Source organism: Salmo salar, chromosome ssa14 (assembly GCF_905237065.1).
Source record: "Salmo salar chromosome ssa14, Ssal_v3.1, whole genome shotgun sequence".
Classification (NCBI taxonomy): Eukaryota; Metazoa; Chordata; class Actinopteri; order Salmoniformes; family Salmonidae; genus Salmo; species Salmo salar.
Genome location: NC_059455.1, coordinates 23892616 through 24036794, shown reverse-complemented (window position 1 = coordinate 24036794; position 144179 = coordinate 23892616). Strand labels below are relative to the sequence as shown.

At 42.5% G+C, this 144179-nt stretch overlaps 6 protein-coding genes across 10 annotated transcripts; 2 read left to right on the top strand and 4 right to left on the bottom strand.

Annotated features, from left to right (window-relative positions):
- Positions 1–30871: 30871 nt before the first annotated feature.
- elovl8a (ELOVL fatty acid elongase 8a) lies at positions 30872–37291 on the bottom strand. Of its 2 annotated transcripts, XM_014140491.2 has the most exons (8): positions 37149–37259; positions 36387–36453; positions 36068–36255; positions 35802–35882; positions 35631–35687; positions 35317–35431; positions 34476–34603; positions 30872–32133 (listed from the first exon to the last, which is right to left on the bottom strand). In XM_014140491.2, exons 1-8 carry the CDS (start codon positions 37215–37217, stop codon positions 31966–31968), a joined length of 873 nt encoding a protein of 290 aa, XP_013995966.1. In that variant the 5' UTR covers positions 37218–37259; the 3' UTR covers positions 30872–31965. The 2 variants fall into 2 exon arrangements, with proteins under 2 accessions (XP_013995966.1, XP_045549722.1); XM_045693766.1 differs by lacking the exon at positions 36387–36453 and having other exon boundaries at positions 37149–37291.
- A 1411-nt stretch (positions 37292–38702) lies between these two features.
- On the bottom strand, positions 38703–41980 carry selenop2 (selenoprotein P2). The gene is made up of 5 exons (XM_014140446.2): positions 41801–41980; positions 41420–41662; positions 40881–41093; positions 39902–40013; positions 38703–39612 (listed from the first exon to the last, which is right to left on the bottom strand). Exons 2-5 carry the CDS (start codon positions 41644–41646, stop codon positions 39331–39333), a joined length of 834 nt encoding a protein of 277 aa, XP_013995921.1. The 5' UTR covers positions 41647–41662; positions 41801–41980; the 3' UTR covers positions 38703–39330.
- Positions 41981–44658: 2678 nt separating this feature from the next.
- LOC106569258 (THAP domain-containing protein 1) lies at positions 44659–47875 on the bottom strand. 2 transcript variants are annotated; one of them, XM_014140448.2, is made up of 4 exons: positions 47398–47875; positions 47029–47182; positions 46636–46808; positions 44659–46403 (listed from the first exon to the last, which is right to left on the bottom strand). In XM_014140448.2, exons 1-4 carry the CDS (start codon positions 47545–47547, stop codon positions 46026–46028), a joined length of 855 nt encoding a protein of 284 aa, XP_013995923.2. In that variant the 5' UTR covers positions 47548–47875; the 3' UTR covers positions 44659–46025. The 2 variants fall into 2 exon arrangements, with proteins under 2 accessions (XP_013995923.2, XP_013995922.2); XM_014140447.2 differs by having other exon boundaries at positions 46636–46811; positions 47398–47873.
- Positions 47876–48135: 260 nt separating this feature from the next.
- toe1 (target of EGR1, member 1 (nuclear)) lies at positions 48136–52746 on the top strand. The gene is made up of 7 exons (NM_001140098.1): positions 48136–48534; positions 48649–48689; positions 50118–50214; positions 50300–50458; positions 50564–50823; positions 50919–51081; positions 51868–52746. The coding sequence occupies exons 1-7, from the start codon at positions 48421–48423 to the stop codon at positions 52618–52620; spliced, it is 1587 nt and encodes a 528-aa protein (NP_001133570.1). The 5' UTR covers positions 48136–48420; the 3' UTR covers positions 52621–52746.
- Positions 52747–52884: 138 nt separating this feature from the next.
- Positions 52885–89159, bottom strand: LOC106569259 (dual specificity testis-specific protein kinase 2). 3 transcript variants are annotated; one of them, XM_014140450.2, is made up of 12 exons: positions 88641–89157; positions 79404–79705; positions 71414–71535; positions 68617–68665; positions 62934–63080; positions 62426–62508; positions 61496–61580; positions 57362–57445; positions 57074–57160; positions 56750–56888; positions 54951–55615; positions 52885–54911 (listed from the first exon to the last, which is right to left on the bottom strand). In XM_014140450.2, exons 2-12 carry the CDS (start codon positions 79623–79625, stop codon positions 54654–54656), a joined length of 1941 nt encoding a protein of 646 aa, XP_013995925.1. In that variant the 5' UTR covers positions 79626–79705; positions 88641–89157; the 3' UTR covers positions 52885–54653. The 3 variants fall into 3 exon arrangements, with proteins under 3 accessions (XP_013995925.1, XP_045550060.1, XP_013995924.1); XM_045694104.1 differs by having other exon boundaries at positions 52885–55615; positions 57074–57130; positions 88641–89159; XM_014140449.2 differs by having other exon boundaries at positions 52885–55615; positions 88641–89154.
- Positions 89160–89913: 754 nt separating this feature from the next.
- On the top strand, positions 89914–91579 carry tmem53 (transmembrane protein 53). The gene is made up of 3 exons (XM_014140451.2): positions 89914–90107; positions 90351–90454; positions 90565–91579. The coding sequence occupies exons 1-3, from the start codon at positions 90053–90055 to the stop codon at positions 91258–91260; spliced, it is 855 nt and encodes a 284-aa protein (XP_013995926.2). The 5' UTR covers positions 89914–90052; the 3' UTR covers positions 91261–91579.
- Positions 91580–144179: the final 52600 nt, after the last annotated feature.

Here is a 144179-nt window from a genome sequence, read left to right as displayed (position 1 = left end):
CTGATTCTCTCTGAGCCTGACCATCACCTGACATCACCTCGTTCAGCCCTGAGAACACAGCTCCCCATACCTCATAGCCTCTACCCTGTACTGGTTCTCTCTTACAGAGATGACCCCCCCCTCCCTCCCCCTGTTCTCTTGGTCTCATTCTTTCATTCATTCTCGGTCCATCTGATCTCTCTTTTCTGTTCTCTTCCCGAGAACAACATCCCTCTCTTATTCTCTTTGTCTATCTCTCTCTCTCCAGCCTCTCACCTTCTATAGCCATGATCCCTTCTATAGCCATGATCACCTGCCTCCGTTCATGTTCCCTTCTCTTAAGTTACCTGTTATATAAACCCTCAACCTTGTTGTTCTTCTTCTTCTTCTCCAACATTCCACCTTGTCCCTGCCTCCCACCACACAATCTCCAATCCCCTCTCTCTCTCCCAGTGCCTGGCTTCGATACCCTTCTCCGTAGCCCTCCACCCCACATTCCCTCCTGCTGTTGCTCCAGATATTAAAACAAATCAGCCGTGAAATAAGCTCCTTCCTCCATCCTTAGTCTAGCTGTCGGAACTCATTCCTGTCCACATCAGAAACATTTACCCACCCACCTCTCTGGATCGCCCTCGTCCCATCTCCCCTCCCTCCCTGGGTGAACTTCCCTAACAGTCTATCCTCCAACAGAGCCCAGTATTTGTGTGCAATGCAGTGCCTTGTAAAAGCCTCACCTTTTTCATTATCTGGAATAATCACTGTGCGTCAGGTACTGTATGTTATTTGTACATCTAACTATACTGCACATACAGTTTAGCTAGACGTTCACTTCACAATCACACAGCTCTGAACAAAACATATTTGAACAGAACATCTTGTCTCACCTGGCCTTAAATCCCTAAGAACACATCAATAATTCTAATTAAGAACCTGTCCATCATCAGACTTGGTATTTAGTAGAAACGAGAGGTGCAGAAATAAATCCTGTGTGTTGTGGGCTAGTGTGGAGGGAAAAAGAGGGAGAAAAGAGAGCGTGGTCCTGGAGGGGGATGTATTTTCCGGTGACGGTTGGTTGGATCTGTGTGCACTGGTTAGTACATCCTGGTGTGAATGATTTGTGATGCCAGCAGCGGGTAAATGTCATATTTTGGAGCACGTCCTTGAGATTTGTTACAGCTCAGTGTCCCTCGGGGGATGTACTCCTACACCAAATTTCCATTAAACAAATCCTTTGCGGGGACATCATGGCCTAGCCTGAAGTGTCCGCTCCAATTCTTTTGGATGGGGGAATAACAGCGGCCAGGGGGCTCTGTCTCAGATTGTCCTTTTCCTCTCAGGGAACGGAAAAATACATTGTGTACTATCAGGTTTTATGTACCTTACTATCAGATGTTATCATTCCCTACTGTGGATTTAATGTGGACAGTCAAATGTTACACACTATGATATTATGTTTTTTTTTCTTCTCTTTTTTACAGATTTAAGCCAAATTCACAATTTTATGTACAACATCAATTGTTGTGTCTTCAAATAGCAACAATATAATTTCACTCCCACCATTGACCTTTCTTTCTGTCTTTTAAACATAAGTCTTGAAAGGATCCATCCTTCCATCCTTCACTGCCCCCACCTCACTCCAATCCAGATGCATTGACCCTTTATGTGGTAGTCTAATCCTGGATGCCAAACTGCATGTCTTTCAACCTTAGGGGTGTAACAACCACCTTCAAGCACCTCTGTCTAAAGCCATTGTCTGAAACGGCCATATTTAATGAGGGCTTGAGCCATATCACTGCTCTGCTCTCAATGGGTATGCCTGGGGGCGGGATTTGGAAACCATGGTGTAGAAGAATGGGTCTGTTAGCCTCGCAAGCTGCCAGATCTCGCGAGTTTACGTGAATGTTCACAACCACGGAATCAGTCTGGTAATTATGAGGCTATGGCACTGTGTCCCTCCCCATGAACTCTGCCTTCCAGGGGACCCATGGCTGCTCTGGGAATGTGAGGCATGACAGGGGAACAAAGACCTCCACTGTCCCCCAGGAGGAGGCTGGCCACTGGGCTAGAGTTACCAGCCACCCCCTGGCCCTGGTCAACAGTCCCACTGGGCAAATTTATGAGAGTGGACTACAACAAGAGAGCTAAGTGGGGAGCTGTGATGGAGTGAGCGGATGGCCCATGGCCCTGGATGCGAGACGCCCGGCTGCTCAGAGGAGAAGGGGTCAAAGGACTCCAGGCAAGCATGGTAATAAAAGAGAAAGCCTGGGTCTTACGGAGAAAGCATGGCCAGCTGTGGTGGGGTGGCGGGTGGGAGGGGGTCAAACGATGAAAAATAGGCAAATAGGAGGACAAACATGTTAAGAGAAAACGCTAGAAACAAGATTTGTCTCTCGTCTTTTCTAAATGTGCTTGTAGTGTCCATCCAGGAACGAGTGGCACCTCCAGTCCAGCCTTGAAGAAACAGAGATCACTGATGGAATGAGACCACTGTGCGCAGCAGTACGGTCAAGAAGCAAGAGTGGTGGTTATTGTTGAAAAGAGTAGAGTATAGAATAGTATGAACGAGATGGAAGAGAACATTCCTACAGCAGCCTGTGGCCAATACCTGAAATACAGTGCTTTCGGAAAGTATTCAGACCCCTTGACTTTTTCCACATTTTGTTAGGTTACAGCCTTTTTCTAAAACGGATTAAATAAAAACATTCTCAACAATTTACACACAATAGCCCATAATGATTAAGCAAAAAACATATATTTTTTTACATTTTTGCAAATGTATTAAAGATAAACAGAAATAACTTATTTACATAAGTATTCAGACCCTTTGCTGTGAGACTTGAAATTGAGCTCAGGTGCATCATGTTTCCATTGATCATCCTTGAGATGTTTCTACAACTTGATTGGAGTCCACTTGTGGTAAATTCAATTGATTGGACATGATTTGGTAAAGCACACATCTGTCTACAGTTGAAGTCGGAAGGTTACATACACTTAGGTTGGAGTCATTAAAGCTCGTTTTTCAACCACTCCACAAATTTCTTGTTAACAAACTATAGTTTTGGCAAGTCGGTTAGGACATCGACTTCGTGCATGACACAAGTCATTTTTCCAACAATTGTTTACAGACAGATTATTTCACTTATAATTCACTGTATCACAATTCCAGTGGGTCAGAAGTTTACATAGACTAAGTTGACTGTGCCTTTAAACAGCTTGGAAAATTCAAGAAAATTATGTCATGGCTTTAGAAGCTTCTGATAGGCTAATTGACATCATTTGAGTCTATTGGAGGTGTACCCGTGGATGTATTTCAAGGCCTACCTTCAAACTCAGTGCCTCTTTTCTTGACATCATGGGAAAATCAAAAGAAATCAGACCTCAGAAAAAAAATTGTAGACCTCCACAAGTCTGGTTCATCCTTGGGAGCAATTTTCAAACGCCTGAAGGCACCACGTTCATCTGTACAAACAATAGTATGCAAGTATAAACACCATGCGACCACGCAGCCGTCATACCGCTCAGGAAGGAGACGCGTTCTGTCTCCTAGAGATGAACGTACTTTGATGGGAAAAGTGCAAATCAATCCCAGAACAACAGCAAAGGACCTTGTGAAGATGCTGGAGGAAAGGTACAAAATTATCTATATCCACAGTAAAACGAGTCCTATATCGACATAACCTGACCTGAAAGGCCGCTCAGCAAGGAAGAAGCCACTGCTCCAAAACCGCCATAAAAAAGACAGACTACGGTTTGCAACTGCACATGGGGACAAAGATCGTACTTTTTGGAGAAATGTCCTCTGGTCTGACGGAACAAAAATAGAACTGTTTGGCCATAATGACCATATTATGTTGGGAGGAAAAAGGGGGAGGCTTGCAATCCAAAGAACACCATCCCAACCGTGAACACGGCGGTGGCAGCATCATGTTGTGGGGGTGCTTTGCTGCAGGAGGGACTGGTGCACTTCACAAAATAGATGGCATCATGAGGGAGGAAAATTGTGTGGATATATTGAAGCAACATCTCAAGACATCAGTCAGGAAGTTAAAGCTTGGTCGCAAATGGGTCTTCCAAATGGACAATGACCCCAAACATACTTCCAAAGTTGTGGCAAAATGGCTTAAGGACAACAAATCAAGGTATCGGAGTGGCCATCACAAGCCCTGACCTCAATCCTATAGAAAATTTGTGGGCAGAACTGAAAAAGCGTGTGCGAGAAAGGAGGCCTACAAACCTGACTCAGTTACACCAGCTCTGTCAGGAGGAATGGGCCAAAATTCACCCAACTTATTGTGGGAAGCTTGTGGAAGGCTACCTGTAACATTTGACCCAAGTTAAAGAATTTAAAGGCAATCAAATACTAATTGAGTGTACGTAAACTTCTGACCCACTGGGAATGTGATGAAAGAAATAAAAGCTGAAATAAATAATTCTCTCTTCTATTATTCTGACATTTCACATTCTTAAAATAAAGTGGTGATCCTAGCTGACCTAAGACAGGGAAGTTTTACTGGGATTAAATGTCAGGAATTGTGAAAAACTGAGTTCAAATGTATTTGGCTAAGATGTATGTAAACTTCTGACTTCAACTGTATATAAGGTCCCACAGTTGACAGTGCATGTCAGAGCAAAAACCAAGCCATGAGGTTGAAGGAATTGTCCGTAGAGCTCCGAGATAGGATTTTGTTGAGGCACAGATCTGCGGAAGAGTACCAAAACATTTCTGCAGCATTGAAGGTCCCCAAGAACATACTGCTCTCCATCATTCTTAAATGGAACAAGTTTGGAACCACCAAGACTCTTCCAAGAGCTGGCTGCCTGGCCAAACTGAACAGTCGAGGGAGAAGGGCCTTGGTCAGGGAGGTGACCAAGAACCCAATGGTCACACTGACAGAGCTCTAGAGTTCCTCTGTGGAGATGGGAGAACCTTCCAGAAGGACAGCCATCTCTGCAGCACTCCACCAATCAGGCCTTTATGGTAGAGTGGCCAGTCGGAAGCCACTCCTCAGGAAAAGGCACATGACAGCCCGCTTGGAGTTTGCCAAAAGTCATCTAAAGACTCTCAGACCATGAGAAACAAGATTCTCTGGTCTGATGAAACCAATATTGAACTCTTTGGCCTGAATGCCAAGTGTCACGTCTGGAGGAAACCTGCCACCATCCCTCAGGTTAAGCATGGTGGTGGCAGCATCATTCTGTGAGGGTGTTTTTCACTGGCAGGGACTGGGAGACTAGTCAGGATTGAGGCCAAGATGAACGTACAGAGAGATTCTTGATGAAAACCTGCTCCAGAGCATTCAGGACCTCAGACTGGGGCGAAGGTTCATCTTCCAACAGGACAACGACCCTAAATACACAGCCAAGACAATACAGGATTGGCTTCGGGACAAGTCTCTGAATGTCCTTGAGTGGCCCAGCCAGAGCCCAGACTTAAACCAAATCTAACATCTCTGGAGAGACCTGAAAATAGCTGTGCAGCAACGCTCCCCATCCGACCTGACTGTACTTGAGTGGATCTGCAGAGAAGAATGAGAGAAACTCCCCAAATACAGGTGTGCCAAGCTTGTAGCATCATACCCAAGAAGATTTGAGGCTGTAATCGCTGTCAAAGGTGATTCAACAAAGATCTGAGTAAAGGGTCTGAATGCTTATGTTAAATGTGATATTTCAGTTTTTTATCTTTAATAAATTAGCGAACATTTCTAAAAAATCTGTTTTTGCTTTTTAATTATGGCTTATTGTGTGTAGATTGATGAGGGGGGAAATGGTTTAGTCAATTTTAGAATAACGTAACAAAATGTGGAAAAAGTCAAGGGGTCTGAATGCACTGTAGTTTGGTTCCAAGAAAAACATTGTAACATGTATAGCAACTTGTTTACTCGTCATTTCATCATCTACCTCCAACTACTGTCATTCCTTTGGCGCCCATTATGAACAACATGCCTTGTGATCCCCCGCACCTCAGGGCTGCAAGGCAGGCAGGGAATGTACATTTGCATAATATCTTTATTAATCAGAAAATTCCTCCTGCCTCCCCGCATTAAATGTCCTGGCATTGAGACAGAGCAGGGGGAGGCAACCTGCCTGGGAAATGAGCGCTCAGACCCGATCGATATGACATCTCATGGCACAACTGTGTCACTCAACCTGGCAGCGGCACGAGGCAGAGGAAAACGCTATTACTGGTAGTTTTAAACAAAGAACCGCTATAATACCTCTGGATAAAGAATAGTACTTAAAGGTAAATTCCACCACTTTTCAACCTCATATTCAACATCTTTAGGACCATACCAGTGTCAACATATGCGAACATCGCGCATTTCTATGATCTGTGGATAAAGAGATAAGAAGAAAGATCCTAAAAAATGGTATCTGTGATATCACAGGGTAGGATTAAAAGTAAGAAGTTTTTAGCCAGAGGGAGGGTATTTTCTTGCTCCCCACATCCCTGTGAATCTCATAGTGTTTGAAAATTACTGTTTTTAAAGTGTTTTAACTTTTGATGGTCATCCAGTAGAACCTTTTAACTTTAGAGTTTTTTCTACAAAACATAGGAATGTGTGGTTTTCACTTATGTAGACGCTGGTATTGTGCTGGAGATAATGAAAATGAGTTTGAAAAGTGATGGAATTGCCCTTTAAATTGAAATGCCTCGTAATCCTTACAACTGCCATACCAAAGGTGTCAGAGGGTGGAAGCACGCTTTTGACTGCACCTACAGTATTGCTTATGTACTGCAGTTTAACTGAATCACGGCCGAGAAAGACAATTCCCATTGACGGACCCACAGAGAAGTCAATTTGAGAACAAAACATCCATTGAATTATTCAAATTATAGTGGCCAATAGTTTTTTTTTCATCATCACTTACAGCCAAAGATGCTAACATTTTATATTCATGCTCTGAGGTCATGACGCCAGCTAGCCAGAGAAGTGCTGGTTGGCTTGTTTTGCTGTCCACATGCTCTGACAGAGTTCCCAGAGCATGTTCTCACAATAGTGCTGTGTGTCCAGTGTGCACAGAGTGCTAGTGCGCAGGTGGGGTAATCACAATAAGAACGATGGCAGCAACCACGAAACGGCGTATGCGGACGTGAGTAGGTTACGTTGAAAACAAAAGTTGGCCATCTTGGATGCAGTCTAGTTCTTATTATACCTCAGTGGCCACACCAGTCAAATACACAGATAGCTAGGTTGTAAGAATACCCTTTTCTAGGCCTACTACTACTACTACTACTACTACCACCAACACCACCACTACTAGGACTACTAGTAGTAGTAGCACTACCACCTCTGTTACCTCTCCTTGAAATGTGGAGAAAACAAATATCCCAAAGGAAATTAAGAGATAAAAAACACTCCCAGCATTGCATATATTTTTTTATTTTTAGAGAAGCCATTTTGGAAAATAAGGTGTTTTGTCTTGTGGGAGGAAACCTTTCATATAGGCAGATTGAATGCTGTGCCGGCACAATACATGATTTCCATAGCCTATACAAGTCTTATCTGTGGATTAAGTTGGGATCTGATTCCTTTTCAAAAGAAAAGCATTTCATAATCATAACCCTCGATAATAATTGCCTTCTTTAATGCCAGGAGAAAGGATCATGTAGAGAGAGCGCCACTGCAGTTTTTTGTGACACAAATAAATGGCCACAATGCATACAATTATATATAAGTTAAACTGAGCAAGGACTAATTTCTGACTCCCTTTTTCCCCCAAACCGCTATTTCTGAGACAAGAGAACTTTATGGCAATTACTCGGTTACCATGGTTATTTATGCTCAAAGTGCCAATCACGTCGAAGCTTCATCTATTCATTATCTAAGCCAGGTTATTTCCTCCAACAGCAGAATGATTTAGCTTTGCACGATTGTAATCACAATTTGGAGCCTGTAGTTCATGGTAATTTGGAACTGTCTCTTTTGGGAGCGTAGATAGACACACTTGCTCATCAGAGAGACTGGGACACAACAGCCTCTGTCTGACATTGTCATCATGGACGCCTATTGCTATCATGGTCACCTACTGTAGCCTTGTGTGATACTATAAAATGATCTGTCTGTCTGTCATCTCTGGTGGATCTATTGTAGCTGAGGCAGATGATACAGGGCTGCTGGAATATGGAACCATTTTGGACAGACAAACACAGAGTGGGTGTATTTGGATGTCACTCTTCCTCTACTGATGTCAAGCTGCCAAGATGGAGGAGCAGAGAACCAATCTCGACAGCAGAATAATGCAGTCAATCGGGTTCGCTTGTCTGCAAAGACAATTGGAGATTGCAGGCATATTGCAGCACTCACTATACACTACAGTCTGCCTTCCCAAATGGGACTTCTGCTTGCTATTTGACAGCCTAATTTCCCAAGCATACAATGATTTGATTGTGTTGATGCGGCTATTGGGAGGTGAACCTTCCCATTAAACTTCAAAACAATATCCACCTTGGAGAGGGCTGCAGTCAGAGCAAATGTGTCCATGTTTTGTCTCCAGGATCATCTTCATCAGTTGGAAGAGCTTTTTCCCAAGGCCTCCCCCAATGCAGCTTTGGTCTGGCAAATTGATTCTTATGATGTTTACCTTTCCTCATCTTATTAATTAACCCATAAATGAGGGATTGCTTGCTTTTAAGTTCCTTTGAGGTGCTGATGGAATGAGCTGGTTAATTAACTTATTGTGCCTTTGGCTGGAAGCCATGGATTAGGGAGATATTGCTGCAGAGGCTGAGAGAAGACAAACGGCTGGTTTGTCTGGCTTGTGGGGAGCCCCTGGTGACATCACCAGTGATCTCACAAGTATTTATTTTAGCAGCGGTGAAAGGGATTGATTTCTGATCACCCAGGCCATTGGCGAGCCAGTGATTCACAGAAATGCATTGACGGTTTAGGTGCAGTGGGATGGACAGAGATAAACGTGAAGGAAAGGAAGACAAAGAGAGAGTGGAAAGGCAGGGAAGGTGAGAGTGAAGTCTACACTATACACTTTCAAAAGACATTCTCTCACTATGTATCTCTCTCTATATCTCTTTGTTGGCCAACAGCAAAACACATTCAAAAGGTTTTGATGGAGTGTTCCTCAAGGGGTGGGTGGCTGAGAGAATGACCATGATTGATTGAGCAGAGCTGCAGAGTATGATGATAATTACAGGCTCAACAGAGAGAGAGAGAGAGAGAGAGAGAGAGAGAGAGAGAGAGAGAGAGAGAGAGAGAGAGAGAGAGAGAGAGAGAAAGCGAGAGAGAGAGGGCTGGTATTGTCACACTGACTAGCTTCTGTGTTTATTGGCCTTTTTTCCCAGTTCAGCTCACCCTGAGGGGGAACCAGCACCCCCGCCCTACCCCCTTTCTGCATGCTTAGAAATCTCTGAAATTCTTGAGAGTCTCTCTGTCTCCCCCTCGCTCTAAGGCTACATCCACCATAGCTCCCAGCCTTGCTGTTGTTGCACAATGTAGAATTTGTGACACTGTAGCAATGTGCTAATACCAGCGGTGGCTCGCCCATTAGGGCATTAGGGGCGGCGCCCCACTTGTGATTGGTCACACAGTACCAGTCAAAAGTTTGGACACACCTACTCATTCAAGGGTTTTTCTTTATTTTTACTATTTTCTACATTGTAGAATAATGCTGAAGACATCAAAACTATTAAATAACACATATGTAATCATGTAGTAACCAAAAAAGTGTGAAACAAATCAAAATATATGTTATATTTTAAATTCTTCAAAGTAGCCACCCTTTGCCTTGATGGCAGCTTTGCACACTCTTGGCATTCTCTCAACCAGCTTCATGAGGTAGTCACCTGGAATGCTTTTTCAACAGTAAAAAAAATATATACAGTACCTTTTGGAAAATATTCAGACCCCTTCACTTTTTCCACATTTTGTTACATTACAGCCTTATTCTAAAATTGATTAAATAAAGAAATGAAAAAGTGAAAACAGGTTTTAAGAATTTTTTGCCAAGCAAAAATTCAGACCCTATGAGACTCGAAATTGAGTTCAGGAGCATCCTGTTTCCATTTATCATCCTTGAGGTTATTCTACAACTTTATTGGAGTCCACCTGTGGTAAGTTCAATTGATTTGGAAAGGCACACACCTGTCTATGTAAGGTCCCACAGTTGTCTATGTAAGGTCCCACATGTAAGGTCCCAAAGTCTATGTAAGGTCCCACAGTCAAAGGAATTGTCCGTAGAGCTCCAAGGCAGGATTGTGTCGAGGCACAGATCTGGGGAAGGGTACCAAAACATTTCTGCTGCATTGAAGGTCCCCAAGAACATAGTGGCCTCCATTATTCTTAAATGGAAGAATTTTGGAACCATCAAGACTCTTCCTAGAGCTGGCTGCCAAGCCAAACTGAGCAGTTGTGGGCGAAGGGCCTTGGTCAGGAAAATGCACATGACAGCCAAATTGGAGTTTGCCAAAAGTCACCTAAAGACTCTCAGACCATGAGAAACAAGATTCTCTGGTCGGATGAAACCAAGATTGTTCACCTTCCAAAAGGACAACAACCTTAAGCACACAGCCAAGACAATTCAGGAGTTGCTTCAGGACAAGTCTCTGAATGTCTTTGAGTAGCACAGCCAGAGCCCAATCGAACATCTCTGGAGAGACCTGAAAATAGCTGTGCAGCAACGCTCCCATTCCAATGTGACAGAGCTGGAGAGGATCTGCAGAGAAGAATGGGAGAAACTCCCCAAATACAGGTGTGCTAAGCTTGTAACGTCATACCCAAGAAGACTCAAGGCTGTAATCACTGCCAAAGGGTCTAAATATTTATGTACAGTTGAAGTCGGAAGTTTACATACACCTTAGCCAAATACATTTAAACTCAGTTTTTCACAATTCCTGACATTTAATCCTAATAAAAATCCCCTGTCTTAGGTCAGCTAGGATCACCACTTTATTTTAAGAATGAGAAATGTCAGAATAATAGTTGAGAGAATGATTTATTTCAGCTTTTATTTCTTTCATCACATTCCCAGTGGGTCAGAAGTTTACATACACTCAATTAGTATTTGGTAGCTTTGCCTTTAAATTGTTTAACTTGGGTCAAACGTTTCGGGTAGCCTTCCACAAGCTTCCCACAATAACTTGGGTGAATTTTGGCCCATTCCTCCTGACAGAGCTGGTGTAACTGAGTAAGGTTTGTAGGCCTCCTTTCTCACACACACTTTTTCAGTTCTGCCCACAAATTGTCTATAGGATTGAGGTCAGGGCTTTGTGATGGCCACTCCAATATCTTGTCTTTGTTGTCCTTATGCCATTTTGCCACAACTTTGGAAGTATGTTTGGGGTCATTGTCCATTTGGAAGACCCATTTGCGATCAAGCTTTAACTTCCTGACTGATGTCTTGAGATGTTGCTTCAATATATCCATACAATTTTCCTGCCTCATGAAGCCATCTATTTTGTGAAGTGCACCAGTCCCTTCTGCAGCAAGCACCCCCACAACATGATGCTGCCACCGCCATGCTTCCAAACATAACGACGGTCATTATGGCCAAACAGTTCTACTTTTCTTTCAGCAGACCAGAGGACATTTCTCCAAAAAGTACAATCTTTGTCCCCATGTGCAGTTGCAAACCGTAGTCTGTCTTTTTTATGGCGGTTTTGGAGCAGTGGCTTCTTCGTTGCAGAGTGGCTTTTCAGGTTATGTCGATATAGGACTAGTTTTACTGTGGATATAGATACTTTTGTACCGGTTTCCTCGAGCATCTTCACAAGGTCCTTTGCTGACGTTCTGGGATTGATTTTCACTTTTCGCACCAAAGTGTCATGAAGTTCGTCGTCTGAGGAGGAGAAATCATCGGACCAATATGCAGCGGTTATATTGCTGTCACGTCCTGGCCAGTATATAAGGTTAATTGTTTTGTAGTTTGGTCAGGGCGTGGCAGGGGGTATTTGTTTTATGTGGTTCGGGGTGTTGTGTTTGTGTAAAGGGTGTTTGATTTAGTATTTCCGGGTTTTGGTTTATGTTTAGTTAATTCTAGGGTTAGTCTAGTGTGTGTGTTTCTATGTTTGGTTGATTGGGGTTGGGACTCTCAGTTGAAGGCAGGTGTTGTCTATCTGCCTTTGATTGAGAGTCCCATATATTAGGGTGTGTTTGTATGTGTTATTTGTGGGTGATTGTTCTGTGTTTCGCCTTGTGCCTTACCAGACTGTTTTTGTTGATCATTCGTGTTTTGTTATTTTGTATGTTCGTTTTGAAGATAATTAAAAATCAAGATGAGCATTCACGTACCTGCTGCGTTTTGGTCCTCATTCACCGACAACAACCGTGACAGAATCACCCACCACCAAAGGACCAAGCAGCAGAGGAAGGAGCAGACGGAGTTCGAGTTGGACTGGCGGGAGAAGTGGACTTGGGAGGAAGTTCTGGACGGGGCCGGACCCTGGCATCAGGCTGGGGATTATCGACGCCCGCAGGGGGGAAATTGAGGCAGCCAAGGCAGAGAGGCGGTGGTACGAGGCCAAGTACGCGCTGAAGGAGAAGCACGAGAGGCACCCCCAAGAAAATTTTGGGGGGGGCACACGGGTAGTTTGGCTAGGCGTAAGAAGAGCCGGAAGCCAGCTACTCGTGGTTATATGGAGGAGCGTATGGGGTGGAGAGCGCTATGTTTCGCTGAGGAGCGCACTATCTCACCCATACGCACGCACAGTCCGGTGCGCGTTATTCCAGCCCCTCGCAGGTGCCGTGCTAGAGCGGGCATCCAGCCTGGTAGGAGGATGCCTGCGCAGCGCATCTGGTCGCCGGTACGCCTCCGAGGACCAGGCTACCCAACTCCCGCTCTACGCACGGCTACCATCAGGCCCCTGCACAGCCCAGTCTGCCCTGTACGAGCACCCCGCTCGTACAGGGCTACTAGTTCCATCCAGCCAAGGCGGGTTGTGCAGGAGGTAAGATTTAGACCGGCTGTGCGCCTCCATAGCCCTGGGTTTCCAGCTCCTGTCTCTCGTGCGGACCCGGAAGTGCGTCAACCCAGTCCGACTCGTCCTGTTCCCGCTCCCCGCACTAGCCTGGAGGTGCGTGTACATAATCTGGTAAGCCCAGTACCAGCACCACGCACCAGGCTACAAGTGCGTCAACCCAGCCTCGCCAGTCAACAGTCTTCATCAGATCTGCCCGCCAGTCAACAGTCATCATTAGAGCTGCCCGCCAGTCAACAGTCATCGTCAGAGCTGCCCGCCAGTCAACAGTCATCGTCAGAGCTGCCCGCCAGTCAACAGTCATCGTCAGAGCTGCCCGCCAGTCAACAGTCATCGTCAGAGCTGCCCGCCAGTCAACAGTCATCGTCAGAGCTGCCCGCCAGTCAACAGTCATCGTCAGAGCTGCACGCCAGTCAACAGTCGTCAGAGCTGCCCGCCAGTCAACAGTCGTCAGAGCTGCCCGCCAGTCAACAGTCGCCAGAGAGGTCAGACTGCGCTGAACTGCCGGAGTGGTCAGACTGCGCTGAACTGCCGGAGTGGTCAGACTGCGCTGAACTGCCGGAGTGGCCAGACTGCGCTGAACTGCCGGAGTGGCCAGACTGCGCTGAACTGCCGGAGTGGCCAGACTGCGCTGAACTGCCGGAGTGGCCAGACTGCGCTGAACTGCCGGAGTGGTCAGACTGCCCTGAACTGCCGGAGTGGCCAGACTGCCCTGAACTGCCGGAGTGGCCAGACTGCCCTGAACTGCCGGAGTGGCCAGACTGCCCTGAACTGCCGGAGTGGCCCGAGTGGCCAGACTGCCCAGACTGTCCCGAATTGCCAGACTGCCCAGACTGTCCCGAATTGCCAGACTGCCCAGACTGTCCCGAATTGCCAGACTGCCCAGACTGTCCCGAATTGCCAGACTGCCCTGAACTGCCGGAGTGGCCAGACTGCCCTGAACTGCCGGAGTGGCCAGACTGCCCTGAACTGCCGGAGTGGCCAGACTGCCCTGAACTGCCGGAGTGGCCAGACTGCCCAGACTGTCCCGAATTGCCAGACTGCCCCGACTGTCCCGAATTGCCAGACTGCCCAGACTGTCCCGAATTGCCAGACTGCCCAGACTGTCCCGAATTGCCAGACTGCCCAGACTGTCCCGAATTGCCAGACTGCCCAGACTGTCCCGAATTGCCAGACTGCCCAGACTCTCCCGAATTGCCAGACTGCCCCGACTGCCCCTCGGCGATGCCAGAGTGGCCCGACAGCCTGGAACGGCCGGAGCCAGAGCCACCTCCAGAAATAGGTGGGTTGGGGAGGGGGGGTGTCGCACAGTGCCGTCGTTGACGGCAGCCACCCTCCCTTCCCTCCCTTTAGAAAAGGGGACTTTTTGTTGGTGTTGCTTGGGGTTATTTTTTTGTTAAGGTGCTTCTGGGGTAGCACCTTTAAGGGGGGGTACTGTCACGTCCTGGCCAGTATATAAGGTTAATTGTTTTGTAGTTTGGTCAGGGCGTGGCAGGGGGTATTTGTTTTATGTGGTTCGGGGTGTTGTGTTTGTGTAAAGGGTGTTTGATTTAGTATTTCCGGGTTTTGGTTTATGTTTAGTTAATTCTAGGGTTAGTCTAGTGTGTGTGTTTCTATGTTTGGTTGATTGGGGTTGGGACTCTCAGTTGAAGGCAGGTGTTGTCTATCTGCCTTTGATTGAGAGTCCCATATATTAGGGTGTGTTTGTATGTGTTATTTGTGGGTGATTGTTCTGTGTTTCGCCTTGTGCCTTACCAGACTGTTTTTGTTGATCATTCGTGTTTTGTTATTTTGTATGTTCGTTTTGAAGATAATTAAAAATCAAGATGAGCATTCACGTACCTGCTGCGTTTTGGTCCTCATTCACCGACAACAACCGTGACAATTGCTCAGAGGGGGGAAAAAAACACTTACACAAAACAACTGACGAAAACAGTCCTGTAAGGTGCTCAGACTATACACGGAAACAACCACCCACAAAACACAAGAGAAAACTAACCCAACTAAATATGGCTCCAATTAGAGTCAACGACAACCAGCTGCCTCTGATTGGAGGTCCTATCAAAACCAACATAGACATAGAAAAACTAGATAGAAACATAGAAATAGAAAAACTAGAACATAACCCCCCAAAAAACGAAACACACAAACCAAACACCCCCTGCCACGCCCTGACCAAACTACAATAACAAACAACCTCTTTTACTGGTCAGGACGTGACAGTACCCCCCCCCCCAAAGGGTGCAGATCCCGGATACACCGAAACACAAAACCCCCCACAAAAATAACCCCAAACTAAAGGGAGGGAAGGGAGGGTGGCCATTGTCACCGACGGCTCCCGTGCTACACCCCCCCCTTCCCAATCCTCCAACTACGGAGGTGGCTCAGGCTCCGGTTTTATTCCCCATTCTAACCTGCCCACCCCCTTGAAGGCTCATGGTTGCAAACCACTGCTGAAGGATCTGAGCTGAGGTGCGTCGCTGGAGACCTCGGGCTGAGGAGCGTCGCTGGAGACTCAGGGCTGAGGAGCGTCGCTGCAGGCTCCGGACTGTGGGCCGTCTCCGCAGCTCTCCAAGGATGTCAGGGACAAGATTGTAGACCTACACAAGGCTGGAATGGGCTACAAGATCATCGCCAAGTAGCTTGGTGAGAAGGTGACAACAGTTGGTGCGATTATTCGCAAATGGAAAAAACACAAAAGAACTGTCAATCTCCCTCGGCCTGGGGCTCCATGCAAGATCTCCCCTTGTGGAGTTGCAATGATCATGAGAACGATGAGGAATCAGCCCAGAACTACACGGGAGGATCTTGTCAATGATCTTAAGGCAGCTGGGACCATAGTCACCAAGAAAACAATTGGTATCACACTACGCCATGAAGGACTGAAATCCTGCAATGTCCGCAAGGTCCCCCTGCTCAAGAAAGCACATATACATGCCCGTCTGAAGTTTGCCAATGAACATCTGAAGGATTCAGAGGACAACCGGTGTGAAAGTGTTGTGGTCAGATGAGACCAAAATGGAGTTCTTTGGCATCAACTCAACTCGCCGTGTTTGGAGGAGGAGGAATGCTGCCTATGACCCCAAGAACACCATCCCCACCGTCAAACATGGAGGTGGAAACATTATGCTTTGGGGGTGTTTTTCTGCTAAGGAGACAGGACAACTTCACCGCATCAAAGGGATGATGGACGGGTATTCCAGCATGACAATGACCCAAAACATACGGCCAAGGCAACAAAGGAGTGGCTCAAGAAGAACCACATTAAGGTCCTGGAGTGGCCTAGCCAGTATCCAGACCTTAATCCCATAGAAAATCTGTGGAGGGAGCTGAAGGTTCGAGTTGCCAAACGTCAGCCTCAAAACTTAAATGACTTGGAGAAGATCTGAAAATAGATGTGTGCAAACCTGGTGGCCAACTACAAGAAACGTCTGACCTCTTTGATTGCCAACAAGGGTTTTGCCACCAAGTACTAAGCCATGTTTTGCAGAGGGGTCAAATACTTATTTCCCTCATTAAAATGCAAATAAATGTATAACATTTTTGACATGCGTCTTTCTGGATTTTGTTGTTGTTATTCTGTCTCTCACTGTTCAAATAAACCTACCATTAAAATTCTAGACTGATCATTTCTTTGTCAGTGGGCAAACGTACTAAATCATCAGGGGATCAAATACTTTTTCCCCCTCACTGTACAGCCCAACAGTGTGCTCTCAATGGTGCTCCTGTGGGCCCTTGGGGAAACTACTCATTTCTTCAGCATCCTGAGGTTGAAGAGTCGCTGTTGTGCTTTCTTCACCACAGTGTCCGTGTGGTTTGACCATTTCAGCTCCTCAAGCCTACTACTGTTATGTCATCAGTGAACTTGATGATGGAGTTGGATATGTGTGAGGCCATGCAGTCGTGGGTATACAGGGAGTACAGGAGGGGACTGAGCACACACCCTTGTGGGGCCCCCGTGTTGAGGATCAGTGTCAAGGAGGTAATGTTGCCTACCTTCACCACCTAGGGGCGGCCCGTCAGGAAGTCCAGGACCCAGTTGCATGGGGAGGAGTTCAGTCCCAGGGCTGTGAGCTTTGTGGTGAGCTTAGAGGGCACTATGATATTGAAAGCCAAGCTGTAGTCAATGAACAGCATCCTCACATATGCATTATTTTTGTCCAGGTGGGTGAGGGCAGTGTGCAGTGCAATGGCAACTGTATCATCCGTGGATCTTTCAGTGTCGGGGAGGGAGGAGGTGATGTGGTCTTTGACTAGCCTCTCGAAGGCACTTCATGACGACAGAAGTGAATGCTACGGGTTGATAATCATTCAGTTCAGTTACTTTCCCTTTCTTGGGCACGGGGATGATAGTGGACATCTTGAGGCAGGTGGTGTTAGCTACCTGAGCTAGAGAAAGATTGATCTCCACATGCTCTGATGGCACGGCTAGGGATGTATTTGTATTGTTTAACCATACTATCATCCCTGGACACCTTGCCGTGCTTGTAAGCAGCATCTCTCTCCTTCAGTTTCTTTACAAGTCTGCCAACAATCCACAGTTTTTGATTAGGCTAAGTTTTGAAAGACACTGTAGGTATCACATCATCTATGCATTTCTTTATGAATCCGGTGACTGAGTCGACGTATTCATTGATGTTATTCCCAGGGGCGACCCAAAACATATTCCAGTCCACGTGATAAAAACAGTCTTGGAGCATGAATTCTGATTGGTCGGACCAGCATTGTACAGACCTGACCACCGGAACTTCCCTCTTGAGTCTTTGTTTCTAAGCTGGGAGAAGCAAAATGGAGTGGTAGTCAGATATGCTGAAAGTAGTCTCTTACGCCAGACAGCTTACTTCAATCTCGCACGTGAGACTAGATCTGCTCTATCAGGCACAGATGGCGCTAAAGTAAAAAGCAAATTGTAATTAACTTGTAAATAAATAATCATAGCAGTCATGGGTTCCTGGGAGCCGATAAACCGGACAACTACATCCAATAAGAGTTGAATGACAGAGGGATACACTAGCTAGAACCTTCTCATCACCTATCTGATAGGAAAACAAAGCATGGCCAATTTTATTGTTTCCCCGGTTCGTGTTCTACTGTAGGTGACCAGGCATTGTGTTGTGTGGACTAAAACAGCATAAAACCAGGTGTATCACAAAGCATTATCAAATAAACCAGTTATCTACCTTTGATAAGCAGCTTGCTAGCTATAGCTAGCTAGTAGCTTGCAAGCTAGTTAGCTCCCATGCCAATTTCAAGTATTTCTAAAATAATATCTGACTAACTTGGAAATATGAAGTTATTTCAGAATGAAAGTTAACTGGCTAGCGCATCAAGCTTTCTGACATTATGTTAGCTAGCTATCCCCAGTTAGATACTGTGTTTTCACTTCATGCATCTGCATGCTTGTTGCGTTCTCCCTGGTGCCCTTTTGTTCATCTGTTCAAATTAGTGGCAGGATGTGCAGCAGTGGTCATTCTTTTTGACATGCAAAAGTGAAATAGGTGTATTTATGCTGTTTTTCAAATGCACAGATCACTTTATATATCTTCTCAAAGAAACTACCGGTAGTTTGAAAACTTAGCATCATATCATAACTCCAACCACCTCACGCCCCGGGTCTTCAACCAATTAGCTGCTGCCACTGGCTAATACCACCGTACCATTCCGAAACCCTTCCTGACATTTCTTCTAAGCCCACAGTAATGCATGATGCAGAGCTGGACATGTACTGTGTAGGTAGCTTTAAGAAAAACAACAATTTGAGAAGCACTCTAGTTGCAGTTGCACTGAGAAACATGATGGGTTGAGTCCCATATGGCCCTCTATTCACTATGGGGGGAATTCCAACCCGAGCTAAGCATGCGTAAATGAAACATAATTCCCTTTTTAAGCACTTTTATCTCTATGCATATTCTGACATTGAACTTAATTAAGCATGAGAATAGCACGCTATTCATCCGCTATTTGTTTGGGGTAGAGATCCAATGAATTGAAGGCGGAGGTGTGTCTACAGATACGCCGTATTCTGACCTTGATTTAATTCCCTCATAATTCCACCATCTTTACGCACAATGAAATTAGGATTCTTTTTCCTATAGAAATGACACCATTCTCCATGCACTGTAATGTACAAATTGATTAGACCTATTGATAAAAGCTAGGTAATATGAGTAACCCATAAGGGGATTATAAATATAAATGACAATTGTTTTAAATCTCTAGATTGCTAGAGACAAATGTCAAACCAGTCATATGGCAGCAAACTGAAGCATATCAACCTTTTCCACAAGTTTATGAAATGCTGGCCTTATAACTTGCAGGAATGACATTTGGAGACCCAAGCTATAGGCTTCTGTAGCCATACGCAAATGACAGTATAGTGCCAAACCTACCGAGTTGATTTATGATTTCTAGAAGGTATTAATTATATGCCCAGACTTTTCACTATATTTTTAGCTGATTTGTACCATGTTAAATACTAGCCACTATCAGTAGCTGCCATCAGTTATACCCACAGACATTTAGAACCTGTCACTTTAGTATTAGTTTCCGTACATCTTGGATCATTCCATTCCATTGTTAGTTTACCTTTCTTTCCTCTGCGTTCGTGTAGTTGTTCCTGAGGATCGCTAGTGACAGTGGATCATATTAGGCTAACCAATTGTAAGTTGTCCAATAATTTGGGACATGAAGCCTATTTGAATAATTATGGAACACAGAGCACACATAGAAGTTTAAACCTGGAGCCTGGCGCACGGTCCACAGCAACTGGATCGTTGTCATCACAGTTCCATGGTTAGTGAGTAATACTAGGGTAGATTTATAGGACTACTGTTCAACCCCCATTGAAAAAAAATTTCACCTTCAAATATTTCATAGATTGAACAATTGAAAATGCAACTGTCAGGATGAATCAAACCCCTGCATTTTTGATTCACCAATATATTTGATGTGCTAAGGCTCTCCAAACCTGTCTTTTATTATTCATAAATACTTTCCTAACCCTAAATAATATACAAGATCAGAGTATTTTCTTATCCACCAATTGGTGCTGAAAAGGAGACTAATATGTGACGTGTATTTAGGGATCTTTCTTTTATTGATTGCTAATATTCTGAGCCGTTTTCTCCATAGTCTGTCGAGAAAATTCAAATTAAAGGTATACCATATTTAAAAGGATGGCTTTAGATGAATGTACTGAACCCTATTGAATGAAAACTCAAAAAGAACATTTGTTGGCCAGCAAGAGCCAAAGTTTTCATCAGCTGAATTACATTTATTCAGCCCATGCAAGGGAACAGTAAGTCTGAATAACAACTACTGAGAAGTGCTTAAATAAAAATGCATAAAAAAGGAATAGATTTCCTAAGTCTGAATCAGGCCCTATGTGTGTGACTTTTGACCAGAGCCCTGTGGGGAGTAGGATTCCATTTGGGATGAAGACACAGAAGGAGGCTTGTGCTGTGAAGCTCCATTATTGTACTTTTCCTCTGAGTAGGGATTGTTATTAATGGCTTAGGGCAGACCTCCATCCCTCCTCCTCCCCCATGAAGAAGCCTGGTGGCTCTTGTGTCCTGGATGTGATGCAGGACGGTTTCTAGTGGGGATGTGAAGTAGCCTAATGTGTCACGCCCTGATCTGTTTCACCTGTCCTTGTGATTGTCTCCACCCCCTCCAGGTGTCGCTTATTTTCCCCAGTGTATTTATCCCTGTGTTTCCTGTCTCTCTCTGCCAGTTCGTCTTGTATGTTTCCAAGTCAACCAGTGTTTTTCTTGTTCTCCTGCTTTTTGCATTCTCCTTTTTCTAGTCCTCCCAGTTTTGACCCATGCCTGTTTCTGGACTTTGTACCCGCCTGCCTGACCATTCTGCCTGCCTTGAGCACGAGCCTGTCTGCCACTCTGTACCTCCTGGACTCTGATCTGGTTTTGACCTTTTTCCCTGTCTGCGACCATTCTCTTGCCTACCCCTTTGGATTATTAAACATTGTAAGACTCCAACCATCTGCCTTCTGTGTCTGCATTTGGGTCTCGCCTTGTGCCTTGATATAATGGTCAATGCAGCAGAGCAGTACTACCGCACAGAGAGGACAAATGAGGAGACCAAGACCGTTCAACAACAAAAAATCATATATTTTATTTATTGTTGTTGCATTTCGTTAAACGGTGTATACCATGTGTATCCTGTACATCAGACAAATAAACTTGAACTTGAACAAAACACATGGCAGATTCTCTCTTCTCCTGTCTTGTTTTGAGTGGAAGGAGGGGATGGTGGTTAGAGCCATCATCTAATCAGCCTGCTACCCGGCCCCATACACTTTCCCCATTAAGCCTCTCATGTGGAAAAGATAGGGTAGGGAAAGAGAGATTCTTAAGACAGATACTTTTTTTGTTTTGCGAGAGCATCATAAAAAGGTATTTGCCGGAGAAATTAACAAGAGCCCTTGATATGCAGATCAGTGCCCATTAATCAAATAAATTAGATTAGGATTCCAAATGAGATGAAGAAAGGCTTCATTATCTTGGTTGAGTGTCATGTTTAATAACGTGGAACGGCTGTGTAATTCACTGGAGGAGTGGGCTGAGGAGAAGACGTAGCGGGTCCTTGGCGCAGTTATTTTAAGTGCTAGGTGACCCAGGGAGCAGGAGAACAGGGGGCTGGGGCGAGCATGGGGCCAGGGGGAACCGCTCAGCAGACAGTGGAGGGAGAGGGGGGAAGAGAATCAAAAGAATACGCTCCTACGGGAGCCAGGCGACCATGTGTGGTGCCTTTGATGTTAAAGTGTCTTGGCGTATTGTGGGGAGCGGGGTCTCTACAATGCATGAATAATGGTTTGTATAAATGTTGCCACTGCAATGCACTGTGACTGCACTCATGCACCAGCAAACTCTGCTGCCATCTCTCTGTGTTGTTCTGGTCCGGGTAAGGACCGGGTAATACACACAAACAAAGATAAACATTAGCACCCAGGCAAATGTTATAGAACAGACTAGAGCTTCATATTAAATAGCCCCCCATATATGAACAAAATGTGAAATGTAACTGTAAATACTGTGCTGTTGCTGGGGCATCTCAAAATTTATTTTGACAAACTTCTTACCTCTAGGGAAAAAAACTGAAGTCACTGATGACTACAGCGCTGTACTCTCCCACTCCTTGGTACTCGGGAGCCTGCAAAATTATGCTGGCATTAATATTTAATATTACAAGGAAAAGGAGAGAAACAAATGTGCCGGGTCCTTTGTCTTTGTGTCAACTGAAATATGCTTGGAAAATCATTTTGAAATGGAAGACATGGGAAATACAGCTCTGTAACTTGGCGTTGTGGCTCTGAATAATGCAGAGAAGGCCAGCCGGACCTGAGGTGGGGTGGTGAGTAGGTAGACAAAGGGGGCCAGTTTAACACAGAAAATCTGCCAACCAATCAACCAGAGAGGCCAACCGAACACTCACTGTTTATTCATTATAAAATATGTAACAACCTTTGGAATGGGTTGACATGACTGAGCATCAAGGGCAAATTTGCAAAAGGTCATGTGTAAGTGCAAGTAGGAACTTACAGCCAGGTTCTCATTTACATTACATTTACATTTACGTCATTTAGCAGACGCTCTTATCCAGAGTAACTTAAAAATTGGTGCATTCACCTTATGATATCCAGTGGAACAACCACTTTACAATAGTACATCTATATCTTTTTTTTTGGGGGGGCTAGAAGGATTACTTTATCCTATCCCAGGTATTCCTTAAAGAGGTGGGGTTTCAGGTGTCTCCGGAAGGTGGTGATTGACTCCGTTGTCCTGGTGTCGTGAGGAAGCTTGTTCCGCCAGAGCAGCGAACAGTTTTGACTGGGCTGAGTGGGAACTGTGCTTCCGCAGAGGTAGGGGGACCAGCAGGCCAGAGGTGGATGAACGCAGTGCCCTTGTTTGGGTGTAGGGACTGATCAGAGCCTGAAGGTACGGAGGTGCCGTTCCCCTCACTGCTCCGAACGCAAGCACCATGGTCTTGTAGCAGATGCGAGCTTCAACTGGAAGCCAGTGGAGTGTGTGGAGGAGCGGGGTGACGTGAGAGAACTTGGGAAGGTTGAACACCAGACGGGCTGCGGCGATCTGGATGAGTTGTAGGGGTTTAATGGCACAGGCAGGGAGCCCCGCCAACAGCGAGTTGCAGTAATCCAGACGGGAGATGACAAGTGCCTGGATTAGGACCTGCACCGCTTCCTGTGTAAGGCAGGTTCGTACTCTGCGAATGTTGTAGAGCATGAACCTACAGGATCGGGTCACCGCCTTGGTGTTAGCGGAGAACGACGGGGTGTTGTCCAGGGTCACGCCAAGGTTCTTAGCACTCTGGGAGGAGGACACAATGGAGTTGTCAACCGTGATGGCGAGATCATGGAACGGGCAGTCCTTCCCCGGGAGGAAGAGCAGCTCCGTCTTGCCGAGGTTCAGCTTGAGGTGGTGATCCGTCATCCACACTGATATGTCTGCCAGACATGCAGAGATGCGATTCACCACCTGGTTATCAGAAGGGGGAAAGGAGAAGATTAATTGTGTGTTGTCTGCGTAGCAATGATAGGAGAGACCATGTGAGGATATGACAGAGCCAAGTGACTTGGTGTATAGCGAGAATAGGAGAGGGCCTAGAACTGAGCCCTGGGGGACACCAGTGGTGAGAGCACGTGGTGCGGAGACGGATTCTCGCCACGCCACCTGGTAGGAGCGACCTGTCAGGTAGGACGCAATCCAAGAGTGAGCCGCGCCGGAGATGCCCAACTTGGAGAGGGTGGAGAGGAGGATCTGATGGTTCACAGTATCAAAGGCAGCAGATAGGTCTAGAAGGATGAGAGCAGAGGAGAGAGAGTTAGCTTTAGCAGTGCGGAGAGCCTCCGTGACACAGAGAAGAGCAGTCTCAGTTGAATGACCAGTCTTGAAACCTGACTGATTTGGATCAAGAAGGTCATTCTGAGAGAGATAGCAAGAGAGCTGGCCAAGAACGGCACGCTCAAGAGTTTTGGAGAGAAAAGAAAGAAGGGATACTGGTCTGTAGTTGTTGACATCGGAGGGATCAACTGTAGGTTTTTTGAGAAGGGGTGCAACTCTCGCTCTCTTGAAGACGGAAGGGACGTAGCCAGCGGTCAAGGATGAGTTGATGAGCGAGGTGAGGTAAGGGAGAAGGTCTCCGGAAATGGTCTGGAGAAGAGAGGAGGGGATAGGGTCAAGCGGGCAGGTTGTTGGGCGGCCGTCACAAGTCGCAAGATTTCATCTGGAGAGAGAGGGGAGAAAGTGGTCAAAGCATAGGGTAGGGCAATGTGAGCAGGACCAGCGGTCTCGTTTGACTTAACAAATGAGGATTGGAGGTCATCAACCTTCTTTTCAAAATGGTTGACGAAGTCATCCGCAGAGAGGGAGGGGGGGGGGGAAGGGGTAGGAAGATTCAGGAGGGAGGAGAAGGTGGCAAAGAGATTCCTAGGGTTAGAGGCAGATGCTTGGAATTTAGAGTGGTAGAAAGTGGCTTTAGCAGCAGAAACAGAGGAAGAAAATGTAGAGAGGAGGGAGTGAAAAGATGCCAGGTCCGCAGGAGGCTAGTTTTCCTCCATTTCCGCTCGGCTGCCCGGAGCCCTGTTCTGTGAGCTCGCAATGAGTCGTCAAGCCACAGAGCAGGAGGGGAGGACTGAGCCGGCCGGGAGGATAGGGGACATAGAGAGTCAAAGGATGCAGAAAGGGAGGAGAGGAGGGTTGAGGAGGCAGAATCATGAGATTGGTGGGAGAAGGATTGAGCAGAGGGAAGAGATGATAGGATGGAAGAGGAGAGAGTAGCAGGAGAGAGAGAGCGAAGGTTGCGACGGCGCAATACCATCTGTGTAGGGGCAGAGTGAGTAGTGTTGGAGGAGAGCGAGAGGGAAAAGGATACAAGGTAGTGGTCGGAGACATGGAGGGGAGTTGCAGTGAGATTAGTAGAAGAACAGCATCTAGTAAAGATGAGGTCAAGCGTATTGCCTGCCTTGTGAGTGGGGGGGACGGTGAGAGGGTGAGGTCAAAAGAGGAGAGGAGTGGAAAGAAGGAGGCAGAGAGAAATGAGTCAAAGGTAGACGTAGGGAGGTTAAAGTCACCCAGAACTGTCAGGGGTGAGCCATCCTCAGGAAAGGAACTTATCAAGGCGTCAAGCTCATTGATGAACTCTCCAAGGGAACCTGTAGGGCGATAAATGATAAGGATGTTAAGCTTGAATGGGCTAATGACTGTGACAGCATGGAATTCAAAGGAGAAGATAGACAGATGGGTCAGGGGAGAAAGAGAGAATGTCCACTTGGGAGAGATGAGGATTCCAGTGCCACCACCCCGTTGACCAGATGCTCTCGGGGTATGCGAGAACACGTGGTCAGACGAGGAGAGAGCAGTAGGAGTAGCAGTGTTTTCTGTGGTAATCCACGTCAGCACCAAGAAGTCGAGTGACTGGAGGGTAGCATAGGCTGAGATGAACTCTGCCTTGTTGGCCGCAGACCGGCAGTTCCAGAGGCTGCCGGAGACCTGGAATTCCACGTGGGTCGTGCACGCTGGGACCACCAGGTTAGAGTGGCAGCGGCCATGCGGTGTGAAGCGTTTGTGTGGCCTGTGCAGAGAGGAGAGAACAGGGATAGACAGACACATGGTTGACAGGCTACAGGAGAGGCTACGCTAATGCAAACTAGATTGGAATGAAAATGAACTAAACAACTGGGGAAGCGAGAGAGCAGGGCCTCCCTCACTAACCATTCACTGAAACACTCAAATATAACTTTTCCAACTTCCACTTTAGAAATTATAATTGATGTAAACTACAGTGGTTCAATGTTTCCAGGAATAGGCTCAAACTTAGTTTATTCAGCTAGATAACTTGGTACAGTATTCTTCCGTGAAACCCACCCAGTGCACCGTATCCTATGACGTCGTAGCTAACTAGCATGCTAGCATCCAATAACACACGGATAGCACCAATTCTTGGTTACAACAAACTACCAATGGATCATTCGTGTACATCAATGAAATCCTTATATCTATTCTTAATATAACTTTATACACATTACTGAGTAATCAACTGATAATTTGATGGTTAAATGGTTACTGGATAGTGGAAATATAAGGGCTTATTTCAGACATCCAATCAAAACTAATGTTTTCTCAGATCTATCACACATAAGAGGGACAGTGACCCCGCTGGAGACTCTGTGTGATTCCACTGAAAATGAAGTGAAGGTCACAGCTCCCACACACTTAGTGCTCTAAAGATGTCATGTAAAGCTATCAAGCCTTCAGACTGACCTTGCAAGGAGATTTATTTTACCTTTATTTAACTAGGCAAGTCAGTTAAGAACAAATTCTTATTTTCAATGATGGCCTAGGAACAGTGGGTTAACTGCCTTGTTCAGGGGCAGAACGACAGATTTGTACGTTGTCAGCTCAGGGATTTCAACTTGCCACTCGGTTACTAGCCCAACACTCTAACCACTAGGCTACCCTGCCGCCCCAAATAGTACACAGAGATAGTATTCCCCTGAGAATATGTTGTAAAAGAACGATTTGATGTACAATGATATGGGTGAGTTTATAGGACTAGTTTATAAGCAGGTATAGACCACTAGTCCAATTCCAATGAGCTTGGTATGGCCTCTGATCTCACTAGAGGGCAGTGACGCGATACATTTGAGGAATATTTTAACCAAATAAAGTGTTAATATCAAGTAGGGCCCACAGTGTCTGTGGTATGAGGCTCTGCATCACGGTTGGTGTGTCAGTAAACCACAAAGTAGCTGTGTCCATTTTATGATGATTTTCTAAGTCTACAGGGTACATAAGGGCCCACTTTAAGAACTGTGAGTGTGTGTGTGTGTGTGTGTGTGTGTGTGTGTGTGTGTGTGTGTGTGTGTGTGTGTGTGTGTGTGTGTGTGTGTGTGTCTGTATATGTGTGGGAGTGTATGTGACAGGTGGGCTGTCTGCACATTGGAATTGAACCTGACAGCACAGCTGCTGATTACAATTTGAACATAGAGGGAGGCCAGGCGGTGTGCTGCATTACAGCACTACTGATAAAGGTCAAGTCATCTCTATATGAGACCAGAGAGCTAGAGAACATCAGTCACAGACAAACCATCCATTCAGCGTAGGCTAGATTCCTATTCAAACCAGATATTAGGTCGCTGGAGACTGATGGTAGCTGAAGGTTATTAGTCTCACTCTTCTATGAGGGTTCTACAAAAGGTAAACAATGCTAGACTAGGAGCCTTTGTAGACATTTTGTATTTTTCATCAGACACCCATAAAAGGTACAGCCTGGCAGCTACACAGTGTATTAACACAAATGTTGATAAGGTTTTCATGTTTCCTGATGAAAGTGGCCGTTCTTACTAGATTAATTATTCTGCACTCAGAAAAAAAAGGTGCTATCTAGAACCTAAAATGGTCAGCTGTCCCCATAGGAGAACCATATGAAGAACCATTTTTGGTTCCAGGTAGAACACTTTTGAGTTCCATGTAGAACCCTTTCCACAGAGGGTCCTACATGGAACCTAAAATGGTTGTACCTGGAAACAAAAAACTGGGGACATTTTGTTGGTCCCCACAAGTAAATGCTATTTCTAAGGGGTTTAGGGATAGATAGAATTAGAGGGTTAAGATAGAATTAGAGTTAGGGTTAAGGTTAGGTTATGGGGTAAGGGTTAGGTTTAGGAAAAATAGGATTTTAAATGTTTATAAATTGAGTGTCACCACAAGGTTAGTTAAGCAAAACTGTGTGTGTGTGTGTGTGTGTGTGTGTGTGTGTGTGTGTGTGTGTGTGTGTGTGTGTGTGTGTGTGTGTGTGTGTGTGTGTGTGTGTGTGTGTGTGTGTGTGTGTGTGTGTGTGTGTGTGTGTGTATGTATGTATGTATGTATGTATGTATGTATGTATGTGTGTGTGTGTGTGTGTGTGTAGGGATATCCACACACGTTAGGCCGCTTCCATTAGGAACCAAATGATTAACTCTTGTTTCAACAAAACAATTTCCCATCCTTTCCTTCCATGTCTGTATAAACCTCTTCAGAACTCTCATACATACCTTACGCCCTGTACTGACCCCTTTACGAGTGCTAGCTGGTTGACTGGCTGAAACAAGAGGCTGAAATGAAAGCACTAGCTGAGATTGCTCACCCTCTTGTTAACCCTCTTTGTCTGAAACCAGTCGCTCACCTCAAGCACCATCAACAGCCGCTCGTTCCCCAGCCCCTCTCACTGACTCTGTGATTACCGACTGGCCCGGCTAAGGAGTGCTCACCCCCACTTTAAGGGATTACAAATTACAGTGTACAGACAAGGTGTTACTTGCTGTTACTGGGGAGACTACCAAACTAACTTATAAGTGCCTCTACATCATCACTTTCTCTTGTTATCAGTGGATGTGTTTTTTTCCCTTCTCGCTGCCATAAGTGGTGTACCTTTGTTGATCTGTGAGTCATTTTTAGAAGATAATGTTGCCATGTCTAGATGTGAGAGGGACTTGTGAACATGACTTCTCATCTTGATTAGAGTTTAAGCTTTTAGACTGTACAACTAACATATCTTTTTTCATGTGGAAGCGTGGGTATGGGTGTTTGTCAGTACACCTAGAACAGCATGGAGTAGCTGAGGACTGGACACAAGTGATTCAAATGACCCCTTGCTCAATCCCAAACCATTTGGCACCAGCCTCTGAAGGTAAGATGGATCCCTTAATATCAGCCACAACCACGACATGCTAAACTAAAGAATGGAAGAAACAGAGGGGAGTTAGGGGAGAGATTCTCATTCCCTCCAACCTCTCTCTCACCACAAATTAATGTGCTTTCATCCACTTTCAATTCCCCTTATCAAACGGCAGCAGCAGAGGAAGCCTCTGATACTTAAAGTGACAGCGGCATTAAAGGATGGCCTTCATCTCCTGTCTCACGGGGAAAGTGACATTTAACTACACACCCAGGAACATATCACTTGTTTATTGCACAAGACAGTCAGTGGATGAACGTTGAGGAGGGGAGGCCCCTGCTGTAAATCACTGTGGCTGTAGACCACTGCATTCTCCCAGACGAGTCACATTAAAAGACAAGTTTCAAGAAGATATCTTGTCAGATATTATGTGACAGGCTTAGAGAGCCAAGGAGAAGTGTCAGCTGTGTCAAACTTTGATTAAAATGAGAGTGGTGGAAAATACTGGCCATCATTTATTTATCTGGCATTTGTGTGAACACAACATACAGACATGAAAATGTGCTCTTAGGAGTAAGGAGACTCAAGGGTTTGTTTTCATACACATCAGCACAGGCATGTGGTGTTGGATGGCTGGGATGAAAGACTGACAGCAATATATTGCTGGGAGAGGACACATGCCCCCAGAGCAATACTGCAAGCTGATTCCAGTGACAAATATGTCCAAATGTGCATCTGGCAATAAGCTGTGGGGTATGAGATGTGACACTCATACTTGCGAGGAAAACAGTGGTCATCTCGCCAGCAGGATATGGTCTGTAACTCTACACAGCTGTATCTACACTATTAGAAAAAAGGGTTCCAAAAGGGTTCTTTGGCTGTCCCCATAGGAGAAACCTTTTTGGTTCCTGGTAGAACCCTTTGGGTTCCAGGTAGTACCCCCTTGTGTTCCATGTAGAACCCTCTGTGGAAAGGGTTCTACATGGAACACAAAGGATTCTACATGGAACCAAAAAGGGTACTCCTATGGGGACAGCCAAAGAGCCCTTTTAAGTCCTAGATAGCACCTTTTTTTGTATTTTATTTTGATTTAGCCATTATTTTACCAGGTAAGTTGACTGAGAACACATTCTCATTTATAGCAATAACCTGTGGAATAGTTACAGGGGAGATGAATGAGCCAATTGCAAACTGGGGATGATTAGGTGACCGTATGAGGGACAGATTGGGAATTTAGCCAGGACACCGGGATTAACACCCCTACTCTTACAATATGTGCCATGGGATCTTTAGTGACCACAGAGAGTCAGGACACCTGTTTAACATCCCGTCGGGAAGACGGCACCCTGCACAGGGCAATGTCCCCAATCACTGCCCTGGGGCATTGGGATATTTTTTTGTCCAGAGGAAAGAGTGCCCCTTCTACTTGCCCTCCAACACCACTTCCAGCAGCATCTGGTCTCCCATCTAAGGACCAATCATGACCAACCCTGCTTAGCTTCAGAAGCAAGCCAGCAGTGGAATGCAGGGTGGTATGCTGCTGGCTGAGAGTGTACCATAGACATTTGAAACCGGCTACTTTACATGGGGCCACAAAGCCCCTCTGTCCTTGGTCATGACACGAGTCACAAAGACGTCACAGTGCCTGCATGACTGAACTCTTAGTGATTGTTGTTGAACTGCTTTTTTAAAAGACAGCTGTCATGCAATTCAACACAACAGACTGAGCACATGCACTGCAAGACAAGCTACGTCATTTTCCAGAACCCATGAATAGCAAGTTACACACCCAGGATGGGAAACTAGAACAGTCAGTCACTGGTGACACTATACGGACAGACACTAATTGTCACTCGACTTTCAAAGAAGGAAGGGAAACAGGCTTATCAGTTTCAATAATGAAATTAGGCTTTACTGTTTGTTAATGTTGCGACAGTTCGTTTCTGGTAACAGAACAAAATAGTCAGCACATAGTAACTTCTGATTTAGCTGTACTTTAATTAATGCAAACACGTGTGTGGTTCGTATATATACGGTCTCACTGTTTTACCTCGCAGGGCAAAACAGAGAAGAGGGCGACACATCCTATTGTTCTCTCTTTTATACTGAGAGATATTTCCCGCTCAATGCTGGCCTGTCCGAGGGAGGAGGAGTGTGGTTTAAACTTGCTCCTCCTGTCGTCGGCGTGCAGGCTGATCCCAGCGTCGTGACGCACTTCCTGTTGCCGGTTGTAGTTCTTCTTGTCTTCAACAGTTGATTTACTCGTAGTTTATAAACTTAATATTGTAGCATAGCTTCCCCGGTATATTATATAAGTTATGCATACAAATAGCCAGTTCAACCCTAACATGTTCACAAGTGATAAAGTAGTGACATAAGATGGAAACCCCCTCAGAGTTATCCTCACTTGAATGGTTCACATAGACATTGGAAACAGGATCAGCTAAAGGCGTCTGTAGGCTTCCCATCCGAAGCAGTTTTGTGACGTTTTTGTTCATTTTGTTCTTTAGCGAGGTTTTTTTGGCTGTTCATAAGAACTAAAAAAATTATTGAGGCAAGCAGTATTTCGGTAGCTGAAGTCTACGCCTCATTGGTCAACAGTAGGGATTCTTCAAGTGTTTGTTGTCATTCACAACGATAGACGATTTGTTTTCATGCAAAAAATAGTTCACTTGAGAAATATTGCACCAAACATCTTAGCGACTTCTAAATGAAAAACTTCTAAGTGAATGGCAGATTTTTTTAGTTATTTTAGATTAATTCTGACTATTTTGAGGAAGTGTATACTGGGTACGGCATCTCAAGGTGGACAAACAGTGCTATTGCAACTTTTTTTTTTTCAAGCAAAAGTCTTCTAAGGGAATATGCGAGCACACTTGTTCGGTTCACCTAGTTGAGTTATTGGGACTCACAGAACAGAGTCAGAGAGGGAGAGTAGGAGGGGCACAGGGTGCGGTTTTAGACTGCCAGCTGACTTGCGATTGGCTAACCTCTCAGCCAATGACTCTGAAGACAAATGAAGTGTCACAGAGAGAGATTAGATAAATAAGTGGAGTGAAGAGCAGGAGGCCTGCTCAGGTTTATTTCAATTTGGCAGAGTCGCCAGAGCGTGGCTGGGACTTCATCCCTAATGACCTAAGGGGGGATGGGAGGGAATGGGAGAGGGCTAGCTCTCTCTGAGTGTGTGTGTGTGTTACCCTAATGGTTGGAGGGGAGGCTGAAACAGAAACAAACAGAGGCTTATGTCCAGCGGATAGAGACCTGCTTTACTTAAACATGATGGGTCAATAAATAGGTCAATAAATATTTTAAAAACATACATGATCAATTTTAATAAAATAAGTAACAATTGCCTCTACATCCGTGTCTCATGTCTGTTTGCTCTTCTTGGTGAGGTAGCTCTGATAGTAGAAGTTTCTGAAGAGTACGATGAGGCTGAGGGAGTAGACAAACACCACCGTGTTCATGGAGTCTGGGAAGTCGCAGTCAGTGAACAGGTTGTAGCTGGTGTGGATGGTCACTATGAAGAACTGGAGCTGGGGTCACAGAGGGTCAACATAACCAGTGTCAATAAGAAGAAAGCTCAGTTGTGGGCTTCTAGTGTGACCACATTGAAAGTGCACAGTTGTAGAGCCCATAAAAAGAGTTCACATATTCAGCACAGATGCAGCTTCATACAGTACATGCAGTATGATCCTATTGTCTTCACACAACAGTTATTAGTGGGGGTCTTACAGTAAGGCTTCAGGGTTAATAAGGTCAGTGATGATCTAATGTTCATTGTGTCCCAGACCTAACCATGTTAACAAGGCTTCCATTGACCACTCAGATCAACCACAAGTTAATAAGCTAGCATCCTGACATGACACTGAAGGTTAAAGCTAGAATCCTTAATTGCTACATCTATTTTTGGACTTAAATTAATGATATACACCCATTGATTGTTGAAGAATATAACGTATACATTCCCCATGAGCTTAGTTCAACTGTCATACCTCATCAGAACCCCAAATATAAGCTTGTTAAACTCCAATGTTTGTTGACAAAGTAAATGTAAACAAATACTCTATAGCCTCAAAACATGGCTAAAACTATAATTTTGATATCATGGATGCTCAGTCTTTGCATACATAGCTCTTGCTTTGAATTTGAGAGTGGTTCCTGTTCCTGTTCTCCAGGCCCATCCCTCAACTTTTTACCAAAACACAGGTGGGAAGACAGCTTTGTTATTGTTTCAATAAAGGATTCCAGCTAATAATGCCAAATGTAGATTTCTGCCGAAATAGACATACCCAAAATAACTTATTTTTCATGCGATGGCCATAAACAATAACTAGTTAATTGCTGCATAGTTCTAGAAAGGTCTGGTTGAACATAGTTATACATTGCTGAAGTGTACTTACTTTCGAGGACACAAGCTCAAGTAAATATGACAAATATTATACAATTATACAGTACCTGTCATTCCAGGGTTTTTCTTTATTTTTATTATTTTCTACATAATAATAGTGAAGACATCAAAACTGAAATAACACATATGAAATCATTCAGTAATCAAAAAAGTCTTAAAGAAATGAAAATATATTTTTATATTTGATATTCTTCAAAGTAGCCACCCTTTGCCTTGATGACAGCTTTGCACACTCTTGGCATTCTCTCAACCAGCTTCATGAGGTAGTCACCTGGAATGCATTTCAATTAAAAGGTGTTCCTTGTTAAAAGTTAATTTGTGGAATTTATTTCCTTCTTAATGCGTTTGACCCAATCATTCGTGTTGTAACAAGGTAGGGGTGGTATACAGAAGATAGCCCTATTTGGTAAAAGACCAAGTCCATATTATGGCAAGAACAGATGAACTAAGCAAAGAGAAACGACAGTCCATCATTACTTTAAGACACGAAGGTCAGTCGCAAAAACCATCAAGCAGCCAACAAGTGCTCAGCATATGTGGGAACTCCTTCAAGACTGTTGGAAAAGGATTCCTGGTGAAGCTGGTTGAGAGAATGCCAAGAGCGTACAAAGCTGTCATCAAGGCAAAGGGTGGCAACTTTGAAGAATCTAAAATCTAAAATGTATTTTCATTTGTCCAAACTTTTGACTGGTACTGTATATTCAACAAAAGTGGAATAGCGCTTGAAATGACTGAAATGCTTTCTAAATAAATAAATAAAATTAGAAAAAACTTACTATGAGATTTAATATTCATTTTAACTGTAAAATAAATATGATCATATTGAGCAACGCCATTCGAATTGCTGCAGACTCGTTACAACTTCAGCTTTACACACAAAGTGATTTTGTCCCTCTGTGACCAAAAGAAAGTGGTCGTGTTTCAATTCTATGAAATTATTTACAATGTTTTCATGTTGAGAGTTCTAAATCCGGCTGTGAATATCACCGTGAGATGAAACCACGATAGCTGAAATCGCTAGACTCTCCCCTTTAATATGCTGTCTCAGATGCTCAGAGGGAGAGGAAATCTATTATTTGTCTGGATAAGCCAGAAAATCTGAAACTTCACATCCCTTTGCTAATGTGGGGTATGAAAACGTATACTTCAAGTCAGGTCTGCTGACCGAGTGGTAGTGGAGAGCAGACGGGTGGGGCTTTCTGCCAATATAAGGCACTGGACCCTGTGAAGTTCACATAGTGCTTTGTATACCAACATGTCAGTCAGAACCGGCCCAGAACCGGTAAGATAGAGGACTTAACATTAAAGGGGTTTTAAAGCACTTTGAGGTTCTTAGGGTAAAATCCCCTACAGGATATAAAGTAAATGTACATTTGTATTATCTAGACTCTAGTGAATGTACTGTATGGGTGCCATTTTGGAGGCCATACTGTAGCAGAGGCTCTGCATCAAGGCCACTCTACTCACCAGCTGCAGGGAGGTGAGGTAGCGCTTCCACCACAGATACTGCTGCATGTGCGGCCCCAGTGCTGCCAGCCCATAGTATAGATACATCACCACGTGCACCAATGAGTTGATAAGGCCTATAAGGAAAGCTGGAGGGAGGAGAACACACAATACACCGAGAATGGGCGAGTAATTCAGTGATATGTTTACAGCATTTCTTAATTTATTACAAGTTCAGATGTTTATAACTTGTTTCTAAAGCTGGGTTCTTTAATTGAATAACAAGGTCTTGATTCGTCCTTTATTTTATCTCAAGGCGTAATTATCTATCTGCCCATCTTTGTACATGCAATGTGAAAATAAATAGCCAGGCTGTGTTGACTATCTTTAAACCAAAAGGAGGGCAAATGCTGCACTAAGATGCTTTGCCAGCTGTTTTCTACCAACTCACCGCCATTTTAAACAAATTATACAGCATCTTAGTGCCAAAAACTTCTCTTAATCCTGGCCGTTCTGTTCCTAGCTGGTCTATTTTGATCACTGCTTTGACCACTGCAAATGTCCTTTTCAAATAGCAGGGGTGTGGAACAGTTCCAAGGACACTGTAGGCATCACGGCATGTGTTCCAGATTCATTGAAATGTCAGGTGCATTTCAATGTGTGGGTGTGTGTACTGTCTGTCTCCTACAGAACAAGTCCTGTATGAATAGCCTAATCATTATTTCAACCAAGACTGAGCAGGAAGCAGACACAAGAAATAGATTGTGCAGTGCCATACTGTTACGTATAGGGCAGAATTGTCTGGGTCTAACACCGGGTAAATGAATCACCGTCTTGTCTGTAGTAATGTGGCAACCCTTACACTGGCCTCCTGCCACGTATTTGACCCCAGCCCACCAGTTGAAGATCATGGTGCCGTGGTGGTAGACATGCAGGAACGTCAGCTGACTGTTCTTCTTCCTCAGGATGAAGAAAAGCTGGAAGAGACGTGTCATATTTAATTTATTTATCAAACGTGACAGACATACAAGAATATGACAAGAAACACAATTAGCTACAGTCACATGGACAGAAGACAGCACATTAAAGATGTCTTGATAGAAGAGATGTAATAAGAGCACACTTACACCGTTTTTGCTTCAACCTGGGATAGTAGAATCCCTGAAGTGTACTTACAGTATCACTGAGCTCGATGACTTTGGAGAAGTAGAACCACCAGCAGACCTTGGCCATCTGTTCAGAACACATAGAAGATACATTTCAGCAGTAGGTTAAGATTAGAAATAATTTACATACAGTATATGTACACTAAGGCAATTGCAAAGCATTGCAGTGGATATGAGTTACCCGCATTGCCAGTGGGCTGGTGTTGTAGTCCACAGGCTGACATAATATACTATAGTTTGCCAACCAGGATGACGCTGTGAACTGAGGAGAGAGTAAAATGCATTAAAATACTATATGCTTACAGGTAGAGAAATAGCTACTCATCATCACTTATTTACACATACACTATACAACAAGGGTATAAATAGGTACTGTAATGTGTACAATAGATCCAAAGCACATCCAATATGAGTAAAATAGCTACAAGTTATCCATGCTTTCCACACCTCATAGAACATGTAGGCAGACAGGCAGACCATAGCAAAGTTGTAAATGATGAGCACAGGCTTGAGGTTGACTGGCTGTCTCTGAGCCATCAGCTTGGGGACCACCCATATGAGGAGCAGGTAGCACAGGAAGATGCAAGTGATTGGCACAGGTGAGTACACCAGCAACCAGCTGTCGGTTCTTTTGTCTGAAAGCACGCAGAGACAGCATTACTATAGGATAGGAAAATGGATAGGTGAAGCAATGATTTACGTATGTTGGTCTTGTACTGGTAACTTCAGTGAGCACGGTCTGGTTTTAGAAGCTGGGCACAGTTACCTCCATTATCTAACACCCCTTGGTAGAACAGTTGGATTTTCTGCCATGTTGTGGCCATCCCTAAATGCTGCAAAAATGCATTATATGATGAGTTAAATGCATTTTATCACTTTACATTATATAAAGTAAATATTCACTCTGATGAAGCTATCCAAATAGTTGGTGTGAATTATTTGCTCCTAGAAGTTTACATTTCCTAACTCATATAGTAGATTTCAGAAGGATGTCTATGCAAGCAACAGTACTGCCACCTAACGTCAGATTGGTAAATTATGAAAAGGGTCACAATTGGAAAAGACGCACAGAAATACTGTATCTGAGACGTTTTGTTGATAGGCTTCTCAAATCAGTCGGCCAGCCGGATAAGCTGAAGTAGGTTTAGCTTCTTGCTTCAGGAGGATTTAGAAAATCCCTTACACAACGACACAGCATATTGAACCTCGGATAACCTCTTTTGTATTTTAACTCTCTGTCGCCTACAAGTTACACTTTTAGGATTTTTTTCTCTCTCACAGAGGTGTGTATAGCTCTTTATGAAATAACAAGGTGTTGGCATGAATAGTGATGATGATGATAATGGTGATGATAAAATTATGAAGGTATGTCCCTTGGTTATACCACTACAGTCTAGACTTGAGGGACATTCATTTTAGAAATTACAAAATAACTATTTAGGCTAGGCCTAACTGATTTTGTCATACGAAAGTAATTTATAATAGGCTGTAATTGTCTATATTCAGGTGCGAGGTTAACAGAACTTACTTCGTAGGCTGCACTCATCGACCGGAATGCACAAATTGCAGATCTGATGGTCGCAAACCATCTAGCCATGGTTGAATTTGTCCGCCATCCAGCGCAGCATTCTCTCTGAGTGTTGATGGCGATATGAGTGAGCTGAATTGTCGTTTACCATCAGCCCCCGCGGCAATGAGGTAATCCACCTGCTGTGCATGGTATTTTAGCCTATAGCCGAGCACAAGGCAATCTATTTCATGCCTTGCCCACTTGTGAGATGCTATTTAACTTGAATAAATGTATGGTTTAAAAGAATAGTGAATAGATATAGGCCTAGGCCACCAAACAGTATAATTGACCTATTATTTGTTAGGAAATAGCCTATGAGTTTACATAAAGGTGAAACATTATTGACGCTCGGTGCTTGAATTAGACAGGAGCTCACCAGTACTCCGGCACCTCAAATGTTCTAATGCTTGAGCTTCTGTTCTTCATAGAATAATTTGCTCAAAAGTATTGTGGAGCTCCTGCACCTAAATATAAACAGTACCGGCACCTATTTCAGTCCAAGTCAAACACCTAATGACACTGAGATGTAGCCCTCCTGCTCATTAACAATGTATGGCTCACAGGTCAGTAGGAGCAAGGTAAGACTCATTCAACTAATTCAGCTCACCAACCGCTTCTCTGGCACATCAGTGATAGAGCAACAGAGTTGTTCATCAGCTCAGTGACAGACTAGATCCATCTTCTCAAACTGCATTACGAATTCCCTACTTATGTCTGCCCCCTCCCCACTGTCTGCCCTCGGTGCTTGTCTTAGATCACTTTATGAAACTCTTATTATTTCTACTTTTTAAGTTTTGCTGATGATGTATTCATATTCGGTTTTCTCCCTGTATCCATTGACAGTAACTCCAGACCAGTGGTGTAAAGTACTTAAGTAAAAATACTTGAAAGTACTACTTAAGTCGTTTTTTTTGGTACTGTATCTGTACTTTACTATTTATATTTTTGACAACTTTTACTTTTACTTCACCACATTCCTAAATAAAATGATGTACTTTCTACTCCATACATTTTCCCTGACAGCCAAAAGTACACATTTTGAATGCTTAGCAGGAGAGGACAATTGTCTAATTCACACACTTATAAAGAGAACATTCCTGGTCATCCCTACTGCCTCTGATCTGACGGACCCACTAAACATATGTTTGTTTGTAAATTATGTCTGAGTGTTGGAGCATGCCCCTGGCTATCCGTAACTTTAAAAAATTTGAAAATGGTGCCGTCTGGTTTGCTTAATACAAGGAATTTGAAATTATTTATACTTTTACTTTTGGTACTTAAGTATACTTTAGCAATTACATTTACTTTTGATACTTAAGTATTTTTAAACCCAATACGTTTAGACTTTTACTCAAGCTGTATTTTACTGGGTGACTTTCACTTGAGTTATTTCCTATTAAGGTATCTTTACTTTTACTCAAGTATGACAGTTGGATACTTTTCCCACCACTGCTCCAGACAAGCAAAATAAATCTACCCTGCCCCACCCTTTATGAACATAGAAACACAATATATTCAAATTATTTTCATTACATTCATACAACAACATAATCATACTTTTAATTGTGAATTCAGATTAGTTATATAGAACATAGTAGGCTTAGGCTACCTGCTTGTGAATAACCAGTATCTAACAATGGAACAACCAGCAACCTGGAACGTAAATCTTATGTCGGAGTCCGGAATATATATATATATATATATATATATATATATAAATATAGTGAAGACGTTGACAAGTATACCCTGAAGTCCAGCACACTGCCCTGCATGGGTTCGGTGACTGTCAGTCCAACTTTCCTTAGCACAGCATCTTTCTACAGACACCTCCGTAAGGTTTGACCTGCAGACTTCATAAACTGCAGAGGAGAGCAGGACCTGTCACCAGACCACATGTAGGGAAGACATACTGTATTTCAAGGGCCTAAATAATTCCAGTTTACTGTACAGGTTTGCCTTATCAGACACATTTGACAGATACAGACAAAATCAAATTGAATTCATACAAAACTATTCATCGGACGGTCAAGTCACTGACACAAGCCACCACCACCACCATGCTAAATAACAATTACTCGTCTCAGAAACGACACAGACAATGTTAATTGGAGTCCTGTTTATCTGCGTCTGACCCATGATTTCAGTGGTGCTGATGATAGTGATGATGGTGGGGGTACTGATGATGCTGGTGGTGGGGGTACTGATGATGCTGGTGAGGTATGTGTGACATGTTACCACCCCCCTCAGACGACATCTGGCGTCCATCACTTGCAACTGGGTTGCTGACGGTATCGACATCAGTAGACCTCACTGTATCAACCACTGTGCTGTCTGTCTCGTTAACACGCATCTCTGAACTGCTCAGTGTCTCATTTCTCTGGGAGCTGTTCCACCCAGCTGAGGAGGTTGTGTTGGAGTCCACCTGTAGAAGAGTAGAACAAACTAAAGTTAACAAAATAGGTACAAGCTAAAAATACACCTAGGAGATCCGCAGAGATCTCTATTATTTGGTTTACTAATCAGAACCTTTATTACGCTACAAGGCCAAATCATAGAGAGAGAATTACTAGAAAGAGAAGAGTCTGTGGGGTTTTCCTGTTCTAGTAATTGTATTTCTATGGAGCACTTCTGCAGACAGTAGTGTTTTCAATTGAGGAGCCAAACTGAAATGAAATGTCTGCAGTTCCCTTAAGAATAGTGCTTTCACTTACGGTGCAGTTGCCACAGATGTCCTTGTGGTAGGTGGCTCTGACGGCTGCCTCTATGTAGGGGTAGTGGAGGAAGCTGTAGGGTAGGACTATGTGGAACGTCAGTCGCCCACATCTGTCAGAGAGAGGAGGGGATAGGAGAGATACATTACATGGCCACACGAATGAGGTGTCACACCAGTTCTAAAGATCTCTGTAGATAGAAAATGTCTCAATAAAACCTGTTAGATACTTCATACCATTAAAGTCAAAGAGCAGTGGTAAGCTTTAGATTAGGGCTGACGGGTTTCCTTCAATCAATACAATTCCATTCCTTATTCATGAGAGATGTATCATTTTGAGAAACAACTGACAGTATTTTGGCCCTCTTTGATGGCTCTTACCTGTCATATTGAAGTGAAGAAATAATTCAGTTACTGTTGGAGGACAGTGGAAGTTTATAAAATGACTTATTTATTGTTTAAGACCCAGTGTATTCAAAAACGCAATTTTGGAATAATAGAGTGAAATTGTGAAAATGATGATAATGCCCTGTTAGTGTAAGAGCTGTTTAAAAAGACAGACTGAAATTTCAGCATGTTGTGGTGGGATGGTGTTTTGGTCTGTAAATTAGTTAATAGACCAATAAGAAAGAGAGTTCCAAACCTCTGCCAATTACAGTTCGTTTTCAGTTTAACCCTCCCCACTCAAGACCACTCCCAGACAGTCCTAGCAAAATTCTTGCTGGAGAAATGTATCTTTGCTAAGAAGCTATTTTTTCAAAAAGTGAACATTTTAATAGAAAACAATCACCATGAGGTAGGCCTACTTAATTATTACCCAGAAATCATTTGATATTGAGAAAAAAACTGCTGCATTGGACCTTTAAGTAAAAACATGGCATTTCAGCTCTTATCATGGTTCATCAGGGTTTTTGCGCCTCAATTTCTGCACCTTGGTTGGAAAGCGAGGTAATAGCGGCAGTGTTACCTTCCCTTATTACCTGTCATATACCAGGAAGTCGTCCTTGTCTCCGTCCAAGGCCTCCCAGACGTCGTCCTGTAGCGGGGCCTGTTGGTAGACAGGGATGCCCGGGGGGGCCCTCCTCTTCAGCTCCCAGTACATGGCTCTGGACTGGGCCTCCCTCTCGTTCACGATGAGGAACGACACGTCTGTCAGGTTGCTGTGGAGCAGCTTGTCACGCAGGCCTCCTAGTCTACTCAGCAGCAACAGGACAATGGCAGATCAGTCATGACGAGGTGCCACTTGATTGCCACTAGATGGCGTTATTTACTAATTTCCCATTCTTTCATAATTCAGATCATTTCTCTCTACTGTTTGGGAAGGCTGCTCTCAATAAATCTGAACTGGATCACCAGCACCATTACATCAACAACTTTACATACATTTGTTTGTAAATACATTATTATTACATCTTAATGATTTCTATACCAAATCTTTGCACAGTGGTATAATAACAGTATGTTGCAGAAGGTCTACAGTAATGTTATGCAAGACAGATTCTGAAGACTTCTCTCTTACTTGGAGGCCTGTGTGCGGCAGAAGTGTCAGCTTGCTTTCAGCAGAGCCAGAACAACTACATTTCCCAGCAGCTCCTTCATGGGGGCCCCATGGCCCTTGATCTCCCAGTGCGGTGCAGTCTTGCAGATCTTGGAGGCATCATTGTCCCCTTCTACTAACAGAGGCGATGCGCATAGGAGCCCTGGCAGAGCAGCACACAGCCACAGAGTCAAGAGACCCTGCATCATGTCCTCCAAACCTCACCTAAAAAGAGTTCCAAGAGAGAGGCCGATTTCAGAAGTTCACTTTCAGATGTGATGGTTATTACAACTCTTCGTATGTATCACTATAGTCTCTGCTACATACAGTATGCAAAATATGGACTACTGAATGACATAATACCTGGACTGACCTCTGTCCTCGTTGAGCCTCTCTTCTGCTTCGCACAACTAAGCAATACAATGTTACGCTGCTGTTTTTAAGCCCTTATCTCAGGTAAGCACTACCCCCAAAAACAAACAGAGTAAGCCACTGTGTTTACTTTAGGGTAAGAGGGTTGTGAAACCCAACACTAACCTGTCAATTCCAGATATGTTTTCTTCTCTATGAGGCTACATTTTTGGATAATGTAAATTCTTGAAATGGTATTGTATTCTAATAAATGTTATAGACACCAGATCCAAGGCACTGAATTCCATGCTGATTCCATGCTGATTCCATGCTCATTCCATGCTGATTCTATGCTCATTCCATGCTGATTCTATGCTCATTCCATGCTCATTCCATGCTCATTCCATGCTCATTCCATGCTGATTCTATGCTCATTCCATGCTCTTTCCATGCTCATTCCATGCTCTTTCCATGCTGACTCCTCATTGTGGAGTATATATACAATCAGTATGTTAATGTTGTTTTTGAAGATTTACACAAGCCTTTTCGTTCTATAGTTTTCCTGTTTTGGAATTATTTGTCAGCCATCACACACAGTATATGAGCATGGAATGAGCATGGAATGCCATGCTCATTCCATGCTGATTCCATGCTCACTCCATGCTCACTCCATGCTGATTCCATGCTCACTCCATGCTCACTCCATGCTGATTCCATGCTGATTCCATGCTCACTCCATGCTGATTCCATGCTGATTCCATGCTCACTCCATGCTGGAATGCCATGCTCATATACTGTGTGTGATGGCTGACAAATAATGCCAAAACAGGAAAACTATAGAATGAAAAGGGTTGTGCAAATCTTCAAAAACAACATTATCAAACATTGTATATATACTCCACAATGAGGAATCATTGATCACAATTTAGCAAGGTTTACCAAGAAGTGGGTCAGGGGTCCAACTGTGTGGGAGTAGAATAAATGCGTGACATACAAACACGTCTACAAGTAGCATCTATGATTCTGATTCTGAGAACTCCAAATAACTTCAGCACCAATGGTATTTTCATATTTGGAGTAACAAAAATCAGAAACGTCTTTTCTACCCCTCTTTTGGCTCTCAGAATTTTGGAAAAACACTGCAATTGATTTTGACCACATAAACAGCAATGCTCTTTCTACCCTGAATGATTAGGTCAAAGTACAGTACAGGCTAAAAGTAAATCTACAGGGTGATGGGCATGGCTTTTCAAAGGTCACAACATTCCAGAGGAGCGCTATAGATATTAATACTAATCCAAATATAATAAATATGTGAACAGAATAGTTCCTGTTTCATGAATCAGTTTCTTAGTATCTATACTGAACAAAAATATCAATGCAACATGCAGTTACTGAGTTACAGTTCATACAAGGAAATCAGTCAATTTAAATAAATTCATTAGGCCCTAATCTATGGATTTCACATAACTGGACAGGGGCTCAGCCATGGGTGGGCCTGGGAGGGCATAGGCCCACCCACTTAGGAGCCAACCAATCAGAAGGAGTTTTACCCCACAAAAGGGCTTCATTAGACAGAACTACTCAGTTTCATCAGCTGTCCGTGTGGCTGGTCTCAGACGATCCCGCAGGTGAAGAAGCCGTATGTGGCATCCTGGGCTGGCGTGGTTAGACGTGATCTGCGGTTGTGAGGCCGGTTGGACGTACTGTCAAATTCTCTAAAACGACGTTGGAGGCAGCTTACGGTAGAGAAATGAACATTCAATTATCTGGCAGCAGCTCTGGTGGACATTCCTGCAGTCAGCATGCCAATTGGATGCTCCCTCAAAACTTGAGACATCTGTGGCATTGCGTTGTGTGACAAAACTGCACATTTTAGAGCGGCCTTTTATTGTCCCCAGCGCAAGGTGCACCTGTGTAATGATCATGCTGTTTAATCAGCTTCTTGATGTCACACATGTCAGGTGGATGGATTATCTGGGCAAAGGAGAAATGCTCAATAACACGGATCTAAACAAATTTGTGCACCAAATTTGAGAGGAAGAAGCTTTTTGTGCGTATGGAAAATTTCTGGGATCTTTAATTTCAGTTCATGAAACATGGGACCAACACTTTACATGTTGCGTTTATATTTTTGTTCAGTATAGTTATAGTACTATGAGTAAGGTGTGGTCTCCTTTGCGAAACAATGTTTCACACTGTTGATAAAAGTGAACACTTCAACATCACAAAAAACAAAAGCCACAAACATAGGCAGCCTACTTGATAGTAGTGATGGGGGTAAAAGAAAAAAAATCGAGTTACATATTGGTATATTTTTTTGACCATGTATCATTTTGACAATATCTAAATATTATATTTCCCCTGGTTGACTGTACCTGCACCAAAACTCTATTTCTTCTTCATAGCTTGTTCTCCATCTTCTTTTTAAACAATTTGTTTTAAGCACTTTATTTCCATGACTGATCAAAACTTGTTTTCTCAAGGCTCTTTCTTGTCCCTTTGCAGAAGACATATGAGCAATATGTTTGGAACGCTTGACTAAGAGTTGAGGAGACTGACTGCATCACTTCTTTTTATAAGAAACATTGATTTGTTAAAAATCCCAAATTGTTTGCAAAGTCAACTTACAGACAGCTCTGACACACACACTTACCCCACCAGACATGCCACCAGAGGTCTTTTCACAGTCCCCAAATCCAGAACAAATTCAAGAGAGCGTACAGTATTATATAGAGCCATTATTGCATGGAGCTCCGTTCCATCTCATATTGCTCAAATAAACAGCAAATCTAAAAAAAAAAACGGATAAAGCAACACCTGTTTGACCTAGATAGTTTGTGTGTATGTATTGATATGTAGGCTACGTATGCCCTTTTTTTTTTAAACTGATGTAGTTCTGTCCTTGAGCTGTTCTTGTCTATTAATGTTCTGTATTATGTCACGTTTCATGTTTTGTGTTGACCCCAGGAAGAGTATCTGCTGTAACATCTAAAGGGATCCTAATAAAATACCAAACATCGAATCGCAATAGATATCGTATCGGCACCAAAGTATTGTGATAATATTGTATCATGAGGTCCCTGGCAATTCCCAGCCCTACTTGATAGATTTCTTTATTCTTTTACAGTACCATTGTTTTGATCAGGGTACTGTATACTCTCCTGCCTCTTTAGTGAGTTTTCTACAAACCTCCTCCCACCCAGAGGTTCTGCTTGCTGGCTAATATCTCATTAGTGATTAACACAAGAGGCCTCAGGTTATTCAGCCTAAGTTCAGGGGGCACAGCCAGTATACAATGCAGCTAACACAGTTCTCCAAAAGCTCTATACTGCATTGCAGTTTCCAAATGCAGCTAAACTGATTCCCATTACAAAATACAACGAATCCTCCAATTTGTCCACTTAACATAAGGGACAATGAAGGGCAACTAAAAACTCTGCAAACAGGGGTTAAAATTCTGCTCTTCCTTTGCATTTGTCAAACATTCACAGCTGAAGAAAACAGGTGTACAGCAAATGATTTAGCGTAGCTTCTGAATTATGACCTCACATTGAGCACAGAAAGGTGGTTTGAAATTGCAGCTTCAAAGCTTAAAGGAGCAATCAGTAGTTCCTACATCCATTTTTGGACTTTATTCTTGAAGAATATAACTTATAAATGCCTCATGAACTTAGTTCAACTGTCGTACCCCATTAGAACTCCAAATATATGCTTGTTTTACTCCAATGTTTGTAGACAAAGAAAATGTAACAAACACTATATAGCCTCAAAACATTGTTAAAACTATAATTTTGATATCATGGATGGTCAATCCTTGCATCCATAGGTCTATGAAATTGAGTGATTAAATTTCTCCAGCCCCATTCCTCAGCTTTTTACTGATTCAGGTGTGGGGAGGACGCTTTGTTATTGTTTCTACTGCCGATTGCCGCTTTAAGGCAGATGACTGCTGCTCTTTATTGTTTTGAAGGAGCTTATGTTTCATTCCCAAAATAAACACCAAATTCTTTAGCATGAGTAAACCATTCTAAAAAAAACAATTATGTGAAACCAAGTCCAGAAGCAAGAACGCTTTAACACTATCTCTCATGTGCATATGCTTCCACATTTTCTTCACCGCATAGGCCTACTAGCTGTCGTCAGTCTTTGCTATATTGTCCTGTCATTTTGCGTTGCATTCTTCAAAATGAAACACATATTCAAACAAATTGATCAAAATTCTCTCTTTCATGAGTCATGACATCACTCCAATGAAAGCCTCCTCATTGTCCCCATCTCCCTCTGGACTGTCACATGTAGATATGATTCCTAGACCAAGCTCTGCAAGCTCATCACAGCCCATGGCTGTCGTCACCATGATTTTTTCCTCCAGGCGGTTGCATAAAGTTCTATAAGAGGGCAAAGGGTAGCCTAACTCCCGAAGGAATTCGTAACCCTTGGCACCGACTGCACATCGGATTTTACGAGCCTTCAGCACTGTCTCATGGGACCACACAGCTCTCCGGGAACGCTTGGTCAGGGTCAGGGCACGGATCTGGTCTTCATACAGAAATGTCTGGAGGCCCCTCTCTATTCTGTCCAGTTTGAACATCCTCTTCTTCATTTCCTCAGCCTGCACACAAGTTAACATGTTGAGGAGGTGTTATCTTTTCCAAGATTCTCACAAAATGTTTGGTTCTTCTGTGAGAAAATTCTAATGACTGAAAGCGTAATGGGTCCATTGTATAATTTCACATAACATAACAATAATAATTTACACTGAAAATATTTGACTAGAGAAAGATGTTTTAGGAAATATGAGGCAATAGTTTGAAATAGTTGGGAAAAGGGAGCAACCAACACACCTCTTTCTGAAGTCTGGCAGTGTGTTGCATTTCTTGTTCCAGCAGGGTTTTGTAAGGCTGACAATGGGTGCAGGGGCGTTCCTCTGCCTTGTGTAGTTCATCAACATCTTCCTCCATGCCCAGAGTTGGTTGCCGCCGTGCATAGCCATGATCCCCCACATTCAGATCTCTCTCTACTAGGTATACAGAGAACATTAACAACACATCTGAATCACTCACTTGATCCACTGTTACAATCAGGAACTAACAGTTTTAAAAAGTTGTGTTAGCACAACTGGACCAACATTTGCAATAGGCCTACTAGTATTCGAAAATAGTAGGCTATCTGATAATGTGTCAATATCTATTTTGACAGATGTTGTGATTTTGAGAAATAAAGAAAAAAGTAGTTACCTGGCTCTGGTTTGAAAGGTAGCACTATCTGTGGGGTGATTGGATAAGGTGGATTTTGCACACTGAAAAGAGTAGGGATAGCATTTGGTTTCAGCTTCTTTCCCCCTGCTGGCGACCTGGCTATTTCTTCAAACTGACTCAGCTCAAAATGGTCCTGCAAGAAGACATAGCTGTAGGATTAGCTGGCTAAATATCGATGTATTTTCTCTTGGTGCATTATATATGGCACTAAATAAATTAAGTTAGTATATCCAAAGTGTAGACAAACATGTTTTGTTCTAATTTGGAGTTGGGAATTGTTGACTGGTGGACCAAACTAGCTAACGTTAGCTAGCCAGTAAGGTTAACATTAGTCACCCATAAACTTGCCTGGCACAGTCTGGAATGTGGAGTTGGTACAAAATTACGCCGGCAGTTTACAAGCCATTTATTCTTGCGTATAGGCTCTTTTGGAAAACGAAATAGTTGTTTCCCAATGGTTGTTGAGTTTGAGCAATTTGGAGCGGAACACCCACCCATACCTATCGAGCTAACAAGTCAAAACTGCTGAATGCAGCTAGCTAGCAAGCGAACTATAGCCCCAGTTACTTGCATTCCAATCAAACAACAGAGCTAGCTTGTAGCTAGCGAAGGCTACCAGAACTTTACACTTGTTCTCATAAGAAACAAAACAAAATAGAACATGGTTGAAACATGCGCTCACATAAGATATTGTATCATCCCAAAGGTTCACAAAAGTATTAAGCGATGTTAGCGTGCCAAATAATATGAAATTGCAAAGTAAATAATTTCCGACTTTGTTTGAGCCAAAATGGCGCACTTGTCCTCAACGGTCGTTTGATAACGTCACGGGTTTGAGCTGCCCATGTGACTGCATGTTTCAAATATTTCTTCAAGAGAACTATAAAGTATCGTTCATTAAAATTCGATTTATGCAGACTAGCAACATATACAATATATATTTAGTCAACATCGTCCCCATATTGAAAGGATGGTTATAGGATGGTAAAAACGAATGTTTTACATTTTGAATTGGAAAACTTTGTCCACTCCTACTGGGGTCCTTTATGTGTTGTTGGTGTACAATCTGTAAGGACCAATTCAGACCACGTTGGTTGGATGTTTACAGCTGCGCTTCATTCTTGCCAAGAATTTGGGTCTTCCTCACTGAAAACTATTGTTGAGAAACGAATCAATGCAATCCGACAAACGAAGAATAACGCATAGTAGTGAACTGGAAGCTTTCACTGGACAACCGAAAACCTCCTGCAATGAGCTCCCTGACCATTCAATAAGTATAGTCACTCCCAGTGTTCACTTAGCTAACACTAGCTAGCTAGCTTACACTGAGTTGAACATTTTGGTTGTGTTCCAAATATTAACTAGTTAGCTATGACATCCTCCATGGTAGTCCCTGTTATTGATGTGCAAAATGATAATTTCAAAGAACTGTGGCCTGCTATGGTCCTTGCAATCAAGACTGCCTCCTTCATTGCACTGGATACAGTAAGTGTTACAGCGAGCTTTGCAGACAAAAAGCTGTGGGTACATTGATGGTTTACGTCTTTATGTAGGCCCATTGACACTAATGTCATATAATGTCTGCATGTTTTGTTTCAGGAATTGAGTGGGCTTGGAAGCAGAAAAGCTTTGCTGGCAGAGTGAGTATGGTTGATTCTGGGGTTTTCTTCATTATTTAATGTAGCTAATGGGGTAAATCCATTTGAATTCAGCCACTTTTTGACAGAACCCCTTTTGATTTGAACGAAACCTCCCATGCATTTTGCTAATTGTAGAAGTTTTTAGAAAGCGACTCTGGACCAAAGTGCCAACACATTCAAGAGATAAAGGTGCTCAAAGTTGACCCATTTTGCATACCCCACCATACCATGAGACATCCATCTTTTCAATAGGCTGAGATTTATATAATTTAAAAGCTTATACACAGGGTTGTCAAACTATTTTCTATAAGTATTTTGAAATAAAAATTAAGTATTTTCTTTTATTGTTAACTTAAATTCTATTTACAAAAAAACATGTACATTCCTATATTTTCTTCTTCATATTTGCATATGTTGTAGCTTATACCCTATTTTACGTCATCTAAGGGTTCCCTGTAGCTCAGTTGGTAGAGCATGGTGTTTGCAACGCCAGGGTTGTGGGTTCGATTCCCACAGGGGGCCAGCGCAGGAAAAAAAAAAATCTAAAATGTATGCATTCACTACTGTAAGTCACTCTGGATAAGAGTGTCTGCTAAATGACTAAAAATGTAAATGTAAAATGTTTTTGTTGTGCCCGCTATGGTTCAGACACAGGGTGGGTGTCATGTTGTGGCTGATAAATGTACTAAAATGGGAATAACATGTCAACTTTAAAATGGTACTACAAAGATGGAGGTCCATGCATCAGAGAATGTTGACTTGAATGGGCATATCTGTTCCTTTACATTATACTGTTAAACCTCCATAGGAAACCCTTTGAAATATAGATCATAGAAAAGACAATATGATTTAAGTTCATTTTCGACAGTGGGTGGACTGGCGGTGATCTTTGTTGTACTAATTAATGTTCAAATTTCAATTCAATTTACATTTCAATGGTGTACCAGCTAAATTGCAGTGGTCTGAAGGGATAGGTCCATTCTATGAAATCTATTTCTAGGATTGAAATGACAGCCACCCTGTATTCAAGACATGCTGTCTCAACCGATGGCTGGGACAACACAACTTCAGATGTGAAATAGGGTCTAAACATATGCAAATATAACATCTGATACTATTTTGATTAAATGATCAAACTCAATCGTTTATCTTTTCCGGTGATGAAGAAAGACATGGATGTCTCATGGTATGGTGGGGTATGCAAAATGGGTCAACTTTGACCACCTCTATCTCCTGAATGTTTTGTCATTCAGGTCCAAAAATGCACTTTCTGACCACTTCTTCCACGGGCAAACATGTATGGAAAGTTTTGTTTAAATCTAAAGGGATGCTGTCAAAAAGGGATTTAATTCAATTGGGTTTACTCAATGTACTTTCACTATGCTATCTCAAGTTTTACATTAGATCTATCGCTGTTTTCATTTTAAGATGCATAGAGGACCGTTACAAAGCCATATGCAATGCAGCTCGCACACGCTCCATTCTCTCCCTTGGGTTTGCTTGTTTTAAGAAACTTGAAAACAAGGTAAATGTATCCTTTGCGCATTCTGACATTCAGAAAGCTTAACATAAAATGTTACATATTGTTTTGACGTATTATCTCTTTCCAGGATGATGATACGTACCTTGTTCAGGTGTACAACCTGACGTTGCTCTGCAGTGAGGAGTATGTAATTGAACCACAATCTGTGCAGTTCCTGGTGCAACATGGATTTGACTTCAACAAACAATATGCTGAAGGTGTCCCTTATATCAAGGGCAATGACAAGGTGAGATCAAGATTTTGTTGTGATCTGTCATAGATCCTGGACTATTCCTTATTTTTACCTTTAAGTGGTGAATGATCCAGAGTTCTGTTCCTTTCCTGTATCCAGGGAGGGGATTCCCATGGAATAAACATGCGGATGCTGTTTGTTGAACTCCTGCGTGCTCGCAAGCCATTGGTTCTACACAATGGCTTGATCGACATGGTGTTCCTGTATCAGTGCTTCTATGCCCACCTGCCAGATAAACTTGGCACTTTCACTGCTGACCTGTCCCAGATGTTCCCAGCTGGGATATATGACACCAAGTACGCCACAGAATATGAGCTACGCTTTGCTGCCTCTTACCTGGAGTATGCCTACAAGAAATGGTTAGTGAACTAAACACTAAATATGACACATCTACCCATACTACTACACATTCAAGGAAGTAGTTACAGTATTTTTGGTGCTCTTTTTTCCACAGTAAATTGGACAACAGCAAGTCTCTTGAGGTTGTTGGTAATGGACGCCATCTGTTCCTGGAGTTCTGCAAATACTCAGGCCACCTGTCCAGCTATGTGGACTTCAGGCCCTGCCTGGCCGGGTCTAGCCTCGAGGGACCGCTGAATGTCTGCCAGCGTTTCTCTGTAAGTACATCACTTCTTAAACTTGTAGGCAGCCCCAGATTCTGTTTTAAAGGATCCCTAAAATGTGTGCCATAATGATCAGCACTGGGGCACTTCATGGACTCTTATGCAATAACTAGTGTATAACCAAGCTATTTTTCTAATGATAATAAACTGAATCTGAACAATGCAGTGTCTTGACCCTGTTACACTTCAGCTGACACGTGAAGTGGGGTAATTATCATAAGTATTTTATATATACCTCACACACAACTCGTAATAAGACTAAGCAATTAACCCATTCAACTAATTATCTGCCTACATAAGATAACTAGCAATATGCAAGAGACTATGTAAACCTTGTGCAACCAAGTATTATGCATTTAGCCGACTAAGATCAAGGAATGGTAATGAGGAGCGAATATCAAAGCAAGTATTATTTAATAACTTGAATGGGTTCCCATACAAGGCAAAGCCTAAAAGTTACAAAGCATGTTGAGTGAGATAGAGGTGCACCATGGCTCATGGGAGAGAGTGTAGGTATCGCAGCACATCAGTTCAGGAACAAAAGTGGAAGACCCTTTTATAAGCATCTGAGTTGTTTTGATTCAAAAGTTATCTGATTGGAGGTTATCAGACCTGTAAAGACAACAGAATCTCTGCTTCTCAGGTGTGACAGTGGGGGTTGGCAAGATAAGCGAATGCTTGCATACAGTTGATAAGAAGAGTCACTTCAGGGGCTGTGCTGCCCTACACAAATAAGTCCAATTTCTCTTTTGTTAACTTATAACATTCTGTATTTTGCAGGCTTACGGTTGGTGCCCCAATGGGTCACAGTGTCCCTTGTCACATGACACTGACCTCATCATCCAGCATGATGAAAAAAACAAGGTGGAAAAGAAAAAGAAACGTAAGAGGAAAAGAAAAAACTCTTCTCAGGGGAATGTGGACTTGGAAGGTGCCTCCGAGAATAAGCAGGCCCATATGGAGCTGAAGGATGGAGAGCAGGGCCCGGACCAGGTGATCCCTGACACAGACAGCAAACCTCCCCCTGTCACAGAGCAGGTAGATGGGACTCCGGTACAGGGGTCAGAGAGCGGTGAGAAAATGATGACAGAGAAGGTAGAGGAAGGCAACGGAGTCGCAGAGCCACAGGCTGTCTCTGCAGATGAAGAAATGAAGACTGACCAAGAACAGGTAGAAGGCAATGGTGTGTCAGAGCCACAGCCTCTGGCCACATCTGATGCAACAAAGAAAGAAAAGTCCAAGAGGAAGAAGCTGGAAGGAGGTTCCCACCGGGCAGGGTTCGATGCATTCATGACTGGCTACATCTTCTCCTATGCTGCCACTCTGACAGAGAGAGTAGGTAAGCCACCGTGTTCAGAGTCCTGGCTCCCTGAGTGCCTGAACAAAGTCTACCTCAGTGGCAAGTCTGTCCCGATGCATATTGTCAAGAGCACCTTCTCCAAGTCCTCCAAGGCTCACATGCACAAGATGGACATTGTGTGGGGAAAAAGCTTTTCTAGCAGTGTGGCTAGCAAAGCAGAGGGAACTATATAACCATTCAATGGAACCAAATGTATTCCTGGTTTATAATGAAGCCTTTTTAGTTAGACATGCTTTGTTGCACATTAATGTTTGTTGATACAGTATTATGTTTCAATAAAAGGCTTTTACTTGGTTATACAACAAACATGGTCATTTGTGTCTTAAACATCTTGATGTGAGGTTTGGCAGGAAAAGTGAGCCGATTTCAGGCCTCAGCCTGTAGTGCACTCGGTATGACCATGTTCATAGGATCACACTGAAATAAGCATAAGAAGCTAAAGTTAGCCATTTATTTTAAAAACGATTGCGGACATATGTTCTTTTATCAACGTTAAAAAAAGTACAATTTCATTCTAAGCTCTTCAGCTTTGCCTGAAAGAGCCTGTTACGTGTTCATACATCAGCCAAGACGGAGGAAAATACAAAGGATAGTTCCACACCATGACATACACACGCCGCAGACAAACAGTAAGACCTAAAAAGGAATATTGATTTTTACATCAAAATAGATCCTCTATGTAAAATTATCCTGATGCAGTTTACATTTATTGCATAGAAATTTTGTGATAAAATTTACTAAAATGTTTTCCTTTCTAGTGCAATTTCCTATTAAAATGGTTAGACAGGAATATTTCAGTAGACCAAAACATGTGCCAAGGGAGTAGTGAACCAAAGTGTGTGAGTGATGCATCCATGCCAACTAGTGTGTGTGAGTGATGCATCCATGCCAACTAGTGCTCCTTGCACAGCTTATACCCAACAGCTTTCAACTTAAGGCCCAAATAGGACCCACCTCACACTAAGTGTGATCACACATTCAAGCCACACCTAATTCCACAAGTTTTCAACATATTCATAGAACTATAGTTTTTCATGATGGAGGACGGACATAAAATAACCCCCCCCCCCCTCAGAACCACCTCAATTTGTCTGGGCATGGACTCTACAAGGTGTCGAAAGCGTTCTACAGGGATGCTGGCTCATGTTGACTCCAATGCTTCCCACAGTTGTGTCAAGTTGGCTGGATGTCCTTTGGGTGGTGGACCATTCTTGATACACACGGGAAACTGTTGAGCGTGAAAAACCCAGCGGCGTTGCAGTTCTTGACACTCAAACTAGTACACCTGGCACTTACTACCATTCCCTGTTCAAAGGCACTTAAATCTTTTGTCTTGCCCATTCACCCTCTGAATAGCACACATACACAAGCCATGTCTCAATTGTCTCAAGGTTTAAAAATCCTTCTTTAACCTATCTACACTGAAGTGGATTTAACAGGTGACATCATTAAGGGATCATAGCTTTCAACTGGTCAGTCTCATGGAAACAGAAGTTGTTCCTAATGTTTTGTACACTCAGGTTATACCAAATGCTTAAATCATAGAAATGTTAAAAAGGTACGTACAAATGATTTCCAGTGCACTTGGGCGTGCACATTTACACAAACTGTATTTGGTTTTAACGCAAATTTAAGAGCAGTTTATTTTTAGTCTACATGAGAGACCTCTGTAGTCTGGTGAACCACACTCATTTACTAGCCTTGATATGTTCTGGATCTGGCTTGGTCTCTCCTTTCTGGCAGGCTCCATTGTCTAGTACAGAAATACCACTAATCAAGATGATGCAGGGGTGGGGGTCTCAATGTTGGAAAGGCAGTGAGTATGCTGTTTTTCATTCAGAATTCAACCCTTTCTCCCTGGTAAGAGTGTTACTTTAATATCATATGCATCTACTCTCCTACATTTCCACATGGTGCAGAAGATAAACACAATACCATTGAATATCAAGGAGAAGGCAGTGATTTAAAACCAGCATACACACAGAACCTCAAGGAATTATGAGACCCCTGGTTTAGGGGTGCCTTTTTAAGAAATAAAATACATGTTTTTCAGTATATTAAATAGAAATCTTTAAAAAATAAAGAGATTATCTGCAGAGCATTGATCATCATCATCACACGTCATCATTCCTATCTGAGGAGTGTCTCTCTCTAGGTTAAAAACGAGTTCACACAAGGCTCCCTTTCTCCTTGACCTGTTTAAGGCCTAGATGATGTCACACTTAGAGGGCAGTTCTGTGGAGGCGTGTGGGGCCGTACATGGCACCAGTACGATGGGATTCAGATGGTCTTGGTTTGTGGCTGGGCTGATGGTGACAGTTGGACAGGGAGTGCTCTGCTGCTGCATGCCCTCCTGGTCTTCAGCCTCCATCTCAGACACAGACACCACATCCCCACTGTCCCTCACTGGGCCTCCATTCTGTGCCTGCATGGGGCAGCAGACATGTTTGTCCTTGACGTTGTCCTCCTCTGGACTCCCTTGGCTGCTAGAGCAGTCCATAGCCTCTGTACGGTCACTGGGCATGGGAGAGAGAGACCCGCTCTCATCTACTCTGTTCTCCTCCTCTATTGTTTCTTTCCCCCCACAGTATGGAGGGATCTCCATCACAGCATAATTCCTGGCCCAGGCACTGAGCACCTTCTGTCGGACCTCTTGGCCCAGCTGGGCCGGGTCACACTTGGAGACAGTGGCAGAAAGGGGGCAGGAGGCAGGGGGGCAGCAGCCGCCCAAGAGGGCCAGCTGGGGGGAGGCGGGCAGAGAGCGGCACTGTCTGCCAGTAAACCAGGTCTCCTGCCACATACCCGGGTGGATGTGGGCTCCAGAGTGGGTCTGGGTCCCAGAGGAGAACACATTGTCCTGGGGAGAGTGCAGGTCGAACATCAGGGAGAACACAGACTTGCTGGGCACGTCGAAGAACTTGATCTTGCCTCCGCACAGGTCCTCGCGGGCATTGAAGGGGTTGATCTTGCGGGCCCCTGGCACAGCCCTAGGGCCCGGGTTGTAGTAGGGGTCGTGGACATTGACCTTCCGGCTGGGCTTGCGGGAGAAGATGTCTGACTGGCTGCGGGACAGCCAGATGTTGCGGCGAGGCCGAGGTGACTTGGGAGAGATCTTATCATCCTCCAGACCCAACGGGTTCAACCTCTTAATCCCCTGGACCTTGTCACCTGGACAGAGAGAGAGATGCAGACAGAGACACAGAGAAAGAGAGAGACCGACAGAGAGCGAGAAAGTCAAATCTCTACTACACAACACATGATTGTTTTGAAGTGTTAGTTCCCAATGTAGCCACCAGGGGGCAATATATGCAAAGATATAAAGTACAGGCATAAAAATAAACGAGGCACAGTCAAATTCTTACATTGAAGTAAATGGCATAGGTAAAAACATTATGGGAAATACATGCAAATAATTAAGATATAAAGTAGAAATACTAAAGTGGACTGGGGCCTCAGAACATAGATGCAGAAGGTAAACAAACAGTGAAGAGGGAATGACTGGCCAAGGAATGAAAGCCAGCTAATCAAAAACAAAGCCATGCCCTGACATTCCAAATGGCCCCTGAACCAAATTAGAATTGAAATAGGATCTGAGAAAATACAAATGATTTACAACCTACTCAAAGGATACATGGTGGTTTCCACCTAACAACAAATAACCGTACTGTATCTTATTCTTTGCTTCACAAAATCAGGTTATTGCGAAACACTCGAGGTTAGAGGTTTACGTCATGCTAAACTGTAAGGCAACTTGAACCTGCAAGCAGACACTGTGCATCATAAAAGTAGAGGAAAGGACTGAGGGGACAGGGCTTGGGAGGGAAAGGACATCCCTGGCTTGCAACTGGACCTATTTAGAGTAGACCTGGGGGTAAATCCCATATGGCACCCTATTCCTAACATAGTGTGGGTTGTGGTCAAAGGTATTACACTACAAAAGGGAATAGGGTGCCATTTGGGAGGCAGAACAGATTCTTCCTGGTTCCAAGAAACCATTGGTCTGCACCGTGCAGCTATTACATGGAAACTGGGTGTCAAGTGGTGCAGGACTGCGGGCTAACATGGCAGGCAAGCTTTTATTGCCTGTAGAAATGTACATTGAAGGGAAATGGATTGCTGAGGGGCATCTTTACACAGTTTGTTTTAGGGAGTTTGTTAGGTGGTGATGTTCATGGCTTTGATCATGCATACGTTATGCTATCCTCATAAAATTATGTTTTGATCATGCTATTCCATAAAACAGTTCCACTGCCATGGCAGTCAGGCTTCTGAAGGGGTTAGATAGGAGCTTGGAGGCATCACCTTTAGGGATGGTTTTCTTATCGTTGTCCCCACTGAGGGGGATCCTCTCTCGTTCAGACTCCTCGGCCTTCAGCCGACACAGGATCTCCTCCAGCCTCTTTACCAGCTCAGGGAACGAGGGTCGCAGCTTGGGGTCCATCTGGAGAAAGTGGACATGGTGAAGAGTGGGGGGGAAAGGGAGGGAGATACAGCAACCAGATCAAACAAGATCAGGGGTACTGCTAAATCAGATTGTGTGTCTAGTTTCTATCCCACACAAGAAAATAAAGATTTTGGAAGCTGTTTTGTGTTTTGGGAAAACGGAGAGATTGACGGCCCACTTACGTTGCAGCAGTTGAAGGCCAGCTGCAGGAAGTCAGGAGGACAGTCTCCTACCATGTGCTGGAAGGCATGATAATCCAAGCCAAAGTTCTATGTGTATATATATATATATATATATATATATATATATATATATATATATATAGATAGATATATAGACATATAGGAGAGAGCGAGAGAGAGAGAGATATCAGGCAGGAAATTAATTTAAACTAAATCCCAGATATGAGTCTTATGTCATGTGATGTATCAAGGGGATGAGGAGGACTGAGGAAATGGAGCAATACTCACTTCAGTGCGAGGAAGGTAATCGGGGTCGGCCTGTATTCGGGCAATAATCTCACAGAGGACAATACCGTAGGAGAACACATCCGCCTGGAAACGGAAGAAAACAAACGTTTGAGATGAGTTCTTAGCTTGAGGGGTTGATGTGTATCAGACCAGTAGTCCTGTCCAGTCCTGTCAATAGTAGAGGTCAAGGGTTAGAGATCAGGGACCTACCTTAAGGCTCCATGGATTGATGAGGAATTGAAAAACTGTATGGTTGAAAGAGATGGGGCAAAAGGAGTGGCTAATAAGTCTGGCTGTACATCTGAATGGCTTACTTACTGCAAATGTATGTGAGTAAACTCAACAAAAAGAACAAGAATCTTTATTAGAAGCCAAGATCAATGACATAAAGAATGATGGAAAAAACCTTGAGTACTTTAAATTATGGGCAAAGACAAATTCAACTCCATCTATCATCAAATCAGATGGCTTATTTATCAAAACCATTTGATGTTGCCAATTATTTTAATGATTATTTAATTGGCAAAGTGGGCAAACTTAGGCAGGAAATGCCCATGACAAACAGTGAGCAATTATATTAATGTATAAAAAAACAAATAATGAAAGAAAAGCAGTGCAAGTTTGAATTTTGTAAAGTTATTGTGGAGAGGTGGGAAAATTATTGTTAACGATCAAAAATGACAAACCTCCTGGCATTGACAACTTAGATGGAAAGCTACTGAGGATGGTAGCTGACCCTATAGCCACTCCTATCTGTCATATCTTTAATCTGAGCCTAGAGGAACCTCTTTGTCCTCAGGCCTGGAGGGAAGCTAAAGTAATTCCGCTACCCAAGAGTGGTAAAGCGGCCTTTACTGGTTCTAACAGCGGACCTATAAGCTTGCTGCCAGCTCTTAGCAAACTGCTGAAAAAAATTGTGTTTGACCAAATACAATGCTATTTGTCTGTAACAAATTAACAACAGACTTTCAGCATGCTTATAGAGAAGGGCACTCAACATGTACTGCACTGACACAAATGACTGATGATTGGTTGAAATACATTGATAATAAGAAGATTGTGGGAGCTGTACTGTTAGATTTCAGTGCAGCGTTTCATATTATTGACCATAACCTGTTGAAAAAACTTAAGTGCTATGGCTTTTCAACCTCTGCCATATCATGGATTCAGAGCCATCTATTTAATAGAACTCAAAGGGTTTTCTTTAATGGAAGCATCTCAAATCAAAGTTTATTTGTCACGTGCGCCAAATACAACAGGTGTAGGTAGACCTTACAGTGAAATGCTTACTTACAGGCTCTAACCAATAGTGCAAAAAAGGTATTAGGTGAACAATAGGTAAGTAAAGAAATAAAACAACAGTAAAAAGACATGCTATATACAGTAGCGAGGCTACATACAGACACCAGTTAGTCAGGCTGATTGAGGTAGTATTAAACATGTAGATATGGTTAAAGTGACTATGCATATATGATGAACAGAGAGCAGCAATAGCGTAAAAGAGGGGTTGGCGGATGGTGGGTGGCGGGACACAATGCAGATAGCCCGGTTAGCCAATGTGTGGGAGCACTGGTTGGTCGGCCCAAATGAGGTAGTATGTACATAAATGTATAGTTAAAGTGACTATGCATATATGATAAACAGAGAGTAGCAGTAGCTTAAAAAGAGGGGTTGGGGGGGGAACACAATACAAATAGTCCGGGTAGCCATTTGATTACCTGTTCAGGAGTCTTATGGCTTGGGGGTAAAAACTGTTGAGAAGCCTTTTTGTCTTAGACTTGGCACTCCGGTACTGCTTGCCATGCGGTAGTAGAGAGAACAGTCTATGACTGGGGTGGCTGGGGTCCTTGACAATTTTTAGGGCCTTCCTCTGACACTGCCTGGTATAGAGGTCCTAGATGGCAGGCAGGTTAGCCACAGTGATGTACTGGGCCGTACGCACTACCCTCTGTAGTGCCTTGCGGTCAGAGGCCGAGCAATTGCCATACCAGGCAGTGATGCAACCAGTCAGGATGCTCTCGATGTTGCAGCTGTAGAACCTTTTGAGAATCTCAGGACCCATGCCAAATCTTTTTAATTTGTTGCTGGGGAATAGGCTTTGTCGTGCCCTCTTCACGACTGTCTTGGTGTGTTTGGACCATTCTAGTTTGTTGTTGATGTGGACACCAAGGAACTTGAAGCTCTCAACCTGCTCCTGTCGATGATAATGGGGGCGTGCTCGGTCCTCCTTTTGCTGTAGTCCACAATCATCTTAGTCTTGGTTACATTGAGGGATAGGTTGTTATTCTGGCACCACCCGGCCAGGTCTCTGACCTCCTCCCTATAGGCTGTCTCGTCGTTGTTGGTGATCAGGCCTACCACTGTTGTGTCGTCTGTAAACTTAATGATTGTGTTGGAGTCGTGCCTGGCCATGCAGTCGTGGGTGAACAGGGAGTACAGGAGGGGACTGAGCACGCACCCCTGGGGAGCTCCAGTGTTGAGGATCAGCGTGGTAGATGTGTTGCTACCTACCCTCACCACCTGGGGACGGCCCGTTAGGAAGTCCAGGATCTAGTTACAGAGGGAGGTGTTTAGTCCCAGGATCCTTAGCTTAGTGATGAGCTTTGAGGGTACTATGGTGTTGAACGCTGAGCTGTAGTCAATGAATAGCATTCTCACATAAGTGTTGCTTTTGTCCAGGTGGGAAAGGGCAGTGTGGAGTGCAATAGAGATTGCATCATCTGTGGATCTGTTTGGGCGGTATGCAAATTGGAGTGGGTCTAGGGTTTCTGGGATAATGGTGTTGATGTGAGCCATGACCAGCCTTTCAAAGCACTTCATGGCTACGGACATGAGTGCTACGGGTCTGTAGTCATTTAGGTAGGTTGCCTTTGTGTTCTTGGGCACAGGGACTATGGTGGTCTGCTTGAAACATGTTGGTATTACAGACTCAATCAGGGACATGTTGAAAGTGTCAGTGAAGACACCTGCCAGTTGGTCATCTCTAACGTCAAACATGTAAAGTGTGGTGTACCGCAGGGCAGCTCTCTAGGCCCTCTACTCTTTTCTATTTTTACCAATGACCTACCACTGGCATTAAACAAAGCATGTGTGTCCATGTATGCTGATGATTCAACCATATATGCATAAGCAACCACAGCTAATGAAGTCACTGAAAGCCTTACAAAGAGTTGCAGTCTGTTTTGGAATGGGTGACCAGTAATAAACTGGTCGTGAACATCTCTAAAACTAAGAGCATTGTATTTGGTACAAATCATTCCTTAAGTGCTAGACCTCAGCTGAATCTGGTAATGAATGGTGTGGCTGTTGAACAAGTTGAGGAGACTAAATTACTTGGCGTTACCTTAGATTGTAAACTGTCATGGTCAAAACATATAGATTCAATGTTTGCAAAGATGGGAAGAGGTCTAGCTGTAATAAAGAGATGCTCTGCTTTTTTGACACCACACTCCAAAAAGCAAGTTCTGCAGGCTCTAGTTTTGTCTAATCTTGATTATTGTCCATTCGTGTGGTCGAGTGCTGCAAGGAAAGACCTAGTTAAGCTGCAGCTGGTCCAGAACAGAGCGGCACGTTTTGATCTTAATTGTAATCAGAGGGCTAATACTAATACTATGCATGCCAGTCTCTCTTGGCTAAGAGTTGAGGAGAGACTGACTGCATCACTTTTTATAAGAAACAATGTGTTGAAAATACCAAATTGTTTGCATAGTCAACTTACAGACAGCTCTGACACACACACTTACCCCATCAGACATGCCACCAGAGGTCTTTTCACAGTCCCCAAATCCAGAACAAATTCAAGAAAACATACAGTATTATAAAGAGCCCTTATTGCATGGAACTTCCTTCCATCTCATATTGCTCAAATAAACAGCAAACCTGGTTTCAAAAAACAGATAAAGCAACACCTCGCAGCACAACGCCTCTCCCCTATTTGACCTAGATAGTTTGTGTGTATGCATTGATATGTAGTGCCTTTTAAAAAATGTATGTAGTTCTGTCCTTGAGCTGTTCTTGTTAATGATGTTCTGCATTATGTCATTCTGTATTATGTTTCATGTTTTGTGTGGACCCCAGGAAGAGTAGCTGCTGCTTTTGCAACAGCTAATGGGGATCTTAATAAAATACCAATACCTTCTCATTGTAGGGTTCATCTCGCAGCACCTCAGGGGCCATCCAGAAAGGAGAGCCCACCACAGCCAGCTTCTCCCCCTCACCACTGCAGGCACAACACAAGTACAAGAAGATAAACATTAAACTGGAGGTTACAACCCTTTTGGGTGAGGGAATAATGCAATTCATTACAGTAGATCGGGGCGGCAGGTGGCCTAGTGGTTAGAGCATTGGACTAGTAACCGAAAGGTTGCAAGATCGAATCCCCGAGCTAACAAGGTAAACATCTGTTGTTCTGCCCCTGAACAAGGCAGTTAACCCACTGTTCCTAGGCAGTCATTGAAAACAAGAATTTGTTCTTAACTGACTTGCCTAGATAAATAAAAGGTAAAAAAAAAAAAAAAAAATTGTTATATTTATCACAACAATTATGAGACAAGCCAAAATATTTGTTAATTCTCTTTGTTTTGAAAGCAGGTGGATTCTTCATCAGATTAATATGTAATAATGAAGTCATAGTCGAGAGAGAGAGAGAGAGAGAGAGAGAGAGAGAGAGAGAGAGGAGGAGAGGGAGAGAGGGAGAGAGAGGCCTTCTTAACCTGCTCTGGTATTATTAGCCTAGCGCACCAGTTTATTCCAAAACAGTACTTCTTGTTCCTGCCTAATCAAATTACCCTCCCCTACTGGCACTTGTCCATCCCTTTACCTCCCAGTCCCACATTCATTTACTACAGAGACATTTCACTGGACTTTGACTCAAAGGAGCAAATCTTGATTTTCTTTTTGGAGTTAAAAATAAATAAAAATTTACCGTGGGATTCAATTTCAGTGCTGATCTTAATCTTATGTATTATGCTAAAAACTGTTTAAGCAATGAATGTCAACCAACATTGTGTTTGTATAGCACTGGCCCCTGTTTAATATATAACCGTTACCGTGGAAATGACTTACTCATAGTTGGGAATCTTCTCAGCGAGACCAAAGTCTCCGACCACTGCAGTGTAGCAGTTCTCATCTGACTTGATCAGGCAGTTCTGAGGACAAACAGTGAGCACAAATTCCATTATGAGCTTCTAAAATGACTGACATTTATGGAGGAAAAGGGAAAGTTTCAGTGAATGCTCAATCAGTCATACTTGAACTGAATCACAAATGAACTTGATGTACTGCATGTTGGTCGATTAGATTCAACTCAAGAGGTTTACGCCCTGCATGAGTCAAAGCACCACGTGGCTCAGTTTCAAGCCGCAATACAAGAAACCGATACAGCCAGAGAATCACAATAACGTCAAGTACTATTGCATGGAAACCAGGTCCCAATTCCTATGGTTTGAAGAAAACACACTGGAACACACGTTACTGTATATAAATGCTGACTAGATCTATTATCTCGGTTTCAGAAAGGAAACACAGTGCACCACATTTCGGACGCATCCATTGACAGTCAACTGCCACCCACTTTGGAGGTGAGGTCCCGGTGGAAGATGCCTTTGGAGTGCAGGTAGCCCAGGCCATTGGCTATCTCGCAGGCCAGCTTGATCCTGGCTGCCCAGCTCAGAGGCTTGTTGCTGTCCAACAGCTGCTCCAGGTTCCCACCGTTGATGTACTGCAGAAAGGTCGAGAGAGGGGGAAAACAACACAACAATTTAGGAAGGTTTCAAATGAAAGTTCAGGAGAAAGTTGTCCTCTGTCACAGGCTTTCACCTTGATGTGAGCAAAAGCGGGGTAGGAAAAAGTACACATTAATCAGTAAAATGTACACTACTGAATTCAATGACTATATCCTGTACATACTCTACATGAGGTACTGAGATATGAAGTAATGTTCTGTACAGACATGGTTACAGCATCCTGTTGGTCATTTGGGGCTATGCCCCGCCCCATTCAGGAAGACAGGTCAAAGAAGTCAAATTGACTTACTCTGAGCGCTCTAAACATAGCATCAATCTAACGCCAAGCACAGCTGAGGACAATGACAGTCAAACGGACAGGACTGCCTGCTTGCAGAAAAATCTAAGTGAATTGGAAATCCACTCAGTAGTTTTAAAAGTAGCTCTGTCGGCTCTAAAATCGGGAGAGGCTTGGCTGTCCCACACAGAACTATCCTAACCTATATCATGTAGTGTAGAATGATTAATCCATCCACAAAACAAAAATGTGGAAAATAACTACAGAGAGAAATTAAAGTAGACACGGGTAACGAAAAGAGAGACTGGGATCCCTTGACTGACCAGACTTCTCTGGGCCTCCCTTGTTATTCTAGACTGGTGTGTTTTAGGTTTCTTGGCAAACTGTCAATTAATTCATTGAGGACTTCTAGAAAAGAGAATATTAGTCAAAACACGTCTGTCTTCTCCCAGTTGGAACTGTAAATAAATGACGTATGTGAACTAAGACTAAATTCCCTTAGCCTATACCTTTAACAGCTTAACCTTTCAATGGAATTTAACCCACCCAAAGCGGAGGATACAGCATCACTCACATTTAACTTGTGCTGCAGTCTTCTACCTTTGTTCAGGTAGAATGTTTGAAGTAGGCCTAATAATAAGTAAACCTAGAAACACACCAACTCAAGTGTGTGTGCGTGTCATTTGGTCTTACGCACTGAAAGGCCACTACACTGTAATGCTCTCTCCCCTCTGTCTGTCTGGTCTCTCCCCCTGCCCTGCAGACCATTCCCAAACCAATCCCAGACGCAGGAGAGGATTATAGCTTGTTTGCCTTACAAATTCCTCTGTAACCCCCCGCATCTGTAGTCTGCCAGCCTAGCGCTCCACTAGGAGCCTCCACTTCACAGGGGTAAAGCCCAGACAAATCCTGCTGCCAGTCGGTCAGTGCGGACATGATCCACTCCATGCACCCTGTAGATTGAGGCGACAGTCTCCAGATCAGATGAATGAGCCAAGGACAAAAGTTAGGCATACAAGTAAGGTTACAAGGCCACATCAACTCACCTCCACCCAAAACCCTGACAAGGTAACCTGGAGAAGGGAAGGCCATTAACACATGATCACAGAGAGCAAGACTAGTGGACTGAAGTATAAAAGGGCAGAACCCAGGCAGTAAAAATGTGAATAACTAAACAGGATATGTTGATGGAGAAACAAATCTAGCAATGTTTTCCACAAGCGCCGGCTGTCGGCTAAACGGACGATAACAGACACATTGTCAGCTGGCTACTTTTCCCCCACTTCATTAACTAGGCTTCTTTTCATTTAAACGTTTAAATTGGCTAGTCAGAAAAGTCTGTATAGCCTTTTTCCACTAGAATGAACGATATGCATCTTGTAGTGATCTATTGATAGCACAGGCCCCTGTCAGTCACAAAGCCAAACTTCTGGTTTGCCAGTCTGCCGTCTGACCTGCCGCTCGGTACCGGTGTTATTTTTTGTGCGCTGTGGTTGGCTGCGGTAACATTTATTTTCACGGAGGAGGGAGAGCATGATGCTTCTTCGTCGTCGTCTCCTGTGAGTGAATTTACATGTCCCATGTAAAGTAAGTGGTAACGATGAGTTGGAATCCACGTAATTATTGTTTTATGGCACATTGACTTAACTTTATTTTGCGTGTTTAGCCAGCCACTGAGTCAGTGGTCATATAGGCTATTTACTGTTATTTGACTGGAAGACCAAACAGCTTGTGTTGAGTAGTTTATAAAAGGTGTCAAACTGACTGAATAAAGTCAAATCTCCTATATCCCGCTTTTATATTCATGAATCATACAACGTAGTTATATGTCCATGGCATCAGGACAAGTAAACCAAAGATCTTGTTTGTATTTTCCTAGGAGTCGAAGCCCACGTCGAGACCTGCCAGTGACCGCTAAAGTGACTCGTCAGTGTAGCCCCATACAGTCACTGGTGTAGCCTAGTGATTGGTTGTTTGCGAACGGACGTTCAATCGTACAGTAACTGAATGCCCAGATGCCTTTTTGCTTGCTTTATATAGCAAGCCATTGCTAAGTGACTGAACCATTTTAGTGAACTGGCCACTGAGTGTATAATGGTGTGTAGACAGTATGGACTGTATATGCAGTAGTTATATAGGATGAGCCATAACTAGAATATAGTTTATACATATAAAGTGGGTAAAACAGTATATAAACATGATTAAAGTGACCAGTGTTCAATGACTATGTACATAGGGCAGTAGTCTCTAAGGTGCAGGGTAGAGTACCGGGTGGTAGCTGGCAAGAACAGTGATTAAGGTTCAGGGCAGGGTACTGGGCGGCTACATTTTACATTGCATTTGAGTCATTTAGCCGACGCTCTTATCCAGAGTGACTTACAGTTGTGAATGCTTACATTTCATTTTTTTTTTAAATTAAAAAATTGTACTGGTGCCCCATGGGAATCGAACCCACAACCCTGGCGTTGCAAACACCATGCTCTACCAACTGAGCCACACGTGGTGGTGACTATTTAACAGTCTGATGGCCTGGAGACAGAAGCTGTTTATCAGGTCTCAGCTTTGATGCACCTGTACGGTCTCTCCTCCTTCTAGATGGATGAACAGGCCGTGGCTCAGGTGGCTGGGGTCTTTGATGATCTTCTTGGACTTCCTGTGACACCGGGTGCTGTAGATTTCCTGGAAGGAAGGCAGTGTGCCCCTGGTGATGTGTTGGGCTGACCGTACCACCCTCTGGAGAGCCCTGTGGTTGTGGGCGGTGCAGTTGTCGTACGAGGCGGTAATACAGCCCGACAGAAGTTTGCGAGGGTCTTTAGGGGCCAAGCCACATTTCTTTAGTCTCCTGAGGTTGAAGAGGTGCTGTCGGTGTGGAGGGACCATTTCAGGTCCTCCGTGATGTCAATGCTGAGGAACTTGAAGCTTTTGACCCTCTCCACTGTGCCCTCTCTGCTGTTGACGTTGAGGGAGAGGTTATTTTCCTAGCACCACTCCCAGGGCTATCGCCAGGGCTATCACCTACTCCCTATAGGCTGTCTCATCATTGTTGGTAATCAGGCCTACCACTGTTTTGTCGTCAGCAAAGTTGATGATGGGCTTTTCTACACAGAACAAACTCAATGTTTAAACCTGTTTCATTGTTCAATCATACCTGTCAGTCTATTCATGGGCGCCTGACTTTGTATAAAAGCGGAGGTACACAAAATCAGAAAATGTTTGCATATTTTTTTTTTTCTTAAATAGATTCCCTATTGAGAATCAATATGTTACTTGACAGAACACAACCTTTTTTCTTAGATTTTAAATCACAATAAACTAAATTGAAAGGGTAGACTAGACTATTTTTTCTGTCTAGTTTAGTAACCTACTGCCTTCCATCAATGTCTCACCAACAGTGATTGATTGACAGGTCTGAAACCCTACCAACTCTGCCTCAAACATCCCACCCACAGTGATTGATTGACAGGCCAAACTGTTAATGGGATTGATCATCCATAATACCCTAATTGTCCATAGCAGCAGAGACACTAAAATACATCATTTTAACAAACATTGTGGCAATTCATATCTTGCAGTAAAACTAAACATGACTTGAATCTCAAGAGAAGACCGGTTTAATGTTAAAAAAGGTAATCTTACTTAGAAAAATAGTAGCCTAGGCCTGGACAATATCCAAAACAACTAACATACATAAAACACTAGGCAGGTGTAACTCTTAGAAATCATTAACTGATACACTTAGCTGAAGACAAGGCTTGCCCTGAGCCTTCCTGAATTAAAGCTAAGAAAGCCAGAAAGGAAATGGGAATTAATTGTCTCTTGTGACCACTGCGAGCAGCTTCAAATAATGGTCTAATACCCCAGTGGCTCATGGATTACCCAAATTATAATGCTCCTAATCGGTCTTTGCCTAATGTGTAAACTAGGTCTGTCAGGCAGTGGGAAGCAGAGCAGAGGTTAGTGTGCCGACCCGACGGGCCCTGGCAGGGCCAGCGGAGTCCAAGGGAGTTTTGATCGGAGGAGCAGGGCTTTACAAGGAGCACGTGCTTCTAAATTGAAAAATGTAGGGGCACACAAAGAAATTTAGGAACACAATGAAAAATATGAGGTAATAAAGCTAGAATCCTTCATTTTTCTAGGCGCACTGGTCCTCATAAATTAAAATTCTAGGTCACCCAGCAAAATATTTAGGCACATATGGAAGTAAAATGGTCGCACTGTAGAGCTCTGATGAGTGATTGTATCTCTAAGCCTGTGGCTGCACGGTAACTTGACTCTTCATTTCCTACCATGGAGACCCGTCAGGCCCGTTGCTTAGGTCAGGATCCAGCCAGAGCTGGTAGCTAGTTTTGTTTATGCAGCAGTAGCAGCAAAACATGACCCCATGATGACGTGTTTTCAGTATTCACAGCCTGGCTTGAGGCTGCTGACACCACAGCCCCAGGAGACTGGTGTGTGAGAAGTTTCCCCTCTCTTCCAGTCTTCATCTCCATGGATCCACATATTTGATAACTTCCTGCTATCATTCGCTTCACACAAGTGCTTGGGCTCAGATGGGGCAGTTAGTCGTAAAGCTAATCGCCTTACTAATCGGCGCTTATCATTAGCACAAGGTTATCTATTTGGATTACATGGACACGCACACGCCGACTCAGTCACACAGATAGGTTAAAAATAAGTCAAGCTTGAAAACAGAACCCTTAGCCCTAATGGAACCCATCCCCTGGCTTTTCATTGAGAACATCAACACAGCTTTATTTGCTCACATGTAAACTATGCAGGGAAACACAAGGTTCTTTCAATTACAGGTTGCTGTCCTTCTGGGCGATGCGGCACTGTTTAGTGTTCACCTGAAGAAAAACCCTTGATAAAACATTCACAATACCTTTTCATTATAATCACGGCTATGAGGTCACCTTTCAGTGGGTTATACTTATCTGAGACTATCTGAACAAACTGACTATACTGCAACAGGACTCAATGAGACACTATTGAGTACAATATGACAGTATTAGCTACATTACAAGTAAAAAGCATTTAGGCCTATACTGATGCTAGAGAACCCATCATGTTTCTGGAATCACATTCCATCCGCGTGGATGGAAAAACAGAATAAGACGACAGTGTCCCAACTTCCCAACCTGAAACATGACAGCAAGTGGCATAGTCATGTTTCTGAGGTGTAGGCCATTTATACAAGGCTCTAAGTCACAAAGAAGAACAGTGGTTCCTCTTACCTCAGTCAGAGCATGGAGCTGGCCTTCCTGAACACACACACCCATGAACCTAGAGGAAGACAAAGACGTCAGTCAGTTATTGTTTCTATGTATAATGAACATTTCATGAGTTGAAATAAAAATAAAAGGCCAGACATTTTCCATACGCACAAAAAGCTTATTTCTGTCAAATTGTGCACACAAATATGTTTACATCCCTGTTAGTGAGCATTTCTCCTTTGCCATGATAATCCATCCACCTGACAGGTGTGGCATATCAAGAAGCTGAATAAACAGCATGATCATTACACAGGTGCACCTTGTGCTGGGGACAATACAAGGCCACTAAAATGTGCTGTTGTCACACAACACAATGTCCACCAGAGCTGTTGACAGAGAATTGAATGTTAATTTCTCTACCATAAGCTGCCTCCGTTGTTTTAGAGAATTTGGCAATACATCCAACCGGCTTCAGAACCGCAGACCACATGTAACCACGCCAGCCCAGGACCTCCACTTCCAGCTTGTTCACCTGCGGGATCGGCTGAGACCAGCCACCCGGACAGCTGATGAAACTGACAATTATTTCGGTCTTTAACTTCTACGGGATCGGTGTGTCCCCCACGGGACGGTTGAGCTAACGTGCGCTAATGTGATTAGCATGACGTTGTAAGTAACAACAACATTTCCCAGGACATAGACATATCTGATATGGGCAGAAAGCTTAAATTCTTGTTAATGTAACGGCACTGTCCAATTTACAAAGATCAAAACTATGCTACATTTTTTAAATAAAATACATTTTATATTCAAATGTAGGAACTGGGTTCCACAATATGAACCCCCCTGTCCAGTCATGTGAAATCCATATATTGGGGCCTAATGAATTTATTTAAAATTGACACATTTCCTTATATGAACTATAACTCAGTAACATCATTGAAATTGTTGCGTTTATATTTTTGTTCAGTATATTTACCACAAAATACCATGAGAGAGACATGTGGTGGATGCATATTTATGGATCTCCTGTTATGCTCATCTCATGTTGACATGACAAAGCTAAGCTATGGGGGTCTAGAGTTTAAGATTTGAGTGGGTCTATATGTAGTGCAAAAAAGTAATTATCTGGCCCAAGGACGACAGCATAGTCCTTTCGAGAGCAAAATGACAAAGCACTTGGTGGTTAAATACTTCTGCACTGGAAGAAAAGACCCAACAAGAGCAGTGCAAACAAGAAAGTCATTTTCTAGGGGAAACAAGGCTCACTCTTGACCCACATTCCATCTCTTTTTCTCCCTCTTTTTCTGAGCCACTGCTTCCAAATCTTAACAGGCAGGAGTCACAGTCAAGGCAGTCTGTTTTTGTAAATGACAAACTGGCTGTATGAATATCCTAACACACGAGCCAGGCTGTACGCACAGCGAGTGTTGGCGCCCATGAGTTAAGACCCAATAAACGCGAGACAGAACTTTGTGGGTTCTTCGAAGGGTTTCTCAGACAAAGAACCACTCAGAATTTTCTTGTCAGCCAACCACCACAGAACTAACTGCAACAAAGCTGTGATTGTAACACAGCACACACAGACCATCTCTTTCCTACCCACCACCTACAGCAGAATGTGAGCTCTGTAGTGTATCATGCAAAGCCTCGGTCAGCCTAATCCATTTGAGGATAGGAAATTCAGATTGTTCCATATTATTGTCCATGACAACATAAAACATTGTCATACAATAATAAATCCAAAAACTATTTGTTCTATCGTGATGGGTTTGGTCAAATATGTATGTGTGCCCATTTTGTAGGCTCCCAACTTAATACGAAAATAAATGGCTTTGGTGAGAAGAAAGCGAAAAGGGAAAGGTTGTTCCTCATAAGGGAATTCATGTAAATGAAATTCAAACTCAGGATGTTGTTCCAGAAAATCCATTGTTAAATACTGTGGAACAGCGGAGATCAAGGTCACACCCCATACGTAAAATGTATGCACGCATTTCTGTAAGTCGTTTTGGATAAAAGAGTCTGCTAAATGGCATATATTTAAGCAATAAGGCATGAGGGGGTGTGGTATATGGCCAATATACCACGGCTAAGGGCTGTTCTTATGTGCAACGCAACACAGTGTCTGGATACAGCCCTTAGCCGTGGTATATTGGCCATATACCACACCCCCTCATGCCTTATTGCTATTATAAAAGTGATTACAAACATAATTAGAACAGTAAAAATAAATGTTGTCATACCTGTGGTATACGTTCTGATATACCACGGCTTTCAGCCAATCAGCATTCAGGGCTCAAACCATCCAGTTTATAATATTATTTATATATTACCCCACTGATTCCATTACCAAGGGGAGGCTAATGTCATTTTAACAGAAAGCTACAGATCAAAGTATCTTTCAAAGATGAAGGATTCAGAAATGACTGATACTGAGTCACTTTCTAGAAGAAAAAAAAGGGATTAGGCTATTAGTCAGTAAGAAAATGACGCCATTTCTGAATATGGCACCATAACTGAACTTTTCTAGCCCTGTACCAACTGTCCATATTGTTGTACTAATAAAGCTGAAGTCATTTTTTGAATAGCCCCTTGAGATTAGGTTATTAAAAGCTGGGATAATTTAAATCAGTAACTGACCAAGAATTAAAAATAATTGTATAATATCGCAGAAGGCATTTTATTTCTATGCTTCTCCAAAAAGACAGATTGATATTCAAACCATACAAAATATTGAGGATGGTGGTGTGCCAAAAAAATAAAAAATAAACTGTCCAAAATGTAGTGGAAGACAGGTGTTTTGTTTCCTGGAGGTCACCTGAGGATATTGGGATGGGACAGTCTGTTCATCAGTTGGACTTCTCTCAGCATGTTGGCTCGGTTACTGCTCAGTTTGTTCATCTTCAGAGCCATCACCTGGCCCGACACTCTGTGGCGTACCTGCAACGAACACAACAATCCAGTCATTTAGGCATTATCGGTACGCTTCTCTTTAACACTACCGTTCCCTTATCAATATTCCCTTATCATGGGGACACTTTTCTCTAAACATTATCGTTATTCCAAGATCATGGAGAACGGTTCTCTCTATTTCTGCAGCAAAATGAATGTCATTCCACATCCAGCACCATAACAACGGGGAATCAACCTAGTCTATTTCTCCTGTGAATTAAGTCAGTCACTGGCCTTCCTTGCAGCATTAACTCCAATGTGATCAAAGATGAGTGGCTGCCGGTCATCCCCACAGTGGTGCACTAGAAAGAATACTGAGCCGAGGCCAAGAATATGAATGTTGTGATATGTAACCTAGGTGTTAGCCTATCACAACTACCTAAAATGTAACCCTTTTCTTTGGCAGAGAAGGCAGAATACTTTTCTAACTACAACAATACAAACATAAAACTATTTCCCAACGATCAGATTGATTTGCTTCCTCAAAGCCATAACAACCACAGGAAGTTATGAGTCAGGGTGAGAAAAATAAGCTGTATCTGCTACTGCTCACTTCCTCCAGATGAAATATTAAGACACTGAAACCAGTGAATAAGAAGATATTAAGTCTCAACTCAGGTCGGTCTGCGAGTACAGTAACAGATACACTGCATAGCTGGTTATATAGCTAGTTTACAGGTTACATTTGTTGGAGAGCGGAGATAAAAGGAAGTTTGAGGTACAGAAAAGGGAAGCAGACCAAGCTAGGCTTCTATAACACTTGGATGAGTATCCAGTTCATAGTGCTTCTTTAGCCACTCTTGATGTTCAAGTACAAAGGTGCAGCTAGTCTTGCTCTTCCCTGTAGGAGAGGAGCAGGCAGCAGATGGCCTCCTCTAGACCACCTCCCCCACTCCCATCCTCTGCCCACCAAGAGAGAGTGCAGCCTGGCTCAAACAAAGACCCATAATGTTGCCCCAGCAAGACCCTGCACCTCCAATCTGTTCCATCAATCCAGCTAGCCTCCACAATACCTAGCCCTGTAGACAGGACACACAGTCGAAGACAAACAGATAATTCCATTTTATTTCATGTAGATCCATTGTCCCCTTGCTTAGACAAATATGGAACTCTCATTAAACAGGAAATATTTGTGTCCGTTAAGCATTTAGAGAAGCAAGTATGAAGCAACGAGGGTAAATATCGCAAGTGAGAAGCAATGAGGGTAAATATTGTTGTACTAATAAAGCTGAAGTCATCATTTTGACTTGAGAGGAAACAGCTGCAATATAACAATATCATGGCCCCAAGGATTAAACAGCACCTTTTAAAACATGGTTGAGCATGTGTGTGTGAATAAAGGAAGCTTTTTCTTTAGGGTTTGTTCAACAAGGACCATTTGTAAAGGCAGAAGGCCCCAGTCATGTTCAGGTTGGATGGGCATTCCCTCCCTAAAATACATGGTGTGATGACATCCCCTCAGGCAGACTGGGGCAGGACCCTACACGCTGCCCTTCCCCCACCAAGTCAGCACTGGGTCCTTTGCATTAACCCTTTGAATCCAATGAGCAGTGATTGAGTAGTTCTAAGGCAGACCACTCTCTGCTCTGAAGCAGCCATTAGATTACTGTGCGTCACAGCTCCAGACATAGCAACACTTCTATTCCTTTCTGTAATTAGGCTAGTTTCCTGTTTGACTCATACATACAGATGGAAAGGAAACAGTATGACTAAGATAGGAGGCATGAGATAGAAAGTGCTGACATTATTGTGGTGGTTGTGACAACATCAATATAGAATACCCTGACTCCGACTTTTCAGTAGGTGAAGCTGAAGTCTATAAACTAACTAATTGAAAGTCCCTCATTGAAAGTAAAAGTAACTTTCATGAGCGCTGAAGCTGGTTGGAGGAAATTACAATGTGGGTTACACCAAAATTGAACGTAGCTAACATGACCTCAAAATGTCAGTAAAGGAGTTGAACATCTAACCTCAATAGCAATACCTGTTGAAGCACCAACCCTGTCAGGCTGTTAGTGTAATGGACGATATAGCACTTAGACAGCCATTGTAGCCTAACGTCTAGTCGCAATCATAAACCTCTTCAGCCCTTCAAGGACTAGCAAACACAACGTGGAAATAAATTGGCTTCTCGCACGTGCCAAATCAGTCGATTGTGAGAGAATAGGCTAGATCAATGTAATAAGGAGCGGCCACAGTATCTGTGTGCTAGAGGTGTTCACGGATCCATCTGTACCCGAATACCTGAGACCCAATCCAGAATTCTAAATAATGTCACGGGTTTGGGTTGGATCTGATTGTTACGGGTATGTGTCATTTTAACTGACTTGTCCGGAAGGGCCTCTACATATCAGAACGCGACTGCTGTGCGCGCGAGGGAGAAATTGGATAATTTATGCTGCTGCTCTTGATTTTCATGAAAGTGGAGAGTGGCGCGTGTAGCTTGTTGTTGTTGGCCAATCATAAGTCATCAAAGCGACAATAGGCTACAGTCAGAGCCTCTGTGCGTTTCAAAAGAGATATGCAATAATGAAGACATCAAAAATAGGAAGAAAAAAAATTTAATCACGTAGCAACCATAAAGTGTTAAACAAATCAAAATATTTTTGAGATTCCACAAAGTAGCCACCCTTTGCCTTGATGACAGCTTTGCACACTCTTGGCATTCTCTCAACCAGCTTCATGAGGTAGTCACCTGGAATGCATTTCAAATAACAGGTGTGCCTTGTTAAAAGTGAATTTGTGGAATTTATTTCTTAATGCGTTTGAGCCAATAAGTTGTGTTGTGAGAAGGTATACAGAAGACAGCCCTATTTGGGAAAAGACCAAGTCCATATTATGGCAAGAACAGCTCAAATAAGCAAAGAGAAATGACAGTCCATCATTACTTTAAGACATGAAGGTCAGTCAATACGGAACATTTCAAGAACTTTGAAAGTTTCTTAAAGTGCAGTCGCAATAACCATCAAGCTCTGATGAAACTGGCTCTCATGAGGACTGCCACAGGAAAGACCCAGAATTACCTCTGCTGCAGAGGATAAAGTTAATTAGCGTTAACTGCACCTCAGATTGCAGCCCAAATAAATGATTCAGAGTTCAAGTAACAGACATCTCAACATCAACTGTTCAGAGAAGACTGCGTGAATCAGGCCTTCATGGTCGAATTACTACAAAGAAACCACTACGAAAGGACACCAATAAGAAGACGAGACTTGCTTGGGCCAAGAAACATGAGCAATGGACATTAGACCAGTGGAAATCTGTCCTTTGGTCTGATGAGTCCAAATTTGAGATTTTTGGTTCCAACCACTGTGTCTTTGTGAGACGCAGAGTAGGTGAACGGATGATCTCCGCATGGGTCGTTCCCACCGTGAAGCATAGAGGAGGAGATGTGATGGTGTGGGGGTGCTTTGCTGGTGACATTGTCAGTGATTTATTTAGAATTCAAGCTACACTTAACCAGCATGGCTACCACAGCATTCTGCAGCGATATGCCATCCCATCTGGTTTGCGCTTAGTGGGACTATTATTTCTCTCTCAACAGGACAATGACCCAACACACCTCCAGGCTGTGTACGGGCTACTTGACCACAGAGAGTGATGGAGTGCTGCTTTAGATGACCTGGCCTCCACAAATCACCCGACCTCAACCCAATTGAGATGGCTTAGGATGAGTTGGACCGCAGAGTGAAGGAAAAGCATCCAACAAGTGCTCAGCATATGTGGGAACTCCTTCAAGACTGTTGGAAAAGCATTCCAGGTTGAGAGAATGCCAAGAATGTGCAAAGCTGTCATCAAGGCAAAGGGTGGCTACTTTGAGGAATCTAAAATACATTTTGATTTGTGAAACACTTTTGGTTACTACATGATTCCATGTGTTATTTCATAGTTGTGATGTCTTCACTATTATTCTACAATGTAGAAAATAGTAAAACGGCCGATTTTTTGTGGAATATCTACATAGGCGTACAGAGGCCCATTATCCTCTCTGGGCTAGGCGGGACGAATTCGTCCCACCTACGCAACAGCCAGTGTAATCCAGTGGCGCGATTTTCAAATACCTTAAAAATCCTATTACTTCAATTTCTCAAACATATGACTATTTTACAGCTATTTAAAAGACAAGACTCTCGTTAATCTAACCACACTGTCCGATTTCAAAAAGGCTTTACAACGAAAGCAAAACATTAGATTATGTCAGCAGAGTACCAAGCCAGAAATAATCAGACACCCATTTTTCAAGCTAGCATATAATGTCACAAAAATCCAGAAGACAGCTAAATGCAGCACTCACCTTTGATGATCTTCATCAGATGACAACCCTAGGACATTATGTTATACATTACATGCATGTTTTGTTCAATCAAGTTCATATTTATATCAAAAACCAGCTTTTTACATTAGCATGTGACGTTCAGAACTAGCATACCCCCCGCAAACTTCCGGCGAATTCACTAACAATTTACTAAATTACTCACGATAAACGTTCACAAAAAGCATAACAATTATTTTAAGAATTATAGATACAGAACTCCTCTATGCACTCGATATGTCCGATTTTAAAATAGCTTTTTGGTGAAAGCACATTTTGCAATATTCTAAGTACATAGCCCAGCCATCACGGGCTAGCTATTTAGACACCCGGCAAGTTTAGCACTCACCAATATCAGATTTGCTATTACAAAAGTTTGATTACCTTTTGTTGTCTTCGTCAGAATGCACTCCCAGGACTGCTACTTCAATAACAAATGTTGGTTTGGTCCAAAATAATCCATCGTTATATCCGAAAAGCGGCGTTTTGTTTGTGCGTCCCAGACACTATCCGAAATGGTAAATCAGGGTCGTGCGCATGGCGCAATTCGTGACAAAAAAAATCTAAATATTCCATTACCGTACTTCGAAGCATGTCAACCGCTGTTTAAAATCAATTTTTATGCAATTTATCTCGTAAAAAAGCGATAATATTCCGACAGGGAATCTCCTTTTCGGCCTGCCATATGAGTTCTGTTATACTCACAGACACCATTCAAACAGTTTTAGAAACTTTAGGGTGTTTTCTATCCAAAGCCAATAATTATATGCATATTCTAGTTACTGGGCAGGAGTAGTAACCAGATTAAATCGGGTACGTTTTTTATCCAGCCGTGTCAATACTGCCCCCTAGCCCTAACAGGTTATCAGCAACCATCACTCCTGTAGTCCAATGGCACGTTGTGTTAGCTAATCCAAGTTGATCATTTTAAAAAGGCTAATTGATCATCAGAAAACATAATTGCAAAAAGGTTAGCACAGCTAAAAACGGTTGTCCTAATTAATGAAGCAACAAAACTGGCCTTCTTTAGACTAGTTGAGTATCTGGAGCGTCAGCATTTGTGGGTTCGATTACAGACTCAAAATGGCCAGAAACAAAGACCTTTCTTCTGAAACTCGTCAATCTATTCTTGTTCTGAGAAATGAAGGCTATTCCATGCGAGAAATTGCTAAGAAAATGAAATCTCGTACAACACTGTACTACTCCCTTCACAGAACAGCGCAAGCTGGCTATAACCAGAATACAAAGAGTAGTGGGAGGCCCCAGTGCACAACTGAGCAAGAGGACAAGTACATAAGAGAGTGTCTAGTTTGAGAAACAGACGCCTCACAAGTCCTCAACTGGCAGCTTCATTAAATAGTACCCGCAAAACACCAGTCTCAACGTCAACAGTGAAGAGGCAACTCGGGGATGCTGGCCTTCTACTAGGCAGAGCTACAAAGAAAAAGCCATATCTCAGACTGGCCAATAAAAATAAAAGATTAATATGGACAAAAGAACACAGACACTGAACAGAGGAACTCTGCCTAGAAGGCCAGCATCCCGGAGTCGCCTCTTCACTGTTGACGTTGAGACTGGTGTTTTGCTGGTACTATTTAATGAAGCTGTCACTTCTCTTATCCGTATTTTTTAAAACTGCACTGTCGGTTAGGGGCTCGTGAGTATGCATTTCACTGTAAGGTCTACACCGGTTGTATTCGGCGCATGTGACCAATAAAATTTGATGCTCCAGATACTCAACTAGTCTAAAGAAGGCCAGTTTTATTGCTTCTTTAAATCAGCACAACAGTTTTCAGCTGTGCTAACATAATTGCAAAAGGGTTTTCTAATGATCAATTTGCCTGTTAAAATTATAAACTTGGACTAGCTAACACAACGTGCCATTGGAACACGAGTGATGGTTACTGATAATGGGCCTCCCAACTATTCTTTGGGAGCGTCATGAAATGGGATTCCATGGCCGAGCAGCCGCACACAAGCCTAAGATCGCAATGCCAGGCGTCGGCTGGAGTGGTCTAAAGCTTGCCGCCACTGGACTCTGGAGCAGTGGAAACGCGTTCTCTGAAGTGATGAATCACGCTTCACCATCTGGCAGTCCGACGGATTAATCTGGGTTTGGCGGTTGCCAGGAGAATGCTACCTGCCCGAATGCATAGTGCCAACTGTGAAGTTTGGTGGAGGAGGAACAATGGTCTAGGGCTGTTTTTCATGGTTCGGTCTAGGCCCCTTAGTTCCAGTGAAGGAAAATCTTAACACTACAGCATACAATGACATTCTAGAGTAGACGATTCTGTGCTTCCAACTTTATGGCAACAGATTGTGGGAGGCCCTTTCCTGTTTCAGCATGACAATGCCTGCGTGCACAAAGCGAGGTCCATACAGAAATTGTTCATCGAGATCGGTGTGGAAGAACCTGACTGGCCTGCACAGAGCCCTGACCTCAACCCCATCGAATACCTTTAGGATGAATTGGTACACCAACTTTGAGCCAGGCCTAATCTCGCAACATCAGTGCCCGACCTAACTAATGCTCGTGGCTGAATGGAAGCAAGTCCCCGCAGCAATATTCCAACATCTAGTGGAAATCCTTCCCAGAAGACTAGAGGCTGTTATAGCAGCAAAGGGGGGGGGGGCAACTCCATATTAATACCTATGATTTTGGAATGAGATGTTTGACAAACAGGTGTCCACATACACTACATGACCAAAAGTATCTAATCAATGGAAGTGACAGAATTAAAAGTTAAAGGAGAACGATAGGCTACAACGACTAAGCGCCAACAGACAGAGTACTACTTAATATTCTGAACGGACTTGTTATTTGTAACTGTAGAATGAGAAGGTGCTTGAAATTTTAAAAAACATTTAAAAAAATGCTCTGCAGCCTCAATTAGCCTAGCTAGCTAACATTAGTTAGCTTAACTAGCTTCTTCCAGTTTGATGCAGTCAAGACAGGTACTACGTAATCATATTTGATGATAAACAACTTCGCTATGGTAGCTATTAGTCTACTATGGTAGCTATTAGTCTACAATAGCGATAGGGGCGGCAGGTAGCCTAGTTGTTAGAGCGTTGGCCAGTAACCGAAAGGTTGCTAGATCGAATCCCCGAGCTGACAAGGTAAAAATCTGTTGTTCTGCCCCTGAACAAGACAGTTAACCCACTGTTCCTAGGCCGTCATTGTAAAAAATAATTTGTTCTTAACTGACTTGCCTAGTTAAATAAAGGTTAAACAAAAATAATTGTCTTCTTTGTTGGTTGCTGTCTCCTCGTCACTCGCTCAATGTATTAGCTAACTGTATTCTGCACCACACACTGAGGTTTAATAATAGAATAAGGGCTGAGACATCATCACAACTCAGGGTGAGATATGTTTCTAAGTAATCCTGGTGATGACATACCATAGCTTTTCTGCTAGCCTAGCCTAAACCATATGTTGATATGAATGAATAAGCGGTCCTCACACAATGTACTATTTACCTACCAGTACCACCTACCTACCATAAAACTCTTGCATTTCTCGTCAATCATAACATAAACCCACCTTGTAGACCTCTGAGAAGAAGCCGGAGCCAATCCACTCGCAGATGAAGTCATCAAGGCGCGTCAGGCAGGAGAAGGCACTGATGAGGGCGCGGTAGGACGAGGGGCACACTCTTCCCACCTGAGACGGGGCCCATTCCCCTCCACCATCCAGGTCATCGAGACGGTCTGGCCTCATGGAGGGGAAGCCGGCAATGGAGTTGCGCTTGTTCCGATCCATCATTCTCTCTTCACTGGTAACTCTGTGGGGGACTCCTCGAAGGTTTCACATTTTTGATAACTGCTTGGCAACCCTTTACAGCCCTAAGAGGAAGGAAACACCAAAATCCATTCTCAGCAGGCAGACTGAGAAAATTGTGTGTTTTGGTGCCAGCTAATAATATTTGTACTTTCCTGTAGTTTAGAATGTACAGTACAAGCTTATGGTTCACAGGTCACAAATAACAAGCCAGAAAACACCAATAGTTTCAGCTAGTATCTGTATGGAAAATATGGTGTTTTATGCACCCCTGAAGCATAATAAATCAGTGTGTGTGTGTTTTTAATCCCCATTCCGTTCATTTAAACAGAACACAGTTATGTTGTCATGAGGGGGATAATGAGCCTAATCTATTTTATCACATTCCTGTCATTTCCTCCAACTTTTTTCAAATACTAAGACAAAAGCATTACTTCACACAAGGTCAATCTACTTAGACACATATGACAGGGGTCCTAACCCGCCTCTGGTCTGACAAGCCTACAAATAATGGCTCTAATAGGGATGGATTGTCCAATTATATGAGATTAAGCCAAGATAAAGCCAAAGTCGAAGACTGGGATCCAAAACGAACAAGGGAGCATGAACAGGAACACAAGGAGACATAATAACCCTATAGTAATGACCATAGGAAGCAGTCCTTTGATTTAAATGATGACTGAGTGAGGGAGAGGATGACCTTTCACATGGCACTAGTACTTTGAAGCATCCAGCACTTGTTAAGGACCCCTGATTTCCCAGCATGCACAGGTCTATTGAGCTTACTCGATGGGCTGGTTGTAACTAGGTGATGTCTCTGGATTAATCTGCTGTCCTCCCCTTTCCTTGAGTTATTGACTAGAGAGAAGCTATTAAAAACTCTGGGAGAAGAATGCTATTCTTAATTCAACCGCTTGTGCGATTCCCATTCCTCATCCAATCCCAAATGAAAACAACTGAAATCAAATCATCCAAAGTTACTGGATTAGTTCTGGAATCTTTTTGCTGCTCCAGCCGTACCCTTAAAAAGAATGTTATCCTCCTCCATTACTAAAGGCATTTTTTGCCATTTTGCAAGTGTATGACAATGATCAGACTCGGTCTGCCAAGAATGTTTAAAGCTGCTGTTTTAGTAAATCTGCTTTTCAGAAGCAGAACGAATGTATAACATATGAGGGCTGTTTTTCATTTCAATTGCTGCTAGGCCTAGTCGTCTGGGTTCACAAGAACAAGTCATAAAAAAGTCACTAAAATTATAAATTATTATTTCCCTTCATTCAAAGCAGAAACACTCAACAGTGTCATATCAATCCTCCCACAGCAATAATGCAGATAGTGTATTCATGACTTCTCCAGTCTGAACCCTTACTTCCCTCACTCCCTCCCTAGGATCTCAGCAGTAACCTACATTTTGTACAGTGCCTTTAGAATGTCTTCACACCCCTGGACTTTTTGCACATTTTGTGGTGTTACAGCTTGAATTTGAAATGGATGACATTTAGATTTGTCACTGGCCTATACACAATACCCCATAATGTCAAAGTGGAATGGTATTGTTTTGAGAGAAAAAAAAACAAGTAAAATGAAAAGCTGAAATGACTTGAGTTAATAAGTATTCAACCCCTTTGTTATGGTAAGCCTAAATAAGTTCAGGAATAAAAATGTGCTTAACAAGTCACAAGTGTTTAACATGATTTTTGAATGACTACCTCGTCCCTGTACCCCACATACAATTATCTTTCTGTAAGGTCACTCAGTCGAGCAGTGAATTTCAAAAAACAGATTCAACCACAAAGACCAAGGAGATTTTCCAATGCCTCGCAAAGAATGGCACCTATTGGTAGATGGGTAAAAAAAATGACATTGAATATCCCTTTGAGCATGGGGAAGTCATTAATTACACTTTGGATGGTGTATCAAAACACCCAGTCACTACAAAGATACAGGCGTCCTTCCGAACTCAGTTGAAGGAGAGGAAGGAAAAGGCTCAGGGATTTCACCATGAGGCCAATGATGTAACAGAGTTCAGTGGCTGTGAAAGGAGAAAACAGGATGGATCAACGACGTTGTAGTTACTCCACAATACTAACCTAATTGACGGAGTGAAAAGAAGGAATCCCGTTCAGAATAAAAAATATTCCAAAACATGCATCCTGTTTGCAACAAGGCACTAACGTAATACTGCAAAAAATGTGGCAAAGCAATTAACATTTTGTATTCAGGACCAAAAAAATTGTTTGGGGCAAATCCAATACATTACTGAATACAACTCTCCATATTTTCAAGCACAATGGTGGCTGCATCATGTTATGGGAATGCTTGTAATCGTTAAGGACTGGGGAATTTTTTAAGGACTGAATTCACCTTTCAGCAGGATAATAACCTAAACCACAAAGCCAAATATACACTGGAGTTGCTTACCAAAAAGACAGTGAATGTTCCTGTGTGGCAGAGTTACAGTTTTGACTTAATCATTTTCAGATCTTGCTGTAGATTTATATAGCAATGATCAACAACCAATTTGAGAGAGCTTGAAGAATTTTGAAAATAATAAAATGGGCAAATGTTGCAGAATCCAGGTGTGGAAAGGTCTTAGAGACTTACCCAGAAAAATGAATAGTTGTAGTCGCTGCCAAAGATGCTTTTACAAAGAATTGATTCAGGGGTGTGAATACTTATGTAAATGAGATTTATGTATTTAATTGAATACATTTGCAAAAATGTCTAAAGACATTTTCACTTTGTCATTATGGGGTATTGAGTGTAGATGAGTGAGATTTTTTTTCTCAATTGAATCCATTTTGAATTCAAGCTGTAACACATTGTGGAATAAGTAAAAGGGTATAAATTCTTTGAAGGCACTGTAGGCTTGTGTGGACATAATGCATGCTTCCAAAGTGATAAATCAGTCTCAATGATAGTGAACTGGAGGAAGTAGAGGAATTTTACAGTGGGCCACTAATGACAAAATTACAATTCCACGGTAACGGATTTAAGCTTTGAATCAGTTTTTCAATTTAAAATGTATGCCAAACAAAAACCATTCATTTCAAAGTTTAACAAATCATACAACTCCATGCACAAGGACTACATAATGATTTCCACTGAAAAAAATATATATACAAAAACTAATTTTGTGGATGAACGGTGTAGTGTGGTCACGATACCAGTATCACAATACTAGGAAGAAAGGAAGTAAAATATCGCAGTGGTCCTTTGTAACTCAGTTGGTGGAGCATGGCGCTTGTAACGACAGGATAGTGGGTTTGATTCCCGGGACCATCCACATGTATGCACGCATGATTGGATGAAAGTGTCTGCTAAATGGCATTTATTATCGCAATACTGGTATCGTGATAACACTAGAACTGTGCAGATGCAAACTTTGGTAATGAAATGATGTAACATCTCCCTTTTATTGAGAAGGGTCCAGCTGCAACCTCTCAGAGCAGTCATCCCTCAGGGTCTCTGATGTCACCTACTGATATGTCATCGCTCAATGCACCTCTCAGGAAAAGTGGGGGAGTCGAAAGGAATCATATGGAGAAGTGGGGGTTTTGAAAGGTACCACTCAAGACATGGTTTGGGTTATCGGACGTCAGTCATGGTCTGCAGAGTTGACAGTAAGAAATTTCAGTTATGCAAAAATATATGTCTATTCACTCACTGTGAGCTGTCTTTGAACGTTACCTACCGGTAGCAATGTATGTATGGTTAAGTATATTGTAAATGCTAGCTAACGTTAGCTACCTTAAATCATAAAAAAAAAAAACATAAAAAAAAAAAGTTATTATTGAATATTTGAAATAACAATCATTGAAATATCAAGTCATGGCGGTTCTAGTAATTACAGAATTCCAGCACTCCTACTGTTATAAGACTGTTTGAAACCCCCACTTCTCCTTATATGGTTCCTTTTGAACACCCCCACTTTTATTGAGAGATGCACTGAGCGATGACATATCAGTAGGTGGAAGCATAGAGACCCTGTGGATGACTGCCCTGAGAGATGGTCGCAGCTGGACCCTACTGCTTTTACGCAACCACATTTTCCAAAATCTCTTAAATATTTGCAACGAATTAAGATTAAAATACATTACATCACCAAAAGTATGGACACCCCATTCAAATGAGTGGATTCGGCTATTTCAACCACATGTCGCCAACAGGTGTATAAAATAATGTACACAGCCACGCAATCTCCAAAGAACTTGACTGGCCTGCACAAAGCCCTGACCTCAAAACCATCAAAAACCTTTAGGATGAATTGGTACGCCAACTGTGAGCCAGACCTGATCACCCAACATCAGTGTCCGTCCTCACTAATGCTTGTGGCTTAATGGAAGCAAGTCCACACAGCAATGTTCCAACATCTAGTGGAAAGCCTTCCCAGAAGAGTGGAGGCTGTAATAGTAGCAAAAGGGGGGGGACCAACTCCATATTAAAGCCCATGATTTTGGAATGAGATATTCGACGAGCAGGTGTCCACATACTTTTGGCCATGTAGTGTACGTCTGCAGAAAGAATGGGATGCCAGCTATGACATGGCACCTTGAGTTTAAAAATAAATATATATATATATATATATATATATATATATATATATATATATATTTTTTGGTTATTGAACTACAGTAAGTGAAGTGGATTTACACCCAGTAACAGAATTACATCATGTTTACCTGATCTATACTACACAGATATGCATAATTATGGATATGAATGTCATTCTCCTCATGTTTCACAAGTTTGGACATAACAGCACAGTAGAGTACAGTGCAGTACAATACAGCAGAGCACAGTTCAGTACAGTATATTTCAGTACAATATACTGTACTCTACTACTGCATTGTACTGTACTCTGCTTTACTGACTGTACTCTACTGTGCTATCCAAACTTGTGAAACATACTTCTATAATAGGTTCAGATTTGGTCCAGTCCGTCTGTGGACGCTAACGTCAAGGCCAGGGTGGACCGAACAAATTTCAACTACATTTCAACATCCATGGACGTCTGGTTCTCAGTGGGTGAGGATGCTGGTTACAGTAAATGGAAAGAGAGGAGGCTCATGGGTAGGTGTCAGTAAGAGCTGTGAGAGTTGACATTAACTGGAAAGAGGGAGGTAGAGGGAAGGGTTGTCCAGACTCAGACTGTGTGCGGTGAATCTTATAGTTTGACCACCAGACAATAAAAAGACAAAGAAAACAGGAGCTGAACATCGCAGTATGCCAGCAGAAGGGAGGACGGTAGCAGGTGACCCAACTGTGGTTTGTGACTATGATTTCCCATTGTAGCCAATTCAGTTGCAGTAATTCGGTTACTGATGTTTTGGTAATTCTGTTACCAATTTGTTTTAAATCACTTAATAATTCATAAACAAAATTGATATCAGTAAAATCACTAACTAAATTGTCAGGTCTACCATTACTTGTTACTAGTGTGAACATTTATTATCCTCCCTCCACATCAGGGAGCGAAATGATTAAAGATCTTAAAGATGTGTGTGCTTTTGGTAATGGAATTACAAGGCACAAGACAATATATATATATTGTTTTAAACTTAAAAGGTAAACAATTTCTCCTATTCAGACCCCTCAACTTCGTCCACATTTTGTTACATTACAGCTTCATTCAATTATTATTTTTTTTTAAACATCCTCAATCTACACACAATACCCCATAATGACAAAGCAAAAACAGGTTTAGATTTCTTTGCTAATTTGTAAAAAAAAGAAGAAAAAAAAAGAAAGAAACACACTAATATCACATTTACATAAGTATTCAGACCCTTTACTCAGTACTTTGTTGAAGCACCTTTGGCAGCGATTACAGCCTCAAGTCTTCTTGGGTATGACGCGACAAGCTTGGCACACCTGTATTTGGGGAGTTTCTCACATTCTTCTCTGCAGATCCTCTCAAGCTCTGTCAGGTTGGATGGGGAGTGTTGCTGCACAGTTATTTTCAGGTCTCTCCAGAGATGTTCGATCAGTTTCAAGTCCGGGCCACAAAGACATTCAGAGACTTGTCCTGAACCCACTCGTGTGTTGTCTTGGCTTTGTGCTTAGGGTCATTGTCCTGTTGGAAGGTGAGGTCCTGAACAGGTTTTCTTCAAGGATCTCTCTGTACTTTGCTCAGTTCATCTTTCCCTCGATCCTGACTAGTCTCCCAGTCCCTTCTGAAAAACATCCCCATAGCAGGATGCTGCCACCACCATGCTTCACGGTAAGGATAGTGGCAGATTGTCTCCAGACATGACACTTGGCATTCAGGCCAAATAGTTCAATCTTGGTTTCATCAGACCAGAGACCCAAGTGGGCTGTAATGTGCCTTTTACTGAGGAGTGGCTTCTGTCCGGCCACTCTACCATAAAGACCTGATTGGCGTAGTGCTGCAGAGATGGTTGTCCTTCTGGAAAGTTCACCCATCTCCACAGAGGAACTCTAGAGCTCTGTCAGAGTGACAATCGGGTTCTTTGTCACCTCTCCCCCGATTGCTCAGTTTGGACAGGGGGCCAGCTCTAGGAAGAGTCTTGGTGGTTCCAAACTTCCTCCATTTAAGAATGATGGAGGCCGCTGTGTTCTTGGGGACCTTCAATGCTGTAGAAATGTTTTGGTACCCTTCCCCAGATCTGTGCCTCAAAACAATCCTGCCTTGGAGCTTTATGGACTTTTCCTTTGACCTCATGGCTTGGTTTTTGCTCTGACATGCACCGTCAACTATGGGACCTTATATAGACAAGTGTGTGTCATTCCAAAGCACTTCCAATCAATTGAATTTACCACAGGTGGACTCCAATCAAGTTGTAGAAACATCTCAATGATTATCAATGGAAACAGGATGCACCTGAGCTCAATTTCGAGTCTCATAGCAAAGGGTCTGAATACTTATGTAAATAAGATAAACATTTCTAAAACCCTGTTTTTGCTTTGTCATTATGGGGTATTGTGTGTAGATTGATTAGTATTATATTTTTTATTCATTTTACAGTAAGGCTGTAACGTAACAAAATGTGGAAAAGGGAAGGGGTCTGAATACTTTCCGAATGCATTGGAAGTGTTGATATTAGTGGGCAGGGGACTCTATGTCAACATTGTGTTTTGATGAATACCTTTTCAGACTCTTTCTGGTAGATGCTTGCTAAAACCCCCTTTTCATCTGTTAATCCACAAATCAAAGCCTTTACTTGCTCTTCATTTTTTTTAAATGGAAAATGGTTGAAAAATATCTGTATGCCTTCATTTCCCAAAAATGAAGACCAAGCATCCATTTGACACCCAATTTGGTATATGGTCCTTTGAACGTCACGTTTGTGCTCATGGGTCATTTTCGATGGAAATGCCCATGGGACATCAGGGCTTGACTTGCCCGGGAGGTTTTGAAAACCCTCCTGGCCAGTTGCTCATCCCTTTCAGCGGCCCGCTTGGACAAAATATTGTAATAATGCTTTTTTTTTAAATCTAGGGTATACAACTGATTAAAAAACTGATTAATTTCTGAAGCTGTTAGCTCGTCATGTCGATGATTTATCACACTAGCGCCGCACAAATATAGCCTAATTTGAGATTGCAGCAACTCGATAGGACACCAACAGCGGTAGGAAAGATGTTCCAAGTTATGATATATACAAGTAAATGCTAAGGCAATAATCAAGAATGGGTATGCAAACCAGCTATAAAAAGTTCAGTCTTAGTTGATGGTTGAATATTAGCTATGCGCAATTCACTCATGGAATAGCCGAATCTGACATTTCCTCGAGGCTATTTGGTGCTTAAAGCCCTTGAAGTTATGGTAGCCGATTTAGAAGTTCTACTGCTCAAAATAATTATTCTGTGATTTCATTTCTGATAAATGTTTGTGAGATGTAGCCGCTTTCATTTGTTCCGGGTGTTGCGCTAGTCTGTTGCGGTAAAACATGCATTATTCTCTAAGTGTTAATACATATGTTTTTTTATATTGGCTATTACAACAATTAGACATAAAATGTAGTTCCATGAAAATTAAGTGCATGAAAAAGTATTTGAAAGAACTTGAATTTATATCCTACTTGCTCAGCCCAAATGAAAGAAAATAACCTGCAATTGAAATTATGCGCGCATCATTTGCTTCCCTGACAGATCCTGACCCGGGACAGTATTTTGTTAATTTTATTTGGGCCAGTATCTTTCGGGTTGGCACTTGTCCGGTGTGCCATTGGCATCTTTACCTGAATGTCAAGCCCTGAACATCCCTGTGGTCGCCTGACACCAAGTATTTGTGCTCTATCAAGCTGTTAAAATGTGCTACAATAAAATATGTTTATTGTTAAATCGCCAACAGGAGGGTCATCTGATTATGATGAAACGCAAGATCAAGAATCCCTATGAAGAAGAGGGATGATCAGAGAGTGTTTGAGGGTAGAACATTTAGTTAGGTTTCTATTCTGTTGTGAAATAGTCAATGGATTCTATTCACTAAAATGTATTTTTTATTACAACTATCAGAGCCCAGTCAGTTGCAAATGATGGGTATCCAAGGCAGCAACAGCATACCTGACATTCCTGAGATGTTAAATAATGACCCAGTCTTGTTCATAGGGGAGGGACCAGTTTCTTCTGATCTGATAACATCTGTTTATAACCTACAATATGAGCTCGGATACAATATGTTAATCAAATACCTGGTCAGCATTATCTGAACATTTGCCGTTTGATTAGTTCAGTGCAATACTCCAATATAAACAATGAGTTACTGCATTAGCTACAATGTTGAAACGATTTACGTAACTTTGTTGTTACCTGGTAGCTACTACTTGCAACAAATGTTGGTCTGTTTACCCCACGCGTTTCACTTTCCGTGATAACATTAGTTAGCTTATTTTAGCCTGCTAAGCTAGCTGGCCAACTAACTCACGTTAATAACGTTAGTTACTAAACGGACACATACTGAGTGGCAGGCTTCATCCGCTAACGTTACCTAGCTAGCAAACGTCGCATGCTGGCAGAGCTAGCCAGAGTTCTTACCTTGTCGTTTGTCATGAAGATGATGAGATGTTGGACTCTTCAACAACAACTTGATGAAATGACAGGCCAAACTCAGTTACTTCCATCTCATTGCAAAGTTTGCAGGCTAGTCGGTCTACTCACCATGCACGAGCTAGTAGCGGCAAGCTGGCTAACTTGCTTGTAGTTAGCTGGTCGCGCTAACGTTAGTTTAGTTTGTCAACAAGAGAAGAGAAGCTAGTTAACGGTAGCCACTTCACTTTGCTAACAAACGAGAAGTTACGCAGCCAACGCCGAAGTAACTAACTACACGAATTATAGCTGACCTCAAATCGAAATGTAAACTCGCAGTAGACCTTATGTGGCATTTATTTTCTCATTAAAACACAATCGCAGTGGTTAAAGACATTTCAGTCGTTTGACAGCTCTGCTACGCAGTGTTGACTGGCTCCCCTAAGAGCCAATTTATGCTTGATCCGAAAATGTGTTCGGAGGCCATATGGATGGTGTGACGCAATTTTGCGGAGCACCCAGAGACACGCAGAGGCACGTATTGAGCTCTGTGCCGCATCGCTGTGCGCGTCTTAAATGTTTTAACAATGTGGAGCGCTCCGCATTGACATGATTGGTTGACGTTAGGTGAAGGCGGGAGGTCCTGTATAAACATAAACTCACTTTCTTGACAACTTCCTTCACAACAGCTCTGCGCTGCTCTGCGAATCGCAAGAAATTGAATGGCCATATCACCGTAATGCTGCACGGTCAATGCAGACAACAGATTGACCATGTTCCGCCTTTAACACTCCCACTAAACTGCGTTCCCGTTTTTCACGTCCAGATTGACAGCTGAGGCTTCCATTCAGGGACAAGAATGCGACACACTAATGTTTTTGTTTTTGATGGGGTGTGTGTAATGTACAATATTTGACTGTGTTAACTCGAATATTGATGGTAGTTTGAACGTATATAATCATTTCACCAGCTGTGAATACTAATTTCCCTCTACTCTGCATGGACTCTAGAAGTCTACAGTTATTTCACACTTCACACTACTACAACACTCATCACATAATGTGGTACAGGGTACACCTCTAAATATATTTTGTTCAAAATAAATATATTACAAAATTGTTATTCCACAGATTGCATAATGTTGTCAAATAATTACCATGTTATTCTGAGTGAAATATTCGATTCGTTATCTACTGTAGCTTGAAAACTCAAATATGGACATTGGCCGTCATCTCGTGGAGGAACATGGAACTGAATGTATAGTGAAGTGAAAACGAACCAATCAGAAACAATGAACGAACAACTCTTGACTTCCGTAGCGACTAGCGAACCTGCGAAAACGTTGAGGTTCAGCGCATCAGCCAAATGAATCGTATAGCAAAAGGGCTCATTGTTCTATCTGTAATATAATCGGCTACAGAATGGAAGATGATGGCATGGACTATAACATTGTGTTTCCAGATGCATTGATCTCGGGTGAGCACTTTATCTAGTCTTGCTTAGGCTAGCTAACAACACTAATGTAGCTAACGTTAGCTGTCAGACAGACCCATGAGCTATTTAGACAACGTTAACGGGGCACTGGCAGGCTTGTCCATAATTCAATTATAGCTGAATTGGACTAACTCAAAGACTGCTTGCTAGCTAGCTAAATTCGTTTTCCTGGTTATGCAGTTAGTTTACTAAACAGATAACTGATTTGTTTTTCTCTCCTTTTAGAAAGACACTGGCATGGAACAAAGGAACCAGTTGTCATACTGCTGGGATGGGCTGGTTGCAGAGACAAACATCTTGCCAAGTACAGCTCCATTTATAACGAACAGGTTGGCGTAAAAACTATTATTGTGGTGGTAAATGTCTCCTGTCATTTCAATAAATGATTATTCTACTTCATTATTCATCTGTGACTTACCTTTCCCCCTCTTTGTTCCAGGGTTGTGTCACAATTTGCTATACTGCGCCCTTGAAGACAGTATTCGTCTCTGAATCATTTGGCTACAAGGAGCTGAGTAATACTGCCCACAAACTACTTGAGATACTCTATGATTACGAGGTGGAAAACAGCCCTATATTTTTTCACGTGTTCAGCAACGGGGGATTCATGCTGTACCGCTACATTGTTGAGCTCTTGCACAGTCATAAACAGTTCAGCACCCTATGTATAGTTGGGACTGTGGTGGACAGTGCCCCAGGCAGTGGAAATGTGAGGGGGGCATTACGGGCTCTTACAGCCACTCTGGGACCCAAAATCAATGTGATGTTGAGGTGTGTGCTCTTGGCACTGTTTGCTGTAACTGTTTTCCTGCTTAGGGTGGTTCTGTACCCCATAACCAAGTACATCCACAAGAACCACTATGATGCCATCCGGGAGCGCCCTCCTACCTGGCCCCAGCTGTACCTGTACTCCAGAGCTGATCGAGTGATTCGGTACAGTGATGTTGAGCTCATGGTCAAGACTCTAAAGGAGAAAGGGGTGTCTGTGGAAAGTTTTGACTTCAAAACCCCTGCCCACGTGAGCCATTTCCGTGACTTTCCAGAGGAGTACTCCAAGAGATGCCTGGATTTCCTGACCAACTGCATGAAGGATTCAACAGCGCAAATAAAAAAGCGACACTTGATCCAGCATTGAAAGCACACTACTTTAATGTTTCTCAAAAGTCTATGGCACTTATGTTTTTGTGATTCTACTGTAATGTTACACATGTATAAATCTGTACTTGGAAATCTTATTTCAAATGCTTAAGTTTTAAGAGTTGAAGTCAATTTAAGCAAAATTAGACAGGTGATAACCAAAGTGCCAGTGCTGTGAATTTTGATTGGTACTATTTGTGAATCTTTAATCCAGTGGTTGATATTTCAAAAGAATGTGATTGACTAAGAATGTATGTACTTACTAAACACGTGTTTAACTATTGTGCCTTCTATAAATTAAAGAAGCGTTATGTCAACATTTGCATTTCTTTTGGTCTACTTGTTTGAAAATGCAGAACCTTAGTTAATCTTCCAAAGTAATCTATTACAGTTTGCGATGTCCATTACATAAATTAAGTTTCTTGTGAAATTATAGGGTTGAACACATGATTACAATTGAATAACATTTCGCAGTTGTAGTAAAGCAGTGCAGCATTCTTATTGCCTATACTGTAAATATTGCATCACACAAAAGGTAGATACAATTTTTTATTCTTTCTGATGTGATGATCTGTATGATGCTGCGATTGGGGAAGGACCCCTTCCACTCAACCTAGCACTGCAAATTGTGCATGGCTACCTTTGGCCTTGTCTAAACTCAGCCTTTGCCTCGCCAGACATCAGTGATAGTATGAAGAGCAGTGCTCTAAGTTGGTCAGGTAGAGATGATTATTGAATGATTCTGAATGTCAAATTTGACATTTTGGAGAGAGTCATGGGCATTTGTCTCTACAGAAAGCTCACCCTGGCACTTCATACATAATTTATATCCACTCAAAGGAGAAGGGAAAAGTTGACACATCTGCAGACACAGATGAACAAAGCTTATTGGAGTACATACTAGATTATTTTTGTTAGTTGGGTGGCTGCATGGCTCACATTGCCAAATGGTTGTTTTGGGAATGTTTTCCAGAGATGCAGACTCTTCCTGCTGATCTGATTTAAACCTAACTGCCTCCCTGACTTTAAGAGATGAAGAGCAAACATGAATAACCATTTGGATGGTTTGCCCAATTAATGAAAGTCTGAATAGCAATATAACAAAAGACAGGAAATAATGAATTACTGAGGTGATTTGTGGATAAACTATTGGCCTATGTTGTGACAATACAGACTCATACATTTACATTTTAGTCATTTAGCAGACACTCTTATCCAGAGTGACTTACAGTAGTGAATGCATACATTTCATACATTTTTTTCTCCGTACTGGTCCCCTGTGGGAATCGAACCCACAACCTTGGCGTTGCAAACACCATGCTCTACCAACTGAGCCACACGGGACAAATTTGTCATACACACTAATAGCAAGGATGTGCCAAATACACAAACATGAAAAGGAGTGTGTGTGGTCTGTGTTCTTTATCTTATTTGTGGATGTTTATTTTCTTTAGCTTGTATGACATGAATATGTCTGCCTATGGAGGGATTTATTCTAATGAAATCTAAAATCTTCGATTAAGTGGTTTGGTTCAAATGGTTTTGTTAAAAAACTTCTTCAGGATCGGTGGGTCCCCTGTGGGACGGGTGAGCTAACGTAGGCTAATGCGATTAGCATGAGGTTGTAAGTAACAAGAACATTTCCCAGGACATAGACATATCTGATATTGGCAGAAAGCTAAATTTCTTGTTAATCTAACTGCACTGTCCAATTTACAGTAGCTATTAAAGTGAAATAATACCCTGCTATTGTTTGAGGAGAGTGCACAGTTTTGAACATGAAAAGTTATTAATAAACAAATTAGGCACATTTGGGCAGACATTTTGAACAGAATTGCAATGGTTCATTGGATCAGCCTGAAATGTTGCACATACACTGCTGCCATCTAGTGGCCAAAATCTAAATTGCACCTGGGCTGGAATAATACATTATGGCCTTTCTCTTGCATTTCAAAGATGATGGTACAAAAAAATACAAAAAACGTTGTTTTTTTTGTATTATCTTTCACCAGATCTAATGTGTTATATTCTCCTACATTCCTTTCACATTTCCACAAACTTCAAAGTGTTTCCTTCAAATGGTACCAATAAGTATGCATTCCTTGCTTCAGGTCCTGAGCTACAGGCAGTTAGATTTGGGTATGTCATTTTAGGCGAAAATTTAAAAAAAGGGGCCGATCCTGTATCAAAAGTAAAAGTATAAATATTTTCAAATTCCTTATATAAAGCAAAACAGGTGGCACCATTTTCTTGTATTTTAAATGTACGGATAGCCAGGGGCATGCTCCAACACTCAGATATAATTTACAAACGAAGCATGTGTTTAGTGACTCCGCCAGATCAGAGGCAGTAGGGATGTTTCTGTCCTGCTATGCTAACCATTGAAAATGTAGCGAGTACTTTTGTGTGTCAGTCAAAATGTATGGAGTGAAAAGTACAGAATTTTCTTTAGGAATGTAGTGAAGTAAAAGTAAAAGTAGTCAAAAATATAAATAGTAAAGTAAAGCACAGATACCCCAGAAAACTACTTAAGTAGTACGTTCAAGTATTTTTACTTAAGTACTTTACACCACTGAATCTAGGTACAGTAGGTACACATCATGTGATGTGTGTTATGACAGCGAAGAGACCGCTGCTCATTGGTTGAACAGGGCCCCTGCATGCCTAACATTTCTGCAGTGGGCTAGCAATGGGAAGATGGCGGAAGTGGATGCTGAGTTCGAATTAAGCACATCGAGTGAATTTGGTGATGACGAATGTTCTAAATGGACAACAGTAGTATCGAAAACTGGAACAAAAAGGAAATTGTCTAAAATTGGAGTGGAGAATACATGTATGAATGATAATGAATTGTTTCTTGTTGGTATGCGTTTGTTGAGTAAGGATGCATATGCAGGAAACCTGTTTAAGGTGTAGAAAATGGTGAAGTATGCACTTGGAAAAGTGGAGTCTGTCAGAGTGACCAGGAGTGGTCTTATTTTGATTCATTGTATTTCTGAAAAGCAAAGGAAGATTGCAGTGGACCTCAAAAGAATCTGGACAACATAAGTTTTGATCTTCGGAGTAGAGCACCCGTCAAAGGAGTCATTTCAGGGGTGACGACAGATGTTCAGGTTGAATACCTGAAGAAAATTCCTGGTGTGGTTGGTGCCCGGCGTCTGATCTACTGGGTGAATGGAGAAAAATAAGAAAGTCTGTCAGTCCTGTTGTTTTATGATAAAGAGCAAATACCTACAAATGTGAAGCTTGGTTATGTAAGAGCTTTCGTCCCCAAACCACTGGAGTGTAAGAATGTAAACGATTGGGCCATGTTTCAAGTGTGTGCAGACGAACAGAGTATACTGAAGAATGGTAAGTAGAAGGACGACGGTGTTGCAATTGTGGTGGGGATCATGATCCTGAGTTCCTGGAGTGCCCTGTAAGGGTGAAGGAAATTGAGGAGCTAAAAGTTAGAGTGGTCAATCGAATGTCCTATGCAGAGGCGATCATTTTTTGGGGAGAATATAAGTGACGCTAGTGAAGATAATGGTAGTGGATACACCAGAGCCTGTAGTAAATGTTTGCTGCCAGACAAAAAATACCCTGTGTGTTTAAAAAAAGGTATTGTTGCGTTCATTGCCACAGTTATAAACTGCAGAGCACAAGTCTCAAAGAAGTCGAAGAAACTGGACATTATTGTTTTTGGGGCTTAAGGATCTTACATCAGAAGGGGTACTGTCACCAGAAGACTCTTCTTCTTCTTCTTCTTCTTCTATGACATAATGGAATTTCGCAAACCAAAGTTAACGGTGCATGCCACCACCTACTGTGCTGGAGTGTGTGGTAATCACGGTTTACAACATCTCTAAATCCTCCTACGTAACTGAGTACTTCTGAGAAAATAAAAAAGAACCCTATTAACTTCTACTAGACCCTCCCCCATCCCCCAAATCCCTTCCAGCCCCCCCCCCCCCAACCCTGTCCAACCTCAATGACCATACACTTCAATCTTTCCCTCTCCTCAACATACTTACAACAATATAACAACACATGCTCCACCGTTTCATTGACCATACACTCCAGACAAACCATTCACGTGCTTGCCAACCAGACGTAATGACGAGTTCAATGTATAATGTCCTAAGTGCAATCGGGCAAACACCACCTCTCCTTCCTAATCTGACCTTTGAATCTTAGTCCACTGACCTTCCTTTGGAGGGCATTTAAATACCGGCCCTTGGGCTCAGAGTCCCATCTCTTCTGCCACACATCTATCAAAATGGCTCTGATCTCACATTTGGTCTCACCTCTACACAGTGGAACATTACTATCAATTATATCTTGTTTCAAAGCTCTTTTAGCTAACTGGTCTATAATGTCATTCCCTTCCACACCTGAATGTGCTTGGACCCAGCAGAATCTCTGTGTCCTTGGATCCATCTGTGAAAAGCGGTAATAAAGCATAAAAACTTCTACAAATGTAATTGTCAACCAGTTTCCCTATATCACTGACTTCTAGTGGGTCAATGCGAGACTAAACATCTCTGATGTTTTGGTCCTGTAGGTACCACGTTGTAGCAGTGTGAAGGACACCCGTGCACATGCATTGGTCACCGCCTTTCAAGGGTGTTGCATTCTGGGGATTAAAAATTGTCTGACTTGTGCGTACATGTCGACTGTAGGAATGTTAAAAAATCATGTGATCAAAGGTCAAGAAGTTTTGACTGCAGTCAACTGCAAGTTTCTGCAATTGCTCTTCACCAACTTCATCCTGCAGCTATCGCCTGCATTGTGAGAGGCTCTATTGTCAACCAATCATATGGTTGTTTTTGTTTGACCCACACAAATGTGACCAAAGACATGACTGAAACAGGAACCAATTTGTTGTGATTCATGTGTACAGTGGATATATACAAATACATTTGATATTTGAGGCTCTCTCTCAGTAACTGATTGTACAACGTGTACACACCTAATATTATGATTTCAGTTTGTGAGCATGTGATATGGGGGTTAGGTACAGGTAACTGCCAAAATAATTGAAACACTTGAGTAAATGAGGGATAAAAAGTGTATTGAAAGCAGGTGCTTCCACACAGGTGTGGTTCATGAGTTAATTAATTCATTAACATCCGTTCATGCTTAGGGTCATGTTTAAAAATGCTGGGCAGGACATTATTTTGTCTACCATGGCTATGCCCCCACAGGATGACAATACCCCCATCCACAGGGCTTGAGTTGTCACCGACTGGTTTGATGAGCATGAAAACGATGTAAACCATATGCCATGGCTGTCTCAGTCACCAGATCTCAACCCAATTTAACATTTATGAGAGATTCTGGAGTGGCGCCTCAGACAGCTTTTCTTGTGGAAGAATGGTGGGGCATCCCTCCAAAAGAGGTCCAGACACTTGCACAATCTATGCTAAGGTGCATTGAAGCTGTTCTGGCTCGTGGTGGCCCAACGCCCTATTAAGACACTTTATGTTGGTGTTTACTTTATTTTGGTAGCTACATGTACATATTTATTTCAACATTATAAAAAAAAAACTTAGAGTTGTATTTAATTTCACCTTTATTTATACAGTTAAGTCAATTTTGAACAAATTCTTATTTAGAATGGTGACCTGCCATGTTGATGTGAGCCTTGCTGTTAGAAAACCAGTGTCCGACTTTTGGCTGTTGCAGATGCACCTCCCCCTATTTCACTCCTCAACTTTCATCTACAGCCGGTTGCTTTAGCCTTACCACTCAGATACGTCCAATATCTGCGGTGCTGCTCGTGGCAACGTCAACTTGCTGAATCTACCTGTACATGATAAAGTCAATCTCAATGTGACCCGTCAGATTCAGAATCTTGAAAACCCTATTAGAAAGAAAAGCTTGAAAACCACTTTTCATATTGGCCCCCAAAAAACTAAAACTTGACCTGGGGGACTCTGATGTTCCGGAACGAAAAGATTATCACCTTTATAATAAAGTTTGCATGCATTAGCATCACTTTTGTGTACTGGCATAGAGTAGAGGTGTGCACACATGTGTAAAAAGGTTTGTAGCCTATGGTCCGGGCAAATTTGGGATTTTTTTTAAATACCTCACAAATAATGGAAATGACAGGCAATTTGACACTGACACACTGAGAATCTGAGATCAATAAAAAATGACCTAGTCTTGAATCCATCAATAGCCTAGACCTACAGTAGGTGTGTGTGGAGACACATATTGTACAATATGAGGAGGAAATTATAGTGTAAAAAAGCTTTCCAGTTTCACTGACTCACCCAATGATGTGCAGCTCACTCACCTGCAACGGCTAATGCCCTTGTGTCAAAAAACCTCTCTCTTGTTTTACTGTGGGAAACAATGCTGTTCACTCAATAGGCCTATTTGGAAGTTGATAACATATTTGGTAGTCTACAGGCAGATTAGTTTTCTCTTTTCAGCAGGAACCATTTGCTTTCCAATCTGTGTTTTCCCGCGATTGTATTTGAAATATTGGCCTGTTTTGGCTGCATGCTGTTTGTTCACTGACAGATTTGCCGTGTGTGCCCAACTGTAAGGATGCCTTGTGATCGGGCTACACAGAATCGACAGCTAGGCTATTGTTTAACTTTTTTTTTTAAAGTTATTGATCCTCTGTGGCTAAATTACAGGCCTACTCCTGGTGTAGTCTTCTGAATTATTTCCTTTATTTCTGAACAGACATATATAACTTTGGTAAATGTATTTACATTTTTCAGGGGTGCTGCGCCACCTCCAACAATCTTCTCGCGGCTATGATTCTATTTAAGCAATAAGGCCCGAGGGGGTGTGGTATATGGCCAATATACCATGGCTAAGAGCTTTCTTATCCACGACGCAACGCAGAGTGCCTGGACAAAGCCTTTAGCCGTGGTATATTGGCCACATACCACAAACCCCCAAGGTGCCTTATTGCTATTATAAACTGGTTACCAATGTAATTAGAGCAGTAAAATTGTATATTTTGTCAGCCAATCAGCATTCAGGGCTCGAACCACTCAGTTTATTAAAGGAAATAAATGATGAAGTGAAATGCTGGAGAGATGAGAGTTGCAGGCTCATGTCTATCAGAGCAGAGCGAGAAAGGGAATGTCATTCTAGTTCTGTGAGAGATACAGGCGAGCACCGCAATGGCCACGTGTTGGTCTATATGCTACAATGTTGCGCAAACCATAAGCCCGGGGCCGGCACAACTCAAATACATTTTTTGAATATCAGGCATCTTCCATAGTTCCTGCCCTTGGGATAGAAAGAACATTGCTTACTAACTTCAACCTTCTGCAGAGGCAATAAAGGCAGCAGTATCACTCCATAGGCAACAAAACCAGTGTATAACTCCTCTTCCAATGCAGCGCAGTTCTAATCATACCTTCTCCGCACATCTGCCATAGTTCCTGCCCTTGGAGTAGCAATCTCTGCGTACATCTCCCACACACCAGGACCAATATGTGAGCACCGCTCCAGATCAGAGTTCTAGAGCAACATCCCGCTTGGATTGCATGGGGTAGGCACTGATGTCTGACTCTGCTTCTCCCTCACAAAACCTTCTCCATAATAATAATATCTATTGAGGAAAGTGTTTTATAATATCTGGGTCGTTCCACCAATTGAGTACCTTTTTGGGTAGTGCAACTTGGTATTTCACCAAATTTTAACATTCTGTCGTAGAGGTTACATGGTAATTTTACAAGATTACAAGACTACAATTTAATAAAAAACTATGTTTTTCCATCTCAAGAGGTTAAACACAAAAAAGGGTTGACTCTAACAGGGTTGACTGTAAAGGGGGAACGGAAGCTTGTTGTGTGCAACAGGGAGGGGCAATTGAATGCAAATTTGAAGAAAAAAATGAAATCTAGCCTGTCTACCTATCGGTAAAAGGGTTGACATGTTATGCTCGACCCGCTCAGTTTTCCACCAGAAAACACCAGAAAATGAACAAAGAGTAGGACCAGCTCACCTGCTTTTACACTAGAAGTTCAATGTTTCTTTTGACAAAAAATTAAAAAGCAATAGTTTCACCATATTAAAAGGAGAGTTCAGTTCACGTAACAGTGTTGACCTTGTAATGAGGGACAGATGTAAATAAATCCCATTAAATAAATAGTAATAATCTTAACTGGGGTTAAGTGGGTTCAAATCTTCCTAGAAATCACAGAGGGTGCACTGAGGGACGTTAGCAAGTCTTTATTCATATATAAAATCAGATGTATTGAATTTTACATGAGGTCTATATTAAAGATAGAATCCGCAGTAGGGGAAATAGAGCCACTGTCCGTCCCACCGCCATTGTTATTGTTGACGAAGTGGAGGTGAGCGTCGTGCAACGTGGTGTTCTATCGCTCGTGCAATGATGTCTGAGGGTAAAAACGGTGTTTTTTGATACAATAACATATTTGTTGTTGTTATATTGCAAAACGGACGAGACAGTCTCACCATTAAGGATTCCAACTTCAAAGGAAACTTCATTTCATATAACAGGCTTTTAAAATTCAATATTGGTGCACATGACAGTCATGTGACAGTATTTACATATATGTGTGGAGATACTCAAAGGGTGTCCTAGCCTGTGGAATAGAGAGAGTGTATTGCGGGCGAATCTGCCTGACACTTGTCCTCTGTAGGCAGGTAACCAGTCTCTGAAGGAGGACTTGAACAGGGAGACTGCAAAGTCCAGGCACAGTGAGGGCCGTGAAAATAAGAGGAACTAACAAGCTGTAAGTGTGCATGCACAGTAGTAAAATGTCAATGTGTATTAACAGAAATGCTGAGAAATTGACTGGTGAAGCAAGAGTGGGCAGATTTACATCTAACAGCTAACACAAGAAAAGATCTTTAGCGCTTTGCCCGGCTCTCACCCAACCTAGGGCTCTATTCAATCCGTATCACGGAAATTCAGAGTTACAGAGATGTTGTGGTAGAATTGGGAATTGGGTAACTTCTCAAGAGTTATGTTATTGCTCTGTGTTAGACTGTGATGTTATGCATTTCATATACTCCTGTTATCACTGCACCATAACAAAATGCCATTGTGTTCTGGAACTGTTGCCTGTATAAAATAACTGTTGTGTAACAATATGATTATATTATCACCTCCCACTATATAAGGAACGTGTAACCATTTACTCTTCAAGCTCCTTCCCTGACTGAGATCAGAGACGGATCTACCTGCCAGCTGCTTGTATGCATTAAATATGTTTATATTATACAATTAAACAGTCTCTGCTTTAATCTTTGGATCTAATTATCAACAACATTTGGTGTCGTAACACGGATGAGAGCGACTTGACTTTTTGACCTGTTTCACTCAGCTTGGACCCAGACATCCCTCTGGCCACAATTAAGAAGGTAAGAGGGACTGTTTGTTTTCCAGCCAAGCCTTAATGGTGAAAGATCTCTTGCCCTCTTCATCCACAAAATGTTAGGGTTCAATATTTTTCAATATTTTTCTATAATAATGAATCTGGCCAGTTAACATTGATCAATGAGAGCACAGGGGTGTCTCTAGTAGTAAGGATTGGTTTTCCTACAATCACGTGAAAATACTGTTGGATCAGTACAAATACTGTTGGATCAGTATAAATACAGTTGGGTCAGTATTTAAATAGGGATTGGTTTCTCTACACTTGCAGGTGAAGACTGTTGGATCAGTGTAAATACTGTTGGATCAGTGTAAAATACTGTTAGTTCAGTGTAAAATATTGTCTGAACAGTATAAAATACTTTTGGATCAGTTTAAAATACTGTTGGACACAGACACAGCAGGTGTTCAAACTGTAGAACCTAGTTTATTTTTTTTAAGAACAAATTCTTATTTACAATGACGGCCTACCAAAAGGCAAACGGCCTCCTGCGGGGACGAGATTGGGATTGGATTCTCTACACTGCTGTATCAGTATGAATACTGTTGTATCAGTATGAATACTGCTGTGTCAGTGTGAATACTGTTGGGTCAGTGCATTCGGAAAGTATTTAGACCATTTACTTTTTCCAAATGTTGTTACGTTACAGCCTTATTATAAAATTGATTAAATTAAGGTTTATCCTTATCAATCTACACACAATAAACCATAATGACAAAGAAAAAACTGTTTTTTAGAAAAACAGAAATACCTCATTTACGTAAGTATTCAGAGTCTTTGCTATGAGACTCGAAATTGAGCTCAGGTGCATCCTGTTTCCATTGATCATCCTTGAGATGTTTCTACAACTTTATTGGAGTCCACCTGTGGTAAATTCAATTGATTGGACATGTTTTGGAAAGGCACACAGTAAAGCAAATCGTAGCCTACTAAATGCCACTATTCCAGCCACTATCTTCCTATGAGCTAGTTTCCATTAGTACAAGTCTGTTGCCTTCCCTGTAGCTCAGTTGGTAGAGCATGGTATTTGCAACGCCAGGGTTGTGGGTTCAGTTCCCACAGGGGGCCAGCACAGAAAAAAAAAATGTATGAAATGTATGCATTCGCTACTGTAAGTCGCTCTGCATAAGAGCGTCTGCTAAAATGTAAATGTATTGACGCATCCTAATAAAAATCTGTCAGTTTTAGCTAGAGATACATTTTTTTGTTGTTGCATGGGCTGCATCTCAATCCACCACATCCGCCTATCAAATCAAATGTTATTGATCACATACACATATTTAGCAGATGTTATTGCGGGTGTAGTGAAATGCTTGTGTTCCAACAGTGCAGTAGTATAATACATACAAATCAAAAATTAAAAGAATGGAATTAAGAAATATATAAATATTAGGACAAGCAATGTCGGAGTGGCATTGACTAAAATAGAATACAGTTTATAAATATGAGTTGAGTAAAGCAGTATATAACACTATTAAAGTGCCTAGTATTCCATTATTAAAGTGGCGTGTGATTCCATGTCTATGTATATACGGCAGCAGCCTCTAAGATGCAGGGTTGAGTAACCAGGTGATAGCCGGCTAGTGATGGCTATTTAACAGTCTGATGGCCTTGAGATAGAAGCTCTTTTCAGTCTCTCGGTCCCAGCTTTGATGTATCTATGTAGGCCTTCTGCATCTGCTGTAGAAGGTGGCTGAGCTACAGTGGTGTTTGTCAGACCATGAGACATCCCGAAAATTGGTCTTCTCATGAAAACATCTGTGAGCGTCCAAACGGTTTGGCCTACAAATTAATATAACCACTCTATGAAAGATGAGATTTTCATGAACAGATTTTCGCAGTTTTGCTACATCCCCCACAAGTTTCATGGGACTCCTCTGAAGGTAACCCTGAACTGGTAGAAAGAAAAAAAAAATGAATGGAAGTATGGAGGTAGTTTTGTGCCAACAAATAAAAGAGTGTTAAATATGTGTCCCCAAAAACTTTTGAGCTTTATTATATATCCTGGATATAGGACAGACACTTCAACGTCTTATTCCTTATGATACATTTTTTGACTGTCTGTTTTGCCATTCATGAATCCATCATTCAATGCGTTTCTATGGGCAATAGTAGTAAAGGCCAAAATCAAAGTCAAATAGAATGTTTTGGGACAGAACACCTGCAGCTAGGGTAGGATTCTAGGCTAACCTGGGCTGGCTCCTCTCTTCCAAGAGGGTCAGGAACAGTCAGAGGTGGAGGGGGCTGTGGATCCATTATCCTGGCAGCACTTGTTGAAGGGTGGGTAGGCTTAACACGTGGAGCTAGCTGCTGGGCTTGGCATCACTAGCCGGCTACCACCTGGTTACTCAACCCTGCACCTTAGAGGCTGCTGCCCTATATACATAGACATGGAATCACATGGGCTTGCTGCTGCTGCTCATCGCTCTCCTTCTCCCTTTGGCCTTGTTTGGGTACTTTGGCGAAGCCAATTTCTGATCGAGATTATTGAAGTAAGCATATTGTTAGCTTAGCACAATTACTGGAAGTCTCCCACAGTAGCCAGCTCCTCTCAAAACATGGAAAAAGACATTCTAACTACTCCAAAGCTGGGTGGGGTGGTTAGTCATTTATAGTCTTACAAGGCTATACATAGTAATCTAGATTGTATATATTTGTTTATTTTACTGATAATCATAAGAAACAAGATTTTATCCAATTTGTCATTCACTGTGCCGTTGGCGTATAGACATCACAACATTGTATCTGTTTCATTATGGCGTCTGTAAGCGTGCCATTGAGACAGATGCAACGTTGCGATCTGCTGGCTACTGTACCAGGAGACTTCCAACAATTGTGCTAAGCTAACAATGTGCTAACTCCAATCATCTCCAAACTGCACGCAGATAAATAAAAATGCTATTTATGAGTTCATTTGACTCTGGGTAAGTAGAAAAACAACCTAAATCTCGCAGAATCCCAAATAGTGTTATTTGACGTGTGTCTTTTTTGACACGCAAAAGACACAAACGGCGTTCCATGAATTTGCTAGCTAACACAAGCTGACTCCTGACCTTCTGCTTCAAAAAGTCGCGCGGTTGATGACGTTTCCCATTTCAACCAATCTATTGTCTCTATTTAAAAAACACATTTTAGTGTCAACTTAATTAACCCGTTTATACACCTATTTTGTTTTAGTTTGCTTTTATTTATTACTACAGCAAAACAAACTGTGGTTATTCCAATGTTAGGACATAGCATTCAAACCAATTATACTAGAAACGCAGGACATTCCAGTGTGCATTTATACAAATGTATTTCAGAACTTGTTCTTGCTCTAACAAGTCTGGTCAATGTTCAATCACAAAGTGTCTGAATGTGATCCCCGGTATAGGCCTGCATCTCAATCTTTAACAGATAAAAAAGCAAAGGTATGGTCATGCTAGAGTTGTTTTGGGGGGTTGGTCAAGTCAATGCCCCATCTGGTCCTCCATTATTTAAAAACAGAACAGGTAGGATCTGTTCAATCAAACCGGTTGCTGGATTAACAGAGTAAATCCAACAAAAGGTTGTGCAGACAGCCCAGTATATCAATGGGCCTAGCTCCCGGTCATCCAGGACCTCTATATCAGGCGGTGTAAAAGGAAAGCCCGGAAAAAAATAGTTGAAGACTCCAACCAGCCAAGCCATAGACGGTTCTCTCTGCTTCCGCATGGAAAGCGATACTGGTGCATTAAGTCTGCCGGCAACAGGCTCCTGAACAGCTTCTATCCCCAAGCCATAAGACTATGTCACGACTCCCACCGAAGGTGGCGCCCCCTCCTGCTCGGATGGCGCTCGGCAGTCGTCGTCACCGGCCTACTAGCTGCCACTGATTCCTTTTGTTTTCCCCCTTTCTGTTATTGTTTGCACCTGTCCTTAGTTGGGTTGATTAGCGGGGCTATATTAGCTAGTTGGCCCGCCTGCTCTTTGTGTGGGATTGTTTATCTGTTGGTTGCTTTGTTACGCGCTGTATGTATTTAGCGCTAGTGCGTGGATTTGCGCTCACTGTGTTTTGTCCCCTGTGTTTGGGGAACTTTGATTTTTCTGTGCACTCAGTTCGCTATTTGGGTTGGCAGGTGTTTTGCTGTGTCGCTCATTAAAAGCCATCACCCGTATCGCTGCTTCCTGCGTCTGATTCCTCCTCCACTACGCCCAAGCATTACAGACTACTACTGTAAATACACTGAATAAAAATATAAACGCAACATGAAACAGTTTATAAGATTTTACTGAGTTACAGTTCATATAAGAAAATCAGTCAATTCAAATAAATTCATTTTGCCCTAATCTATGGATTCCATATGACTGGGAATATAGATATGCATCTGTTGGTCACAGATAGCTTAAAAAAGTTGGGTCGTGGATCAGAAAACCAGTCCGTATCTGTTGGGACCACCATTTGCTTCATGCACAGCGACATCTTCGCATAGAGTTGATCAGGCTGTTGATTGTAGCCTGTGGAATGTTGTCCCACTCCTCTTCAATGGCTGCGCAAAGTTGCTGGATATTGGCGGGAACTGGAACATGCTGTCGTACACATCGATGCAGAGCATCCCAAACAGGCTCAATGGGTGACATGTCTGGTGAGTATGCAGCCCATGGAAGAACTGGGACATTTTCAGCTTCCAGGAATTTTGTACAGATCGTTGTGACATTGGGCTGTGCATTATCAAGCTGAAACATGATGGCGGCGGAAGAATGGCATGACAATGGACCTCAGGATCTCGTCACGGTATCTCTGTGCATTCAAATTGCCGTCAATAAAATGCAATTGTGTTTGTAGCTTATGCCTGCCCATACCAAACCCCACCGCCACAATGGGGCACTCTGTTCACAATGTTGACATCAGCAAACCGCTCAACCACACATGCTGTCTGCCATCTGCCCGGTACAGTTGAAAGGATTCAGTGGTCATCGAAGGTGAGCATTTGCCCATGTAACAGTGTAGGTTCCGTCCCTCTCTTCGCCCCAACCCGGGCTCGAACCAGGGACCCTTGCACACATCAACAACTGACAACCCACAAAGCATCGTTACCCATCGCGCCACAAAAGCCCAACGCAAGGGGAAACCCTACTTCAAGTCTCAGAGCGAGTGACGTCACTGATTGAAATGCTATTAGCGCGCACCACCGCTAACTAACTAGCCATTTCACATCGGTTACACCCACTGAAGTTGATTGCGACGCCGAACTGCAGTCATGTCAAGACCCTGGTGAGGACCACGAGCATGCAGATGAGCTTCCCTGAGTTGGTTTCTGACAGTTTGTGCAGGAATTCTTCGGTTGTGTAAACCCACAGTTTCATCAGCTGTCCAGGTGGCTAGTCTCAGACGATCATGCAGGTGAAGAAGACAGATATGTAGGAACATTTCTGGGATATTTTATTTCAGGTCATGAAACATGGGACCAACACTTTACATATTGCTTTTATATTTTCGTTCAGTGTAGCTAACAGAATGGCTACAGGGTTGACCCTTGTACAGTCGTGGCCAAAAGTTTTGAGAATGACACAAATATTAATTTCCACAAAGTTTGCTGCTTCAGTGTCTTTAGATATTTTTGTCAGATGTTACTATGGAATACTGAAGTATAATTACAAGCATTTCATAAGTGTCAAAGGCTTTTATTGACAATTACATGAAGTTGATGCAAAGAGTCAATATTTGCAGTGTTGACCCTTCTTTTTCAAGACCTCTGCAATCCACCCTGGCATGCTGTCAATTAACTTCTGGGCCACATCCTGACTGATGGCAGCCCGTTCTTGCATAATCAATGCTTGGAGTTTGTCAGAATTTGTGGGTTTTTGTTTGTCCACCCGCCTCTTGAGGATTGACAACAAGTTCTCAATGGGATTATGGTCTGGGGAGTTTCCTGGCCATGGACCCAAAATATCGATGTTTTGTTCCCCGAGCCACTTAGATATCACTTGTTCCTTATGGCAAGGTGCTCCATCATGCTGGAAAAGGCATTGTTTGTCACCAAACTGTTCCTGGATGGTTGGGAGAAGTTGCTCTCGGTGGATGTGTTGGTACCATTCTTTATTCATGGCTGTGTTCTTAGGCAAAATTGTGAGTGAGCCCACTCCCTTGGCTGAGAAGCAACCCCACACATGAATAGTCTCAGGATGCTTTACTGTTGGCATGACTCAGGACTGATGGGAGCACTCACCTTGTCTTCTCCGGACAAGCATTTTTCCGGATGCCCCAAACAATTGGAAAGGGGATTCATCAGAGAAAATGACTTTACCCCAGTCCTCAGCAGTCCAATCCTTGTACCTTTTGCAGAATATCAGTCTGTCCCTGATGTTTTTCCTGGAGAGAAGTGGCTTCTTTGCTGCCCTTCTTAACACCAGGCCATCCTCCAAAAGTATTCACCTCACTGTGCGTGCAGATGCACTCACACCTGCCTGCTGCCATTCCTAAGCAAGCTCTGTACTGGTGGTGCCCCGATCCCGCAGCTGAATCAACTTTAGGAGACGGTCCTGGCGCTTGCTGGACTTTCTTGGGCGCCCTGAAGCCTTCTTCACAACAACTGAACCGCTCTCCTTAAAGTTCTTGATGATCCAATAAATGGTTGATTTAGGTGCAATCTTACTGGCAGCAATATCCTTGCCTGTGAAGCCTTTTTTGTGCAAAGCAATGATGACGGCACGTGTTTCCTTGCAGGTAACCAAGATTGACAGAGGAAGAACAATGATTCCAAGCACCACCCTCCTTTTGAAGCTTCCAGTCTGTTATTCGAACTCAATCAGCATGACAGAGTGATCTCCAGCCTTGTCCTCGTCAACACTCACACCTGTGTTAACGAGAGAATCACTGACATGATGTCAGCTGGTCCTTTTGTGGCAGGGCGGAAATGCAGTGGAAATGTTTTTGGGGGATTCAGTTCATTTGCATGGCAAAGAGGGACTTTGCAATTAATTGCAATTCATCTGATCACTCTTCATAACATTCTGGAGTATATGCAAATTGCCATCATACAAACTGAGGCAGCAGACTGTGAAAATTAATATTTGTGTCATTCTCAAAACTTTTGGCCACAACTGTATTTGATTTTTGCACTGTCTCTATGCACAACATGCACTCACATTTATAGTGACTCTACACACACGCACACACACTCACATACAATCATAATTTACACAACTACTACTCTGTTTATCATATATCCTGATGCCTAGTCACCTTACCCCTATACATATCTATCTCTATCACTCCAGCATTCCTGCACATTGTAAATATGTTATTGGAACTGACCCTGTATATAGCTTCTTACTTTCTCTTGTTCTTCTTATTTCTTCTTTTTATTTCTTGTGTGTTTTTGTTATCTTATGTTATTTTTAGTTCTACATTGATATTGATTACTGCATTGTTGGGTTTGGAGCATTCAAGATGACAAACCTGCTCTTTGTCATTATGGGGTATTGTGTGTAGATTGATGAGGGGGAAAAAACTATTCAATACATTTTAGAATAAGGCTGTAATGTAACAAAATGTGGAAAAGTCAAGGGGTCTGAATACTTTCCGAATGCACTGTAGAAAGGTTAGTGTCTGAATCTCACCCTCTCACCACTGGTCTGCCCAAGTGCAGATTGTGTTGAAGTAACAGTGTTTATTGCAACAACATGGGCAGGCAAATGACAGGTCAAGGCAGACAGGGGTGTCGATAATCCAGAGGAGTGGGGAAAAGGTACAGGACGGCAGGCAGGCCCAGGGTCAGGTCAGGCAGGGGTCGGTAATCCAGAGTAGGGGCAAAGGCACAGGATGGCAGGCATGCTCAGAGTCAGGACAGGCAAGGGTCAAAACCAAGAGGACGAGAAAAACAGAGACGGGAAAAGCAGGAGCTGAGACAAACCACTGGTTGACTTGAACAAACAAGACGAACTGGCAACAGACAAACAGAGAACACAGGTATAAGCACCCAGGGGATAATGGGGAAGATGGGTGACACCTGGAGGGGGGTGGAGACGAGCACAAGGACAGGTGAAATAGATCAGGGTGTGACAGGTCTTTCTTAACACTGTTATTCTGATGGCGCTCAACTCTTTTCTCCCAACCCCAACTGTATGATCTGTCAGTGTCCGGCAGACCTCCTCACTTCCATGTTGGCCCACCACCTCAACCTCTACATAAAGACAACACCGCTATTCTTTCTTTGGGAAGTCCTACCCGCTCCAAGACCTCTCCACCACTGTTGGCCACTCTCTTGTGTCCACCTCCCAGACTGTGATGTTTTGACCTTAGACAACACCCTGTTGTGGAGTTATGAGGTAGGCCTTTGAGATGTATGTTCAGGGAGGAGGCAGACAAGGATGGTCAGGTGCAATTTCTCAGAATGGGCTTTTATTAACAGTTGAGGAATAAATTGGTGAAACTGTACAAAATATATTATAATAACAACAACAACAGTAACAACAAACAGGATGATGACACTATGGGACAATATATGGCATTCCAACCACAAACTATACTACTTTTTTCTTCTTCTTTGCAATCAATAATCTAAATATTGAAAAACATTGTTGCAATACAAATAGTCTTTCCAAAAAGGTTTTGATAATAGTGACTTGTTTTACTTTTCTATAATCATTTCTAGAATTATTAATGCACAGAGGTTTGATTAGAGAGGTTGGAGGTTGGAGCATTCCGGTTTTTTTTTTACCCCTAGTCTGATTGGCTAAACGCGATACTCAACATACTATCTTGCTCAGTCTGTAATTTTCTTCTATACTGTCACAGTCCCGTAGCAATCTTGTCCTTTTGAAAATCTCCCCCATTCCGTCCCATTTTGTACAACACAGAATTGATCCTGTAATCCACCAGTTGTGCTACTGTATTTATTTATTTACATTGTTTTACTCAACATAAGACTGTTAAAATGTGAACATTAAGTCTAAAAAGGTAAAAGTACCCTCTTTAAAAATGTGCTCTCGCCCCTATTATCATTTAAAACAAAAGAACATTGGTTCTATTCACCAGTAGGCCAATTATGTGGTCTTCTCACCATATCTCCATTTTGTCTGAGTGTGCATCCAGATCCATTATTATTTACTGTAACAGGCCCTAGTGTTGGCAGAATTACATTTTCTAGTAAACGTTTTGATTACCCTAATAACTTGTAATCACTTTTTTTGGGGGGGGGGGACAAAATAGCTGTAAAAACACCGTAAAACTAATTGCCAGTCTTCATAGGCTTTCTCCCACAACAAGGTCCTGATCCCTGAAGTGTAAAAAATACCTCCCCAAAATGTCTGGATTCTTTTCATAAACTCATCCAATATCAATCCAATGAGCTATTCAATCTGCTTTCTAACAGGTCTATAGTGACTATAATGGCACTGTTGTTGTGAGTCAAACGCTTGAAAACTCTAGGCAGATCCATGTGTTCACATAGGCCTACTGTAGTTGAACTGTATTGTGACCACAGTAACATGCCTATGCCTGTGGAGGGCAGCATTTACTCATTATTTTCAACAACCTATTGTTATCAGTCATTCAGCATCTCATCACAATATACTGTATACGTACACACGCAATGTTTTTCTTCAAATGTTGTTAAGCACTGTACCCTTTCTCATTGCTCTTGAAATATAGAAGGTGTAATTGCTCACATTTTCTGTGTATTTTGTAGTATATTATTTACACAATTTTACCATTCAATGGCCTTCAAATAACCGCAATGCCAAACACTTTATTATAGGATATACTTTCATTGGTGTATCAGTAGTAGGGCTGTGTAACTGACAGTAGAAGCTCTAAGGAGGTTGCTCTGATCTGAAAATGCACTGAAATTGCCCTAAAAGTTAATGAAGTCTCTCGACACGATGAGGGAAAATTGTAGTGAGGAGGGGTCAATGGGCCTCTTTAGCCTCCTCTTCCATAGAAAATGGTAACTGTCAAGCTCCTTACATTAGAGGACGCTCAGCGTTCGTACAGCAAGCAAGGCAAGCACTAAGATGAATGGTGTTAAGTGGTAGCATTTGGTAATTGAGCAATATTTTCTCCGTTTAATCTGATAGTCTCATATATGTCTCGAGCATCTTGAGTCTTGCTCTTCAGGGGGCAGTGCCTGCCTAACAACATGAGATTGGATGATGTGAATCAATGCTGGTCACAGGAGCTAATGGATTTCCAAAGTTTTCTGTAGGCATCAGTCAGTATAATGTCCCTTAAGTAAATGGCTGTCTTAAATATGGATGGATGTGTGACCAGTATACTGCCTGGTGTGTAGACCATCAACCTTGTACAGTAGCACCAACCCTACAAGAGAGAATGATCTCTCTTTCACTAGGCTGCTTTTGCTCTGAGTTTAATGTCAGGCTATGTGTCTGATTTAAGCTGAGGGCTTTTGAGGTGGAACACTGTATTTTGATTTATTACATTTTGCAGGCAATAGGCCAATGTATTATCCAAGTACTGTTATTAACCGAGTTTAGATAGAATCGCTCACATCTCTCACTATGCACACACTGGTTGAATGAACTTTGTTGAACCAGCGTGGACTAGACATTGAGTTGACGTCTGTGCCCAGTTGGCTGTCTGCTCTCCTCGGATGATGTGCACGGATATGATGAGGCATAACTATCCTTATGACATTTAGATGTATTATTGAACTAATTTAAGTTCACTGAATTTTATTCACATTCAACATTCAGTATGTTATATGTGTTGTAATTCTGACCAAATCAATTACAGTAAAAGCATTTATATAGTTGAATAAAGGTTAAATAAAAAAATAACAAAAATTAATAATAATAAAGGTAGTATAAAACTGGTCCTCTACCCACCTTTAGGGCCAACTTCCCTATACATCCCACTACATGATATTTATATTTAAAAAGTGGCTCAGTCGTAAAGGTTTAATGTGAACAGATATGTCTGGTCATCTTGTTCCTTTTGTATCTGGCTGTCTAAGCTCGTAGGCATTTGTTTTCCATCTTTGACTGTCTGGAGTCAGGAAACACGCCAGACAGCATCCCAGTTTTGTCTTTCCGTCTCTACTGCCCTCACACTACTCTGGCACAGAACACTGGCGTTTACTGAAAACACACTCAGGGTTGTTCCTACTTCCTGGTCCTACCCTTTCCTCAGCACCTGTTTTGGCTGACTGACTTGTGATCAAGTTGAGCAGGGAGCCACAAACCAGTCCCCTTTTCACTAATGAGCAAAGTGTCCTGTGGAACATGCTGGGGGTGACAGCACGACACCCACCCTCTCTGTTTCAAAGCCAGGAAGCTATAGGGACCAAAGTCAGCGCCGCTTAGAGACACTTAAAAATGTTTCACTGGTGGTTGGATTGACGAATGAAGAGAGAGAGTGTGTGTGGGGATTTGAGCTGGACTAGACATGGAACCAACTGTCATCATCAGAATCCCCGTCTCCCATCCACCCTTCAGGGAAATAAAGAAAGAGACAGACACGGAAGCCCTCAGCGTGTGCACAGCACCTCTCAGCACACAGGGCGAGCAGCAGCCAGTGCGGCCTGTTCAAAAGTGACTCTGCTGCTTCACAGATGCCCTTCAACAGAACACCTACAGCTCAGCTGTGTGCTGCCGGCACATTTGACAAGATGCAGGCTCTCTAGTTAAAGCACTGTCAAATTAAATGTACAAAACAAACTGTGTGTCAGCTAGGCATCGCCGGTGTGATGGCAGTGATGGTGTACTGGGCTGTGTGTGTGTGTGTGCTCTTGCTTATGTGTGTGTTTGTGTTTAATTTGGCTCGGAGGGGGAGCGAGGCACACAGGGAGTGGCAGTGGGGAAGGGTGTCTAATGAGGGGGAGAGCAGTGCCTGTGTCTGACAGGCCACCACTGTGGGACTCTCAAAAGCCACGAGCCAGACACATACAGGACCAGGCACAAGCTAGCAGCCTTTTGATACTGTCTCACACCTTGTCGTCAAGCCTCCTGTCGACATGAACTGTCTTTGTGTGTTTTTGTTTATTCCAAGAAACCTCTAGGTTATAGGTTTTATACGGTTTAAAATACAGGGGCACAAAATACAGTTATCCTTGTTAAATGAATTCGATAATTATCAATGGTGAGTAATTAACCTCTATTTTGTACAGTATGTATACAATCTGGGGTACTTGTTTCCTTATGTGAATTTCATGCAGTTTCATAGAGTATTTGTAGGTTATAAAATAAATGTATCATCTCCCCCTTTTAAGTTTATTTTAATAGTCAGCTTAAAGGTTAAAGGTCCAATGCAGCCATTTTTATCTCAAAATCAAATCATTTCTGGGGAACAATTAATTACCTTACTGTGATTATTTTCAATTAAGATGTTCCAAAAAGAAACAAAAATAGCTTCTTAGCAAAGAACAATTTCTCAATGAAGAATTTTGCTAGGACAGTCTGGGAATGGTCTGAGTGGGGAAAGGAAAACTGAAAACCAGCTGTTATTGGTAGAGGTTTGGAACTCTCTTATTAGTCTAACTAATTTACCACCTGGTGATGTCACCAGGCAGGCCAAAACTCCATCCCTCCAAAACAGGCTGAAATTTCAAGTGGAGTCTTTAAATAGCTCTTACACTAAAAATGATATTCCCACTGAGTTTCCACATCATTTCAACCCCCCAAAATCTATGTGACGATGTTGAATCAACATGGGAAACCGATTGGATTTGCAAAAAGTCATCAACAAAAGGGCATTTCATATTTTTTCGCCCAACTTTTAACCAAAAATGTTGTTGGTGATTTCGAGTTGAATTCTTGTTAGTTGACAACTCAACCAAATATAAATCAAAACTACACGTTGAACTGAAGTCTGTGCCCAGTGGGTTATCATTATTTTCATAATTTCACAGTATCATTCCAACCTCATAGTTTGGAAAGGATATATATATACAGTACCAGTCAAAAGTTTGGACACAGCTACTCATTCAAGGGTTTTTCTTATTTTTTTAAAACTATTTTTTTGATTGTAGAATAATAGCGAAGACAAATATAAAATAAAACATATGGGATAATGTAGTAACCCAAAAATTGTTAAACAAATATTTTTTTTATTTTTTATTCTTCAAAGTAGCCACCCGTTGCCTTGATGACAGCTTTACATACACTTGGCATTCTCTCAAACAGCATCACCTGGAATGCTTTTCCAACAGTCTTGAAGGAGTTCCCACATATGCTGAGCACTTGTTGGCTGCTTTTCCCTCACTCTGCGATCCAACTCATCCCAAACCCTCTCAATTGGGTTGAGGTCAGGTGATTGTGGAGGCCAGGTCATCTGATGCAGCACTCCATCACTCTCCTTCTTGGTCAAATAGCCCTTACACAGCCTGGAGGTGTGTTGGGTCATTGTCCTGTTGAAAAACTAAGCGCAAACGAGATGGGATGGTGTATCGCTGCAGAATGCTACCTTGAATTCTAAATAAATCATTGACACTGTCACCAGCAAAGCACCCCCCACACCATCACACCTCCTCCATGCTTCATGGTGGGAACCACACATGCAGAGATCATCCATTCACCTATTCTGCGTCTCACAAAGACACGGCTGTTGGAACCAAAAATCTCCAATTTGGACTCATCAGATCAAAGGACAGATTTCCACCAGTCTAATGTTCATTGCTTGTCTTTCTTGGCCCAAGCAAGTCTCTTCTTCTCATTGGTATCCTTTAGTAGTTGTTTCTTTGCAGCAATTCAACCATGAAGGCCTGATTCACCTATTTTCCTCAGAACAGTTGATGTTGAGGTGTGTCTGTTACTTGAACTCTGTGAAGCATTTATTTGGGCTGCAATTTCTGAGGCTAGTAACTCTAATGAACTTACCGTCTGCAGCAGAGGTAACTCAGGGTCTTTCTTTCCTGTGGTGGTCCTCATGAGAGGCAGTTTCATCTTAGCGTTTGATGGTTTTTACGACTGCACTTGAAGAAACTTTTAAAGTTATTGTAATTTTCCGGATTGACTGACCTTCATGTCTTAAAGTAATGATGGACTGTTGTTTCTCTTTGCTTATTTGAGCTGATCTTGCCATAATATGGACTTGGTATTTTACCAAATAGGGCTATCTTCTGTATAGAACCCCTACCTTGTCACAACACAACTTATTGGCTCAAACGCATTAAGAAGGAAAGAAATTCCACAAATTAACTTTTTTCAAGACACACCTTGTATGGAGTGCATACTGGTGGCAGAGAAGTCAGACGCAGGAAAGCAAAAACTGTGTTTCCAACGGGCGCAGTTTAATAATAAAAACCCACTGGAAAACAGAACAATCAATAAATGGGTACCAAACCCGACGCACACCAGACATAACGTGCACAAGCACTTACAATAAACAATATCGGACAAGGACATGGGGGGAACAGAGGGTTAAATACACAACATGTAATTGATGGAATTCAAACCAGGTGTATGGGAAGACAAGACAAAACAAATGGAAAATGAAAGGTGGATTGGCAATGGCTAGAAGACCGGTGACGTCAACCGCCGAACAAGGAGAGGGACCGACTTCGGAGGAAATTGTGACACACCTGTTAATTGAAATGTATTCCAGGTGACTACCTCATGAAGCTAGTTGAGACAATGCCAAGAGTGTGCAAAGCTGTCATCAAGGATAATGGTGGCTATTTCAAGAATCTCAAATATAAAATATATTTTCATTTGTTTAAACCTTTTTCCCATTACTACATGATTCCATATGTGTTATTTCATAGTTTTGATGTCTTCACTATTCTCCAATGTAGAAAATAGTAAAAATAAAGATAAAATAAATAACATTAAAATAAAAACCCTTGAATGAGTCAGTGTGTCCAAACTTTTGTCTGGTACTGTGTGTATATATAACACAGCAAAATCTTTGTTTTGACTGCACCGCACCTTTAATAGTCCACATTTTCACACTATTCTCGCCATCTCTTTATATAATCTTTTCATGAGAGGTAAACACACGGTAGGTCAACACTCTACCATTAGTATTTGTCCTATGCAGAGGCAAACAGTATGAATTACACTATGATAATGTAGTAGTTAATTGAAATAAATATCAATGATTAATGGCTTTATGCTTATGTAAAGCCAGCTTCCCTGTGGGCTGTGTGGACACAAAACTCCATATAAATAAAGGGGCAACCTATTCCCTTTGTATTGTACTACTTTTGACCAAGGCCCATAGTGCTCTAGTCAAAAGTAGTGTTCTTCAAAGGGAATAGGGAGCCGTTTGGGCACAAGCTTCATGTAAATAAAGAGGACCTTTGCCTGCCTGCATGGGAGAACAAATGGCCAAGGCAGCATCATCATAATCCTCCTCCATGTGTGCTTAAAAGGGTGGGAGGAGTGTTTAACTTTGCTCCCATTAGTAAAATGTTATGATTTATGCAGTTGCCGGCAGACTAATATCTTTAGAATTTTGCCTAGGAAGCCGATTCATCTTTAAGAGTGATGAGGGGAGGTTGCTCTCTATGCAAAACGCATTAAATCTAAATGAGGAGTCTATTACTCAAATGTGGCTGATAATCCGTTAGCTAGACCCCACTAACTAAAAAGATTTAGATATGTCACAGCGATGACAGCCCCACCTCAGAAGTGCATTACATGAACTTAACTTTCCAGTGACCCCCACCCCCGCAATTTTCCCTGACACCCACCACTTATCTGCATACAGTACATCCTTACAAGCTCACTTAATAGAATTAATTCTCTCTCCCCGTCCCCCCGTCCCAGTTGCGTGGAGAATGCACAAGGGACTCGTGAGGTGCCTGTGTTTGTGTGAGTATGGTCTATTCATCATGGCTTGATTAACATATAAGGCTTTAATCTCCCTCCCATCTAACATGGTGCTCCTAGTCTCTCAGCTACTCCGCCAGAAATTCAGATCATGCTTTCAGTCACTGCTACTCTCCTCTTTTCCCATTGTAGCAATGCTAAATAATTACTACTACGTAATACATGTCATCTGGTTAGTTCATATTCCAAGAAGAAAATAAAAAAATCTACCTAAAAATAGAAGAATGGTTTTTAATATTTCCATCATTATAATTTAATGTAGAAAAAAGTACAGGTTAACAAAAGGTATAGCAGCACAACCAATAAATAACATTGAAAAATGAATTGAAACAAAGATAAACTGCAGAAGGGAGATGTCTGTGGCCTCTGCAGTAATAACTGGTTTTATTGCATGAAAAGGTGGTGGAAAAAAAGACAGAAAAAAATGAATGGACTTTCTTTGGAGAGGAAATGACACTGTGGGTTAGATCAATTTGGCTTCGTTCCCCAGGAAAGGAGAATCCTGTCACCAGGGTCCATCTGAATTTGTCAACACTGTTCTTTAGTCTTTTTAATTGTACTTAGTTCTTTACATTTATGGCTGCTTACAAAATTAGTGATAATTTAGTGATAATAGTGATAATTACTGATAATAGGTCCTCCACGTCTGTTGTCACCTAATTGCCGCTTTAAAATCGACAGAAAACCTTGCAATACAGTTTTTTTAGCATCAATATTTTCTCATATTCCTGTTTCATCAGTGGCTTTTATTAAGTATTTTCATGTGTCCCTTTTGAACAATACTATAAAAATAAATGAACTAAAGCCAATGAAATGTTTGGAAGGCAAGGAAACACTCAGCCAAGTACTCAGGCGTAGCTACACAGCAGCCAAGAGACAAACCACAAGTCCACAGGACATGTTGTTGTTCCATGATCCATGATAATATCAAACAATCACATCATCCATAACAGCATCAGCAGCTCAATAATTATAATGATAAACTGACCGTTCAAATAACTGCTTTCTCAAAAATGGCATCTGCAAGGCATCATTTAGGCAGCTATAATCTGCATTATGAGAAACTGTATTGATGTGATACATTCCAGCTACAGTGGGCATGCAGTCAGCAGGACTTCTGCTTTAAGCCTTGGATGTCCACTCCACTCCAGTCAAATGAGAAAGGCAACACTAGAGCGCTGCAAAATCGGTGACCTATACAAGGCAGATCTTGTTTTGAATGGCCGTTTGGTACTAATTAATGGACTAGGGTCCATTCCTGGCCGTGAGTTAAACCAACGGTATGAATTAAACATGGTGCATCCTTCGTCTTGGCACTGCAAACTTAGGGAGACAAAACAATATGGAACGCCGGTGACCGCCACTGCCATTCAGGACTAAATGCATCACGAAGTGCACTTCACTTGACCCTACCCCCCTGCGCATAAATTGCTATCTCCATGGTTGCCAGTGGCATTAGCACCCAACAAGATCACCTCGGCTGACAAAAGTTAATTTGCGCTAATGATGCTTTATTTCCCCCATTACATTAAATCATCTTGTTCCTCCCTATTCACTGTCTTCCTTGTATGTGCCAGGACAGCCAGGCCAGCATGGTTCCTTCCTTCCTGCTACAATGTCATTAAATAATAGAAACCTTATCTGGAAAATATTACAGCTCCTTTACCTGATCTAGACACTATTTACCTGAGCCTTAGCCATCCTCTCTACGATGTAGTACAGTCAGTGTGGCTGCTGCCACTGCTGAAACCTACTCTTGATCATCCAACAAGGCCTTATGCAGGCGTTGGGATTGCATTCTTGTGTATAGAAATAGATTGGGACATTTTTATTTTCTGTTGTTTGATATTCTGTTTAGTCCCTGGCTACAATAGTAAATTCAGGAGATTTGGACATTTGGACACTTCCTCTCTGAACCTACAAGTGAATTCGGGAGGAGTGAAATACAACCTTTCCAATTTGAGGGTGGCAAAAACATATAATGAAATTGCAATGATTGTATGAATCCCTCATCAAGTATTTTCCCCACAGCCGCATAACAAAGGACTGGTGGAGAGAGAACGATGTGGAGATACTGTGCTCTGTTAGATATTGTTCATAATCCTGTAATTACTAGTAGTACTGCAGTTAATTTGAGAGAGAATATCTGTTTACACATGAGCACTATATGCACATAACATTTTTAACGACGCAACTGTAACGAGTGCGCTGAGAGTCGGGAAGCAAGTTCAGGGAGTGAGTGCTTTAATAAATAAAAAAAAACTATGAACACGAAACACAAACAACGCACCGACATGAAAACAGAGTCAATAACACCTGAGGAAAGAACCAAGGGGAGTGACAGATATAGGGAAGATAATCAAGGAGGTGATGGAGTCCAGGTGAGGGTCATGAGGCGCAGGTGCGCGAGAAGATGGTAACAAGTGTGCGGGATAATCAGCAGCCTGATGACCTAGAGGGCAGAGAGGGAGTATACCTGACAGCAACACAATGGTCTTATTTATGATGTATGCTTAAATTGGGGATTATAGTCATTAAGCCTAGTAACAAATAGATTTAACATTAATGAATAAATGAAGGCTTGCTAGGGAAGCTAGCGTGGGTGTAAAATACTATTTTACACTCTCGAAACTTTTACTTTGTTTCCCTACAGTAGCCACATCATCCTATATAGTAAAGAAAAGTTGAGTGTTCAGAGTCTGAGTGCACAGGCCTCCCATCACATAAACTCTAAAACGTCAATGTCATTAACCTTTCATTAATGAAATAAATGGTTTTAGTCTGAAAAAAAAGAAATTACACATTGCAGCACATTCATAAGGAGTAATTTTACAATTGGTTTAGAATTATGGATTCTGCATTTGGGAATCGGTTTGAAATAATAGTCCATATTAATTTGTTATCTTTAATTGTTCCCGAGGAGAGGCTTTTAGTATGATGACATGAATCTATTAGAAAAGTGTTGCTTTTTCCATTTACATAAAACAGACATGAATAATTCTATTTGGACTGTTTCCAGGGGGAGGGGGGGGATCAAGGTTATTATAGTAAACTGAAACTAAAACTAATCATGAAAAAACAATTCAGTAAATTGAAATAACATAATCAACAAACATGTTTGAAAAACTATATTGAAACTATTATCTTTGACTCCATAATAAAATAAAATCCATTATGAATTATGTTAAAGTTTTTTTCTAAACTTTGTTCAAAAATATAATGGGGGTTTCAATGGGGTTATCCAACTACTGAATCTGGTGGGTAAATGCGGCCAGGAGATGGCGATGTTTCAAATAAGCCTAGCTTGTGTATCACTATCACTAGCTATCACTAGCTATCACTAGCTATCACTAGCTATCACTAGCTATCACTAGCTATCACTAGCTATCACTAGCTATCACTAGCTATCACTAGCTATCACTAGCTATCACTAGCTATCACTAGCTAACAGCGGAAAAAATTGTCTGGTTAGCTAACTTGAATCTTCTTACATGTACTACTAAAGTTAAAACGGAGTGGCTGCAGATTCAATTTGTGCAAAGCATCTGTGCAAATGTATGATTCTCCACTTTAAGCACAGTCTCTTCTCTACTCATAGAAGAAAGGCTACAATGGCAAATGCTACGTGTTTAATAAAGTTAGATCAAAGCTGAATCAATGTATGCTAAAGATCACATAATGTTATAATTACTCATAACAGAACTGAATATAATAGCATGGTATAATGTTACTATAAGACAAAAGACACCACCTAATTTCTTATGAAATTTCAGGATGATTGTGCGAATGGTCAAATTTTTCTCTCGTGTGGGGTCACTAGGCAAAATATATGCTTTGATTGAAATTAAACATAGATAGGCTATGCTACAGTTTGTTAACACCATCTGATCTAAAATTCACTCACTGCACATAATTCAAAACAACACTGTAGGCTACTTCGAAACAGCCTACGGATAACTACAGATCCACAGCCAAGGTGTAAACATGGGCGAGAGAGGGTTTCATCTGGCTATATTTTTTGCAACAGTTTTTAAACAATTCCTTTTAAATCAAAGTCACATTGAGATTGACTTTATAATTGAAACCTAATCTAACCTAACCCATCACCCTATGTATTACTGATCGCCATTGCAAGAAGTGATGTCCCAAAAAACACACACACAAAAAAGTGATTGCTTTCTGTCTGTAACACTAAAACTGAAACTAAATAATCTAAAAACTAAATATAAATATTTTGATACAATTCAAACTAAATACACAACTAGCAAATCTGTTCTGAAAACTAAGTGAAAAAAAATGAATTTCTAATAGAAATATAAACACAAAACTATAATAACCTTGGACATGATCTTTTATAAGTTCTGCTGTTGTGGCGCTCATGAATCTATCTGCTTGAATTCAAGCATGCTCCCAATTTCAAAAGGAAGTTTTGTGGAAATACATAAATTCTTGGCCATGACTAAACGTTTTCTTATGAACAGACTATTGTTCATCTGGAATGGAGTATATGTGTAACTTTGTTGCTGCGTCTTATATGTAGAACATATTTCAAAATTAGTTGACTGACTGTATCTCTGTGTACTCGTATGTTGCTTGTATTTTGTTTAGATTGCAGCAAACATTATCAATTGATGGAACAGAGATTTTTTTCTGAATCCTAATCAAGTACAGTACATTCACCACAGTGAACTTTTAGAGGCCGTTGAGTTAAATATATATATTTAACCCCCTTGGGCTGTGCCGTGGCGGAGATTTTTGTGGGCTATACTCGGCCTTGTCCCGGGATGGTATGTTGGTGGTTGGAGATATCCCTCCAGTGGTGTGGAGGCTGTGCTTTGGCAAAGTGGGTGGGGTTATATCCTACCTGTTTGGCCCTGTCCGGGGGTTTCATCGGATGGGGCCACAGTGTCTCCTGACCCCTCCTGTCTCAGCCTCCAGTATTTATGCTGCAGTAGTTTATGTGTTGGGGGGCTAGGGTCAGTCTGTCACATCTGGAGTATTTCTCTTGTCTTTTCCGGTGTCCTGTGTGAATTTAAATATGCTCTCTCTAATTCTCTTTCTCTTTCTTTCTCTCTCTCGGAGGACCTGAGCCCTAGGACCATGCCTCAGGACTACCTGGCTTGATGACTCCTTGCTGTCCCCAGTTCACCTGGCTGTGCTGCTGCTCCAGTTCCAACTGTTCTGCCTGCAGCTATGGAACCCTGACCTGTTCACCGGACGTGCTACCTGTCCCAGACCTGCTGTCCCAGACCTGCTGGAACCCTGACCTATTCACCGGACCTGCTACCTGTCCCAGACCTGCTGTTTTCAACTCTCTAGAGACAGCATGAGCGGTAGAGATACTCTCAAAGATCGGCTATGAAAAAGCCAACTGACACTTACTCTTGTGTTACTGACTTGTTGCACCCTCGACAACTACTATGATTATTATTATTTGACCATGCTGGTCATTTATGAACATTTGAACATCTAGGCCATGTGCTGTTATAATCTCCACCCAGCACAGCCAGAAGAGGACTGGCCACCCCTCATAGCCTGGTTCCTCTCTATGTTTCTTCCTAGGTTTTGGCCTTTCTCGGGAGTTTTTCCTAGCCACCGTGCTTCTACACCTGCATTGCTTGCTGTTTGGGGTTTTAGGCTGGGTTTCTGTACAGCACTTTGAGATATCAGCTGATGTAAGAAGGGCTATATAAATACATTTGATTTGATTTGATATGTGGTAGCACTTTATAATAACTCCAGGTAATAAAGCATTTATTAGTAAATCGTTTATTAATGTATTAATCATTACTCCATTCACTAGATGATTAATAAAGGACCTTATAAAGTCTTGTTTCCAGGGCCTTAGCCAGGGTCTGCCTTCATCTAAGAAATGTTTAGAAAGTTGAAGCTGATTTACTGCATTTCTACACAATTTAAAAACACTTAAATGTTATTTGGAGAACAGTAAAAACAAGCAAAAATTACTCCAGCCATTATCACATTGGTTGCTGTAACTTAAACTCAGTCAATCTACAAACAAATAGCCTATTAGCTCTACAATTAGCTGCTACACATTAACTCAGCACAGGAATTAATAACTACAATTGAATACATACTGAGGGATCTGTTAGCAGGAAAACTATTTTATTAACAAAAGGTAAAGAAATAAGTTTGCTATCCACACCAAACTTTAAATTGTATTTCCAGGCACTAGCATTTTGTCCCGTCCTAAATTGATTTAGACAGGATTCTTCCACCCCCTGGCTGAGTATAGAGAGAAATATGATTTATCCTATTGCCCTGGGAGAGGTGGTATTCACTTAAACAATGTAAACTACGCTTTGGTCCTTTTATGTCTCACACAATCTCTATTTGACGCAAAATTGAAAAACAATGTAACTGGGAATCAAAATGGCATGCCCATACTCCAATATTTCACAATAATTCCCTGTGATCTGGAGGGCGGCCTTTAGCATCCCCCCAATAGTCCAAATGCACCCTTGCCGATATCATGGACACTAATGGTTTGAGAACATTCCAAAACATTATTTTTTTTATATTAACAACTTATGTCAGCTGTGCGTTGCCTATGGAGTCCCTTGGGAAATCCAACTACCAAGCCATCCAATGATGGGATTTATAAATAAATGATCTGGGCTCCCAAAAGGACTGATCTCTATAATATATAAACAACCTTTGGAAAGTTCATATTCTGAGCTAGCCATTAAAAAAGTATGGTCCACAGATCTAAGTGAATATGAACAACCCTTTAACTGGAACAGAATATGGACAAATATGACCTTGGCTCACTTCTTCTTTATTTATTTTATTTTTTCTCTTTTTACATACTACAGTTTTATTGTTACTTTTTGCCTCTGTGTTATGATCATGGTGACCAATACTTTGAATTTGTGTTTTTCTTATTTTTGATTGGCAGCCCACAGATGAATGCGACAGAACACCCCCAACCCCCAACAGAACACATTTTTGTTGTAGCTAGGGACAAACATATCTTATTCAGCTCATTGAGGGCTTGATGATTAGTTGACAAGTTGAATCAGGTGTGCTTGTCCAGGGCTACAATAAACATTAGTACTGTTAGGGGTACATGAAAACTGGAGTTGGGATACACTGCTCTACACTACTCCTATAACTTTTCCAGGACACCATTGTAGCGTTGTGCATAGCGGTTTTCTCATGGTCATGGAATGAGTCCAGAGCTGTCTTCCAATTTGTGTACCCTGTGCTGATCTATGTATTCTCATTGTTTCGGCTGTGTTGTCTTCCATAGTCTACGGAAGGGTTCTCCAACCCTGTTCCTGGAGAGCTACCGTCCTGTAGGTTTTCACTCCAACCGTAATCTAGCACACCTGACTCTGGTTGATAAGCTGAATCAGTTTAGTTACAATTGGGGTTGGATTGAAAACCTACAGGAGGGTAGCTCTCCAGGAACAGGGTTGGAGAGCCCTGGTCTACAGGAAAGCCAGAAGGCTGCATTTCTCTGAATTGAGTATTCTAACTAATCAAAAGGTTTCAAACCACTTGTGTTGAAAGGCCCTCTTTTGTAATCCATCACAGTCAAGGGGTTACTGGGGTAGCTGAACTTGTTTTTGGCCTGTGTCTGGGTCACCTAGCCATCCTCCTCCCTACCAGTTGCCTCTGGCTGCTGCTGTTCTAAATGCTCCACTGGCCTGCTGTTCTCATCTGTCCTTCTCCGTTGCTTCTGCAAGGTAGCAAGGTAAGAGGTGCAACACATCGTTAGTTAGTTTTAAAGTTACTGTATACTGACACGACCAGGGCAACTCAACTGTAATGAAAAATGTAAGTGTCCATTAAGACTCACACAGCTCCGAACATGACAGATAAGAAGCTACATAACCTACATGAATATAAATCTCTTAAGGATCCGCCCCTTTTTTTCAATTTTCGCCTAAAATGACGTACCCAAATCGAACTGCCTGTAACTCAGGTCCTGAAGCAAGGATATGCATATTCTTGGTACCATTTGAAAGGAAACACTTTGAAGTTTGTGGAAATGTGAAAGGTATGTAAGAGAATATAACACAATAGATCTGGTAAAAGATAATACAAAGAAAAAAAACAACTGTTTGCATTATTCCTGCCCAGCTGCAATTTAGATTTTGGCCACTAAATAGCAGCAGTGTATGTGCAAAGTTTTAGACTGATCCAATGAACCATTGCATTTCTGTTCAAATTTTTTTATCAGGACTGCCCAAATGTGCCTAAATTGCTTTTCATGTTCAAAACTGTGCACTCTCCTCAAACAATAGCATGGTATTCTTTCACATTAATAGCTACTGTAAATTGGACAGTGCAGTTAGATTAACGAGAATTTAAGCTTTCTGCCAATATCAGATATGTCTATATCCTGGGAAATTCTCTTGTTACTTACAACCTCATGCTAATTGCATTAGCCTACGTTAGCTCCTGTGGATGGGACACCGATCCCGAAGAAGTTTTAAGGGACGAGCCAAAAATGTTTACCTGTAGAATGGAATGGGTTATAAGACCTCTATGATTAATTTCATTTAGTCAGTTCTACCACCTCAACATTGCCCATTTTAAACTTGGTTAAGTATCTAGTTGTAGTAAAGTTCCGCTTCAGTCCACAGGGGGGCACTAAGTCACTGTCAGAAGACATGTGCTTCAGTCAGAAAAAATGTATCTAATTGTCATGTCCTGACCATAGAAAGCTTTTTTTTCTATGGTAGAGTAGGTCAGGGTGTGACAGAGGGTTTTGTCTAGTTTATTTATGTCGATGTTGGTTCTAGTTTCTTTTTTCTATGTTGGGGTTTTTGTCTAGTTTATCTATTTCTATGTGGGGTTCTAGTTGTTGTATTTCTATGTTGTTGTTTTTTGGGATGATCTCCAATTAGAGGCAGCTGGTCATCGTTGTCTCTAATTGGGGATCATATTTAAGTGGTTGTTTTTCCCACCTGGGTTTGTGGGAGATTATTTTGCGTAAGTGTATGGTGCACCTCTTCGTCACGGTTTGTTGTTTTGTTCATTAGTTTATTTGTATGTCTTGCATAGTTTGACAGTTATAATAAAATGTGGAACGATACACACACTGGGCTTTGGTCCCATTCTTCAGACAGCTTTGACACTAATCTCTTCGGTCTCAACTAGCTAGCCAGACAGTAGCTACTGAAGTGACTAGCCAGCTAAACTAGCTACAGAAACTAAACTCATAAAAATAAATATATTTTCCTAATATTATAACTTATGTCAACATCCTTATGTCAAAACCTACTATTAAATAACTTTGACTGACAACCAATAGCTTATGGATGCTAAGCGCTAAATTATTAGCATTAGCCAACCCTAATGCTGAGGGAGACGAGCTAGCTAGCTAGTTGGCTACCACCAACCCGACACAAACCTGTGGATAACTCTGCTGCTACTGCACTTTAACATTCTGGCTGTTCTACCATCTCCACCTCATTCCCTGCTGCCTGCTCATGCTCAATTTGCTTTCTTTTTTTGCCTCTTTTTCGGAAGAAGTTCCGAATATCCATATTTTCTCTGTGCTATGCTGCAGACTCTGACTGAGTGACAGTCGTTTTGCTGAGTGATGACTAGAAATGTGAACGTCGCTGTAGGAGTGGGGGAGGGACCAATGGACGTGAGTGGGCAACTGCATTGTGAAATCTCAACCAATCGAAGCAGGCACCAGCGCGTCACTCCAGGGGCATTTTACGGTGCCTGCTACTATGGTGCAGTATATTGTATTGTTAATTTTTGTCATTAAAATTTGTCAGTAAAAAAATAGGTTTAAATACTGCATAGCTCAAGTGATGCACGGTTACGGAAACTCATATCAGACGTACAGCCTGAAATTAAAAAATATATAAAAAAGTAATCATTTTATTAGACCATCAAAAGGTTCATGGCTGGACCAAAAACATCCAGGCATTACGACGCCACTGTTTGGGACTCAACCTACGTCTGCAGCTCTGAGATGCATCCTATTATTTATCCCCCTCCTAGGCAACGGCAGAAAGTCTGTCACCAATAAGACAGTAATCCAGTTGTCCATGAGTGACATACAGTGGAACTGGGGCCGAGGATATCTGACATACAGTATCTATGAAAGCAAAGGGTCATGAGCTACTGAATGATGGCTCAACAGTTCAAATGACAAGCCCATTATTAGGTCCTGCTTTGACATCCGCTCCAAAACGAAGGCTTGACATTTTGCTTCCTAATTCTGAGACAGTCTCTCTCCAGTATGGATTTGATATTTGTTGAAGGTCTATCCTTTCTGATCTAACATATCTCTAACAACACTCACGATGAATGGTTGGGAATATTCAAGTCAGACGTTGATATTATTGGTCATATTCAGAAAGCTCTCTTAGGTCTGGGAGTCATAGCGACCACGTATCCTTTCACTGTGGTATTTTTTTTATAGAAGAGAGCAATGCAAAATGATGTGTCCTAGCCTTGTATAATCATTTTCAGGGTTCTGCTGCTAAAAACATGAACCCCATAGCCTACATATTTGGCATTTCCCGATTCATCACATGATTTACGGTCAAATAAGACAGTTACATTAACAATTAACCATAAACACCATTGCTGTAGACTCTCTTGGCTCTTGACACTCAAGGAGTTAAGTAGCCTTTTGCATGGGTGACATGTGAATGAAACATAATAAAGGTAATTTACTGCAAGGCAAATTCCATAGCTAAAGGGTTCCCATGTTAAATAGCTCTTTGACCTTTACCGGCTGATTTCATAAAGAAGGCACAATCAGATTAGTCCAGGGAGGGAAAGGTCAAGCGCATTCACAGTTGTGGCCGTTCGGCTCGACCATGTAGAGATTGTTTCAAAGTGGCATCCCGGAAAGCACCTATTGGCTCCAAGCGAGGGGGCAGTTAGCCTTTGTGGCCCCAAGAGCCGTTTACATAAAGGGCAAGATCATGACATGATTCGCATGTCCTTTTTATGTCCCAAATGGATACCTGGCTGAGAACATCTTCAACCTCAGTGATTCCATCTAAGAATATTTTTCTTGGTTTCTCTGTTTCTATTAATGGGCTTAGAAAATGGCGTTATTCAATTCTATAGAATGAACCAGATGCTGACTATCCTCAAACCTTATCACGTTGTCTGTCTCCCCATCACCTCAAGCCTTTCTGCCATGATTGTACCCTGCTACCACTGGACTTTAAATTACATGTCATTCCATTATATTCATCCCTCTTACACTTCTCGAGTGTCCCTTTTACTCCAAAATGAAGTCACATATAACCTGTAAATTGCTGTGGGGCACTAATCGTGGGACGGGAGAGATGGAGAATGGCTTTAATCTAAATGAAGGGCAGAGGCAGCAGACAGTGCTTGTGCCCCAAATGGCACCCCATTCCCTATAGTGGCACTTTCTGACCAGAGCCCTATGGACCCTGGACAAAAGTAGTGCACTATGTAGGGAATAGGGTGCCATTTTGGATGTAGTCAGTGGCTGTGAAGGGGGATGATGCAATCAGTCGCCACAGCACAGACCACATTAACTCTGACTGTACCTCTCTGCTCACTCACTTTCAGACAGATGTCTCTCTCATTCACCTCTTTGGCATGTCTCTTAGTTTGTCTTTGTAGAAATGTTATAAACATGCAATAATAATCTGTAGCCTACAACTTCTTTGTAATTGTACGAGATCTGACACAGCGCTAATGGAGGATATTAATATAAACATGATGCATAATGTGCAATGCATGTATAATGCCTTCTATCAAATCTTAGTGTATTAAATTATCATTTATAACAGTCATTTATATGATCATTTATAACAGTTCATTGGTACACAATATATACAACAGTATGTGGACACCCCTTCAAATTAGTGGATTCAGCTATTTCCACCACACCCGTTGCTGACAGGTGTATAAAATTAAGCACACCGCCATGCAATCTCCATAGACAAACACTGGCAGTAAAATGTCCTTAGTGAAGAGCCTAGTGACTTTCAACTATAAGTGCTGTTATTGTGAATTGGAATGTCTAGGAGCAACAATGGCTCAGCAGCGAATTGGTAGGCCACACAAGCTCACAGAATGGAATCGCCGGGTGCTGAAGCGTGTAAAAATTGTATGTCCTCGGTTGCAACACTCACTACCGAGTTCCAAACTACTATCGCATGGCAAGTGGTACCGGAGTGCCAAGTCTAGGACAAAAGGCTTCTCAACAGTTTTTACCCCCAAGCCATAAGACTCCTGAACAGGTAATCAAATGACTACCTGGACTACCTGGACTATTTGTATTGTGTGCCCTCCCCCCCCCCAACCCCTATTTTACGCTGCTGCTACTCTCTGTTTATCATATATCCATATAAACTTTAACTATACATTCATGTACAAACTACCTCAATCAGCCTGACTAACCGGTGTCTGTATGTAGCCTTGCTACTTTTATAGCCTCGCCACTGTATATAGCCTGTCTTTTTACTGTTGTTTTATTTCTTTATTTACCTATTGTTCACCTAATACCTTTTTTGCACTATTGGTTAGAGCCTGTAAGTAAGCATGTCACTGTAAGGTCTACACCTGTTGTATTCGGCGCACGTGACAAATAAACTTTGATTTGATTTGAACTGCCTCTGGAAGCAACGTCAGTACAATTACGGTTTGTCGGGTTTCCAGGACCGAGCAGCCGCACACAAGCCTAAGATCACCATGTGCAATGCTAAGCGTCGGCTGGAGTGATGTAAAGCTTGGTGCAATTGGACTCTGGAGCAGTGGAAACGCATTCTCTGGAGTGATGAATCACCCGTCAACATCTGCTAGTCCAACAGACAAATCTGGGTTTGGTGGATGCCAGGAGAACACTACCTGCCCGAATGCATAGTGCCAACTGTAAAGTTTAGTGGAGGAGGAATAATGGTCTGGTTTGGGCTAGGCCCCTTAGTTCCAGTGAAGGGAAATCTTAAAGCTACAGTACAGCATACACAGACATTCTAGACGATTCTGTGCTTCCAACTTTATGGCAACAGATTGGTGAAGGCCCTTTCCTGTTTCAGCATGACAATGCCCCCGTGCACAAAGCGAGGTCCATACCGAAATGGTTCGTCAAGATCGGTGTGGAAGAACTTGACTGGCCTGCACAGAGCCCTGACCTCATCCTCATCGAACGCCTTTGGAAAGAATTGAAACGCAGACTGCGAGTCAGGCCTAATCGCCCAACATCAGTGCCCGACTTCACTAACGCTCTTGTGGCTGAATGGAAGCAAATCCCCACAGCAATGTTCCAACATCTAGTAGAAAGGCTTCCCAAAAGGGTGGAGGCTGTTATAGCAGCAAAGGGGGGACCAACTCCATATTAATGCCCGTGATTTTGGAATGAGATGTTCGACGAGCAGGTGTCCACATACTTTTGGTCATGTAGTGTACTTCATAACAGTCTATAATGCATAAATACACAGCCCATGGCCCCTTACAACATATGCTTTCATAATGCACTTTTCACAGGTGTCACACAATATTCTCTATCAGACTATAACTGACACAGTCAGTGCTGAGGTACTAATAAGGAAATAACACAAAGATTTACAAACACTATTATGATGCTACTTGTTGAGAGAAAGATGTTTATGTATGCTGCTCATTTTTACAGTACTTCTATACTACAGCCTTCAGTGTGTGTGTGCATGCTATGTGTGTGTGTCTCTGAGTACGGCGTATGAGTACTGTGTGGTGGAGGAGGCAGTTTGTCTTCCATGTGAATCCACAGTGCGGGGCCTGTCAGCGGGTTTTACAGCGCTCCCATTAAGGGCCTGACATGGTTAATGCTGATTGCGTAGGGCGCAGCGAGGACCTGACAGTAACGGTGCGCTGAATGACGGAGATGATGTTAACAAGCTGGAGGAAGCGACTGGGGCCCTTGTTTACAATCTGGGGGTGCTAAACCTGTCTGGGAGATAGGAGATAACCCCCCCCCCCAAACCTAACACCTCTCTGTGTAGCGCTGCCTCCCTCCCTGAACTGCCTGGCACGAACACACCTAGGAAAAGAGCTGCATCGCAGGATAATTAGGGTGCCGGCAAGCAAAGCATCTGAATGTTTCTCCTCAGAGTACCTCGGATAAAACAGAGGTGCCTCGGATACAAAGTAAGGTGTGCCGTGTCCTTCTCTGTTCAAATCAGTTCAGGCTTTGTGAATGTCAAAGCAGTGGGGTCGCTATAGTTCAAATAGGTTTTTGAACTCTTACAAAGCTATGTTGAACCTTAAAAAGGTTTAGACGTATTTGAAGCATGTCTGATGGTTTTTCACTCCTTTTTTCTGGAACTTGCCTTACCTTGGAACAAAACAGAATGATAAAAGCTACACCCAAGCTAGACATAGTAGACTACACTTTCTACATGTTGGCTAAGTTCAGTCAAATGGGCCTAATTTCGATGATGATCAAGGGACAACATGCTCAAAAACAATTACTGCTGAGAACTCACGTTTCAAATGAAGCTGTAAGGCCATTGCATAAATAAGTCCTCTTGTCAGCCTAGTGAAGTGACAGCTAATGAGCTTCATTAAAATGCTAAACAGGCCTTTTCCCCTCATTTTGCACTTGCTCTGTCCACTGCAAAGTGACCAGCTCGAGAATATTTCTAATTGCAAGTCAATTATGTCATTGAGCCCATTTAGAACTTCATTTGTATGCAAATGTAGGGTTATGGGGAAGGAGAGGGGTTCACCACTCAACAACATTAAATTGTATAAATAGAACATGATCTTAGACTGGGTTGCATGGCTGGGCTAGAGAAACTAGGATTTTATCACTAGCAAACTCGAAGAATGCATCATGTTTCAACATTTAGGAAGATATAAGATGAGTTAGTCTCCTGCTGCTGGCGCTCATTTAGTAAAAATCTGCTCAGCAAGCAGCCTTCCTTACTGTCTGAAACATGAGCTCATCAATTCATCAAATTATCATAAATTGTGGTTACTGAAGTGGGGTGGTCCCAGTAAATGATTTCCCGATGCATCATCCTGCTTTGGTCTTTTTCTGATGAGTACAGGCTTAGTGGAGCGTAAAGCAGTCTCATCAATAAGTAGTGGTGAAGAGAAGACATGGGGGAGAGCTACAGCGGTACGCCATCTACTGGTGTTGACTGTGAATCGGCAGACAGCACAATAGACAGTTTGATTTGAGTGCATCATTTAAAGCTTTTCTTTTTATTAAATTGATGCTCATGTGCATTTGGTTCAGGATAAGCTAAAGCTGTTGCTAAATGTTAAACACATAAAGGCAGTTCATTTCAAATTTGCCAAGCAGGGGCAAGATATGAGGAATGAAGACTGTATTGATGTGGCCTACAGAGGAAGAAGTGGGCCACACACACACATACTACAGTTAGGGAAAGTTCGTTTGAAAGGTGAACTCCAACTTCCAGAGACCGGGCTATTTCGGACATGGAGTCAGATGGAAAGTGCTGTATTTCAAGCTCCTCTGTACGTTTTATTAGCGCATGGTGGAGCTCTGCACAGGAGACAGGGTTGTAAATTAGCTGCCAGAGCTGGCGTCAATACCAGAGAAAATCCTGTGACATTGTGAAGTCTGCCACCCTTCAGAAGTTAATGAATGGATGAAGTTAAGACCATTTTTAGTAAATTCATTACTGTATTGGACTTGACAGGGCAGATTAATAATTGGTTTGTCACCCTTTTTTTTCTTCCAAATGATTAATATGCCTATTGATTAGGGCCTGGCAAGTGTGTGGATAATATGGAGAAAAATGCATGCACAAGCACTAGGATACAAACATCCAATGGGCACTTAAAGAGTGACCAGTAGTCAAAAACACCGCATCCAACTTAATCAAAGCTGCTCCGAGCCATGCTGGTTCTCGGTAGGGGTATCTACACTGTCTAGATATAGTCTGTGTACCACATGACACACTATCCCCTATATAGTGCACTACTTTCGAGCAGAGCCATATGGGGAATAGGGTGCTATTTGGGATGCTGACATAGAGTTGTGTGTTCCATGTGTATAGATTAGTTATAGATCAGTTACGTGTGATCCATGGAGGGTGCAGGTATCATTCAAAGTGAAAGGGCTGTCCATTTAATGCTGCAACTAATATCATAAGTAATTTTTTCTTTAATGAAAATATACAATCGTTTTTGCAGACATGCATACATTTAATATTTTTGCACACATCCATACATTGAACCTGTATGCCATTTGATCTAAGATAAGTACGCCAGGTAGCCAAGCAGTTAAGAGCGTTGGACTAGAAATGTAAATGTTTCTGGTTGGAATCCCTGAGATGATAAGTAAAAAATGTGTTCTTGAGCAAAACACTTAACCCTAATTGCTCCTGTAAGTCGCTCTGGATAAGAGTGTCTGCTAAATGACTCAAAAGTTTGTCAAAATGACATGACTGATATCAAAGGGTTGCCATCTTTATGAAGTGTAATATGTATTTGAGTCAAATGTCTGAAGTATAATTTTAGTACCAGACGTACAGTAGCTGTTATTATAACTCAATCAGAAAATAGTTAGCATTTTCCACATGACATTTCTTTTCTATCAAAACCTCTTTAATTTACCAAAGATGTTGTTTTGTCGCAACACTCATACAGCATCATCAAGGTGTGGAGATAAAGTGTTTATCACAGCTAGCTCCATTTCACTCCAGCCCAGATGAAGAAAATCCCCAGCTCCTCTTTACAATAGAGCATTACCATATGAATATGGCCCAGAGAACACTAGTCTTTTTAGCCCATCAATCTCCTCCGCCTCGTGCAGGAGATCCAGATAACCTCCAGAATATCCCCTCTTAACCTCCATTTGGTGGGATGTATTAAGAAATCGCTGTGAGACAGGGTGTTTGAGCAGCACGCCAACACTGCCATTATTCTTCCCAAAACGAGTTATAATGCAATTAATCTTGTCCAGGAGGAAAAATATGGCACCTAAGTGAATTTTACATGAAGATCCACCCACTGCTTATCCACCGCGGGCGCTGACTGGTTGTGCAGTAATTGCGTTGTGACACAGAGGATGACTGGGGCTGGGGGTGAGCTGAAGTAATGCTATGTTCATAGACGGCCGTGGTTCAGAAATAAGTAAAAAAACATACTGAGGAGACCATCATATAGTCCAAAATGACAAAGAAAGGGTAAACTATAGTCAAATAAGAGAGTCAAATAGTACAAAATGAAGAAAAACACACACATCTTGATTCATTTTAAAATGATGATATACATGCAGACTTTTGTTACAGGCCTAAATACATTGAGGTGCATGTATGATCTTATTTTCCTCCTGACATCTTTTCCCTCTCCTATATCCCAAAGGATTTCAGCCCATATTCCTGTCCTAGTCGTCTGCGATGCTGCTGACCGTGACTGTCTAAGGTGTCTGCAGTCAGACAGAGAACTAGCCAGCTGCCCTCCTGCTCCTGCTCCATACGGGATGGAGCTGTTTGCACAGTGGCATTTCCCGTCTGTCTCCGAGCAGACAGGAAGTGATGATGACTCACTTCCTGCCAACCCGGTGCAGGAGACACCAGCTGTATCATGGCATTCTATGTACTCTATTCTATTTATTCAACGACAATAAGACTATTACCGCTATAAGCACAAACATGACATTATGTCAAACTCCCTGGGTCAAGGAAACAATGAATGTGATGTCAGCTTCTATTACTGTAAAATCATTTTTTTAAATGATTTGTAGTAGGTGTGGAAACAAACTTCTAATTACTGTAACACAAACATAATGTATTATCTAACTTGAATTCTATTGAAGTATACAATGGTAATACTTTTCTTGTTTCATAAAAACAACATTACTCACTCTATTAAAATCAGTGAAATATAGCAAATGTTGTTATTTTTTCTAATGAAATGTGTTTCATGAGGGTATGCATTAATCTCCTAGAACAAATATATATTATTATTCTTACAGGTGCTGGCTTGTCTTACCAATTTTACAGATATATAAGACTATTTAAATGCTCACATAATCATTAACAATATAATACATCAGTACATCGCATAACGTACAGTAACTGTCAGTGAAAGTCATAGGTAGATACATTCCCTAAAAGAACCAGGAGTAGTATTCTGTGGCAGAGGGTGATAGAGAACACATGTGAAATTGATTCCTGGTGTCTATATTTCATGTTGAAAATTGGCTCGTACATCCAGTGGTTTGATCTATGGGGCCGTCGTCTTAAGAAAAAACCTTAGTAAATGTGTAATTTCTCCCTTGATGGAACACAGGCGAGAGCCGATCATTCTTATTCCTCTGCCTCTTTCTCTCTCCTTCTCTCTCCCTCACCCTCTCCATCTCTCTCGCTCCCTTTCTCTTTCTATGGACAGCTCCGTTCCTACCGGTTTACTGCCCCCTCCCCTCCCTCTCACCTTTTCTCCTCTCCTTTTCATGCTCCTTGATGTCTCCATTTTATTACTGCCCCTCCATTTATCAACCCATTTTTTTCTTTCTTTCTTTTAGGGAGTGACTTTCCTCATGCACAATTTAGGGGGGACTGTGATGGTGTGACTATCTGCCTGGTAGTGGGGGGGGGGATTGGGTTGCTGGTATAGGTGATGGGCTGGAGGAGGGAGATGGGCTACCCTCTATGCAGACTGGAGAATGTGAATAGAAACAGACTAGCATAGGTATAAATGAAAAAAAGGAGTCAAAATAAATGGGGCAAGTCATTGCCACTGATGTGTAAATGATAAGGAGCCACGGCATCTATCTGTGGCCAAGAGAGGAAAGGAAGAGCCGAGGAAAAAGAAAAGAGGGAAGGAGAATGAGTGCATTATAATCAAGAGATGGTGATAATAATAGTAATGTGAAATTAGTTCTCTCTATCAATGGCAGAGTAGGCAGGCCTTTTAATCATGGTCTAAAAGGTGTGAATGCTCTTTATCATCATTGAACTGTGTCCGGGGCTAATTGTGGCCATATTTCACTGTCCGGGAGCCCGGGTGGCGAACGATTTGGCCTGCTGGAGCTGCAGCGTGATTGAACACAGATAAAGTCAAGTCACAGGGAGGGCTCAGCTGGGAGCGAGGGAAGAGACAGACACTAAGTGAAACAAAGGGTCCCCCTCTCCTCCTCTGCACCCCTTACCCCCTTCCCAAACCGGGTTGGATCTCCCTGCTGTTCAGGCCTGGGCTGTGTACATCAGATGAGGATGTTACGTTTCAGGATAGTCCCTTAGCTTAGCAGGATGGGATGGTCACATCTATACTGTATGTAGGCATAAGAATGCATATCAAAGGAAAGATTGTAGTTGATTGTTGGCCAAATTCATTAACAGAGAAAAGCACAACTAGCCTCACATAATGAGTAACCTTACCTGAGAGCTGGAGAGTCAGCAATCGTCCAGAGATTCATGGCAGTATGTATGTCTGTTTGATTTTAACATAGGGTTAAACTGCAATGTGAAATATAAATCTTCAACACGGTTATAAACTGTGTGATTTTATGTCACATGCATGTACTTCAACTGCACTATAGTTTCTTTATTCATGCAGGAAATACAGTGAACTCCAAAAGTATTGGGTTAGTGTCATGGGCGTCGTAAGGATAGGACCAAAACGCAGCGGGTAAAGTGCTCATCTTATTTTATTAAAGAAAACACTTAATCAAAATAAACAAACAACAAAAGCAGTCCAGTAAGGTGCACAGACTATACTAGAAACAACCACCCACAAACACAAGTGAAAACAAACACAACTAAATATGGCCTCCAATTAGAGACAACAACAACCAGCTGCGTCTAATTGGAGGTCATTGCCAAAACTCACATAGAAATAGGAAAACTAGAACCTAAACCCAAAATACCCAAACAAACACCCCCCCTGCCACGCCCTGACCAACTATAATGACAAATAACCCCTTTTACTGGTCAGAACGTGACAGTTTGTAACGGTCGTCGTACGGATTGGACCAAGGCGCAGTGCTCATCTTAACTTTTATTGAACACTTAACAAAAACAAAACAAGAAAACGAACGAACGCACAGTATTGCAGGCTACACACAGCTATGCAAAAACAACTTCCCACAAAAGACAGGTGGAAAAGTATGGCTACCTAAGTATGACTCCCAATCAGCAACAACGACGTACAGCTGTTCCTGATTGAGAGCCATACCAGGCCAACAAAGAAATAGACAACATAGAAAAAAAATTGAAATATGGTTATAGAACAATACCCAAAAACCCCGGAACACATAAAACAAACACCCCTCTTACATAAGAACATATCCCAACAAATCCCCAAACCACATAAAACAAACACCCCCTGCCACGTCCTGATCAAACTACAATAACAAATAACCCCTTTACTGGTCAGGACGTGACAGTACCCCCCCCCCCCAAAGGTGCAGCGCCCGAATGCACCTCACACAAAAACACAAAACAAAAATAATCCCAAACTAAAGGGAAGGAAGGGAGGGAAGGGAGGGTGGCCATCGTCACCGACGGTTCTTGTGCTACACCCCCCCCTCCCCAACTCACCTACTATGGAGGTGGCTCAGGCTCCGGCCTTACTCCCCAACCTAACCTGTTCACCCCCGCTGAATACATATTTAATGTTACCCTTCCCGAAGTCTCTGGGCTATGGCGCATCGCTGAAGACCTCGGGCTGATGTGCGTTGCTGGAGACCTCAGGCTGATGCGCATCGCTGGAGACCTCGGGCGACTCTGGCTGTGCTGATTCCGGACTGTAGGGCGACTCTCGCTGCGCCAATTCCGGACTGTAGGGCGACTCTCTCGGCTCCGGACTGTGGGCCGTCTCTCTCGGCTCCGGACTGTGGGCCGTCTCTCTCGGCTCCGGACTGTGGGCCGTCTCTCTCGGCTCCGGACTGTGGGCCGTCTCTACGGGGCACTGTCGCCGGAAGCTCTGGACGAGGCACTGTCGCCGGAAGCTCTGGACGAGGCACTGTTGCTGGAAGCTCTGGACGAGGCACTGTTGTCGGAAGCTCTGGACGAGGCACTGTCGTCGGAAGCTCTGGACGAGGCACTGTCGCCGGAAGCTCTGGACGAGGCACTGTCGCCGGAAGCTCTGGACGGGGACTGCGCACTGAAGGCCTGATGCGTGGGGCTGGCTTAGGATGCGCCAGACTAAGGACACGCACCACAGGGCTAGTGCGAGGAGCAGGAGCAGGACGAGCTGGACTGGGCTGACGCACTGGAGGCCTGGTGCATTGGGCTGGTAGTGGAGGTACCAGACTGGTGACACGCACCCCAAGGCTAGTGCGAGGAGCGGGAACAGGATGTACCAGACTGGGCTGACGCACTGGAGGCCTGGTGCGTGGTGCTGGCTTTAGAGGCGCCAGCCTAGAGACACGCACCTCAGGGCTAGTACGAGGAGCAGGAACTGGATACACTGGGCCATGGGTAAGCACTGGAGGTCTGGAGCGCACCTCTTGCACAACCCGTCCTGGCTGGATGGTAATAGCAGCCCTGCACGAGCGGAGTGCTTGCACAAGGGGCGAACTGGGCTGTGCAGAGGCCTGATGGTTGCCGTGCGTAGAGCAGGCGTAGGGAAGCCTGGGCCTAGGAGGCGCACCGGTGGCCAGATGCGCTGTGCCGGCATCCTCCTTCCAGACTGGATGCCCACTCTAGCACGGCACTTGCGAGGGGCTGGGATCGCTCGCACCAGACTGTGCGTGCGCATGGGCGAGATCGTGGGCACTTCCGCATACTCCGGCGCTCTCCACTCCATATGCTCCCCATAATAAGCACGGGGAGTTGGCTTAGGGCTCACCCTTGGCCCAGCCAAACTACCCGTGTGCCCCCCAAAAAGTTTCTTGGGGGTGCCTCTCATGCTTCCCAATCGGCGCGTATAAAGCCTCATACCGGCGCCGCTCCGCCTTGACTGCCTCTATCTCCTCCGGTGGGTGACGGTATTCACCAGCCTGGTGCCATGGTCCAGCCCCGTCCAGAATTTCCTCCCATGTCCATGATTCCTTGTAGTCCACATAGTTCCTCTGCTGCTCCTTCCCCCGCTGCTTGGTCCATTGGTGGTGGGAAGTTCTGTAACGGTCGTCGTACGGATTGGACCAAGGCGCAGCGGGTTGAGTGCTCATCTTAACTTTTATTGAACACTTAACAAAAACAAAACAAGAAAAAGAACGAACGCACAGTATTGCAGGCTACACACAGCTATGCAAAAACAACTTCCCACAAAAGACAGGTGAAAAAAGGGCTACCTAAGTATGACTCCCAATCAGCAACAACGATGTACAGCTGTTCCTGATTGAGAGCCATACCAGGCCAACAAAGAAATACGCAACATAGAATAACCCTAGAAATACAAAACATAGAACAATACCCAAAAACCCTGGAACACATAAAACCAACACCCCTCTTACATAAGAACATATCCCAACAAACCCCGAACCACATAAAACAAACACCCCCTGCCATGTCCTGACCAAACTACAATAACAAATAACCCCTTTACTGGTCAGGACGTGACACAGTTAGTGACAATTTTTGTTTGTTTTGGCTCTGTACTACCGCACTTTGGATTTGAAATGATACAATGACTGAGGTTAAAATGGTTCAAATAATGTAGTATCATTTTGGAGTCACTTTTATTGTAAATAAGAATATAATTCTATAACAATTCTACATTAATGTGAACTGTACCATGATTATGGATAATCGTGAATGAATCGTGAATAATGATTAGTGAGAAAGTTACAGACGCACAAATATCATACCCCCTCCAAAGAATTATGTGGCATGAGAGGGTAGCATGTCTTGTGGGTATGATATTTGTGCGTCTGTAACTGTATTAGAAACATATTCTATTCTTATTTACAATAAGAGACTCCAAAATGAAACACAACCAAACATAAAGCAAATGCATCCAACAAATGTGTAGTCACAAGCTTAATGTAGTCATTGTGTGATATGAATATGGGTCCAAATACTTAACTTTTTACTACTTTAAAACACTTATAAATGAATTTGTCTCAATACTTTTGGTCCCCTAAAATGGGGGGACTATGTACAAATATTGCTGTAATTTCTAAATGGTTCACCCGATATGGATGAAAACAAATTAAAGCTGACAGTCTTTACTTTAACACCATAGTGATTGTAAAATTTAAAATCCAAAGTGCGGGAGTACAGAGCCAAAACAACAACAAAGTTGTCACTGTTCCAATACTTTTGGAGCTCACTGTAGAAGCTGGTGGACTCAAACATCCAAATGTACAAAAACATTTATTTATTACAAAAGAGGGACGCATTTCCATTAGTCCCTGTAGAACGCCTGCCTATCCAACGATCCTTCCCTTTCACTCTTTTCATTCATTTCCTCCCATCCCTCTTCCCTAATCAGTTCTGTCAACTCTCCTGACTCTCACACACCTTGGCAGAGAACATAAGTCACCTAGAAGGAAATAAACTTTTAATTAAACTTAAAGCTTCAGCAGCGGCTTGAAACCTCGGGACGAGACCGGAGGTAGAATGGATAGGGGTTAGTTGTGCCACTGCCCCCCTCCGCTAACCTCCTCTACCCAATCTGAGCCCTAACATCACGGAAGAGACGAGGTCATTTCCATGAATTTTACCTAATGGACGAGGTTATGTCCTTAATAACCAACAATGGATTGATGCCGGCGAAAGTGAGAGTGCTTTTCCCCTCCCCAAACCTCCACCTATCCACTTGGTAAATGTCTCTCTCTGCCCCCCCCCGTGCGGCTGACACAATGATATGTACAGTGGTCTTGCTTGTTTGTGGAAGCTTAACGATGTTTGTGGCAAGGTAATGTATAATCCTGTCTGGGTCCATAGTGTTCTCTAGTTATGAGTCATTAAGCAGCAATTGTGTACATCGTCTACTCTGGAGGGAAAACAATTTTACACAGGCAAACAGTCATCTTACCTAAAAGCATTTTACACACCGAATCCAAATGTCCTTTGAGCGTGCCTGCTATCCGATAGCCCTGTGGCTGTCAATGATTCTCTGTGATGTGCTGGAGAGCTGGGAGGGCCGGGTGGTGGTTAAAGACACCGCGGCTGAGGATGAGTGTGTGCCTCTTATGATGTTCAACTGCAACTGTCTCCCTGAGGTGGATCTGGTTTCACACACACTACAGGGCCCAGGCACCTGATACCAGGAACATGCTGCAAACATTGGCTCCCAAAGTAAAATGCATCATCCAAAGAGCCACATAACACTATTAAGTAGAGGAGCTGTTAGCTAGTTGCTGAGAACCAGGCTGACTGGATCAGTGGTCCTGGTGTGAAATGACAGCTATTTAAGGGGAAAAAAACATTCAGAAAGGGGCATCCATCTTAAAATGGAAGTCAATCTAATTTCAGTGATGGACATATCATCAAATCAAATTTGAGGGTTGAACATGGCTCCGGGTAGGTAAAAAAGTAGAATATAATAAAATGTCAGGAATTTGGGTATTGACAGTAATTTTACAAGAACAAAAATAAGCCAAAATCCATACTCATATTTAGATTATCCATATCAAATATTTACAGTCAGAGCAGGCCAAAGATTTACCAGGGCAGCTTTGATAACCAGGCCCCAGAGACAATGCATTGTTTAAGTGGTGTACATGTGCGATACAGGCAGACAGGCAGGCATTAGCTGTAGAGCACCCTGGATGGCTGGGACCCCCGGAAGCATTCTGTATGGAGATGGATGAAGGCAATCCATGGCAAGCATCAACAACCCCATTAAGCCTGCTCCATAAATATGTATCATCAGGGGCAGCTGTCATAACTCACTTTACTACATTGATTTTAATCATATGAAATGTAAACATACATATTATCAATATCTATGCAGAAAATAACTTTGTAATATGCAATTACAGGGTGGCATTGATTTGTTCCTCTCAATGTAATCATCGCCAATTGATTTAATAGGGCCATTACATGGGCAGGGCTTGGTGAATATTAGAAACGCAATTTTCATACATTTCTATCCACATGGAGATGGCTGTATTTCCTTCAGGGGGTAAACCTAAACAAAGCAGCACGACTCCATGGGATGTTTGTGGGGGTTATCACAGACTGCATGCTCACTAAATCAATCTGTCACCACTTGTCACTGACCAATATCTACCGCTGTGTGTGTGTGTGTGTGTGTGTGTGTGTTTGTCCAGTGCTCTCAAATAACCCTTGACAGGTGTATTGAAGACGCAGTGGACCACATTGCACATGACTAGATCTTCAAAAGCCACCCTACGATTGTGTTCTCCTGTCTATACATCAAACAGGGTTGAGTCCACAGGGAGAATAAAGGGAGAAAAGACAGAAGGGTGGGTAGTCGAATAAAAATGCACTGTTTTTCCACTTCACATACAACAGTATTGGGCAAAACACACTCTTGAATTATTTGCAATGCTTGGCCAAGCATATTTTGTCACAGATCTCTACGCAATAAGTATTGGAGAGAATGAAGAGGATATCTACTTGAGTCAATGATTAACAGTTTCGCTAACCCTTTTTCTAACATGAATTCATCTACAGTGATATACTCTATATATCCTACGTTATGTATTCCGCATTTATAAAATGTGCCCAATCAATAACAATAATGACAGCAAGACAACATGAACTTATGTATATCAGGATACGGCTCTGTATGATAATGCTCATAGCGGCTACATATCACTGATGTGGTGTCGTGATAACCTCAGTATTCACTATGGAGAGAGATGATTCACAGCTCTCTCGCGTTCCCTATCTCATTCGCTCTCTCCTCTTGTACTCTCTCTCCTCTCTCTCTCCCTCCATCTCTCTCTCTCCACACGGTGAAGAAGACATACATTCCTGACTCATCCCGCAACGCGAAAGCAATTTCTCCACACATTTCCGCTGTCAGAGCCTCTGCAGATAGATTTTTCACTCTGCACAGCGCTGTGTTATCAGATGTGTCCGACAACACGTAGACTAGTCCTATTCTATTCTCCTATTCAGAGGCGGTTCTAATGAGGACAAACTACCACCATGACACCACTATGGATCCTCACCATCCTCACGACAAAATGGCAGCATTGAAATGAGAGGACAAAGAGGTCAGCTGACTGCATAAATTCTCATATTACCACACGCGTCTCGCCAAATGACTTGAGGTGTTATAATGGCCTGGTGGATGGTGGTTGAGGCCCATTGGCACATAAACATGGCAGTAGCCATCTCTCAAACTATCAGTTCTCTAATATAATCAGTGTAATAGCTAGCCGGTCCTGATGGGAAACACTGCCATGGATCACATTATAGAAATATTTATTTGGAACCTCGAATAACTGACCAGTAAGATAATTAAGATGTCTACTAATTCATTTCAGCTGACAAGCTGGGTGTGTAGTGGGGGGAGAGTTTTGACTGGGCTTGACAGGGGAAGAGCCACTGCTGTACAACACTATAGCAGACAAGGCCTGTAGGGAAGAGACAGCTTGGTTATCCACTGTCTGTCTGTCCAGGGGTCTCTGGGACTTCAGGCTTGTTGTAGGAAAACATCTCCAAGGTACTCATATAAGTCACCTGGGCACCGGCAGTAGTGTTATTCTGCTTTCTGATTAATGCAGCAGACTAGAATGTGTGAATTGAAATGTGAGACAAAGTTAAAGACCAACAGAAGCTGTAAAGTGGGCTGAGTTTTTACAAATTGAGCTTTAACTGATAATATTGTTTTTATTCATAGAGTATGGTTACAGTATAGTTACTGAAAATAGTAGAGTAATAGCGGTACTGCTTATGTAATCTCTATGCCTGAACAAATGTAGCTAAATACATCGTTTGCATTCCAGCATAAGGTGTAATGGAGTATAAACACTACTTTAGCTACCGCATTGCTGTGTTCTCAAACTCAAACTGAACCTAGACATAGACATATTCTGCCTTTACTCCCTGGGGCCCACTCCAGCCTTGTGGTTTCTATTGCCTGCCTCCTCTCCCCTCCAGTGTCTCTGTATCATCACCATGCTGTCGGCCAGCCACTCCAGTGCTGCTGTCTCCTCTCCTCTCCCACTGCCTGCCAGCTATTGACCCACTAGGAATCATAGAGCCATCAAAGGTGCCGGCTGCTGGAAATGTGTTCATTTGCGGCGCGCTGGCGTGGCACCTGAGACTCTGGGGTAGTGACGGAGGAGGGAGGGCAGGATGGGGGTCGGGAGACGGATAGCCAGTCAGCCCCAGCACAGCAAGTCCATATTGAAATTGTAGCCTGGGATGTGAATCAGTGGCTCAGCTACCAGGGGGCCATACATCAGTGTTAAAATAGCAGATTACTGTTAATGAATGATATTTGTGTTCAGCGTGTATGTCATGAGAGACCCCTCCTCCTCTCCTCACCCCGATTCTGTCTGCACACACGCAATGCACCCTCCCTGCTCCCCTCCATCACTTTTTTATATGACAGTGTTGAGAGTGGATTTCATTTAGTGAGTGATATTTAACTGTGCTTAATAACTGCCGGGCTAGCCGGGACACTCAGGCAGGCTATAGGCTGGGGAACCCTATAATCCACTCCCCACAACTTCTTATGAGGGAACATTCAAATGCACACTAGTCCTAGCCAGATTGTAATGATAGAGTGCCTGATGATGTAGGAATACGAGAAAGTGGAGGTTTTCCTTCCTGCAGGGGAAGAAAAGGGACTTGGCTGTTCGAAATACATTTCCCACTGTTGATACAGTAACTAACCTGTCATTAATGGTACACATGCATAAATAACAAAACATTTTTACACTTAAATAAATGTTTTCATCATCCCCACCATCCTGCACATATCCCATCTCCTTACCGAGACAAAATAACTGCATTTTTTTGGTTCCGTCCTCTTGGTTTGACCAATC

What these genes read in the sequence shown, in the direction of transcription:
- elovl8a (XM_014140491.2), bottom strand. Translation starts at nt 37,217, where the DNA reads ATGGCTAGATGGTTTGCGACCATCAGATCTGCAATTTGTGCATTCCGG. An exon ending in AGGGGTGTTAGATAATGGAG is followed by an intron (nt 36,256 to 36,386) that starts GTAACTGTGCCC and finishes GCGTGCTTTCAG; the next exon opens with ACAAAAGAACCGACAGCTGG. An exon ending in ACCTCACCTCCCTGCAGCTG is followed by an intron (nt 32,134 to 34,475) that starts GTGAGTAGAGTG and finishes CTGTGACCCCAG; the next exon opens with CTCCAGTTCTTCATAGTGAC.
- LOC106569258 (XM_014140447.2), bottom strand. Translation starts at nt 47,547, where the DNA reads ATGGGTGGGTGTTCCGCTCCAAATTGCTCAAACTCAACAACCATTGGG. An exon ending in CACATTCCAGACTGTGCCAG is followed by an intron (nt 47,183 to 47,397) that starts GCAAGTTTATGG and finishes GTCTTCTTGCAG; the next exon opens with GACCATTTTGAGCTGAGTCA. An exon ending in ACCTTTCAAACCAGAGCCAG is followed by an intron (nt 46,812 to 47,028) that starts GTAACTACTTTT and finishes CTGTATACCTAG; the next exon opens with TAGAGAGAGATCTGAATGTG.
- toe1 (NM_001140098.1), top strand. Translation starts at nt 48,421, where the DNA reads ATGACATCCTCCATGGTAGTCCCTGTTATTGATGTGCAAAATGATAAT. An exon ending in AGAAAAGCTTTGCTGGCAGA is followed by an intron (nt 48,690 to 50,117) that starts GTGAGTATGGTT and finishes TTTCATTTTAAG; the next exon opens with ATGCATAGAGGACCGTTACA. An exon ending in TTAAGAAACTTGAAAACAAG is followed by an intron (nt 50,215 to 50,299) that starts GTAAATGTATCC and finishes ATCTCTTTCCAG; the next exon opens with GATGATGATACGTACCTTGT.
- LOC106569259 (XM_014140449.2), bottom strand. Translation starts at nt 79,625, where the DNA reads ATGATGGATCGGAACAAGCGCAACTCCATTGCCGGCTTCCCCTCCATG. An exon ending in TCCCATCCCAATATCCTCAG is followed by an intron (nt 68,666 to 71,413) that starts GTGACCTCCAGG and finishes GTCTTCCTCTAG; the next exon opens with GTTCATGGGTGTGTGTGTTC. An exon ending in AGCTCCATGCTCTGACTGAG is followed by an intron (nt 63,081 to 68,616) that starts GTAAGAGGAACC and finishes ACCTTTCTGCAG; the next exon opens with TACATCAACGGTGGGAACCT.
- tmem53 (XM_014140451.2), top strand. Translation starts at nt 90,053, where the DNA reads ATGGAAGATGATGGCATGGACTATAACATTGTGTTTCCAGATGCATTG. An exon ending in TCCAGATGCATTGATCTCGG is followed by an intron (nt 90,108 to 90,350) that starts GTGAGCACTTTA and finishes CTCTCCTTTTAG; the next exon opens with AAAGACACTGGCATGGAACA. An exon ending in GCTCCATTTATAACGAACAG is followed by an intron (nt 90,455 to 90,564) that starts GTTGGCGTAAAA and finishes TCTTTGTTCCAG; the next exon opens with GGTTGTGTCACAATTTGCTA.